Source organism: Spea bombifrons, chromosome 4 (assembly GCF_027358695.1).
Source record: "Spea bombifrons isolate aSpeBom1 chromosome 4, aSpeBom1.2.pri, whole genome shotgun sequence".
NCBI lineage: Eukaryota > Metazoa > Chordata > Amphibia > Anura > Pelobatidae > Spea > Spea bombifrons.
The window spans coordinates 1976172-2098805 of NC_071090.1; the positions used below are offsets into that span (position 1 = coordinate 1976172).

At 44.0% G+C, this 122634-nt stretch overlaps 8 protein-coding genes across 12 annotated transcripts; 5 read left to right on the plus strand and 3 right to left on the minus strand.

Moving 5' to 3' along the window:
• The first annotated feature begins 20382 nt into the window (after window positions 1-20382).
• On the plus strand, window positions 20383-26198 carry NUP50 (nucleoporin 50). Of its 2 annotated transcripts, none has more exons than XM_053462715.1 (8): window positions 20383-20568; window positions 22107-22186; window positions 22514-22597; window positions 22691-22874; window positions 23220-23813; window positions 24289-24364; window positions 24667-24785; window positions 25819-26198. In XM_053462715.1, the coding sequence occupies exons 2-8, from the start codon at window positions 22118-22120 to the stop codon at window positions 26019-26021; spliced, it is 1329 nt and encodes a 442-aa protein (XP_053318690.1). In that variant the 5' UTR covers window positions 20383-20568; window positions 22107-22117; the 3' UTR covers window positions 26022-26198. The 2 variants fall into 2 exon arrangements, with proteins under 2 accessions (XP_053318690.1, XP_053318689.1); XM_053462714.1 differs by having other exon boundaries at window positions 20383-20522.
• Window positions 26199-31473: 5275 nt separating this feature from the next.
• On the minus strand, window positions 31474-38836 carry KIAA0930 (KIAA0930 ortholog). Of its 2 annotated transcripts, none has more exons than XM_053462722.1 (10): window positions 38447-38836; window positions 34534-34682; window positions 34104-34208; window positions 33812-33889; window positions 33372-33473; window positions 32931-33071; window positions 32586-32780; window positions 32334-32499; window positions 31967-32122; window positions 31474-31638 (listed from the first exon to the last, which is right to left on the minus strand). In XM_053462722.1, exons 1-10 carry the CDS (start codon window positions 38586-38588, stop codon window positions 31598-31600), a joined length of 1275 nt encoding a protein of 424 aa, XP_053318697.1. In that variant the 5' UTR covers window positions 38589-38836; the 3' UTR covers window positions 31474-31597. The 2 variants fall into 2 exon arrangements, with proteins under 2 accessions (XP_053318697.1, XP_053318695.1); XM_053462720.1 differs by having other exon boundaries at window positions 34104-34211.
• Window positions 38837-42666: 3830 nt separating this feature from the next.
• Window positions 42667-45979, plus strand: UPK3A (uroplakin 3A). The gene is made up of 6 exons (XM_053462103.1): window positions 42667-42805; window positions 44365-44499; window positions 44601-44874; window positions 45066-45145; window positions 45267-45399; window positions 45789-45979. Exons 1-6 carry the CDS (start codon window positions 42748-42750, stop codon window positions 45940-45942), a joined length of 834 nt encoding a protein of 277 aa, XP_053318078.1. The 5' UTR covers window positions 42667-42747; the 3' UTR covers window positions 45943-45979.
• Window positions 45980-49399: 3420 nt separating this feature from the next.
• LOC128490706 (protein FAM118A-like) lies at window positions 49400-55121 on the minus strand. The gene is made up of 8 exons (XM_053462728.1): window positions 55086-55121; window positions 52763-52827; window positions 52218-52470; window positions 51705-51929; window positions 51482-51610; window positions 51009-51294; window positions 50560-50641; window positions 49400-49454 (listed from the first exon to the last, which is right to left on the minus strand). Coding segments are annotated over exons 1-8 (1059 nt in total). The 5' UTR covers window positions 55104-55121; the 3' UTR covers window positions 49400-49453.
• Window positions 55122-55276: 155 nt separating this feature from the next.
• FAM118A (family with sequence similarity 118 member A) lies at window positions 55277-62941 on the plus strand. 2 transcript variants are annotated; one of them, XM_053462723.1, is made up of 9 exons: window positions 55277-55410; window positions 58210-58272; window positions 58571-58823; window positions 59135-59356; window positions 59495-59623; window positions 59842-60127; window positions 60507-60545; window positions 61618-61700; window positions 62626-62941. In XM_053462723.1, the coding sequence occupies exons 1-8, from the start codon at window positions 55277-55279 to the stop codon at window positions 61692-61694; spliced, it is 1203 nt and encodes a 400-aa protein (XP_053318698.1). In that variant the 3' UTR covers window positions 61695-61700; window positions 62626-62941. The 2 variants fall into 2 exon arrangements, with proteins under 2 accessions (XP_053318698.1, XP_053318699.1); XM_053462724.1 differs by lacking the exon at window positions 55277-55410 and adding an exon at window positions 57344-57538.
• Window positions 62942-65153: 2212 nt separating this feature from the next.
• On the minus strand, window positions 65154-77667 carry SMC1B (structural maintenance of chromosomes 1B). The gene is made up of 25 exons (XM_053462709.1): window positions 77559-77667; window positions 76388-76576; window positions 76082-76194; window positions 75524-75727; window positions 74876-75114; window positions 74492-74750; window positions 74215-74355; window positions 73962-74044; window positions 73448-73655; window positions 73090-73275; window positions 72365-72544; window positions 72045-72191; window positions 70962-71099; window positions 70368-70484; window positions 70150-70256; window positions 69252-69393; window positions 68976-69121; window positions 68382-68535; window positions 68177-68269; window positions 67641-67797; window positions 67186-67340; window positions 66792-66943; window positions 66489-66558; window positions 66127-66237; window positions 65154-65525 (listed from the first exon to the last, which is right to left on the minus strand). The coding sequence occupies exons 1-25, from the start codon at window positions 77665-77667 to the stop codon at window positions 65409-65411; spliced, it is 3717 nt and encodes a 1238-aa protein (XP_053318684.1). The 3' UTR covers window positions 65154-65408.
• Window positions 77668-77881: 214 nt separating this feature from the next.
• Window positions 77882-84385, plus strand: RIBC2 (RIB43A domain with coiled-coils 2). The gene is made up of 7 exons (XM_053462725.1): window positions 77882-78084; window positions 79622-79703; window positions 79820-80164; window positions 81214-81332; window positions 82918-83145; window positions 83281-83447; window positions 84034-84385. The coding sequence occupies exons 1-7, from the start codon at window positions 77968-77970 to the stop codon at window positions 84113-84115; spliced, it is 1140 nt and encodes a 379-aa protein (XP_053318700.1). The 5' UTR covers window positions 77882-77967; the 3' UTR covers window positions 84116-84385.
• A 10615-nt stretch (window positions 84386-95000) lies between these two features.
• On the plus strand, window positions 95001-117751 carry FBLN1 (fibulin 1). Of its 2 annotated transcripts, XM_053462711.1 has the most exons (17): window positions 95001-95154; window positions 100606-100714; window positions 104124-104262; window positions 104473-104635; window positions 105233-105295; window positions 106407-106508; window positions 106600-106737; window positions 107110-107247; window positions 107411-107554; window positions 107784-107912; window positions 108201-108326; window positions 108433-108552; window positions 108896-109027; window positions 109575-109698; window positions 114348-114484; window positions 114757-114891; window positions 117597-117751. In XM_053462711.1, the coding sequence occupies exons 1-17, from the start codon at window positions 95097-95099 to the stop codon at window positions 117734-117736; spliced, it is 2097 nt and encodes a 698-aa protein (XP_053318686.1). In that variant the 5' UTR covers window positions 95001-95096; the 3' UTR covers window positions 117737-117751. The 2 variants fall into 2 exon arrangements, with proteins under 2 accessions (XP_053318686.1, XP_053318685.1); XM_053462710.1 differs by lacking the exons at window positions 114348-114484; window positions 114757-114891; window positions 117597-117751 and adding an exon at window positions 112079-112512.
• The last annotated feature ends 4883 nt before the right edge of the window (window positions 117752-122634 follow it).

The following is a 122634-nucleotide window of genomic DNA, read 5'->3' on the forward strand; positions in this document are numbered from 1 at the left end:
GAACCTGAACTCCCTGAAGACTGGTTGAGCATGATGGGTGTCTTGGTTCTGCTGGGAGGCTGTTCCACTTATCCTCCACCCTCTCAGTAAAGTAAAACTTCCTTCCATTCCATCTCAGCCTCTCACCCTCTAGTTTTAGATTCTGGCCTCTTGTTTGTCCTCATTTTTCCTTCTTTGGTGAAAAAAAAGGTATTTAGTTAAATTGTTGGAATAATAATAATGAAATAAACTAATGGACAATAATGGGTTTTATTCACCCCGTTTAATTTATAATGCCGTTCCCTGCTGTTTCTATACACAGTATCGGGGCTTTTAGGGCTTTAGAACCCTGCGATCCCCTCATACCCAGCAAACATTCTGACCTCCTAGAAAAGAGGGGCATTAGGGAGGAGAGAGGGGCATCAGGGGGGAGAGAGGGGCAACAGGAAGTTAAGACGGCTGCTCCCATGTGGTACATGCAAAGGGGGGTTTCTAATACATATATATATATATATATATTACATACTATACGGACAGCAGGCAGAGCAGCTTTTAACCCATAGTGTGCTGGGTGCCATTTAAGACGTGCTGACCCCACTGGAAGATGCTGGATTTGACGTGTTATAAAAGTTGGGTCTCGGTAGATATATTGGCTCATTTTTGCAGTTTTTTTTTTAAAGCTTAATTTCTATCCCTGTACGGGAAACACGGCATCAACAACGATGAAGAATCATTCCGCAATCCCACAATGCTTTGCCCCAATATTTGCGGGATGCCTTATTATACCACGGACAGCTCCCTGGCGCTCTGCTGCACGTCGGTCGGGTCGCTGGTTCTCTGATACAGAAAGTTCTCTAAAAATATTAATATAAAGCGGATACTTTACGGAACATAAAAGATCATTTCAAACATTAAAAATAAACTCAGAGTCGGGAGCAAGGAGGGGTCAGCGCGCACGCTCAGAACTCACATCCATTGATTTCAATGGGAACGCTTTGCTGCTACTGATTGGCTCTTTCAAGCCATTCCAGGAAGTGTTAAGCTGCAACTCTGGAGCTGCAGCTTCTCCCCTTTTTGTTCTGCAGTTTATCAGATGACTTCAGATACTTCTCTTGAAATGTATAGAATCCAGAACTTAAATGTCTACTTTTTTTTTTAACTCTTCTGCTGGAAGTCTCTGCCATGCATCTATTACATTTAAAGGAGGCTTAGCGCCAATTTTTTTTTTATTTATTAAACTCATGAGGACATCTCTAAAGTCTAATCGGGTTTTCACCATTTCTAACTTGAGTTAATTGTAATCAGCACCTTTTTATCCGGAGAAAGTGTATTTGAAGACGTCATAGAGCTGGTTAATTTTGCGCAATTTCATGGCTAAATGTCATTTTGATCAAAAAGTCCTAATTTTCTGAATTATTAGAAATCGCGCTCGCTCAGACACGGATTCCATGGCAATTTTTCTTTTTTGTAGCGGAATTTCCGGTGAATATAATTGGCGAGTTGGAGTAAAGAAAATTAATATTGATTTTGCTTTTAACCATTTAGTTGTCAGACGGTTGCCAAGGTGATTTATGATAAAAGCCGAAGGTGTGTGGCGTCCAGAGTCAGCGTTTTAGCGCCTGTCCCGTTTTGTTTTAAAAATGCTTCTAATTTTCAAATATTTTGCAAATATTATTTTTTTACAAATTATAATTATTATTATTCTTTGTTTTAATGCAAGTATACATTGACCAAATATTGTGGATTTATAAGAAAAGTTATTTTAGAGCAACCAATAAAAAAATGTTCAACTCAGAACTCAACATTCCATTGGTTGCTATGGTGAAAAGTTCACTTTCCAACTTTGCTATGTAAATAAAACATAATAAAAATAATAATATGCAATTTAAATAATAATTATTGCTCTTTGTACATAGCCCCCGGCCCCTCTCTGTGTTACAAGCCGTTGTGCCCGGCTTATCTGATTTCTCTGTAAGTTTACTGATCACAGCACAGCCCTTTACACTTTTGTACATCACACCATAAGCTGTAGGCACCATTCAAAAAAAGACCCCCGTTGAAGCTTCTTTCTTGGGGTGGGGGGGTCATGTAAATTATTCTTTTTCCAGTCTATGGAAAACAAGCGGCAAGGACATTATTAACCCTTCCTCTGCCAATGTGTGATGGCAGGTGTGTACTGGCTGCAGGGCTATAGTTTGCTGATCAAACAAAGAGCGAAGCCTCAGAGGTGGCGTCACCAGCCGCGGTGTTCTTCCCTCCTGGACACGGCCGGTCCGTGTAAACTTTCAAACCAGATTATGGATAAAGTTACGTCCCCCATCTGTGCAAAACAGGATCTTTTTTTTCCCCGGCAGCTGCGCCGATCGTTGAGCTCAGATCCAAAGTGATTTATTTTTAACCTTCAAACTGCCGAAACGTACGCCCCGCAAAGTATTTTAGAAACTACTTAATCAATTGTACAATTTAAAAAGTTCAAAATTGTATTAAATAGAACTTTTTTTAAGCACGTTACTATAGAAACCTACAATCTTCAAGCAGATCGGCCCCATCTGGTCCGCTCATTTTTCCTGCTGTAAAACCTTAATCAGTGGTTGGTCTCGTCTTAGATTCAGGAGCCGTATGTCTGTCCCATGCATGTTTAATCCCCTCACTGTATTACCCTCTACCACTTCTGCTGGGAGGCTGCTCCACTTATCTAACACCCTCTCAGTTAATGCTGCTACAGAATGATCCAATCAGCTCCAGCTTTAGGCTGTGACATCATATTGTATATAATGGGCAAGAGGGTGAAGCACTGAGCCAATTGCTCGAGGCTGAACGATTGCTATGATTGTGGATGATGGCGTTGTACAGAGATCCAGATAAACTCATAATTATATTTAAAAAATGGAAACATCACTTTTGGCCCAATGTGAGAAAAAGTTGCGTATACTAATACTATTTTTTACAACACTTTTGCTACAATGTGTAGAACTGTAGTCTGGAATGTAGCGCTTCTCAGCAGCGGGAACGCTAAAGATTTTTTTTAATATAATTGGGCGATTAAACGGTGCGTGAGTTTACTGCCGTACAGCGGTAACTGCGACGCGGGGCTGGATCGGGAGCCGTAGCGGTTTGTGTCGCAGTAAATAAAACCCCTTTCCCCGGTCCCATCCTCCTCATTATTTCGCACTCATTCAGCCTTTTATTTGCGGTCTCCTCCGTATTCGGGGGGTCGGAGGGCATCGCCGCAGAGAAAAGGCTGCCGGGAGATGCAGTTCCCACTTCTCTGCGCGGATCCGGGAACAAAAGGACAGAAGAAAGAAGTCGCCTGACGATCTCCACGTAGGGACTGTCCGTGAATGACCAGGCGAACATTATTAGCCATTCCAGATGAAACTTACCAAAAGGGACGGCGATAAACAGCGAGAGAGAGAAGATGCTTCTGTGCAAAGCATTCTGGGAAACAGAAGACTCCTTAAACCGTGTTTACTCCATTAAAAAAAAAACAGAGTTAAGAATGAATAGCGTAGAATGTTGGTAACATTCCGTGTTCTTACATTCATACGTCTCATAGAGTTCTTTATTTATGTTATTGTTTTGTTTGTTGTTTTATTTATATTTTATAAGTAAACAAATTTACAAAATTACACATACTTTGGCACTTTTCAGGATATTATTTTATTAAAGGTTTTATTTGTCAAATATTTTTTTCCTTCTTTTTTTTTGTCTTAAAGGATTCGTTAAAAAGGCTTTTTTATTTATTCTTTATTATTATTATTATTATTTTTTACGTCCAGTCTTTTATCCGCCGACGTCGTTAACCCAGAGAGTTTTTAAACCCCCGGAGTCGCCGACCGCATTGTATAAAAATGCAAAGTGTTTTCCCGGAGGCAGAGAAAGGCGATCGGATCGGAGGCTTCGCTCAGGAAGGTCGGGAAAAAAAATCTTAACCATTCAGGCTTTCCGTAATGAATCTCTGAATGGGCTGTTTGATAAATGAAGCTTCGGCTGTCGACGAGAGACCGGAATGCGAAAAAAAAACCTGCGCACTCCTCACGTTTTGGCCTCTAATTTGCTTCTGAATTCTCTTTAAGTTTGCGTGCCTCCCCTCCCCCGCTTTAACCTTGGATCCCCGCAGCTCCTGAGATGCAGCCTTCTCCTCTCCATCATCTGTTACTTTGCATTTCATGACTGACTGGCGAAAGTCTCCAACTCTTCGCTCCTCTCCAACCTGTTTTATTTATCCCTCCCCGATGCGTCAGCTTCCTCAAGGTCTCATCTTCCATGGCGTTTAAATCCTTGCGCCGGCGGCTAGCGAACGCTTTCCCTTCCCCGAGTACTTTGCTGTTATTTCACACAGCGTGCGGCTGGGAGGACAGCGCCGCATTCTGAAGCAGTAAGTGTTACGGGGATCAATCAGACCCCCTTTGCATAAACATCAGCAACGGCATGGCTGTGAATTAGAATGCGCGTGGGGCGAGGCAGCCGCGCACTCTCTTCATTCTGTGTCTCGTTATCCGTCAGCCTGCGTGTTCTGTGAGTTCTAAAAAAGAACGCTGGACGACTCGCTTGCAACCGATAAGCCTGCTTTGAAAAGAAAAACTTGTTCATATTTCTCCTTCTCTTAGCAAAAATTTACTTGTTTTAAAACCGGAAAACAGAATTACATCAAATTCTAATATCCTAAAAAAAAGAGGCATTAAAAAATATTAAAAGTAGGAATGAGAGTTGCCCCCCCCTTTTTTTGTAAAGCCACGCGCATTCTTTTTTATTTTTAAAGGCAGTTTAATAGCGAATTAAAGCAAAGGGGAAAAAAACATTTGACTTTAAACCCTTTTTTTGCGTTCCAGGAGGGGTAACAAATAAAAGGCTCGTCCCTCCAGTATTTAGAGGGTTAACTCCTTCTTTTTATTTTAATGTTATTTTTTTCAAATGTAAATTTGAAATCAGCAAGGGACGCGTATTACAGAGAGGAGGTGTCCAACTGCCGCATAATATCATCCCAGTCGTACTCCGGAGATGGCGAATAATTGCTCTGGCAACTCCTCGGGGTAATATTCTGCGTTTGAGCGTCCATCGCTGTAGTCGCGGCGCCACGTAAAAAATATCGTTTTCATTCAAATCTAGGAGTTGTTTCAAATCAGCCACCGTGGAATGAAATAAAGGATATTCTCGGACACGGGGTGAGACCCGTACAGATCGTAAGATGTTTTATCCCAAAATACATTTAAGTCACCAATAAAAAGAAATAAATATTTTATTATTATTATTTTATTATTTATTTATTTTTACCTCCTGTTCTCATACCTCCCAAGTGTCCCTGATTACTTTGGCCAGTCCTTTTTTGTGCCCTATATCTCTGTGCCGCCCTTTCCTTTAACTTTAGTCATTCCAAGTAAGATGAGTCTCTTGGATAGTAAAATACATAATAAAATTAAAGCAAAAAAAAAGCAAAAAGGGGTTTATGATATATAAAACAGTTTTGTAAAAATTAGCAATTTGTTGCAAAGTTTCAAACGGCAGAAAACTCTTCTGGTTCCCATGGCGATTGCATAAAATGTAGCAATTTGTACCAAAATGAGTCTGCAATGGTCTTAGATATATATGTATGTCCTCATATATGTCCTCAGCTGATGCCCCCCTGATGCCCCCTCTTCTCTAGGAGGTCAGAATGTTTGCTGGGTATGAGGGGATCGCAGGGTTCTACAGCCCTAAAAGCCCCGATAATGTGTATAGAAACAGCAGGGAACGGCTTTATAAATTAAACGGGGTAAATAAACCCCCTCTGTATAATTCATACATTAGGAGGTTTCCTGTTCCTTGTGCCTTATGAGTGCTGTCTGTACGCAGGGCCCATAGGCGACTATTAAGGCTACAAAGTACACTCTGAACTGTTTCATCCTCACCTTACACGTAACTGCATCGAAACATCACAAATAAACATCGCCAATCGCCTCACAACGGGGCGGAATAAATGTTACAGAGTGAGATAAAAATAGCAGATAAATCACTGAGAACTATGAATATAAAGAGAGGAGACAATAAACTCCACGACGGACAGAAAGCAACAGGAGCTTCAAACGTGACGTTTTATCCATTTCTAACTTACCAGCTCAGCGACCTTTTTCTGTATTCATTGCATTGAGACCCCACCTAAAAGGTCACGCGAGAGGGGTATCTATATACTGTATACTATATACTATATACTGTATATATCCTAATATAAAGAGACCTCCTCCATGCTACTTAAAGGGGGGTTCTATAGAAACACTAGTTTTCTGCTGCACCATAAACACCAGTGCTATATACAGTAATATAACCCCCAGCACTGTATACAGTAATATAACCCCCCAGCGCTGTATACAGTAATATCACCCCCCAGCGCTGTATACAGTAATATAACCTCCAGCGCTGTATACAGTAATATAACCCCCCCGCGCTGTATACAGTAATATAACCCCAGCGCTGTATACAGTAATATCACCCCCCAGCGCTGTATACAGTAATATAACCCCCAGCGCTGTATACAGTAATATAACCCCCAGTGCTGTATACAGTAATATAACCCCCAGCGCTGTATACAGTAATATAACCCCCAGCACTGTATACAGTTATATAACCCCCCAGCGCTGTATACAGTAATATAACCCCCAGCGCTGTATACAGTAATATAACCTCCAGCGCTGTATACAGTAATATAACCCCCAGCGCTGTATACAGTAATATAACCCCCAGCGCTGTATACAGTAATAACCCCCAGGCTGCCTGAAAACATTATATTATGGGGCAAAAACTACATTTAATTTAAAAACGATATAATATTATAGACAGACTTTTGAATACTTGTCTGAGGGACTCAGTCTACTGAAATACTTAACCCCAGAGATATCGAACAATCCAATTAGAATCTGGGTTTTTACAGATTTTTCGGTGAACGAGAATATTCCAATTGTTAGATATTTCACTCAATGCGATGAAGGAAGAATCTCACGGAAACGGCATTAATTACCACCGTGGCGGGATGTTAATTTCCCTTGGAATTGTACGTTTCGTTAAATAGCTTATTGTATTTCTCCTCCTTTTTTTTTTCCGTGATGAAAGATCGCGATTCCATCTCAGCGCATTCAGCAAAAAAAAAAAAGTAATTTTCACCTGTTTTAACACCGTTAATTAATTATTGCACTTTTTTACTTTAATCTTTTTAATTAAACAATGAAAAGAATTCTATGTTTACATTAAATACATTTACACGTTAACAATTACGTGCGTTAATAGAGGCAGCTTGGGGTTTATTGGCGACAGACAGTCAGCGGTGTATTCTGACCAGCGCCAACTAGGTCCAGGGGTGGCTGGCAGCCCCTCTGGCTTGATTTAACTATTTAATCACCAGAAGTGAGCAATGCCTTAAGCCGACACTTATATGAGGCTTATATCCTCATTTACACCCATATGCGGGTATTTTCCCGTTTGTGTTGAGCTGGATCTAATTTGATTACAGATCTCAATCCCAGGGCTTGTGACTGGAAACCCACCCGAGACCCCATGAATTATTTCTCTTTATGGTGGGCTCTGGGATGCTTCGCCTTGGCGGCCGAACGGAGCTGATTCATGGATTTAGAGGTCATTTTACCCATTATGACCCCTTAGAGACAGACCCACATTTATGGCCTCTCTCACTTGCCACATTTCATCCGCACGAGCTGTGGAAGTTGGTTTGTTCTGCTCGGAGTCCATTAAAAAAGCCGAGGGTTGCAGGAGGTAACGATGCTCGGGACTCATTAACCCCTTAATGACAAAGCCTGTACATGTACGGGCTCAAAATGCATTGTTTTCAATGGGTTTTGGGACCGCCCATTGTCCTTAAGGGGTTAAAGGGCCAGCGTGTGACCCAAGTGATGATTGGGGCTTACCGAATCTTATGAGGGGACTTCCGACTCAAACCACTGGCATAAGGATTGATGATGGGTAATGTTTAACAATCGGGTCCTGGAAGGGCTACAGATCCCATCATCCCCAGCCGTGCCAGGTGAACTATGACATGTTCAGCTGCACTGTTGGCTGCTGTGTTATTCATGGGGGTAGCGAGCCTGTTGGCCAATTCTATGATAATTCACTCAATGACTGATATATATACAGTTTTGAGCTGATGCTTTATGGCAATGCTAATGAAGTCCGTTCACGTCTCTCTCTCCCCCAAAGCCGGAAATATTGCGGAGTCTTAGTCTTTTTCTGCTAATTGCTAATTTAGTCACGACAATTTTTAATTAGTCTTCTAGATTGTAAGCTTTTTAACCAAGACCATCCTTAACTTTTGTTTCTATAAGTCCTTTGCTTGTCCCGTTTACCCCCTGTACAGCGCCGCGGAACATGATGGCGCCATAGAAATCAGTAAATAATAAGTATCTGCCACGTTTTATTGTGTTTATGCAGATATTTTGTTGCAGTATAAATTATACATTTGTGCAACATTTTCTTCTCCTCGTCTACATCTTTATAAATCAGCCCGTTGTGTAGTAAAGCAGCGGGATTAGTCGAGCCGCGCGGGGTGTACGCTCATCAGATAATAGATTTGTCTGTCTCACGCAATCCCAGTTATTATATATAATTTACTATACAGTATAGATCAAAAAGCAGTCGCTGCTACAATAAACCTTTTTTAAGTGCCGGTAATGATATCACACGCAGAAGAGACGCTGTGCCTCGGGGCGGCTAGCGCTCCTCTGTTATCTCCAATATACTTAACAAAGTCACAAGTTAGTTATTAGATCGTAAGCTCCTACGACCAGGGTGTCTGCAGTTTCTGGGTGGTTATATTTGTCATGATCTGTAGTACCCAACATACAGCACTGTGGAATATGTCGGTGCTATATCATTTATTATTAATGCTATACGTTATTACATTCCAAGCCTTTCACTCTTCAACGTTGCACCTACCCCTTCAGCCACGGCCCCCGGCATTTCACCTTCTCCGGACCATCGGGGGCAACGAGGTCTGAGCGGTTGGGAAATGCAAAATAATAGAGATAATAGAAGGCATTTTATTTAACTCATAGGGGCTGCTCATCAAATCCCATCACTGTCATCCATCAAAGGAGGTAGTAGCCTCCTCCCAAAGTGTGCTGTGTAAATGAGACTTTGTTGAACGGTTCACAATGGAGAATGTGTACGTTTTACACGGCCGACGAGGGGCACTTTTTGTTTTAGGGGGTGTGGTTAGAGGCATGGCTATTGTGTGACTGAGGGGGGCATTTAGAAGAAGAATAATGGGGTTTATTTACCCCGTTTAATTTATAAAGCCGTTCCCTGCTGTTTCTATACACATTATCGGGGCTTTTAGGGCTGTAGAACCCTGCGATCCCCTCATACCCAGCAAACATTCTGACCTCCTAGAAAAGAGGGGCATCAGGGGAGGAGAAAGGGGCATCAGGGGAGGAGAGAGGGGCATCAGAGGAGGAGAGAGGGGCATCAGGGGAGGAGAGAGGGGCATCAGGGGAGGAGAGAGGGGCATCAGAGGAGGAGAGAGGGGCATCAGGGGAGGAGAGAGGGGAATCAGGGGAGGAGAGAGGGGAATCAGGGGAGGAGAGAGGGGCATCAGGGGAGGAGAGGGGGGAATCAGGTGTTTGTGGACAATAGAGAGACCGCCCCACTAAGTGTAGAAAGGATCAGCAGATTCTGATGTGCTGATGGAGTTCGGTTCAGAATTTTATAGCCACCAACATTCTATCGGGTAGGAATGTTGGGACATTAGATACGGCAGCATCACCAGGTAAAAGTAACAGCGATATATTTCACCGACCAGCCTTTAACATGAAATGTTTTCCCGCATTCCTTAAATGAACCGACCGACGCGTTTCACGTCAAATATTTTCTGTTTTGAGCAAAGAAAGTGTCTTAAACCCCATCGAGTCGTCCTCTAATTCATCCAGGTTCCGATGGTTACAACGAGCTAAACATCTCACTGTGGTTTTATTGTGTAATACGTCAAAGGGGCGCCGTGCGATTAGTTTGATAAATCTCATTTGGTCGGCAGCAGAGTCAGGAGGGGGACGTGACGCTGATTTCAGCCGCTACTATCCTTCATAACACACGGCACGGAATGAAATGATGCTTTAAACTGTGACAGAAAATTGTCTATTGACTGAAGCCGCTTCCGTCGCGGAAAATGCCGGCGAGCGTTAACCTGATCTCCCAGCGGCTAGTGAAAAAAAAATACATTTACAAGACGTAATAGAACTGAAAGTATCCATCACGCTTATTTATACCGGTATTCTGCCCGTGCAATTTCACACATTCAGCCTCGATCATCTAACAGGCTCCTCATTTTAAAACAGAGTAAAAAATGGATCCATACATTGTGCTAGCAAAACCGCCAGCAAATGTATAGATCAAAGGGCATTTTTACATGTGTTGACAAAAAGTTAACCTTATTTATTTTTCATGTAAAATATATATAAATTATAATATAGAATATAATGTAATATAAAATATATAAATAATATGAAAATATTTAATATAATATTAAAATAATATAAAATATAATATAGTTAAATAATAATATATAATAAATAATAAAAATATAAAATATATAATAATATAAAATGTAATATATAAAAATAAGAATATATAATATTAAAATAATAATAATATAATATAAATAATATATTTTAAATTCTGTAAATCCCTAATTTGGTCTGACCTCTCCCTTGTTCAACTTTGCTAACTTTACTGTTACTTTACAGAAAGGGTGGAACAGCTTCCCAGCAGAGGTGGTAGAGGGTAATACAGTGAGGGTATTAAACATGCATGGGATAGACATACGGCTCCTGAATCTAAGACGAGACCAACGACTGATTAAGGTTTGAGTCTTTACAGCAGGAGAAACGGGCGACTAGACGGGGGGCCAAATGGGGCCGATCCGCTGGTAGGTTCTGTGTTTCTTTGAGATGATACATTTTTGGAAGTGTCGCTGCAGATACAGGGAAATTCAGTGACGTGGGATTCTGTCCAAAACGCAGCACTTAATAAAATAAATCTTTTAGTTCGTCGGCAGCAGAGGCCATGAAGGAGCAATCTTTTGGATGAGTCTTTTGGCAGAGTAAAGGGTTAAGAGGCAATTTATCGCATTGAGTATCTTGGGATCAGCGTGAAATGCGTGTGTCAGCTATACTACGAATAAAACCCATAGACGTGACGTATTTTCTAGGGTCGGATCATGTATTCAGGACTTAGTGTTTTAAACCAAACTGCCTTTTTTCGAGATAATGGTAGATAAATGGAACAGCCTCCCAGCAGAAGTGGTAGAGGGTAATACAGTGAGGGTATTAAACATGCATGGGATAGACATACGGCTCCTGAATCAAAGACGAGACCAACGACTGATTAAGGTTTGAGTCTTTACAGCAGGAGAAACGGGCGATTAGACGGGGGCCGGATGGGGGCCGATCTGCCGGCAGGTTCTCAGGTCCTGTGGCAGTTTCTTTAAGACCCGAATCCCCAAATGCCTGCAAAACAGTGAGGCAGCTACTACAGTGCTCGTTAATCGTGACTGTCCTGTGAAAACCGGGACTGTTGGGAAGTACGTATTTTTGGTAAATGTCTTTATTTGGAAAATGTCAAAAACCCATGTTTTAAAATAAAAAATCGCTCATGGAGATTTCTTTGCGGACACAGACGGGCCCTGTGTGTCCCCCGCTCGCGATTGCTTTTGGCGTCACCGCCGGACACCATAACGCGGTCCACGCACATTTTGTCTCGTGGAATTGTTATTAAACAAGGTGGCTACTGTCGTCATGGCGATTTATATCTCGCAGTACGAAAAAATAAAACACCTTCACCTCCTCTCCCTGAACCTTTTGTTCCATTTGAGATCCTCGTCGCAGATCTGATTGTCTTTCACACCGAGACGCCCCTGACACTCGTGACGAGTCTGAATACCGAAGGATTGCGGGAGAGGAGACGCTCCGAGCCGCCACAAATACTAATTCCTCCCCGCCAGGCGGATCCGCAAATCAATGAACTCCTGCAAACCAAAACGGAGCTCAGGAAATGGTTTTATTCCCAGAAAATGCGATACTCTTGGGGTGAATGGGCAGATTCTCAGGGTTTTTACCCCAATTTCAGGGTCTCAGAGTGAATGGGCAGGTTCTCAGGGTTTTTACCCCAATCTCTTTCCTATTCTCCTCTGATTTAATGATATCTGAGCGTCCCGATGGGTGCTGTTCTCCCTGCTATATCACAGCTGGAATCCCTGCTTGAATACAGGTGACTCCATTCGGAACATACCGGTATTTACCTTCTCACAAGCCATAAGGGCCGTAATTAGAACCATTTGGCTGTGGCATTGGCGAGTCGCCGTAATATTAAAGGGATAATATTTAGGAAAGGTCCAGAATTGCAGCGGCAGTTTGAGGGTTAATTCGCTGACGCCACTCGGAAGGAATCTTTACTTTAAATGGAATGTAAAATTATTATAATAATTACTGCTGCAGGTTCACGAGTGCGTTTCTCCCAGTACTTTGGGTGAAGAAACCTTATTTTCAGTCCTGTGCGCCCAACGCGTTTTACACATGAAAAGGATAAACTGCTCCAAAGCGGCCCCTTATACCCCCCCCCATTCATGCCCCAAGAGTTACGTTCATTTACTCAATTAAAATGAAAGACCAAGGGATCTCAATATGTCTGGCGTGGGGAAGAGAGAGAGAGAGCGAGAGAGAGAGACGGAATGGGAAAGAAGAGAGAGAGAAGGGAAAGGGGAGAGAGAGACATTTTAATACATAAAGAGATTTAATAAAGTAAAGGAGGGAATTTATTTCAAAGGAGGAGAAAAGTTACAACAAGAGACCGGAATCCAACACTAGAGGGCCAGAGGCTTTTACTCTACTGAGAGGTTGGTAGAAAAGTGGAACAGCCTCCCAGCAGAGGTGGTAGAGGGTAATACAGTGAGGGTATTAAACATGCATGGGATAGGCATACGGCTCCTGAATCTAAGACGAGACCAACGACTGATTAAGGTTTGAGTCTTTACAGCAGGAGAGACGGGCGACGAGATGGGGGCCGGATGGGGCCGATGTGCCGGCAGGTTCTGTGTTTATTCTGCGTACGTCCCGTTTTAGAAAGCGTTATTTGTTACTCTATAAACACTGAACTATTACTCACATTGTCAGGATGATCGGGGTCTTTATCGGATATTTATGGCGGCCGTGGCTGGGGGGGAAGCCGTTATCTCCGGGAAGTAAATGGTGATTATCGGCCGCTAACATCATATTGCGGATTAATTTACGGCCCAATCATAAAGCTGATCTAATGTGATGTGAAAATGTCGGCGTCGCTGGAATTAATCGCGGGAATTTCACGCCGCTCTTTGCCAAATAAACCGAAGCCGCGACTTGGATTTAATCTCATTAGAAATTTACTATAAAAACGTGACGTTTCGCTATAAGTGGCCGCAATAAATAATGAATCTCCGACGCTCCGCGCGGTAACATAGCAGGTGTAATAAAATTTAAATTAATTAAAATTAAAATGTAATTAATAAAGCCCTGTTTTCAAATCACAACAGACGTTTAATTAAGGCTGCGAGGCGAGATCGGAGATACCCTCCATACCCCGGTCCGGGTAAACGGCGCTAAGGGGCGCCAAGAACGGAGGGGACTGGAAGCTGCATTTTTATTATGGGCGTTGTAAGAGGCAGGTGGGGGCGGAGTGTCATTGTGGCCCCTCCCATTACCATTTAACTAGCCCACCCACTTTTTTGTCACGTTCACTTTTTGTGAATATACCCCATTTTACCTGTTTTCTACCATTTAAGAGCTTGGTGCAAGAACCTAGAACCCGCTGGCAAATCAGCCCCATTCGGCCCGTCTCGTCTGCCCATTGGACTTATGATGTCTTTCCCTTACATTAAATTCCCTCACTGTATTACCCTCTACCACTTCTGCTGGGTGGCTGATCTACTTACCTAGCACCTTCTCAGTAAAGTAAAACGAGGGTCCGGAGTCCCTCTGGAACTGGAAAGGTTAATGTTTTGCGTCTTTTTTTTATTCGGTTCAGAATGGAAGCAACTTGCTCGCGCAGTATAGAGTGTTACTGAGTAGCTCATCTGCCGCTCAGCCGCCGCTCTCCCTGTCCGTAGTGTAAGGGAATACCCTCAGCAGATGGAGAGTTCTCGCTTAGACAGATCTCTGCTCCTTGGAGAGAATTCACCGAATCTAACGGCGATCCCGCGATCCGAAAGGCTGCGGTAAGCAGTAATTCCTCCCCGTGGAAATTCCTGCACAAACATAACGCTTCGGTGGCGGTTACTGTGACTGTTCTTGAAGTTGCTACCTGTGCACCGAAAAGGCCACCTATTGCCATGTGGGCTGGTGGAACTATTCCATGCATGATTCAATCCCTCCACTGTATTAGCCTCTACCACTTCTGCTGGGAGGCTGTTCCACTTATTCACCACCCTGTATGGAAGAGCCAATTCTTACGCCAATGTCGCTCATATTCCCGTTTATAAGGTGTTTTAATGGAATTTCCACTTATGAGGAGGGACCGGGTCACCCCACTCTGGGATATCATTGCGGTGGTCCCCATTCCCATGCGCCGCGTGATGTAACAAGGCACGTGATGTCATGAATGCCCCATGTGAAACCAAACTTTGATATTGTCCAGAAAAGAGCTTTAAAATAACCTTTAGTGAGCGTAACATCCAAAGGAACCGCTGCGGTTCCCAACGCACTTTTCCACCGATGGAAAGTTATTGTTACAAAAAGTGACTAAAATCCCTTAATTCTCATACTGTTATTTTTACCCGTTTTTAACTATTTTTGTGTATGGGGAAATACAGAGAAGCAAACGACTGAAATCCACCATTTTGCCTTTCCTGAGAGGTGCATCCAACCCCAGCCCCCCTCCCTGCTCACCGACATTAACATGGCAGAAGTTGTCATAGAAACAGCTGACAACCCCCCCATCCCCATCTAACACAATAAAAATTGGGAAAACATTGTTTTTAGAAACGAACTACATAGAAATAAATCAAACACACGTGAGCTGCCTGGCAAGCGCGTGCGCTCAATTAGTTTCAGCCTGTAAATGGTTAAAACCGTGACGAATGGCTTTACTACACTCACGGAGTAAATAGAGGTTGTCTTTTGCAAACAAAACCTCTGTTTTGATCATTTCCCAGAATCCTTTTCCCTGCTCTGCCACCTAGTGGCGGAAACGTGAAGTGCGAGCAGCCCCGCTGCAGCCGGTGAACGCGCCGGTAACAATGTAGCAGATTTATAATGCGCTCCGTTACTTTGTATTCTATTGAAACTTCCTAATATGTTATTTCCAGACCAAGTGAAGTTTGTTTCTTGATTTTTTTTTCTTCATTTTAACCCCAAAATAAACCTTTCAAAGTGAGGAAGTAGTGTAAGATCTTGAATATATATTTTTAAAAAGAGAAATAATATTTTTTGTTAGATCCGGAGCTTCCTTGCAGAAAGAATCAGAAGAAAAGTTTCATTTTAATTGAATATCCACTTATGAGGAGTACCGGATCGCCCCACTCTGGGATATCATTGCGCTGGTCTCCATTCCCATGCGCCGTGTGATGTAACAAGGCATGTGATGTCGTGTGATGTCATCTATCACCCTCTCAGTAAAGTTAAAAAAACCCATTGCAATATATTTTTTTCTAATAAGAGAAGATAATTAAAGAAGATAATAGAAAGTTTGCTGTGCGCACCGGATCGTATCTTCCTGCTGGTCACGGAACTCGTAATCCTTTTCCGAGCGACGCGTTTGGCGCATGCTGGGAAGTGCAAAGTACGAGTGTCGCCGCAATTAATCCCCGCTGGGAACAGATTGCGATGTTCGTCTCCGCAGGGAAACTCATTACCGAGGGACGCAGGCAGGGAGGTGGATGAGGAAGTTTCCCGATCAACGTAACAGAGACGAGATTTACCGTTTACACGACAACCGATTACAAAAAGAACGCAAAACAAACCATTATTTGATACCCCCCCCCCAGACGAACCCATAATTTAAGTCTCTTTAAATGACACTCGGAATGTTTGCTGGGGGGGGTATCACTGTCTTCCACATTCCATTGAAATCAGTGATGGCATCTTCTGCGCATGTGCATGGGGGTCCCGTTGGACCCTATAAGTGACTGGTGCTGGAGCTCGCTGGCGGTGAGTATACTGCGCGGCAGGACCTCCGGCACGGAAAAATACCTGGGGGTGGGAAAAAGGGGCAAATGTTAATCGGGGAGGGGCAAAGGGGGACACCGCAAAAAATGAAAGGGACCGTGCAGCGTTAGAGTGTATGGAGAGGCTTTAACAATCGGTTAACAGATAATAGAAACTGGCACTCGACGAGTTAATAGTTCAGCGTCTTCTATACTGACCAGCGGTGTGACCTGCAGCGTAATATATATTCCATTATCTGCACCCTATGATTAGGGGACTCGGGAACTACAGCCCGAAAAAATGCCTTATTGCAGTATTTCCACGTTACATACAGAATATAATTTATCTATCTATCTATCATATTACTATAATCCAGTATTTTCCTGTATCTTACATACGCTATAAGTGGAATATTGGAGATACCCCCAGCGCTGTATACAGTAATATAACCCCCAGCGCTGTATACAGTAATATAACCCCCCAGCGCTGTATACAGTAATATAACCCCCCAGCGCTGTATACAGTAATATAACCCCCAGCGCTGTATACAGTAATATAACCCCCAGCACTGTATACAGTAATATACCCCCCAGCGCTGTATACAGTAATATAACCCCCAGCGCTGTATACAGTAATATAACCCCCAGCGTTGTATACAGTAATATAACCCCCAGCGCTGTATACAGTAATATAACCCCCAGCGTTGTATACAGTAATATAACCCCCCAGCGCTGTATACAGTAATATAACCCCCAGCACTGTATACAGTAATATAACCCCCCAGCGCTGTATACAGTAATATAACCCCCAGCGCTGTATACAGTAATATAACCCCCAGCGCTGTATACAGTAATATAATCCCCAGCGCTGTATACAGTAATATAACCCCCAGCACTGTATACAGTAATATAACCCCCCGCGCTGTATACAGTAATAACCCCCAGCGCTGTATACAGTAATATAACCCCCCAGCGCTGTATACAGTAATATAACCCCCAGCGCTGTATACAGTAATATAACCCCCAGCGCTGTATACAGTAATATAACCCCCAGCGCTGTATACAGTAATATAACCCCCCAGTGCTGTATACAGTAATATAACCCCCCAGCGCTGTATACAGTAATATAACCCCCAGTAATATAACCTCCGGCGCTGTATACAGTAATAACCCTTCATTTTGCTCCAATAAACCCCCCTTTATCTGCAGACCTGGAGCCGCCGTTGCTGTCAGTCATGTGAGATTTTGGGTGACTTTCCCGGCTCCAACACCACAGTGAGCTGATGCTTTATGGCGATGCTAATGAAGTCCGTTCCTCCATAGACTTTCATTTGTCAGAGAGTCCGACTGGGTGATTGAGACTGAGCCGTTCTATTGTTCCCCACAGGCAGTATGATAAGGAGTCGGGGGGGTTTAGTAGATCGGGGATCAGATAACAGAGCGAGAATCATACAAACGGCTGATATGCAGCTGCCTGAAAACATTATTTTGTTTATATGATGCTCATCGTTGCCTCCTTCCTCTTGGGGAGGAAAAAAATAAGGAATCTTAAAGCTGGGTGTAAAATCATCTTAATGGTCCAAAAAAAAACCCTTATTGTCTGTAACTCGAGACGGGCCACTAATGCAATTTTTATTATTTTTCCAACATAATCGACTTACTTAAAAACACCTGCTGTCCTCAATCAATATCTACTTCCATTTTTTTGATCCTTGCTATAAACTTCAAGGTTTGGGAAAGATTTAGTGATAAGAAGCTTTAAAATTAAAAAAAAATCATTTGGATTTTTACTGGAAAAAGCCATATTCTAAAAAATGCATAGAAATAACAAAATAAATAATAACCCTAAATATATAAGAAGCTCCTGGATCTTCTGCTTGCCGATCGGACCTCGGATGTTAATGATTGGATTTTGCTCACGATGTCTATTAATTGGCGGTCGTTTCTTCTTTGAAGCTGAAATCCAATAGAAAGGAATTTTTTCAAAGCGGCAATCGAATAAAATAAAGATAAATAATTGTATTATTATTATTATTATATTTTTTTTAGAAAAATCTTTTTTCTCATCAGTTTTGCTTTTATCGAACGCATCCCCCGCTTTTGGAGGGGTGTGTGAAGCAGAGATAACATGGAGTCATTTTCATCGCTGATGGTGACATTTAAACGGATGATGTCATGGTTTATGATGCAAAACTCCTTTGTAAAGAAACTGCCACAGGACCTGAGAACCCGCCGGCAGATCGGCCCCATCCGGCCCCCGTCTAGTCGCCCATTTCTCCTGCTGTAAAGACTCAAACCTTAATCAGTCGTTGGTCTCGTCTTAGATTCAGGAGCCGTATGTCTATCCCATGCTTCCACCCATTAACCAGAGCCTCTCCTATCCAGTCTTTCCTGGCTGCTCTGTCCTTCCTGACTCCATTTTACTCCCCAGCCGCCAATCCCTAGGGCTGGGCCAGGAGAGGAGGTAGTTATTCCTCAGTAAGACCCTATAAGATCTGCCCCCCCGGGCTTCAGTCTGGGGGGGAAGGAAGGGGCCACAAATCCCTCTGTGGGGACCTGGTGTCCACTGTGGCCCTACACTTTGGAGCACCTGTTCACCCTTTTTCCATAGTCCATCAGAAGGCGCGAGGTACCTCGGGGGTTACAGAAAAAAAACATTGTCGTCAGCAATAATCCTACTCGGTAACCAAGATCAGATATTTGGGTAAAAAAAAGCTGAAAAAACAAAACATTCCGCCGTAAACATTCATTATGATTCAGAACAGGTAATTCCTGTGAATTTTCCTGCGAGTGTCATTTACTCGCTTATTCTCCGCTCATCATTATCGCTTAAGATTCGCGGCACGCGGGGGCCGCTCCGCTCGGTGGCTGCCCTCTCCCCTCCTCTCACGCTCTCACGCCACGTTGAGGATCTTTGAAGTATATGAAACGCATGAAAATTGTGTTTCTGAGATGTGTTATTTACGGAGCGACAGATGGACGCCGCCTTCAGCATAATAAGATCCCATCGGAGGGAAGGAGACAAAATCAAACGGCGAGGTCTGTAATATCTTATTTAAACACACAGAAGACAGACGCATCTCTGCGTTAAATCAATCGCGCCCGCTCATCCCTCCGGGACGTCGCGTGATTGAATATTTAACGTTTCAGATCCAGGAGCCATATGCCTGTTTAAAATCCCTTCTTCTATTCGCTTCTACCACTTCTGCTGGGAAGCTGTTCCACTTATACGATACCCTTTAATGTACGGATGTGTTTAGATTGCAGGGATGCCCGTGATGAATGGCAGATGTTTCTTTTCTTGGATAATGGGTTGGATGTGGATGATCACAAACACAATAAGGCATCAAATAAGTCCCAGAAATGTAATCCATTGGAATTGTGTATCAGAATTTCAAAGGGCAGTTCCCACAGTTACTCACCTTTAATAACCATACAGAAGACAAAGGCTTGTAGTGGAATCAGAGCATGTAAAGTGTTAAAGTTTAAAAATACCCTGGGTGGGTCTAGTTTTTTAAAATATTTGTTTTGATGGAGGGTAAACAAAATTGGCTTCAAAGATGTCCCAAATAGGACATGGGGGCAGGTTGATCAAATGCCAAAATTCCAAGTTGAAATGCACTCTTGAAATTGATTAATTCATTTAGTTGATTAAAAAATAATCTTTGAAATATTTAATTAATGAATTAATGCATGAAAAATTAATTAACAGCAGCTTTCAATAAGACCGCACATTGGCATTACTGGACCATTAGTGAAACATGTAAAAGCTGTGATTTTGTCTTATGTTCGGTCACAGAGACATTCCCACAACATGAATAAAGAACAATATGGCGGCTAGAGAGCGCAGCAAGGCTTATTTTAGTTTGTTTTTTCACTTGTTGAAACCAAAAATTTGGATTTCTTGCAATATGGCTCCAATGAACAGAGCCACCTATGACAAATATAGATATTTGAATGCTGCCATGATACCTTTTCCGGTTAAACAAGCAATATCCGGTGCTCACAGGCTATAAAACATGTTGTTATACGTTTTATGGTCGTGCCCCTTTAAGGACTCATCCATTGTGGTCACATGAGAACCCCACCGCGATTGCGCGCTGCCCCTTTTGAAGCTCTGGGTACCTGGGGTCCCCTCCAAGCTTCGGCAAGGCTTTACGTTGGTCTGCGCATGCTCAGCCCCATCTTGACAGGCAATGAATGGATGGTACGTTGCCAGGATAGCCCCGCCCCTTCCGACCGTTAGCTTACGCGCATGCCTATTAGCCGCGCGCTTTCTGTGCTCTTACAAAATGGCTGCCTGAAGCCGCTTCCCGCTCTCTGGCTGGGCTGCTTTCCTGTGTGGTGTACCGGGCATGTGAAATCTGTGACAGCACCGAACACGGAGTGTCTAGAGGTATTAATACTCGGCGACTACTCGTGTCTGTGACAGAGACCGTGAGGTAAATGGTGTTAGGGAAGCGGTTGGGGCCCCCACGGGCCTCTAAGTCAGGGCCACGTCCCCTTGAGCAATTTGCTGCCACCGGGGCCTGTAGCGCTTTTGCTTGTGGAGGATCCTGGGAGGCAGAGGCATGTTTACCGGTTTCCTGAGGTTATTTCCCACCCGGGTCTGGGCACTAAATAGTCTGCAGAGGCCGCCGCTGCTTCAGAGCCTCTTGGCTGTTGGCAGTGTGACTGAGACCCGTGTTCAGCACGAATATCGTGTCATCAACTGGTCGCCAAGAGGTTCTGCAGGATCTGGTGCTGAACAAAGCATTTACAAGCCACATTATCATGTTTTTATACTTAGTGCCAACAATCCCTGCAACACTTATTACAGTCCCTACATTAAAAGGTTCTGGCAAAATTGTAACCGTCAGCCTAAGATGAACCGATACATTAGGGTGAAAAGGGCTTGGCTCGCAGGCTTACAATCTAGGGGTGTAGAGAGAGGGGCCGATGGTGCTGTAGATGAATGGGAGATATACGTTTCCCGAGCTCGGAAGAGGTGACCCGCAGTGACCCCGTTTAAGGCGTGGAATCCGTCAATGGTGCGAATTTTGGCACTTCGGTGAAATTTTAGTAGCCGTGGCTATTCCAGTCCTTCCTGGTGGGCCGGTTCATTCATTCCACCTCTAGGGGGTGTCTGTCTGCGCTTGCCCAGTAAGCTGACACTCCGCATGGTAACTAGTGACGCTTTTTAACTCTTGAAGACTTTGTGGCAATATAAAGCATTGATCCTCTCGGAGAAACGGATCCTGGAGGAGTAACATTTCCAGGGCTAGTGAGCTACTCATTGGAAACCCTGTACCCTGCATTGGCCATACCCTGCCATCATGATCTGGTACCTCGGACTTGAGTCCATATGTACTGTAACGGCACCAAGCTCAGCGCTTCTAGGCTGGAGACATCTCTCCCAACAGATCTCCCGCGGCTCGTCTGTCTATGGGCACCGGTGAAGCGGCGTCAGCCCGCACTCCCATCGCTGTTAGCCTACCGGTCTGTCAGTGTCTTGGTCACGGCATTAATACCTGTGTGTCTGGGACGGGGAACTTACAGACAGAATTACCATGCAGGAAAGGGTTAAATCGCGCACCCTTTATTGTCTTTGGGCAGAGAAACTTAAGGATCGAGATTTTTCATCAATAATTGCCGCATATTGGAGCTGATAATGAAAATAACTGAGAAATACAGAATAAATCAGCTTGTTTGATAAGGCGGCTGGGTCTGTATGGAGCCCTTTTGAGGGGTCGAGTCGGGGTCACGAGCCGGGAAATGGGAGCTCTATGAAAACATCCGTAATAAAACTAAAATACGAGCCCCGTGACGATTATATGCAAACTGCGCGTCGTAAAGGAACGGCCCTGCCGACGTGTCTGTCCGGCCCTTCTTTACGCCGCGTGTTTTACGCGATACGATCGGGACCCTGTGATATGTGTTAGAGGAATTCTTCGTTTCGCACGCGGACCCCACCTCACATCTTTGCTTTTTAATCTTTTAGGTGAAATCAAAATGGCAAAAAGACTCGCAGACAAGGAGCTGACCGATCGTAACTGGGATCAGGAGGAAGAGGCTGAGGATGTGAGTGCGGGGGAGGCTTACGAACTCGTTTTAACTTCTTCATGGACTGTGTACTGCGTTAGCAGCAACAAATCCAATAAATCTGTGTGGCAGTTATTGAGTTAAAACCCCCAAATCATAAAGAAAAAAAAGCTAATGCATTTTAGTAAAACTGCCATTAATTTTAAATTGGGAACTGTAGAGTTAATGGTGGCTTCTAATAATATGGAAAGGGCCGCACCGGTTCCTTAATCAGCTGTTTTCCGCAGCGTTACGTTCATGGTGATGTATTTCCCGCGCTGTTTTGTATGCGTTTAACACACTGACATTTGTTTAATGTGTTGATAGGCTGGGACCTTTTCTGTGGCGAGTCAGGACATACTGAAGAACAGAGAGATCAAAAAGGCGAAGCGTAGAAATGCTGGAGCTGATGTAAGATCCGGCGCTGCGCATGTTGGTAAATGGGTCTGCGCTCTTATTTGCAAGGGGAGGAGAGATTAACACGACTAACGCTTCTCGTTTCAGGGTGAAAGCAGTGGAGCTTTTAAAGGCTTTAAAGGCCTCGTCCCATCGACCGGAGGTGCGTTCTCTGCATTTGGAAACGGGACGGGCGTTAAACCGTTGCAAGGCTTGACGAACGGATCCAGCACCTCAAGCTCTTCCTTGTTCGTTAATCTGCAGCCTGCGACAAACACAAAGCTGTCCTTCGGTACGTTATTAAACTGTAAAACAAGTGCAAACTAAACACAGTGCTGGGGATGAAACCATATTACTGGTAACTTATTTAATATCTATAAAGGGGCAAACCTGTTATAGGTCAGGCCCTGTCCAAGGGGGTTGAGGCAATAAATGCGCCGGAAGTAATGGACTCCAGACGAGTTTGACCGGAGTGGTCCGCCGCACACCGTAGAAAGCCCTGCTTAATAGTTACAACAAGTAAGATGTTCATATAGTAAGTAGGGTACGTGTAGAAATCTGTTTAGTAAATCTATCGGTTTGTTTCATACGCTCGGCTCTTATCTAGGACTTTTAAATTAGTCATGACCTCTTTCAGGATCTCCGCTTTCAAATGGCCCTTCATCAAGTTTTACTGTGGGAACTTCTGGAACCAACGGCGAAAAGGTGACCTCTACCTCCGGACCGGCTCCTAAAAAGTCCTGTAACAGCAGCGACTACAATAAGCAGCTGTCGTCCTTGAACTGCTGCGTGCGCGACTGGATAGTGAAGCACGTTAACGCCAATCCTCTGTGCGACCTCACGCCCATCTTCAGGGACTACGAGAAACATTTAGGGGACATTGAGCAGAAGTACGGCGCCAGCACAGACAGTGGATCTGAAAGCGATAGCACCCCCAAGTCAGCCCAGAATCCGACCATTACGACTTCTCACTCTCTCAAAACCGACAACAAGGGAACATTTTCATTTCTTGGCAAAGAGAGCACCTCTGACAAGCAGGAGAAGACATCTCAGCCCATCGCTACCTTTAACTTTGGGCAGAAAGTGGACGCCTCCGCTTTTAGTGCCGCCAGTTCTGCAGCAGCAGCTACCTTCTCCTTCTCTGTGGGTGGCGGACTGTTCAAGAAAGATGCAGCTCCTCTGGCTCCTGCCAAGGCCCCGGAACCCGGCACCACCACCAACGCTGAAGCTGGTAAGCGGTGATGTCGTGCGTCGGCTGCCTATTCTGGGTGGCTCCTGGTTTTCCCTGTTTGAGGGAATTCTCAGCGCAGATCAGGGCTTTTAGTCTCCAGCTTCATCGCGGCTCCTGGTAAACTGCAGGAGACCCCAATAAACTGCACTTAGTAGGTGGGATCCCGTTAATTTCCCACCTATTTTTTGATAACCTGCTGTGGTTTGCAGACTTCCTTGAGTCCGTTTTACGCTTTAGCTCCTTGGCTGCTTTATATTCAATAAAACTTGAATTCATAAACTTAATTTATAATCATAAAAACTAATCGGCATGCAAATCAATCCTTGAGTATGATGTCATAGCTTTTCTTTTCGGCTGTTGTATATGAAATATATTGGCTCCGGTTGGGAAAATAGAGAATGGAAATTGCTCACTAGATGTACAGTTTGCCGGTATATAAACATGAGAACCGTTTTTCCCCCCTCCAAATTAACAGCTGGTGAGGAGGAAGAAGAACCACCAAAGGTTGAAATACAAGAAGTGAAAGAGGACGACGCGTTTTATTCCAAAAAGTAAGTCTTGTTACAGGGTGAGAGAATTGATCCTGTGAATAATGGACATGTCAGATTTTCATATCCTATGGTTTAGTATGCAAACTAATTGGCTTTACAGACTGAAAAGGTGTATTTAGAAGCCGTAAAGGTAAAATATGTAGTGATGCTGCAACGAGGGTGCAAAGCTCTGTTAGCCGGCTCCGCTCTGAGTGCGCTGCTTACTGTGTACTGTCGGCATGGCAGAACAAATACCCCCCCCTCTTCTTCATACATTGTGTTCCGCTTAAGCTTGAATATCTTACTGACTTTTGAATCCCCAGGTGCAAGCTTTTCTACAAAAAAGATACCGAGTTTAAAGAGAAGGGAGTGGGAACGCTGCACCTAAAACCTGTAGGGAATCAGAAGACTCAGCTTCTAGTCCGTGCCGATACCAACCTGGGTGAGTCCTCAAACACTGATACACCTTGATTTTACTACGAATCTCCGAGTATGTCAGGGGTTTTATATAAAGGCATAAAAACAATCTAAAGGACATTATGTAGACTCTTAAAACCCAAGCAGTGTAAATGGATGTCTATTTGCTTAGTTTGTCCTGTTCTCTCCAAATATTACCGGTTTCTTCCTCTTGGATTAGTATCGGGGGAGCCAAATAAATTATAAATACATTTTTGAATCCTCTTTAGTCTATATTGAGTGTTTAACGGTTCTCATCCCTGCTGGTAGAGAAAAATAAGCTATTCCCACCTCCTGCAGAATATCCGTCTTCAGTACCGTGTTAGCAGATCTGTAACACGTGACGTTTTTCATTTTGATGGACTACAAGACCCGAATAATAAACGGTATTAGTCACGCTGAAAATGGAATTGTTTGCTGGTTACGGAGTGAATTCTGAAACCCAGCTTCCCGATTAGGATCAGTAGCGTGCGCTCAGACGTCCCCAGTGGTAATCTCAATTTATTCTTGACAAGGTTGGCGCGCAGGAAAACTTTCTGTATTCTCTCGTGTGGACGGTGCGGAATAGCATTTCATTTTTCCTTTCTTGCTATTCAACCAACGTCCCTCATTTGTAAAGCTGACTCGAACGTTGCTGGCAGATTGACTTTGAGCCGCAGCAACAATTTACAAATCTGAACAATTACAGCTGTTTCTCCAGTTTTGTTTAAATTGTTTTCTTGTACAAGGTCCCTCTGCATTGTATCAGCCATAATAGCAAATAAATTACTAGGTGCCCTGTGTATAGGAGGCAGATTTTCAGCTATACATTGTGCTAGGCAATTGGCTGGCAAATGTATAGGGGGAAAAGGGATTTTTTAATGTACCGGGTTACCTCTGCCATCAGTAATAGACTGCATGGCAATGAAAACGGCAAACATGGAGGTAAGGTGGGCTGTATGTGAAGCTTACGATCGCTTAATGTTTTGTAGTCAAAGCAAACTGAGTTTAAACACCTTTTATTTTAATTAAAACCGCAGGAAACATATTGCTGAACGTGTTGGTCCAGCCGTCCATGCCATGCTCACGAACGGGAAAGAACAATGTGATGATCGTCTGCGTCCCGAACCCGGCGATCGACGAGAAGAATCCAACCGTCCCGGTGACGATGCTGATTAGAGTGAAAACGGCGGACGATGCTGATGAGCTACATAGGATTTTGCTTGAGAAAAAAGGGGCATAAACATAAACTTTTTTTTTTTTTTTTTTTCCCCATCTCTCCAAAATTGCTGCTCATTCAAAACCTCAAATGTGTCCATTCAGTGGATAAATTCTTTTTACCGTGGCCCGAGTTATTTCTGAATGCTCAAAGGTTGTCTTAATTTTTGTTAAAAAAATAAAAAATGAAATAGTAATAAAAGCTTTAAGTGGAATTAGCCTGCAGGTTGTGTGCCAATGCATTTAAATAAAGTTAAATATTTATGGAAGGTGTTTCAGAGCGGAGCCTTAAATGGTTTATGGCCTGTGGCGGCCGAAGCCTTAACCCCTTAGGTTGTCTTGGAATTGCTAGCGTTTTAGTCGCGTTCCAGAGTAGCTCGAGCCGGCTTTCCTTTACGCAGGAGGCTGACACGTTTAAGCAATTTTGTTTTTTGGGTTTAAATTCTGCCTTTCCGTTGGTGCTTTAGTCTCCCACTACAGAATCTTAGAGGCCTTAACGTGTTTCTCGAAGGACTATTAGTTGCATCGAAGTAATGCTTCCAATAACCGTCATTTAAGTCCCTGTCTGCTTAAACGCGTAACAATCACATCCGCTGCCGTCCATGGTGTTAAAACAAAAGCTGCAGCCGTGTTAACCAATTTTTGTGAACACTGTAAACCCTTTGACTGTCCAAGGGAGATATATGTATATATATATATATAGGTGTGTGTGTGTATATATATATATATATTGCACATACACAAAAGGACCCGGTATGGTTGTAACTTGCTGAGTGCTGTTAACACGCTTTGCCGTATGATTTCCTGACATGTAAAATAGTTCTGAAATTCAGCAAAACTCATTTTGAAAATCTAACAAACTCCTGATGCATTTAAGAACTTTCCTGACTTTCCTCCTGGCTTCAGACGCATAACCCCTTACCCTGGTTATTAAAGGCGTTTAACCCTTTCAGTCTTGAGCACGGTTGTGGCTTTAGTATCTTCGGTTCTGTTTAAATGCATGTCTGGTTGAAATACATCCTCGGTCTCCTTCACATGGAGCGCTTACGATCTCCCGCTCACTGAGTAGTATTGAAAGTGCGTGAGCGCGTCTGCCGACTTGGCATGTTTAATTATGCTTGGCTGTGAGCAATACCGCAATGTTTGTCAAGTAATAGAAACGGCAGGATGTTGGCGGCTGAGCTTTTCTTGTCCCGTACGGATACGTCATAGAGCTGAACGATGCGGAATCTGTATGTTTGCTTCTAGGATTTAAAGATGGCGATTGAGCTAGAAGTCTAATTTAGTGATGTTTTATTTGCACGGCATTTTGCCTTAATGGCAGAACTCATCCTGACTTCAGTAACTTGACCCGTGAGTTTGGTTTGAGTTCTTCAGCCCTGGAAAATGTGACCGGACCGCGCTTGGTGCTGAACGGTTGAGCAATGCGTTTTTTGATCCACATTGTAATCTGTTTCATCCGTTAAGCGTCCATATAAGCTGTGAATTGGCTGTAAGTGGAGCGCAGGCTCCTGTAAGACGGCTCTGCCTGCCTTAGGACGAGTTTCTGATGCTGCGAGGTATGATGTGGAAGATCTTGGGAAGTGGGGAATATCTAATATGTTAGCGTTTCATTTAGTTTTTTTTTAGTTTAATTTTTTGTTGAGCTGCTGAATTGTTTAACGTTAAAGGAATATATATATATATATATGTATATGTCTGCTGTGGGGTCCGAGCGCCAACGAGTTACAGGCTGACAGCCGTCGGCTACCAGTCTCAATAGCAATAGTCTCGCTCTTCGCTCCATAGTAACACTCGGCGTGAGAAAATCGGCTCTGGTTTAGAAAAAGGTTGGATGTGAAGCTGGAATGGCACAGAAGGGGTTTTCTTTTTCTTCCAGGATCCATGATAAGTGTTTTTTTTTTTTTTTTTTTCCCTCAAGTTTGGTAAACCAGCCAGGAAAGGGTTTTATGTTCTGGGGGGGGGACACTGACAAAGGTTATTTTACCTGTTTCACAAAGCAATGAAAAATTTTTTTGCAGCCAGTTGTCGATCAAAAGAAAATGCTTGCAATTTAGTCTTAAGGTTGTCAAATCTGGTGCCTGGCGCAGTTCAACGCTAATAAATTCGGTTGTTTCTTGATAAATTCTGGTGTTTGCGGTTTATACAACATCCGATAATGCAGACAAAAATCCCAATTCCATCTGATTACTGCCTTGAGGTTGAATATTTATTAAGGGGGTGGGAAATTAAATAAGTTTCTTACTACTTAATGTGGCATTTACAGGAAAATAATGGGGGGGGGGTCTTTCAAATGGTGAGACGGTCGTCATAATTTTTTTTTTTTTTACCCAGTTTCCTACTTTCCAAACCTCAGAGGTCCCTTCTACAGACATAGAAGCAGCAGCAGCTTTCACAGCAGTGAATGTCAGAGCCGGTGCCGGTATTCTTAGAGCTTTTATACATTTTAATTAATGAAAGATGAATGAATCAGACCTTGGCGTTGCTTTTAGGATACGAACCACGACCATAAGGCAAAGTGTTGTTACTTTAATGAGTTATTCTTATCAGACAGCCAGGAATCCTGTTTTAAAGTAGAAACAGACAGCTCTATAAACGCACATAAAACAAAGACGAGACAAGACGGGCGACTCGGCTGCGGCTCCGAAGATCCACATCTGTCTCGGACGGCCGAACCCACGAATGTAGACACACAGCACACAATCTATTCCGTGACGATGTGACCGGATCAACTCAAAGATGAGTATAAAACGTAACAACCGGGGAAACTGCCTAACGGATGCAAATGTGGCCCTCGTCTAGGAGCCGTATATCAACAGCCCCTCGTCCAGCTTTGGGCACCCCCTGACGCGTTAAACACTGCTTTGTGGCATAACTCAGCATCTTGAGATCAATTTAAATACTGTTTCAGAATTATTATTTTTTTACACCGTATGATCAGTACGTACCAATTTCTATTGTGGGGTTGCTCTGCTACCTAATGGGTGGTAGATAAGTGGAGCAGCCTCCTAGCAGAAGTGGTAGAGGGTGATACAGTGAGGGGATTAAACATGCATGGGATAGACATACGGCTCCTGAATCTAAGACGAGACCAACGACTGAGTGCCCTACCACCCATTAATACATTTAACTGGCACAGAAATAGTCGAAAATGGCACCGTCAGAAGACGTCGGCCCCGGCAGCCCCTTACATTCAGACATCACGTAGCGAAGCGCTTCTCTTAATGATTATTAAGCTTACCTTTAGGGGCCTTTTTACATTCAGGGTCACCAAATGAGTGACGGGGGGGGGGGTATTTAGTATCCAATGTTGTAATGAAATACTGTCACCTGCCTTAAGAGCCTGGCTGAGACTAGTGGGAGTTGTTTGCAAACCAGGCCAAAGACCTCTTATCAGAAGCACAATTAATACACATAGGGGGGAGAAAAAAAAAAGTCACTAAGCTGCAGCATTCTTTACAAAATCAGTATAAAAATTCTTATTTTGGTAATCCACAAAAACACTGATTTTTCGCCTATAAATCTTGGATATTTAATACATTGTTGTAGACAAACAGTGAAAACCAGTGACCTAAAACGACATGCATAAAAAAACCCTTAGTATATACAGTAACACTGCTATAAGTTTAAAGGCGCAGTTCCACTTAGACTAAACCTTAATCGCTCTCTAGTATGTTAAGTGAATAAACCTCAGCAGCTCTATTTTATTCTTTCCCCTGAAGGTGTAATAACATTAAACAAACGTTTGAGGCTTTAAGTTTCTTTGGCAACAACCTATCAGTGCCCCTTTCTGTGTCATGTGACAAAATTGGGAATTCTGAATGAAGCATCACTTTATACAATTAAAGATTTCTAGATATGCATAAGCAGCATAAGTGGAACAGCAGCTTTACTACAAAGCCCTAAATCCTATTAATCTGTCCTTTGCAAATAAGTTTTTTTCCTTTGGAAGGTAGAAAATGAAGCTTTTGGGGTTTTTATTAATATTCCACTGGGAGGGTAGTGGATGCACAGAACAGCATGCTAGTGGAAGTGGTAGAGTTTAGTAAAAAGGATGAAGATGCATGGAATAGGCTGAGAAGCAAATTTGGTTTTGGGCTCTTATAGTAAGTAGGAAACTGCTACACACTTTCTTTAAAGCCCCCCCCCCCCCCCCTCGCTCGCTGCTACAGCACGGCTAAACAAAAAAAGGCATGAAAAACAAAACGGGTAAATATTAATTTAAGAAGAAAAAAAAAACCCTCACCGCTGAACTTAATCTTAAATCAGACTAAACCAAAAACCGCTAGAAACTGTCTGACCTGGAAAAGCTTCATCCCCCCCCCCCCCAAAAAAAAAAAAAATACACATAACAGGAAGCAATTTCTATAAATTCCACCGATTTGACGATCCACAGAGTGACTGCAAAAACATCGCACCCCTGGGCTCACAGCGCAGCCCCTAATACTGCGACGTTTGTAAAGAATTACATTAAATTTAAATCGTAATTAACGCAATATTTAAAGCTCCCCCCCCCCCGGCCGCGTTACGTGGAAACACTACAGGTTTTTCTATATACAAAAATCATCGTATTCACAGTTTGGATTTCAAGTCAGAAATATTAGTTCTTTGTGTGCAACATTATTACACAAACGTATCCGGTGTAAAGCACAGAGTAACATATTTACTAAACGTGGTTACAAACCTCCCTTTTTTTGAACAGGCCTATTTTAATAAATACAACAAAAATCCCCCATGGGGAGGGAGTTTATTTTTGAGTCCGTTTGACTTCTGAAAGCAGGGAGGATCGAAGAAATCGGATTCATTTCCTGGTCCGGGTCTTTAAATTGAGATTTTAACAAGAAAACCCAACAAATTCTTGTATTTGCCCATTTTAACCAAAATAAATACAAAAAAAAATTCAGTTTCTGTAGAGCGGTTATTGCAGCCCCATTTAGGAATCATAAGAGGCGCAGTTATTTTTAAAAATAAAATGAATACAGCCCGATTCTGTCCAAACTTTGGAGAAATTACAATTTTTTTTTTTTGCAGTAACAAAAATTAAACGGCTGCTCGGCTTTCATCTTCACGGATTTAAGGAAATGGCGCAGGACCAAAGTAATGCTTTTTGCATTGGAAAGTGCAAAAAAAAATAATAATAACGTTCTCTTACCCAAGACTCTCGGTTCATCGGCTCGCAGAAAGACATTCGCGGAATCACAAGTGAAACGTCACCGAGGCGCAGGCGGAACGCGGCGCGCGGTCGGCGGACTTTGTTCGTATTAAAGAGCGGATAACAAATATAAAAACGGTGGTTCGGGGCGTTTTTCTTATCACAGCCCCTTCCGAAACACCATATGGATGTAGAATACACATACATCAAAAGGAGGGGGTAAAAAGAGGCACTTTTGATTGGCTGGTATTTTTTAACCCCTTTGTATCGCAAGCCCCCACACAGTGTCCAACGGGAAGAGCGTTCGGATTTGTTTTTTGTCGGCTTCTTTGTTCGGCGCGCATCCCCTCCTCGACACTAGGCGGCAGCACTCACTCGTTATCGCTTGCAGGGTGAGTAGGCACTTTGGCAGCGATGCTGCACCCCCCTCAAGACCGAGCCAATTCTCGTTACGACATCAAGATGGGCTTCTGTCGCACCTCCAAGATATCTACAGAACAGAAAAAGGAAAGACAGTCACGTAATGGGGGGGGCATACTAATTTTTACATTAAAAAAAAAAAAAAAAATACAATATAATGTTTTCACAAATGCATATTAGCCATGAGTATGTGGTTATCCTAGAAAGGCTCAGTTTTAATCACCCACTCAGACTCTCTAACTTATGATAGGCTATGGAGGATGGGGGGGTATAAAATACTGGATACAGCGCCGGGATGAGGGGGGGTATATTACTGTATACAGGACCAGGAGGGGGTTTAAGGGGTAAATACATTTTCCATTGGACTTCTTAACCAGCCCCCCTCCATCCACGCTCACCGGACAGAATGCGCTGCAGCGGCAGAGTGACGTAGGTTAAATGTGCATAGAGTAAGAAGTTCTCGTCGGTTCTGTTCAGCTTCAGCCACGACCCGACCAGCGAGCGGCCCGTTCCGGACAGGGAGCGAGACCTCAGGTTCGTCACGTTGTGTATATCTGCGGAGAGATTTATAATAACGTTGCTGGGAGTTCGGGACGGTATTCTCGGTTTAGGAACGGCGGTTTCCCCAAATCCTTTCCCAATCCGGCCATCAAAACGCCTTTCATTCGATCGCAATTTAGAAAATAAATATTTTATTTGAACAGTTGTCCTAGATACGTAATGGATCCGGGAGCATCCGCCATCCATCCGCCGCGTTATTCTCACCTCCGCCGTCGTCGCCGTCTCTGAAGAACTCTTCGCTGTCGTTGGCCGAATGAGATTTCTTCATTTCGGCGTTCCTGTTCCGGGGAACCTTCCTCTTCAGGGACGGGGAGAAGAACGAGGGCCGGTTGTTGCGTTCTGGGGTCGGCGGAGTACTGAACGAGGTGACCTGGCACGGGGGTGAGCGGAGACACCAAGGGTTAATCTGGTTTTCTTACTAAGAGACGGCCAGTAGCAGACGAGACCGCCGCTTACCCTCTCGTGTAAAGGCGAGCCCGGGTTGGAGTCGTCCTCCGTGCCGTAGGGCGAGGTGTCACCGGTGGAGACCCTGCTCACCGCCATCTCCGCGTGGCCCTTGCCCTGAGGGCCCTTCATGCGCACAAACTCCAAGCTGTTATACTTATAGAAGCCGAACGACATCTTCTGGGCCATCTTCGCAGCCACGCTGACCTAAAATACGAACGCGGGGGGGCCGGGGGGGGGATTTACCAACCAATTATTAAAGAAGATCATGAAAAAGCAAATTACGAGGACCATGAAAAGAGGTCTCGGAGGTCTCTTCTATATAAATATTTTTGCAGGGGGGGGTTGTTTACCTACCCTGTTGTCGTAGACTTTTTTGAGGGCCTCGTAGCGAATGGACCCCTGGAATATCACGCCTTGGAAGGTGTTGGTTTTATCGCTGGCGACGAGTTCCACGCAGACCATTTCTCCCTCCCCGACGGTCATGTCACTGAACGCCTGGAACGCACAGAAACGCATGGGGGGGCGGGTTATCGGGGGGCAAAACGGAACAGTCACCCGCGGAACCCCCAAAAGAGCCGATTATACATTATTCTGCGCCATGGAATGAGCCGCGAATAAAAATATATAAAAAAAAAAATATAAAATAATAAACATCAGCTCAACGTTTATAAATTAATTTATCATTTTCTGGATTATTGGAATTATACGGAGAATCCCCCCTCTAAATTTTAAATAAAATAAAAACACCTGAACCCCAACTTAACGCACCCGCCCCGCCCCCGCCTGCCGCGTTACCTCTTCAAAGTTGTCAATCATGAAGAATATATTCGGGTAACTGATCTTCGACTCCTCCCCTTTACTGTCCATGGGGTGCTTACTGGGAGACGCAAAAACTTGCTACGAGAAACAAAAACACGTAAACTAATTATATATATTTTTATTATCATTTTTTTTATTGAATACTGAGATATCAAGGATCTAAAAAGGTTTTTTTTTTTTTATAGAATTTAAGATATCGTTATATACTTTTATAATACTAAACTAAAAACAAAACAAAAACAAAGTTGTTATAAAGTTTTCTGTAAAACGGAAAACAAAAAAAAAAAAAAAAACTTTTAAGCCTATAAAGTACCATTTTTTTTTTTAAAAAAACAAAAACGTAATTGGCCAAAAAAGCCTCGGCTCCCCGGCTATTTTCTTTCATATCCCTAATTTCACCCCCCCCCTCCGCTCACCTGCGACTTCTTTTTATGGATATGAATGTCTCCGGCGTCCGATCGCGTGCAGACCGCGCATGTCACCATGTAATCCAACTGCGGAGGAGCAAGACGGCGATGAGCGACACGGCCTTAAGTCCCACTAAAAACCTTAATCAGTCGCTGGTCTCGTCTTAGATTCAGGAGCCGTATGTCTATCCCATGCATGTTTAATACCCTCACTGTATTACCCTCTACCACCTCTGCTGGGAGGCTGTTCCACTTATTTACCACCCCTTTATTAAGTGCTCAAATAGAACGCAGATGTCACCTTCTGTAAAATGAGGTTTAAATAGACGCTTTCTTCCCAGTCGATATCCGGGTCCCCAAGTCCTGGAAGTTTCTTGGAGTCTTTCCGATAGACTTCGACGTCTACCTGCTGAACGAAGCAAAAACCGGCCGTTATAATCCGCGCCGCGAGTCGCTTATCGGGAAAAAGCACAGAAATGTAACAGCTGCATGCCGGGATTATTAGAGACAATTCCAGCTCCGGTAGAAAGAAACATTTAAAAGGATGCGCCTTCAACACGCCAATAGTGAACAGGTGGGAGGGGCTATGTGCAGCTTTCCCCGCCCCTTCCACGCATACCCCAGAAAAGACACCCGGATGGTTCCCGAATACGGGGTTAACATTCGGATCAGGACCATCAATAAAAACCTCTTTATTATACGGAATTTAACCCGATTTCTGCCGCCGTCACCTTCTTTCCCTCGTTGCCGTCGGCGCCGACGTAAGACATTTTCCGACGGACGTAAAAGAGCATGTCGTCCTGCCGGGGGGCCCACTTCTCCATGAAATACGTGGAATACATCCAAGTCCAGAACACGATGCGGTCATCTTTAAAGAAACCTGGGGGGGGGGGGATAAATAAAAACAGAATTTATAAACAATAAATAAATAAATAAAGAATTTATAAACAATAAATAAATAAATAAATAATACAGGTGACTTCATTCAGAAAGATCTTTAACTCCTGGGGCGTATAGAATATAAATAGATTTGTGATGCGCTATCAAAGGGTTAATATCACCATTACATCTCATTTGGCAGAATTCCCGTTCATATTTTATCAGATGCTGCTTAACATCACCCAAAAGTCATGTGACAAAGATGGGACACGCCCTGACTGTTGCCATTGCAAAATGGAATTCCGTTCTATTAAAAATGTAAATTGTAAGGGATTCCTAGAAATTCCAAGAAAATATATTTATTCAACGTACATCATGTTATAGCGCAACTCCAACTACTCCCAGCCAGCCGAAATCAAAGTATAACAACAACAAAAAAAATAAAGACACCGCCATCTAATCTAACGCTAATCATTCTAGAAACGCGACGTTCCTTCCCGCTCGCAGCTCTGTGCAATACACAGAGAGGAATAATTGGTTTATTTACCCCGTTTAATTTATAAAGCCGTTCCCTGCTGTTTCTATACACATTATCGGGGCTTTTAGGGCTGTAGAACCCTGCGATCCCCTCATACCCAGCAAACATTCTGACCTCCTAGAAAAAAGGGACTGGTCATACTAAACAGGGACACTTGGGGTGTATGTATTTCTAAACCTTTCCGGTTGCTCATTTATTTCTGCATCCACCCCAATTTCTGGGGCATTTCCAGGCGATTGCCTCATCCGCGACTAATCGGTGCCGGGGGGGGGGCGAGTCCGTCACTCCGGCCCGCGGAACTCAAACTGGCAGCTCCGTCATAGTGACTCACAGCCCCGGAACGCCAAGTCTGCAGTCACGAGTTGTTGACGAGATGAAGGATCCAAAATAGAAAAATTGGGCCATTTACTTAGAAATGGAGTATTTTTTTTTTCCCCCGCAGAGACTCAAATATTCTACGCCGGGATGAAAAAACCCTCCAAGAAACGGTCGGTCGCTCGGCAGAACCCGACTCGCTTCCTAAATCACACTATTTATACACAGTCCGGGGCTCTGGCTGCTGAACGGCATTTTGCCCAGAATAACGAAGTTTAAAGGGTTTTCTCCTCTTTTGTGGATAAGAATCGAGTCCCGCAAGCGGCGGAGAGAAAAACGACGAAACAAACAGAGGATACAAAGTATCAGCCTTTAAAATCCCAGGTTACAGGAAACGGCGTTTCAAACGCAGGGACTGCAAGAAGCGGAGCGTGAAAGGTCGGCGCTATAGAAATAAAAAATCATCATTTATGGCAGAGCCGCCGCGATGAGCGTCTTTGGATCAGAGAATTCATACTGAGAGCATCCATGTGACCTGCGAACTCATAGCGCCACCCACCTCATGCCCCGCCTTTTTACCACTGTCTGCCAATCACGGATCTGATGCCACCGCGTCACATGGCGGATATAGACAGACAAATACATCATATATATAAAAATAAGTAATATCCAAAATATTTTCTATGATTTACTTTTTTTGTTTTTGTTTTACTTTTTTTTTTTGTTGTTGTTTTTATTGCTCCGCCAGCGACGGATCTTCCAGACTTTGCCGAATGAATCAGGATTTGTTTAAATATTCGTTTCTCTCTGGTCAGTGAGGGACGCGCTTCGCTCCGGGCACAGAGGGGATTTTTAATAAATCAGAATTCCCGGTTCTGATAAAGCGACAGCCGACGCGCTCCGCGCTCCCTGCGCTAAAAGAATGAAAAATAATAAATAAATCCCACGCTTCGCTTTCTCCGCGGATCCCGCGCAATATTCTGGCCTCTTGGAGCACTTCCGCAAAGAGGCGGAGCCACAACGTGCACCGCAGGGACTGCCTCCTCCCAGCTCCTCCCACTGTGGGAGAGGGCGTGCATGGAGGCCCCGCCCCTTTGCAGGCGGGGCCTCCAGGATAACTGAAGAAAGAAGACAGAACTGGAAGAGAGAAGAAGCGGAGAAGGAAGCGGAGAAGGAGGCGAGGAAGCGATCGCGAAAGAGCAAAGAAAGCAAACACAGTTAAACTCGTCTGGGAGTCGGACCGACCTACGAATACGTTCCAAACAAACAAAAGAGCGTCAGCGACGGACCGAGCGAGATGTGCCTGCAGAACGGTCTGCGATTAGGACAGCACTTGGCAGGCAGCAGGCGCCTTCATCCCGCGAAGAGCAAACACAGACCCCCCACAACCCCCCCCCATCCCAGAGCGTCGCAGGTCCCTGTGAAAGCTACATACAGACCGCTAGTTACACGCTACGGGGTCACACGCAAGCGATAGTGTTAGCTCGGGGGGGGGGCGGACGGGGGCATCATCTGCCCCCTAAAGGAAGACTTTAGACACCAAGTCATTTTTTTTCTGTAGCGCCAACACTTCCCGCAGCACTTCTTACAGTCCCTACATTCACAGGGTCTGACGGAACCAGAACCGACGGACCGAGACGACCCGACGCGTTCGGGAAACGGGAAGTAAAATCAGAAACAGGGAAGCAGGACGAGTTCCGGATCGTTATTTATAGAAACCTCGGCCGCGGGAGGAAGAAGCTGCTGCGGCTTAAAAATAAAATAATAATTAATCTAAAAAGAGGGATAAAGAAGAAAAAAACAATCGTATAAAAAATACAATTTATAAATATAAAGAAAACATAAGATTTCCCGACAGGTAGAAGAGCGACCGGAATCCAGCGGCCCCGACTCGGAGGCTGGGAGTGATCAGAGTTAAAGATCGTAACGCAGGGATGTTACTCGGTTTGTTGAAATAGTAACAGCGCGACAGACAGACGGACGGCGGGAAGCAGACAGAGCGGCGGACGGAACGAGTGCGGAAATATAAAACATTTGATGAATTCGGTGTACCGGTAACCTAACCCCAGCGGCCCCGACGGCCATCGCAGGGTAACCGCCGGACGTCGCCCCACAGAATATTCCTTCGTCTGCCGGCGGCCGCCGATTATCAGGAACGCGGGACTCGGGATAAATCAGCGGATTCCACGCGGTTCTCGGGCAGAGGAGGGCAATTTAGACCCAGAGGTCCGGCTAATAACCCCCCCGGAACCAGAACACAGAACCGGACCACCGGGCCCTGATCAGACCGGGTCCAGAGCCCCGACTAGTAACACACATTATAGGCAGCCACATCCGGCCAGCAGACTTCATTGCCCCCCAGTGACCCCGAGACCCCCGGCGCGTCAGGGAATAAAGGGTCACAATCCCAAAGAATCAGACAGCGCTCCGGACCCAACGACAGCTGAAACCCCCAAACCCGGGTCTCCAGGCACAGGAATCCCAGGTCGTGGTGGATTAACCCTTCGAAGGCACCGTGCGGGGTGGGCAGCTGGGGCTGGCAGACGAGGTGACACAAAGATGGGGGCTACAGGCAGACCCCCCCCATTTATAAATCAATAAATAATAATAATAATGAAATGAGCCTTAAATACAGAAATAGTGATAAAGATTAACAAAAATAACCAATACTCCCCGAGTCTTCTCCACACCGTGACCCCCACCCAGGTATGAGGGGCATCTTACGGGGCACATCTGTCATTTCAGATCTATTAATGCCCCCAGAGGCATCACCCCCCCCCGCAATAAGAGCTCTGGGTCCCCTCCTAGGAATTACCCCATCACTGGCACCGCTGTCCTAGGGGGTCCCCATCCCAATGCCCACCTTAACCGTTTAGGTACCGGCTGGCATGGAATCGGTGGCACCCACTCACCCAGTCCGCTGATCTCCTGGCGGATATTCAGGCGATTCCTCTCGTCCACTATGGCAGAAATCATTTCCTGGAGGGATCTGTCCGGATCTCCGTCCTCCTCCTCTCTCCTCCCCACCCGGCCGATCGTCTTGAAGGCTGCCATCCTGCCAAAGATGATTTCATCGCAGTCTTTGTGTGATCTCAGAGGCGGGGATCCCCCTGCTGCCCCCTAGCCCCGGGCCGGATGATGGGGGTAGTCGTGCTGCCGGTGCCCTCCTCGCGGTTATCGTTCTTTTTAATGCCCGGCAGGTAGACGGGGAGCCCGCGGTGACACGGCCATGGCAGGCAGAGCCCTCTCGTTACCCGGCACTTCCGCCTCCCATAGCAGATCAGCTGGGATCCCTCACTCCGCCCCGGGCACTTCCTGCAACAAGCAGCTTCACTGGTTTAAAGGGCCGTTCTGGCTCAGGCGACCAATCAGCAGCATGCAGAAGGTTTAAAGGGCTGTGCTGCGCCAGCAGCCAATCAGCGCTCGCTTCTATTCCAAGGGACTTTGACAGCCGGGCAGCCAATCATTACGCGGTTGCATGACCGTTCTGACAGTTCCGGCCAATCAGCGCTGGGCTCGGGTTTAAAGGGCCGTAGTCCCGGGTGGGGAGAGCTGGAGCCCCGGCGGGTGAGGCGGGGGGCAGGATGGTGGCAGATCCGTGATGTCCGGGGGTAGGAGGTGGATTTATCTCCGCGCTCGGAATACAGACACAGATCTCTGGGTGGGGTCTCCCCACATACATGACACATGTATGACATAGAATAATATCATAGTTTGTATGTTCACAGGACCAGCATTGGGTGCAGAATCATCTCCATATTATCGTTTAGTAAATGAAGGCAAAATGAGTTCATTATTAAACATTAAACATGCGCGGGTTAGACATACGGCTCCTGAATCTAAGACGAGACCAACGACTGATTAAGGTTTGAGTCTTTACAGCAGGAGAAACGGGCGACTAGACGGGGGCCGCTGGGGGCCGATCTGCCGGCAGGGTCTGGGATTTAAATTCAGTCATTTTTATTATCTGTATATTTTAATAGATTTTTTATTTATTTGCAGGGGCCGGGAGTCTCGTGAGGTCGATCAGTTTATTCTCTTCTGTCGCTAATAAAAAGTGAAATCTGGCCGACGTGATGGGGGGGGGCTGGGGCAGGGGTGTCAGTGTTTGCGGGTAACTGGGAGGATCTGATCTGGAATGGCGGAGGACGCGAGGCCGGCTATAATTTCCTGTTTATGGAAAAACCCAACGCCGGGAATCGTGAAAATCTAATAAAAAGCTTCAATTTTATTCCCACGTGAAATTCGTTCCCTCGCTGGATGAACGGCACCGCATTCCAGGAGATGAAATCCATCTTTATTAATATTTATTCCTCCGTTTCTGTGATTAGGAGATAAATGACTCCGAATCCAATATTGTTGGGAAAAATAAATAAATGTGTCTTAAAAACCCCCCACAAATCTGAGCCGGAAGGAATCATACATGATGATGGGTTTTGCCTCCTTGGGGGGTATTATCGGGGTTGTGGGTGTAATTCTTACCTGGATCAGGGCTGTAATGAGGGGTGAAGGGGCAGATTCTGGGGTCACACGGTCTGGATCCGACTCCTTCATATTCTCCTCTGATTTAATGATATCTGAGCGTCTCGATTGGTGCTTTTCTCCCTGCTATATCACAGCTGGAATCCCTGCTTGAATACAGGTGACTTGATACACCTCCTGACCGTTCACTCGCCTGATTCGTCGGTATAATCCCCGGACGCGCGTGCATTTATTTACCACTAGAGGGCGCCGGTGTTATTCAATAATTTAAACGGACAGGAGCGCAATTCCCGTAAATCTCTTCCTCCGCTGACGTCCTCGCTAACCGAGTGCAACGCGGCCGACGGCCGTCTCCCTCATCACAATCCTCGGCTCCAAAATACATGAAGGGCTAAAAGGCAGACAGGAGGAGGAGACCGCGGGGGCCGGGGAGCCACCAGAGCCAAGCCGCCTCATCAGCAACTTCCCGACCCCCCTAACATACATTTTACAAACTCTAACGCCAACGCACGCACACTCACGCTAACGCACACATTTATACACACACACTCACGCTAACGCACACATTTATACACACACTCACGCTAACGCACACACGTTGATACACGCACACTCACGCTAACACCCACATTTATACACACACACTCACACTAACACCCACATTTATACACACGCTAACACCCACATTTATACACACACACACTCACGCTAACACCCACATTTATACACACACACTCACGCTGACACCCACATTTATACACACACACTCACGCTAACGCACACACGTTTACACACTCATGCCAGCATACGGACAGGGACACAGAAATGTTTGGTGGAGAAGGTAGGAGAGAGAGAGACACAGAGAGAGAGAGAGAGAGGGTGAAAGGATGTTAGTGTGAGTGAGCGTTTGGGTGTTTTTACATTAAAAGTGTGTGCGAAGTAAATCTAAGATTACACTGGGTTTGCTGCCAACATGGAAGGAAGTTTTACTTTACTGAGAGGGAGGTAGATAAGTGGAACAGCCTCCCAGCAGAGGTGGTAGAGGGTAATACAGTCAGGGTATTAAACACGCATGGGATAGACATCCGGCTCCTGAACGACTGATTAAGGTTTATATGTTGGAGGGAATCACACACGGGGGTCTCATCCGCTGAGAGGGGTCGGATGGTTGGGGTCACCTGAGGCGAAGGTTAAAATATTTCAAATAACTCTGTTTCGTAAAATGTGTCTTTTTGGGAAAAGTAACTCTTTGGGTGATTGAAGTCGCTATAAACAGAAAGCGTCGGCAACGTCGGCAGCAACGCGATGAAACCGGTCTGCTGGGATTCTGCAGATACCGGAAATGTTCGGAATTCTCGGAATAATCAGCAGATCGCGTCGCCTTAAACCGAAACGCTCCGCGGGAGACCCCAACGCTCTGCGAGAGACCCCAACGCTCCGCGGGAGACCCCAACGCTCCACGAGAGACCCCAACGCTCCGCGGGACCCCAACGCTCCGCGAGAGACCCCAACGCTCCGCGGGACCCCAACGCTCCACGAGAGACCCCAACGCTCCGCGGGACCCCAACGCTCCGCGAGACCCCAACGCTCCGCGGGACCCCAACGCTCCGCGAGAGACCCCAACGCTCCGCGGGAGACCCCAACGCTCCGCGGGACCCCAACGCTCCGCGAGACCCCAACCCTCCGCGGGAGACCCCAACGCTCGGGGCTTTAATATGAATTCTTAAAAAGGTAAAAATAATAATAAAAAAAACTTTCCTTAGGTAGAAGCTGCAGCTCCCGGCCTCCTCCATCATCCAGTGATTCTCGCCACTGATTGGCCGCTTAAAACTGCTGAGACCCCCTTTCTGTGGCATTTTCTTAGCCCGCCACTGGAGCGGACAGTAAGTATATCTCCTGCACGGCGGGCAAGGGGGGTTTTGCAGAATGAATTTGCCCTAAACTAACGGAATTGGGAAAGATTGGGGATAAATCTCGAATACTCCAGAATATTTTTGGGGAGATTGGGGTCAAACAAAAACTTGCCCCGGGGCAAAAAGAGATCTCACATCTGATAAAGCAGAAAGTCGCCGTTCTCGCCGAGCCGCATTCCTCCGCTGCGGGGGGGGGGGTTGGGGGGGTATTCACCTAAATAACTTCCAAAAGCTGCAAAAATGGGTTTTTTGTTTTGCTCAGAATATTTAAATTCCGGGCGACGATCTGCAGATTTTATTTCATTACTTCCCGCCGTCTGGCCCCCAAAGAGGTTCTGCAGCAGCCGGCTACATGCTGCCCCCCCCACGGGAGCCGAGCTGGGGGCAACCAGGATAATCAATGAAAGGGGGGCGTTATGAGATATGCCTTTTTCAGGGTGCAATAAAAATCCTTACTGCCCCCACAATGCATTTTTTTATACGTTGCCGCCCTGTCGTCACCCCGTGGGGTAAATAAGTAAAACCGGTTGTGTGAGTTGCCCCTTCTTCTCACGGCGACCCGCAGTGCGGGGGTTTCTAGAAACCATTCCGGTATCTCGGCTTCGCTCAATAACCCCCCCCCGCGTCTTCCGCCACCTCTACGGGCAAAAAAAAGAACTATTTGGGACGTTCGCTTAAATATGCAGGTTTTGTGATTGGCTGATAGATTAGGTGGGCGGGGCCACAGGGGTGCAGGTGCGTCTCCATACACCTGAGAGCCTCATTTCATCCTTTGCTGCAGATCGGTCGGGAGCCGCGGCGCGCTGACCTCCGGAATTATGGGGCGTTGCAGAGGGTTCCTGGTCTGCGTTTGGCTGCTTTTGCTGAATTCCGTCGGTGAGCCGTTTAGTAAATCTCACTTTTCACGTCGTTTCTCCGCGTTTCACTCCTTTAAATGTCTTTTTATGTAACGAGCCGGCCGGGTCTCTGATGATTGGTCAGAACGTTTTTGTTATTGTTTTTGAATTATTTGTATAATTATTTATTAACCCCTTCGCTGCACGCAGTTAGCAATTATATTGGGAGTCAATAAAGAACCCCTCCTTTTATTTAATGTCCTGAACCTGACGTGGATCTTGTTATTGGGATCCACCTGATATAAATCAGTGAGCGGCCCCCTGTATAATGTATAGATAAATCAGTGACCGGCCCCCCTGTATAATGTATAGATAAATCAGTGAGGTGCCCTGTATAATGTATAGATAAATCAGTGACCGGCCCCTGTATAATGTATAGATAAATCAGTGACCGGCCCCTGTATAATGTATAGATAAATCAGTGAGCCGGCCCCTGTATAATGTATAGATAAATCAGTGACCGGCCCCTGTATAATGTATAGATAAATCAGTGACCGGCCCCTGTATAATGTATAGATAAATCAGTGACCGGCCCCTGTATAATGTATAGATAAATCAGTGACCGGCCCCCTGTATAATGTATAAATCAGTGAGCCGGCCCCTGTATAATGTATAGATAAATCAGTGAGCGGCCCCTGTATAATGTATAGATAAATCAGTGACCGGCCCCTGTATAATGTATAGATAAATCAGTGACCGGCCCCTGTATAATGTATAGATAAATCAGTGACCGGCCCCCTGTATAATGTATAAATCAGTGAGCCGGCCCCTGTATAATGTATAGATACATTTCAAAAAGTGGTCTTAACACCGCTGCTCCCGTTGGAATCCTCCGATCGCTCCGTTTCATTGGTTGCTATGATAACAACTTTTCACCACCGTTACCCCCGCGATACAATCCAAGGAGGTTGTAGAGGGAAAGAGGCGACGTTTTGGACGCGATCTATCCGACCGGGGACCCTCTACTGCTTTTATTACTCATCCAAAATAGGTTCATTAATCTGGCGCTGTTTTCTTTTTTTACCCCGGTTGTAGTTTTTTGCCCCATAATATAAAGTTTTCAGGCAGCTGCATATCAGCCATTTGTATGATTCTCGCTCTGTTATCTGACCCCCGATCTACTAAACCCCCCGACTCCTTATCATACTGCCTGTGGGGAACAATAGAATGGCTCAGTCTTAATCACCCAGATGGACTCTCTGACTAATGAAAGTCTATGGAGGAACGGACTTCATTAGCATCGCCATAAAGCATCAGCTCAGTGCGGTGTTTGAGCCGGGAAAGTCACCCAAATATCACATGACTGACAGTTGGGGGGTTCAGTGCAGTGCAGTGCAGTGGATGGGTGATCAGCATAGATCTGCGTGGGCGGGGAATGGGCGTGTCTCTACACAGCTCCAGAGATTCTTAGCGGTACTAAACGCAGAGCCCCCGGGTGAATGCAGGGACTGCGAGAAGCGCTGCGGGAGTGGTTGGCGCTGTATAATAAAAGATATAATAAATAATGTATAATAATCCTTGTGTTTTGTGTTTTTGAAGCCGGGGCGGACGTTCCTTCGCTGGCGAATAATAATTTTATCCGGATAAATCCCACGCAGACGACGGTGGTCCTGGAGCAGCCGTACTGCGCGCAGCAGCAGTCAGAGCGAGTGTATCTGTACGTGGTGCAGACCGGTAAGCGCCCCGCGGCAGGAATCTGTGTGTTTAATACCCGCCCTGGAGCCCCGCCGCTGCATTAATAATAATCGGCGTAAACGTTTCTTTTTCCTTCTCAGGCGGAACGAACGCGACTGTCACGATCGGCGGGAAGATTCTCCGCACCTCGTACCGCGAGTCGGACGGCGGGAAGCTCAGCCCCTACCTGGCGGCCGCGTTTCCCTACCCCGGCTGTGCAAACTTCCCCAACTTCACGCAATCGTCGAGCGCGATTCTGGTCCAGGACATCTTGGATCGATCCATCGTCCGGGTCGGGGCCGACTTCTCCTGCCTCGACGACCCCAACGTCTCCGGAACGTGCAACGCGCCCCTCAGGAACAGCACCGCGTACCGGTAACTCCCCAAATGCGGGGCGATCAACCCGACCTTAACCGCATGCTTAAATCCCCTCGCTGTATTACCCTCTACCACCTCTACTGGGAGGCTGTTCCGCTTACCTACCACCCTCACAGTAAAGTTACATGAAAATGATTTCTTTTGTTTTTTGTTTCTCTAAACGTTTTTTTTTTGTTATTTTTTTTTAGGTTTAAATACGTTTTCACAGATTTAAGCGATGTCTTCAAGGCTGAAACCAAGTGGTCGCCTGCAATCACAACAAACAAAGGTAAAGAATCTACGATAGTAGTAGAAGCTGCTGGGTGGGGGCATCCGGCCGCCGTGGTATCCTTCTATAATCCCGCGTTTTCGCTGAGCCACCAACGCGTTTTTGTTTTTCCTCCCCGTAGCCAAAGACCCTTCGTCCATCGACACTTGGCCCGGCAGGAGGAGCGGCGGGATGATCGTCCTCACTTCCATCCTCAGCGTGCTCGTCTTCTTCATCCTCCTCGGTCTCGTCGCCGCCATCGCTTCCGGACTGCTGTGAGTGCGGCCCTCTGCGAAGCCCCCCCATAAAGCGCCATATTCTGACGCACAAATAAATCATTACTTTTCATAAAAAAAAAATCCTAAAATAATTGCATAGCGAAATGGGTCAGAAACGGCAATATTTTGGGACCCCGATATTTTTCTATCCCACCATGCGAGAGTTAATTTATATCTCCGCATACAGCTGAGACCCCTCAGCCTCGGCATAAAGCCCCCAGCCACAGGTTTGCCGTAGGGGGTCCCTGGAGCCGCAGAAATCTCCAAGGGGGGGCTCTCGTCGGTGTGCGCGGCCCCTATGACCGCAAAACGCCAACATATGACATCATCGGTGCGCAGAATGTGTGTCTACGCCGCGTTAATCCGTTGTATCGGTTCCCACGCAGGGGCTCCTCGTCGTCCGGCATGGAAGCCACGAGACACGAATCCCGGACCACCCACAAGCCCCAGATGAAGGCCCAGAGCGCGGCGGAGCCGACGTACGCCACCACCCTGCCGTCCGACGAGCGAGTGCAGTACGTGGCCCACCCGGAGAGCTGAGCCCGACGGCCGCGCCGCTCGCAAGTTCTGGAGTGAATAATAAATAATAACCGGATCCCTGGGGGGGGGACTTTTTTTCTTCTCTTGTTGAGTTTTTTTTCTCCCCTGTAAATATTAAATGTCAGAAATCTCCTCTTTACCAAAATCACCTTTTCCTTCAATGATTTCTAACCCCCCCCAAAATATCTAGCAATAGAACCCCCCCCATTGGTAATATAATAGAACATTAAGCGGTTTTGTGTTTTTTGTGTGTTTTTTTTATACCCCCCCCGTATTTTTATTCACAATGAAAGAATTTGTTACCGAGAAGGAGATTAAAAAACCTTTAAATGTGAAAACTAACCGTTTTACTGCATTCTTTCTTATTTTTGTGCTGAATATTCGCTTTCGCCCCTTCTCTGAAATTTTGCGTTGAAATGTTTTTAAGATATTATTTTGTTGCGTTTTTTTTTCTTTTTATAATTTGAGGTTTACAATAAAATGTTGTTGTTTAAATGACTTTTGGCTTCGTTATGTCGGTGAGTTTGGGGAAGGATCTGTTTTTCTTACAATCGCGTCTCCTAAAGTAAATCGGCCCTTTGAGTTTTCGTAATAAATGTTGGGCGACAAAAAAAATAATAATTAAGAAAAAAAAAACACAAATTAAATCTACGGTCAAACTCTAAACGGGCCGAGCCGTGAAGCTGTATTTAGGAATTACATTTTGGTATTTATTACGTTTTTTTTCAGGACACGGAATATCGGGGGATACAATGTAAAAAAAAAATAAAAAAAAAATAATAAGTTCTGGTGAAGTCACTTTAATTGACCGCGTTTTTCAATGTTGTATCTTTTATGTTTTTCTGACGTTTCTTATTGTTTTGGTTTATATTGAAATAAAACCCACTCAGAATTATGCTTATTAAACATTGGATAAATAAATAATAAAGATATACGGTATATATATCATTTTATGTTTGTTTTTTTATTTATTTAACCAATGCCCCCCCCCATACGCTATCTGTTCCTGGATCGTGAGGCTGAAGAATGCGGCTTTACCGGCATGAAGCCGGATTGTTGAGGTTTCTCTCTCTTACATAGTACCGGTAGTTATCTGTGTTTTCTTAAGATTGAGATATTGTGACGTCACCATTTTTTTCTCATATAAAATATTTTATTATTCCTATTAAAGGCTGCCTAGCAAGTTCTCACGGGGCAGATTTCCCATCAGCTGCCCGATGTTTGTTTGTTTTTATTTATTTATTTTAATCTGGCAATGCACGGGTTAAATACCCATCGTGTTTAACAGAGGGGATTCGTCTATGAGAAAAGCCAGATTCGGGGCTAATTCTGCCGGAAACAGGTCTGCACGGTACGGAGCATATAAAGATTTAAAAGAAAAGGGTTTTTTTGGGGGTTTTTTTTTTTTTGTTTGTTTGACCCGTCGCTTGCAATCGTTGCCGTACGAGCAGCTCGGTTGAACAGGTTTTGCCTGTAAGGAGATAAGGTTTCCTCTCGTTCCTCTTTGTCTAAAAGGATGTTTAGACAAAAAAAGGGCGATATAAAAACATGTCTGCCCATCCCGGCAACCAAGGACCTGCCGGCAGATTGGCCCCGTTCGGCCCCGCGCTAATGCATGGAGCGGCCAACTCGCACGTTGGGCAAATACCCGGTAGGCAGCTGGCCAAGAGCACCCCGAGTGCGGCCACCGGTTAGCACTGCCACACGCCATGTGACCGTAACAGCGTAACGCGCGGCCGCGCATGTCCGGCTCTCGGACTCGGGATCAGGCGGCTGCTGGCCTTAAAGCTCCAGGGCCACCTCGTCACAGCCAGCCCGGGTCTGCTTAGCCGCGCCAGAGTCTCTTATAATATTATTACAAAAACATTTCCTGAATGCGGAAAAAAAATGGAAGAACGCGAATTCCCCGCGGCCGATGTCAGAGCTAAAAATAGACGGGAAACACCAGAAAAAATAAAACCATGAATTATACAAAATTACAGAGTTCAGGGAGGGATTTAGGCGTTCAAACCCTAACGCAGCGTTTATAGATGTAAGCACTAAGTTACGGGGAATGAGTGGGACTGCAGCGTTAGCGGCTTTGTTCTCCCCGACCGGCTGCACCCTGAACATTTCTGAAATTACCGCATTCCTTGCGCTCCTCGGGAGGGTTTCGGGACGCTCTGCGGGGAGAAACCGGCCGACCGGAATTTCAAGAAACCCCCAAAGCGCCTTCGCTTGTCTCACAAAAGCTGCTTTTCCGGAAGAGACAAAGAATCAGCCGTCTGTCCTGTTTAAAAGGACCAGAGCGTCCCTTAAAGGTACATGATACAGGGCATCTCCCTGATTTACCTATACATTATACAGGGCATCTCGCTGATTTACCTATACATTATACAGGGGCCGGCTCGCTGATTTATCTATACATTATACAGGGGGCCAGTCACTGATTTATCTATACATTACACAGGGGCCAGTCACTGATTTATCTATACATTATACAGGGGGCCGGTCATTGATTTATCTATACATTATACAGGGGGCCGGTCATTGATTTATCTATACATTATACAGGGGGTGGCTCGCTGATTTATCTATACATTATACAGGGGCCAGCTCAGTGTTTTTTAGCCCTATTGTTAACTTTTCGATTGTTAGAGGGGGGGTCTTATTAGCTTTGCCATTTAAAGGGTTAAAACCTAGCTTTCCCACGTTTAATGCAGATTTCTTTAGTAAAGTAAAAGTAAAGAAAAATAATTTTGTCCTAATCCAGGGTAATTGATATAATTCTATTAAATGCTTCTGGTTGTGATTTATCGACTTGATTGGCGGCTCCCGCACCGCTCCTCTGCTAAGCAGCATACGGCGCTGTAATTCCATAAATGAACACCTGGGGGCGATAAATCAGCCCTGGGGTCACCAAACTTTTCAATACCAGTGAATTAGCCCTAAAATCTTTTCCCTTCGTTTGATTCCTTCACTGCTGTCAATCACATTCAGAATTGTATTTTTTGGGGCTATCTTTATGTATATTTTAATCAATATAATGGAGACAAGATGTATTTCCGCTGTGAAAAAGTATCCTAAGGCGGCCCTTTAAACTACGAAATGTTTCATCTCACCCAGAAAACATAATTAATAAATGTATATTTGTGGCAATTATTGGAGAGGCAGTTAAACCGGGGGGGGGGGGGGGGGTTTATTCACTAAACCGTAAGTCATCCTGTACAATGTATAGCTATATCAGTGAGATGTTCTAGATAATGTATTGGTAAATCAGCGACCTGTGTGATTTATCTATACATTATACAGGGTCAGCCTTAACGTGTAGTGATGTCGGGCAGGTGACATTTTTTCTGTTCTGCCCCCAAAAATGTACCAGGAATCCGTTACCGATCGGTCAATGTAACTGATCCTTTTTTTTTTAACATTGTTCGATATCGGTGCAAATAAATAAAAACCTCGTGGGGACGCTGACTGAGTTCCTTTTCTGGTGCATTTTATTGATTGAGCGTCGAAAGCGTCCGACATTTCTGTAAATAAATAAAACAGATTTTAGGATTACCGTAAAACCTGCAACAAAGGTCCTCCTTTATAAATATGGGGTTATAAGTCAATATATCATTATATTATATATAATATATCATTAAACTATTACGTGTGAGATGTGAGATACATCTGTGCGTATATATACTACTGTTCAAATAAAGGGCCGTTGGGACACAGGAGTGATGGGAGTGATAAAGGGCCATTGGAACACAGGAGTGATGGGAGTGATAAAGGGCCATTGGAGCACAGGAGTGATGGGAGTGATAAAGGGCCATTGGAACACAGGAGTGATGGGAGTGATAAAGGGCCATTGGAGCACAGGAGTGATGGGAGTGATAAAGGGCCATTGGAACACAGGAGTGATGGGAGGGATAAAGGGCCATTGGAACACAGGAGTGATGGGAGTGATAAAGGGCCATTGGAACACAGGAGTGATGGGAGTGATAAAGGGCCATTGGAACACAGGAGTGATGGGAGTGATAAAGGGCCATTGGAGCACAGGAGTGATGGGAGTGATAAAGGGCCATTGGAGCACAGGAGTGATGGGAGTGATAAAGGGCCATTGGAGCACAGGAGTGATGGGAGTGATAAAGGGCCATTGGCACACAGGAGTGATGGGAGTGATAAAGGGCCATTGGAACACAGGAGTGATGGGAGTGATAAAGGGCCTCTGTACGCCTATGAAGAGATTCCATTAAAAATCAGCCGTTTCCAGCTACAATAGTCATTTACAGCATTAACCCCGTCTGCGCTGGATTTCTGATCCATTTCATGTTATTTTAATTACGTGCCCCCATGGTAGTGTGTATATGAATAAATAGCATACATGGTCATGCCCCCTAGATAATAAATAAAATAAAAAATAACTAAAACACTCCAAAGTAATTTTTACATCCATTCCAAAAGATGCGATTCTCAAGTATTTGTTTTTTTTTCTTTTTTTTTTAATGCTGAATTTCACTGATGGCGCAGAGAACGCGGTGATCTTTATCTCTCGTTTCTCAAGAGAAGAACTTTCTTGGTCTCTTGCCGCCTGAGCTCATGCCAACTAAGTGAAATAATATTTGTTCCGGGGAGAGGAATCCGTACCATATGTCGGATGTTAACCCAGGTTTCGCGCTCCCCGGATGTTCTTCCATTTTTCTTTTCGGTGGCTTTTCTTTGGGTTGTTCTGCGCCAAATAAATAATAAATTATAATAATATATAATTCAACTTATATATATCCCAACTCCCGTATCTTTAGCTTCAAGGACTGGATTTCCAACCCGTTAGAAGTAAAAACGATATGAAATAATTGTTCAAAGGGGAAGCTGGGGGTAGGATGGTCGGTACCCCTGTAGATTGTAAGCTCCTGTGCGCAGGGACCTCCTCACCTGTTGTCTCTGTTAGTCAAATTGTTATGTTACATACTACTTGTTATGTCCTGGCCACCCATTGTACAGCGCTACGGAATTTGATGGCGCTATATAAAACAATAAATAATAATACTATTACGGTATCGGTAGGGAGATGGTGGGTGATTATTTTTTTGGATTACCTGAAGCTTTGTGGTTGCACAGCTGTAAGGACAGACGCTTCACGTAGTCTGGGAAATTATCGTACGAATTCCCAAAGGACATCAGCTTGATGCCGACGAGCAGCATGTCTGCCTGAAGCTTGAAGAAGTACTCGTCGTTGTCCTTGAGGACCAGCATGTAGTGCTCGAGGTCCACTTTGTTCTGGACGGTGTATAGGAAGAGCGCTTGGAAGATCTGGACCCGTAGAGTTTCTCCGCAGCCGAGGAACAGGAAGGATTTGGAGCAGTACAAGTTCTGAAAGATCTCCTGCAAAGAGACGAAAAGCAGGGTCATGAACCGATAAACATGGCTTCCTATTATCAAGCAATCACAAAACGCTTTCAGGTGGTCATTTCGTGCTTTGAAGGCCCTTCGCTACCTTTGGGTTCTTTGGTTCTACTCAACAGGAGACATCATTAAACTTGTCGGCAAAATAAGTTCAGAGGAACCTCACCATGAGCTCAAAGTCCTGCGTGACGTCTTTATAGCCGAACGGATCCAACACCATGCCACAGGGGTCCGTGTACAAGCCGTGGATGTGGAGAACGCCATATTTATTCTGGCCCCGAGCCCACTGCAGGACCTGCGAACACAGCATTAGGTCACTCATCGGAACGGGATTTCTAGTCTTGAGTCTGACTTGGACACTTTTACAGACTGGTAGAGTCAGGACCTACCTTGACCTTGTCATACAGGTCGACGGACTCCATGGGTTTCCCCAGTCTCTGCCCGTAGGCCTCCAGCAGGTTGTCATAGTTGGTGGTGAGGACCATGGCTCCTCTCTCCATGAGATTCAGGATAGATTCCAGGACCATGGGGTTCTGCATGCGATCCTCCATCTTCTCAAACACCTCCATCAGACAGTCTTGGAAAAAGCTGGGTTTGCTGCTGTCATTGTTGAGCTACCAGGAAGATAATATAAGAAAAGGTAACGTAAAAGACTTCAGACCATGAACCAGGAATTAAAGTGGCCAACGGTCCCTCTGGGAAGTGTTACCTCCGGACTGCAGAGCTGACTATTCTGAAGGGCTGCGGGAACTATTGACTACGGCCGCCCCTATAAAATGTTCTTTTCTGTTTGGGGGTTATTTACTCCAAGGACCCCTCACAGGGAACAGAAGTCTAAGCCCACCCCTGTCTTTGTAACCATATCTAAGAAGCACAAGTGGCCACGGCTGTCGAAAACTCACTCGTGACATCTTCCTGATAAGATCGTGAGCGACCACCAGCAGGTCTCCCTCCGTCTGCACCTTCCGTCTGAACTCCGCCACGTCCCTCGGGTGAAGCACTTCCAGCTGCTCCGCCGCGTCGATCACGGCTTCTATACAACAGCGCCACGAACGCAACGCCGGGATTCCCGGGGCAACCGCCGCGCTCACCCCCGTTCCGATGACCAGCAGCAGCTCCCCCGGGTGCTTCTTGGTCAGAGTTTTTAATACCTTCCTGCGAAGACACAAAACCGATAGCTTTTAGAGGAAGAAAAAAAACCTAAATCTAAGAAGGGAGAGAAATAAAGTAGTAAAATATGATATTTTTTTTTAGTTATTTTCCAAGTCCGCTAAATATATAGGTGGTTTCTGGCTTTGCTTTTAGAACTTCTAACCACCATAGTTTAATATAAAAAACTAAAATAACTTCTGTGCTCTGAAACGAGACGTTGATGATTTTTCTTTTTTTTACATTTTTTTTTTTCTTTCCAAATTCAGGCTTAAAATTTTTTTAAAGATTCACCTACCTTGATTTAAGGGCCGCATTGTTTGTAAAGTCTTTCGCCGTCTTTTGTCCCGTCTCCATGTTTGCCTGTAATAGAGACATCGATACAATGAGATGAAGCATGGCTCTGACATGATAAACACCTTGACCAAAGGTGCATAGAGCCCGGGGGGCCGGCTTGGACAAAACTACAAGCTTGAAATAGTTAAATGATCAGTCGCTTGCAATCCCTACCACCATTTCTCAGTCTGTTGTCTACAATGCATATCCCTCACCTATGATGTCATGGAGAAAAGAAAAGGACAGAATCGCCTTTATTGGAATGTAATTGTGAGATGTTTGGGAGCAAATAATAATTAAACGGAAATTAAAGGGTGAATTCAGGCTTATATATTTTAACCCCTTAATGACAAAGCCCGTACATGTACGGGCTCAAAATGCATTGTTTTCAATGGGTTTAGGGACCGCCCATTGTCCTTAAGGGGTTAATATATAATTTTAAATATATATTATATTATTTAACCCCTTGCAGATATTAAACGTTCAGAGTATCTTTACCCCTAATAAGCAGCGGTTTCCATAACGACCATTATTAGAGTTATTTGGTACCAACATTAAACAGAATCCTCGTGATTTATCCTCGTTTATTAAGGGTTTAATGGATGGAACATCTACGGGGGCGATGATTTAGCTCCCCCCGGTATGGGGCGTAACAATCATTAAACGACTGGCAGCAGATCCTTTCGCCGTTAATGTGGGAACCTCGTTCACCTTTGTCTCAGGTGACGCGTGTAACAGGACAGATTACGCTGCCTTTATCTGCTTACCGTAAGGGAGCCGAGCGCCCAGCTAAGCCCCGCACAGTGTGTGTCCGCTGATCTCTCAGCGTCCCCTGATGTCACCGACACGTCACAGTGCCAGCTACCTTAGTGACATCATACTTGCCATGTGTTGTGGTTCAGTATGGCCAGTCCCTCTCTCCTTCCGATACCCCCTCTCCTCCCATGATGCCCCTCTTTTCTAGGAGGTCAGAATGTTTGCTGGGTATGAGGGGATCGCAGGGTTCTACGGCCCTAAAAGCCCCGATAATGTGTATAGAAACAGCAGGGAACGCCTTCTAAATACCACTCAGTTACACAAATACCCAGCGACGGGGCTCATAGCAGGTGTTGGAAGAGCCTTAACCCTTTTCAGATCCCCCAGTGTGGGGTCTGCAGTGACTTCATGTAAACAATACACATGATTTACCGTATTTTTGCGTTAACGTTCGAATTCGCGGTTACGGGGTCAGCCTCCCCACCGACTACTGCTTTTTTAACACATATAAAAACAAATCTCTCTGTGAATCTCTTTTATTTCCCGCTGAGACGTTTCCTCCGCCAACTTTATTCCTCCCCTTTCTAAACCTACCAGAAACCGAATTCTCGATATCCCGGCGTCACATCCTCATTATTAGCGTCCAACCCAAACAACTGCATTAAACGGGGCGGGTCAGCTTAAAAATAACCGTTTACCTGAAACTTGTCCCGCTGAACGACAGGGAGTTAGAGTTACCATCTGTCTCTTATTTAGGGTGCAGTCCCGATTGTCCCCTAAAATCTCAAGTCTAAACCTAAATGATATATATATATATATATATGTATTTAAATTTGGGAGCTTTAAGGGCCGAAAACATATTTTCTATAGTCAATTATATTCTAAATATATTTATTTTATTTGGATACGTCTCTTAAAAATCTGACCAGTGAAAAGGAAGGTTATATCAATTATTTATGTTTACATCTCCAACAACAAAAAACATTGTATCATTTCTTATGGATACTTTTTCTTTTTTTTACGCCTTTAGCTGTAACTTGATCATTTCAATTCAAAAATCAGCTCGGCTTGTTTGTAACGGCCGACCGGCCCAAGCCTCGCCGTTATAACTGCCACCTCGAAACAGGGGCCCTGTGTGCGCTCTTTATGAACGGGGTGATTTGGGGGGAGAAGGAGCAGATTCTCCGGGGGAATCGGCTGATTTGTTGGGTAATGGGACAATTTTTAGAGCGACGGGGAAATTTTAGGGTGAAGGGAAAATTTTCCTGTCGGAGGGAAATTTTTCCGAGCGATGGGGCAGTTACACAGGGGCAGTATGGGCCTTTTCAAACTCTTGTTACTGATTTGATGGCCCTTGGGTTCTGGCTTTGCCATTTCTTATAAATATTACATTCATCCAACTGGCTATTACCCCACATTACCAAGGGGCTAGAACTAAAGGGGTAATAATAATAGGGCACCCGTGTCAGTTTATGTAAAGATGTTTCCAGGTATTGAGGCAGATAAAAAGTGTAATTTGCTGCTTTTACCCGATGTCTGGTGTTCATGGGGGGTAATTAAATAGTCCGGTATTAAGTCCCACCGCGGGCTGCCTGTACAGTTGTGCGGCAGCTGCCTGCTGTGCGTGTAACGCCAGCCCCTGTGCCAGCTGTGCGCAGCCGGAACCTTTGTGCGCAGCCTCTGCACCGGGGGAGCGTGTTATCGGGTGCACTGGAATTGAATGTTTGCCGGTTACATCCAGGTGGTTGCAGCAGCTGTTGGGGAAAGTGAGAGAGGGGTAAAAATAGCCCGGGGGGCAAAGAGAGGGGCGCAGGACCTGCCAGGGGCACCTCAGGATATATATTCTGAGAAGAGGTAATATAGAATATACTGGGGGCAGGGAGAGGGGATGTAATATGAACCATATACTGGGAGTAGGGGGGAGAGTTTATATAGAATGTGTAATGGGGTAGGGAGAACAGGGGTAGTATAGAATACATACTGGACAGGTAGAGAAGGGTGTAATACAGAGTATATACTGGGGGCAGAGAGAGAAGAGGTAATATAGAATTTATATTGGGGTGGGGAGAGGAGGGGTAGTATAGAATACATACTGGGTAGGGAGAGAATGGTTAATATAGAATATACACTGGGGCAGGAGAGAAGGGGTAATGTAGAATGTATGATGGGGTTTGGAGAGAAGGGGTAATGTAGAATGTATGAAGGGGTGGGGAGAGAAGGGGTAATGTAGAATGTATGATGGGGTTTGGAGAGAAGGGGTAATGTAGAATGTATGATGGGGCAGGAGAGAAGGGGTAATGTAGAATGTATGAAGGGGTGGGGAGAGAAGGGGTAATGTAGAATGTATGTTGGGGCAGGAGAGAAGGGGTAATGTAGAATGTATGTTGGGGCAGGAGAGAAGGGGTAATGTAGAATGTATGATGGGGTTAGGAGAGAAGGGGTAATGTAGAATGTATGACTGGGCAGGAGAGAAGGGGTAATGTAGAATGTATGATGGGGTTAGGAGAGAAGGGGTAATGTAGAATGTATGATGGGGTTAGGAGAGAAGGGGTAATGTAGAATGTATGAAGGGGTGGGGAGAGAAGGGGTAATGTAGAATGTATGATGGGGCAGGAGAGAAGGGGTAATGTAGAATGTATGATTGGGCAGGAGAGAAGGGGTAATATAGAATGTATGATGGGGCAGGAGAGAAGGGGTAATATAGAATGTATAGTGGGGCAAGAGAGAAGGGGTAATGTAGAATGTATGATGGGCAGGAGAGAAGGGGTAATGTAGAATGTATGATGGGGCAGGAGAGAAGGGGTAATATAGAATGTATAGTGGGGCAAGAGAGAAGGGGTAATGTAGAATGTATGATGGGCAGGAGAGAAGGGGTAATATAGAATGTATAGTGGGGCAAGAGAGAAGGGGTAATGTAGAATGCATGAAGGGGCAGGAGAGAAGGGGTAATATAGAATGTATAGTGGGGCAAGAGAGAAGGGGTAATGTAGAATGTATGATGGGGCAGGAGAGAAGGGGTAATATAGAATGTATAGTGGGGCAAGAGAGAAGGGGTAATGTAGAATGTATGATGGGGCAGGAGAGAAGGGGTAATGTAGAATGTATGATGGGGCAGGAGAGAAGGGGTAATGTCAAATATATACTGGAGGCAGGGAGAGAAGATGTAATATATAATGTTACAATGTATATTGGAAGACAGAACAGAATATATATAGTCAAGGAAGAAGATCATATAGAATATATACCAAAGCTAATGAGGTTATTGATGTATTGCAGGCTGTCTCATGTCATTTAGGGGTGGACTGGCTGATAAATTAAGGAATGGCACATTTGCGCAGGCTTTAGGTCCCGGACGTACATATTTAGGGGAAATATGTGGAAATATTCCGAAAGCCTTTAGGAGCCATGCCGAGTCCAGTATCTGGCTGCTCCAGAATGCCGGAAGAGCGCAGGGCTCTGTTGTCGTACAGGATAAAGTTCTGAGATGTCTCGGAGGGGGGGGGGCAGTGTAATCAGGGCTCTCATATATCAAGAAGCTTAGAGGTGTAAAGGAATAGGAGAGAACAGCGTATGGCCGGCAGGAGGGATCTTTCTTAACTGTCAATATGAGGCATATAAGCAGTCTGGGTACCCTGGGGTATATCGCACTGCTTTGTACATTCCCATAGGCACTGGAGTAACTAAGTTCCGGCTGTCAGATTTTGGAGTGCATGGTGCCTGCTAGAGGAAAGGAGGATCTGTAAATCTGGGTATGATTTAAGAAGCAGGGCTGTAGGAGGGGTTGGGAAGAGCTAAGAGAGGAGGGCTCAGGCTCGGCAAGCGCAGGAGGGCTGGGGCACTAAGGTCCCGGCTGGGTGTTTGGAGGGTTCGAGCAGACAGCTTTTACCTGTCGCAGAGTCCGTTGGCGTCGTGACATCAGGGGACGCTGAGAGATCAGCAGACACGCCGCGCGGGGCTTAGCTGGGTGGTCGGCTCCCTTATGGTAAGCAGATAAAGCCATTTAAACCTGTCCTGTTTATATGTATTACCTGGGATAAATTTAGAATGGGTTGAGGTCAGGGTAAGAGAGATTCTTTACTGCAAGAGATCAGCCTCATACCCCACATCCTAACAGCGGCGGTTTTATAATTTTATTTTATTCTTTGGTGGCATTTCTGTATTTAATTACTAACTAAAATAAAAATGTAAATTCAGGAATGATGAATTTCTAGCAGATGTACTGGTGAAAAATTACAAGTTCCTCCCCGGAGGACTGGGGGAAAAAAGCATATTTTAAGAATATTTTTTAAGAAGGTTAAGCCAACAAGTAAAACATATAACATGTGATCTCCATTCCATCACCATAACTTACACTAAACAATCAACCTGTTTAATGATGATTAGGATTGGCTTGTTGCGTGGATGTATAGGTCAGGGATCTACATTGTAACCGTGAGGATGGTGGGAGTTGTAGTCCATCAGTTGCTCTAATTTAGTACAGACCCTCCAGCTTCACGGAACTAAAAATCTGCCCCAAAACACAGGGATAAGTGTGTAAGATCCGTGTCATGTCCAAGCCGGCTCCCTCTGCACCATTTGTCCTCCAGAATTTGTTCATATTAGATCCATGGGACCATTATCTGCTTTCTAACTGTTGCTTTTTTTGATTACGAGGTGTCCGGATTCAAAGGAAAACATGTTGAAAGAGGACGCAAGTAAGATCGACTTTAAATCCAGGTAAATCCAGATTATTGAAGGAAGGAAAAAAAATCAGTGGCATAATTTTGTGTAAATTCTGCAGCATTTTAGAAGATGGCTGACGGGGGATTGGTCAGTTCCACTACCCGAGCAACATCGGAAATTGGATTTCTTTAGATTGTATTTTAGTGGAATAACTAAAAATTGTACTTTACTACATTGGAAGGGATTTCCCTTTCTTCTTAGATTTACGCTCTGATATTTTCACCTATTATTTGGTATCCGTGCGTAGGTTTTTTTTCTTCCTCTAAAAGCTATCGGTTTTGTGTCTTCGCAGGAAGGTATTAAAAACTCTGACCAAGAAGCACCCGGGGGAGCTGCTGCTGGTCATCGGAACGGGGGTGAGCGCGGCGGTTGCCCCGGGAATCCCGGCATTGCGTTCGTGGCGCTGTTGTATAGAAGCCGTGATCGACGCGGCGGAGCAGCTGGAAGTGCTTCACCCGAGGGACGTGGCGGAGTTCAGACGGAAGGTGCAGACGGAGGGAGACCTGCTGGTGGTCGCTCACGATCTTATCAGGAAGATGTCGCCGGTAAGTTATTCGGCTTTACTTCCTGAATATGAAAGTGCAGATTATAATATAATTAATAATTATAATATAATAATATGACCATTTAATTGCAGGCTCCAGATTCCGGGACTCATATAATGAATAAATGATGAATTGTACATTAATGCTGCAAACATTTTTGAAGTGCACAGGTCACATTACAAAGTAACATTTATAAAAGTTTTGTTACTAAGATCAAATCAGAGGGACCTCAGATCTACTTGAATTAGACCAAAGTGCTCAGTAGATGTTCTCTGGCTAAAAACTAACCATTGAGGATTTTTGTGCTCTAGCGGACCGGTGACAGCAAGCCCAGCTTTTTCCAAGACTGTCTGATGGAGGTGTTTGAGAATTTGGAGGATCACATCCAGAACCCCATGGTCCTGGAATCTATCCTCAGTCTCATGGAGAGAGGAGCCATGGTCCTCACCACCAACTATGACGACCTGCTGGAGATCTACGGGCAGAGGCTGGGGAAGCCCATGGAGTCCATCGACCTCAACGATAAAGTAAAGGTAGGTCCTGGCTCTGGCAGTTTGCACACGTGGTTACATGAGTCCTTAATCCGTGTGAAGCTGGACTTGTTGCACTAAAGTAGGTCCTATTAGTCAGATGCAGTCATTTTGACGGGTAACCTAATGCTGTGTTCGCAGGTCCTGCAGTGGGCTCGGGGCCACAATAAATATGGGGTTCTCCACATCCACGGCTTGTACACGGACCCCTGTGGCATGGTGCTGGATCCGTTTGGCTATAAAGACGTCACGCAGGACATGGAGCTGATGGTGAGGTTCCTCGGAAATTATTTCAATTGCTTGTTTTTTTGTTTTAAAGTTTAATCATATCTTCTATTGAGAAGAGAAAAACAAAGCAAGGCACCCGACTCCGTATAGTGCGATGGGAAATTCCAGACCGGCATAGGAAGCCATGTTTACCGGGCCATGACCCCAGGGTTGTAAAGCACACCCTACGACGAAATCACTGTGGCTTCTTCTCTCGACAGGAGGTGTTACAGAACTTGTACTGCACCAAATCCTTCCTGTTCCTCGGCTGCGGAGAAACTCTACGGGACCAGATCTTCCAAGCGCTCTTCCTATACACTGTCCAGAACAAAGTGGACCTCGAGCACTACATGCTGGTCCTCAAGGACAATGAAGATCACTTCTTCAAGCTTCAAGCAGACATGTTGCTCGTCGGCATCAAGCTGATGTCTTTTGGGAATTCCCATAATCATTTTCCAGACTACGTGAAGCGTCTGTCCTCGCAGCTGTGCAACCACAAAGCTTCAGGTAATCCAGCGTTTTTGTATAAATGTTTTATGATGATGTGGAGCATATTGGTGAATGTGAATATTCCAAAAGAAAACTCTATTAATCTAACAGAGATCAATAACCATTGACCAACAGTGAAGTTGGATTGGCCAATCAGAGTGCAGAACATGGCGGCTGATCTCCCCAGTTATGGCACTAAAATGCCTTGATTTCAGAGCAAACGGGACAGCAGCCGCAGTCTGTGTATTAAAAAAAAAACCAGCATGATAATAAAACGTCTGTGTTTCTAGAATGCGTAATCCCGATACTTTGGTATTTTAGCTCCTAACCTTGAAATAAAATCCACAAGACTGGGAAGTAAACAGGGCTCTCGTTCTCATGTTTCCTCTATCTTTAGAAGCCGAGCACATCGTAGACACATCTGCGCTTCTGTTTGGTGAGTACGTAACCAATAAAGAACTTGTATGCGTTCCACTGACTGGATATTACGTACTTTTACTCATTTCCTAGCTCTAAATGCCACATTGCTCGCTCTATACACATCCTATAAGTACCAGCATGTACCTGTCCCCCTTCTTTCCCACAGGCGACACAGAAGTGATGGGTGTGATAAAGGGCCATTGGGACACAGGAGTGATGGGAGTGATAAAGGGCCATTGGAACACAGGAGTGATGGGAGTGATAAAGGGCCATTGGAACACGGGAGTGATGGGAGTGATAAAGGGCCATTGAGACACAGGAGTGATGGGAGTGATAAAGGGCCATTGGGACACAGGAGTGATGGGAGTGATAAAGGGCCATTGGAACACAGGAGTGATGGGAGTGGTAAAGGGTCATTGGGACACAGGAGTGATGGGAGTGATAAAGGGCCATTGGGACACAGGAGTGATGGGAGTGGTAAAGGGCCTCTGTACGCCTATGAAGAGATTTCCGGCTACAATAGTCATTTACGTCATTAACCCTGTCTGCGCTGGATCTCTAACATTTCATGTTATCTTAATGGACAAAATGTGCTTTTCTTTTAAAAAAACGTGGGCATTTCTAAGTTATCCCAAACATTTGAACGGTAGCATATACACTAAAATTATTTCCCACACAACATGGGAAGGTTGGGACGTAAGGATAAAATCAGCCAATCTATGTTTATCTTTATACAATTTACATTGATTGATGAAAGCTTGTTGTAGGTAATCACAGTTTCCCCAAATAGTTATTGGTGAATAAATGTTTTTTTTGTGCAATCTGACCTTGGATAAAGTTACAGAAACATCTGTGTTTAGGTGTGAGATAAGGAGAGGTTATCTGTGGGCCGAGCTGCTCAAACAGGAATTCTTTGTTTCTGCTGAAATCACAAACACAAAAAGCCGTCTTTAAGATTGTAACTGTTTCTTCTTTCTTTAATAAACCCGCAACATAAGTTATTTATTGCCTGCCGCTATCTGTTTGTAAGAAACCTTTTAAAACTAATTTCTGAGTTTTCATATACAATTTTTTTTTAAATCAAACAGAACAATCTGATGAAAATGGCCCAAAAAGAAAAACAGAAGAAAATTCCGTCAGCACGAGGAAAAAAGTAAAAAACTGAGTTCCGGTATGAACGATATTATTTATATAATAATATATTTATAATAATATTAATAATAATAAATATTATATAATATATAATAAATATTATATATTATATTAATAATATTAATATAATATATAATATTTATTTAGTGGGAATAAGTTGTCGGGCCTAGAAATTCCTTACTAGAAAAAAACAATGATCATTATATATATTACTAATTGCTAGACATTTTTCTGGTTGGAAAATATTTTTTTGGGGGGGTCTACAAAAATCTGTGCTGATTTTCTCTGCTGTTCATATTATATTGTGAGTTCATTTGATACTTTAAATGAAACGGGTTTTTTTGTTTAATTTGAATTTTATAAAGTTTAGTGAACTTTTGTTATTTGTTTAGTTTGTAATTAATATGTTTTGCCCCCCAATGAAGAAGAATGCATATTAAAGTGCTCTGCGAGTAACCTCTCTAATATGCATTTTTCAAAAAAAAAAACAATAACTTTCCTGACCCTGCTGCAAATTTTCCTCCGCTCCAACAGTTCTTGCCACTGATTGGCTGTTTGAAGTTGTCAATCAGTGGTAGGAAATCAATGGGGAGCACTTTCCTGTCACTTGTTGACAGCTTCAACAGCCAATCAGTGTCAGGGAAATACTCTCGTTGAAATCAATGGCAAGACTTTATACAGACCCCGGCAGCGTTCGCCGGAGCCGACTGAAGGTAAGTGCATTGCATGCAGGGAAATGCCTCCGCCTGCCGGGGCAGTTAGCTGGGGGGTGGGGTGGTAAAAGGGGCAAATGCATTTGCGAAACAGACCACTTGAAAATTTAGAGGCCGTGGCTATCATATGCATTAATATATAATAGTAGCTGGAGTGTCCCTTTAACTTGTCTGCCCCTCTGGTAAATAAAGATTACGGAGGAAACTAAAATGCATTTTATTTACTTGCAGATATATTGGACGCTTTTGATGCTGGATCAATAAATCCAATATGACTGTGTCTAACCAAAGTGCCGCTCCACAAGGACCTCGGTGAATGTCCTCATGATTATTATTTTTTTTGTTAATGCGTGGAAATCAGTAATGCTTATATATATATAGGCAATGTGCGAGTTTCAGAATCATGTGGCGACATGTTCAGGCCGCAGACAGACCGCTGTTCTAAACGCCGGGCCGCCTACCTCAGGAAGGGAACGTTAACGCGTATGTTTTTATGTATTATGGATTGTAAGCACTGTGACATTTTTTTACAGAAGAGGACGTTGAAGAAAATACAACTTTTCTAAAAAGAGATCTGACAACTTTTTAAATTGGCCCTTTATATATTTGAAGACAGTATAACTCGCTATTGTAAATGGACAAGGTGAAATCGGCGGGCGATTCTGGAGGGCCGGCAGCTGGAGTATCGTTAACGGATCCACTTGGCAATTTACATGTCATGCAACAGATACAAGAACGTACCGGCCTTGCAATAATCTGGTTTTGTAAATCTTGGGGGAAAATGGGAGTAGAAAGACTAAAATGCTCAAGTTCTGTTAATGTGAATATCGTACGCTGTGATGGGAGGACAGTTAGGTTCCATGAACGTCCCCCCTTTGTTTTTACAGGAATGGGTCTGTTCACTGTATTGAATTTCGTTCACATCTCCTACTGTCTGGGCATAACGATACAGGTTTCATTTACACACTATGACATTATGCCGGAACCCCAGGGGTGTAATATATAATATATACGCAGACTTTTGCAGGGGTCATAATACTGTTGTTAAATGCCAATTATGGTTCCGTTGTGTAAAGATGACTCTTTAATTTGTAGGGGTGAGGTTTGGGTTTAGTGAATGCGTGATGTGTATGATAGGGAGGTGAGACACAAATGAACGATTTCAGACCAGCTACTTTTGATCAGCGAGCGATAATGCTGAAGGAATACTGACTTTGTGAGATATGTCATAAGACTAACCACGAAGGGCTGCAAAATAAGTGGTATTTAGGAAAACTGAAACTGATTTTTGTATAATGGTTTTGTTCCCGTCTATTACCCCGCTTCTTCCCAGCATAGAGACCAGCCGTACCCAGTTTAGTCACAGTACATCGGAGACCCCGGACGGCCGCCTCTTAGCATCTGACTATCTTTAAGCACTAGAAATACAGAAAGGGAAGCACGGCCATTCTGATGCTTCTGAAATGACCAATCTAGACATACAGCAAAACAAGGAATCGGCGCACAATCAGCAAATAATATTTAAAACCACCTATCTAGGGCCATAAATATTGGGCATTCTGTCACACTATAATGGCATGTATTGCTTAGCCCGCCACTACATCAAAGTACCCCAATTCTGGCAAGTGCTATCTAACCCTAACATGGCTACATTGCTTACCATGGAGCCGAAACAGTGGGACTGCACGTTTAACCCACTGAGACTCTCCTGCAATTTAAATCCCCCTCTGGACACATCTCTGGCAGGCTAAGCAATATATAGCCATATAACGTGAAGGAATCCCCAATATGTATGCGTTAGATATGTGCTATTAAATAGTATTTGCTGAGTGTGCTCTAATTCCTTGTTTTGCTTTTTTAAGCACTAAGACAAAGTATTTCTACACCAGCAGCATTTCTAACTACGCATAACATAACCCGCCGTTACAGCTTGGATCCCCAGCAGCATTACCTTCCCTAATTTAAGGTAACCTTTTCTGTTCCAGGCATATGTATATATATATATATATATATGCCAAGTGGTGATCATTTTACTACCATAAAAAAAAAAAACTGCAAAAATGGCTGCCCATGTTACTACGCACCAGAGCAAGCTTAAGAAATAAAGTTGTAATGTTTACATTTTGCAAAGTGCTTCTAACACAGGGTATCCCAATGTATAGCTGTAAAATAAATCATTTTGTAGTCTAAAATTCGTCTTGCTTAAATAAAAATCATTGGCTCGTTTCTTGCCGTGTCAGTTTTTTTAAATGAATTGCCCCAAATAGAATGCATTGCATTTGACGGAATCTGATATATATAGAACATACAGATTAATAGTGATAGTTACTGGGTCTATATTTTTTGTTTAGTCTACTTTTCTGACATTTACTAATATTGAGGTCATCAGGAAAAACAGGCAGAATAAATAGGCAGGATGGGTCTGACTTGCCGTCAAGGTTTTCATGTTTTCAATAACACCCTATTCTACTCTACTGATTCCTTCGGGTTGAAGCTGAAGGTCTTTGTCGGCAGAACTAACTTGCAGTGGAAAACATCAAAGAGATGCATTATGCCCGATAAAGCCGAGCGTGCGTCTCTGTGATGCTTTTCTTCTGAAACTGGCTCTACACGACAGAAACAGGACCTCCGGTTCTTCAACACGCGTGTAGCAGGCGTCAGCAGCTAAACCACGGCAGCGAAAAGGTTAAAGGGAACAGAAAAGAAAGAACGTGCCATTTTCTCTTGACTTATCTTTGTAAGAATTTATCTCTGAACGAACCATTTCCTTAATGCTCTTTAATTTCAGAACGCATATAACACCGTGTTTGTTTATGACGACAAAGCTGTTAAATCCATGTAACTGCATTAATTAATAGTTATTCGCTTCATAGATCCGATTCAAATTATTAACACAAACTTATTTCAAACGTTGAAAAATGCCAAGCCACAAAACATGTGACGCTCTTATATAAGTGCTATAACTGCATCACCAATCATATACCAACCATGTAACTACATAACATTTATATGGGTCAGATACCACTTTGGAACGGAGGTACAGAAAAGTACTCCTTTCCGTCGCTTTCATCCTCTTCCGCGTACATGGTGAGATCCAGAGTCAGAACAATGCTGTAAACGTATTCGTCTTGCTAAGAAAATAAGAATAAGCAATATTAAGATGGATTGCAACGGAAGGGGCCGAGAAACACAAACACAGAAAGATGTACAGCTTATGCTATTGTCAGAACAGCCTCTGACGTGTGGGCACCGCACAGCAAAGATGTTACTTTTTTCATTAATAAAATTAACAGTTTCTATGTTATTACAAGAAAAACAGCATGTAAGACATTTGGTATGGTATAAAGGCATATACTGGGCCGGCAGAGACATGGGCAGCTGATAATAACCTGCTAATAACCCAGTGTTACGGGCGTTCAGGGTCTCAGAGTGTCACTATAGGGTATAAACCCCTTTCACCTCATTATTATTTTCTCAGGCTTTTTAGACACAGGGGCTTAAGACTGTAACTTGGGATACAGATGTCACAGCTGCCAGGATTGTGATGCTGACACAAGCTTTGAAACCCTAAGTTTTGTGACGACTGCTCATGACACAAAGTCAGAAGGTCCTCGAAGTTCTACACAATTTTTAAGAAAGGTGGGAAAGTGTTGCAGTTGGGTAAATCAACTTTCTGACATGCACACGCTATGCTACGTACACCACGCTGCAGACAGCATCTGCTTCACCTACCTCCGTGGAGACTCCGATTAACGCGTCGGCTGTGGAATAAAACTCTTCCTTCAGAGAAATCACCACCATTTGCAGGTGCTGCCGGGACTGCTCTCTGATATAACTGGTCACCTAAAAGCAGAGGATTCTGTTTTACTGGTCTGTTTGAGCCGCTATTGCTAAATTTGGGGTCACCAATGATTGGTACATAATAGCAGCCAATCGGGAAAGAAGCCCAGGTTCATGTTGGGCCAAGAGAAAGTTGATCTAAGTGTAAATGCATGACGTATATCTGGAACGTGTTTTGGTCACATTTTGACAGTTTTTTTGCGTTCTACACGCTCACCCTAATATTTTGGTGCTATTGCTAAGTAGTAACTTACTTTCCCAATATTGGTGTTATCCAAAGCAGCATCAACCTCATCTAAAATGAAGAACGGGGCTGGACGAAAGCTGCAAGTAATAAAAACATACTCTTATTATTTGTTTTGTTTTTTATTAAACACAAAACGATCACCGTATGTGCATTACATAGAAGAATTCAAAAACAAGTAATGGTACAAACCCCCAGTATGCTTTATATGCCTAATGTAGGCAAAGGGATTGCATTTTCCAACAATATAACCTTTGGGTGACCTTCCACGCCGGTGATCACTTACTTGTAACAGACAGGACAGCACGCTCACCTGTGAATAGCAAACACCAGGGCCAAGGCGGCCACCGACTTCTCCCCGCCGGATAAATTGTCCATGGGCATAAAGCGTTTGCCAGGAGCTACACAGTTATAGCCGATTCCCTCCAGATACGGCTCCTCTGGATTCTCAGGACTTAGAAAGGCCTAAAAACAGTATTTGTCAGCAGGAGTCTGTACTATTTAAAAATAAAATCCAGACCTTTCATGTCATATTTTACACAAATGCATATTATTTGTTCTCTAAACGTGCTCAGTTCCTACAAGGACGCAAATAATACAATATGTTGGGTAGACTATTTTTGTTGTCCCTTTTTGTTGTGTGATGAGAACCAAATCCTCTGCTTAACTTTAACCACAAGCAGTGAGTTTAATTTAAACATGCAAACCTGAGCGCTGGAATTCCTGCAGAGCTGCTTGTAGATTTGGTCGATAGCTATAGAAACATGCTCAAAACACTTGTTAAAAAGCTCATATCGCCTCTGTTTCACCTGCTCAAATTCATGCCTACAAAGCCTTGCTTTCATTCTGCTGGCCTCAAAAGCTACAAAAAACAAACAGGGTAAAGGAGGCTACGGAATTTCAAACAAGAAGGAGGTAAAAATGTGTTGTTGTGTACTTAAGGATATGATGTAATCCTGTAGTGTTTGTGTCCTAGTCCTATATTCAAACATAATGAATGGAAACTGGGTTGAAGGCCATGCGTGTGTTTTGCATGTACGTGAGCTTTTTACACGCGCCTTGTTGACAGTGAGTAGGAGAAGTGTAGTGGTGGAAAGGAGTAAAACATTTATACAGAAGAATAGCAAAGATGAAAATAAACATGCGTGTATATAATATTTACCATCTGCAGTTTCTTGAAACTTTTCCCTGACGTTATTTAGTTTTTCGAGAGCTTTTAAGTTGGGTGCAGACGTTTTGAGTAAAGTACTTTCCTGTGTAATGGTTTCCTGACGCAGTTTCATGAGTTCAGCAGCTATGTCCTTGTCAGCTGTTAAGTTCTATTAAGGAAAAAAAGACCCAATGTTTTGGCATTTCATGTAAAACATGTGTCCAGGATGGTAGCCAACTAGCAGAGGTGGTAGAGGGTAATACAGTGAGGGGATTAAACATGCATGGGATAGACATACGGCTCCTGAATCTAAGACGAGACCAACGACTGATTAAGGTTTGAGTCTTTACAGCAGGAGAAACGGGCGACTAGACGGGGGCCGGATGGGGCTGATCAGAAGGAAAATTCCATTTTTGTTATTTATTCCTAAAATTTGTAACCAATGAGAATGGTATTAGCTTAAGACTGAGAATTGGTTTTATTAAATCGAGCGAATTAAACAATTACTCAAGGTAACATTCCCCACAGTGCAGGGTAACTGACTCTACCTTTAGATCGTCAGGAAGCTCGCTGTAGTCTATGAGAATGTTTGCTTCTCTTTCGTAGATATCTGCGGTTTCTTGTGTACCTTCTGTTTCCAGCTGAGAAATACAGGAAATATTTAAAATCCAGCAGATGGAAGCTTACAGGATAACACATTGCCCATATTATGAATGAACATTACAAGGAGATTTCAAACATCATATACCTCACCTCGATCTCAGTGATATCATCCAGCGAGCCTGCGAGGAGGGTGACTCCAATGTTCTGTACTTTGCAGTCCAGAAGTAAGTTGTGTCTTTCCAGTTTTTTCTGCTCCAGTAAGCTTTCAATTGCCATAGATTCCTTCTGTCTCCTTCCAATCTCCCTATTCAAAGCAAATTATTTGGGGGAAAACAACTTATTTACATACTCTTACTTTCTCCTAAAATCTCTAACATCTCTTTAATACCCAACTTTCCCTCTTTGGGTTGCCAAGTGCAATAACCTTTTTAAGTTTACCTCACGTAGTCACACATAAATTACTGTGAGTTGAAGTAACACATCATGGAAGGGGGCAAATGCAAACAAGGGGATTCTATTCAATCCCCCTATGCACTTTCACAGAGGACACCAGTTATCATATGCATTAAAGTGTATTTGTTGGCTGGAGTGTCCCTTTAAATCTGTAAATCTACACTACCAGAAACCTCTCAAGAGCAAAATCAACACGACTGTAGGCCACAGATAGCTAGACACGGCCAACAATGACCGGACCAGTTTCTTACCCTTATCAGAGTTCAGTTTTTCCTTCTCTGCATCTCTTACCTGTTTAGATTTAAGAGTTCCTTTCGTGTTTCATCCACCAGCTTCTGTGCATCTGCGAGTTCAGCTTTCTTAAGAATGAGCACATTCTTTAATTGTTTCTGTTCTCTCAAAGTCTCATCTACCACAGCTAAGACTTTTGCTTCCTCCTAAATTGGATCAGAATATCGATGGATGGATGGATGGATAGATAGATAGATAGATAGATAGATAGACAGACTTTCTTGTTTAGGCCGAATGGGGATTCTTATTATATTGATCACTGGGATAGCTACTTGCCTCTTTTAGCTTGACAATTATTTCTTCTTCTGCAGACACAGCCTCTTGTAACTTCTTCATATTCCTCACTTCCTTTTCAAGTTGTCCGCGGCTGTATTCAAGCTGGATTCCTAAGCGGGTTTTCTGATTTTCAAACTCCAGTCTACACGAATAAAAAAGCATCATAAGACTGGAGAGGATGCCATAAATTCAAGTGGTTACAGTTTTTTAAATCCATGGGTGAAACTGCTAACCCTTATGATGGGGCCATCTCAAGGAACTTAAAGTGAGACAATCAGCTTGAAAATCTTTGCTCCAGGTAGATAGGAGGTTAAGGTTACACAAACAAACTGATTATCACTACATCAGAGGGGTGAGGGAGTTTAAATTTTATAATTAAACTAATACATTGACTCCTTCATTAACCCTTTAATGACAAAATGCATTGTTTTCAATGGGTTTAGGGACCGCCCATTGTCCTTAAGGGGTTAAATAAAATAGGTTTCACGTAAATATTATCCCTAATTAAGTCATAACGAGCAGGTATATGTTTTAATCAATTATCTAGTGAACACTCCTTTAATGTAACAACATGCAACGCTAAACGCACACTGGAGATTATGTAGAAAAAAATTATTCTGAATCAACCCATGGAATGGCCCAATCACCAGGAATTTTATTTGTTTTGGTAAAATCACTTTTAAAAGTTTGTACCAGAATCAACTTTTATACATAGACCCCCATGTTAGTACAAAGCAACGCGAAAGAGTTAAAAGAATACTTTCCCTGCTAAATTATGGTTATCACAAATAAGAAAAATTGATTTTCTGAAACATAAATGATTCAATATTATGTTGCATGAAGTTGCCCGGAATGACATTAAGCTTGGATTGTAAGATGTGAATTTCAAAGCAAAGACCTTTTTTTGTCAGTTTCCTGCTGTTGCTTGACGTGTTCCTCCTCATACTGACGAATGTTAGACACTCCAATCTCCTCACAAAATTCTCTGAACACTCCATCCTCGACCTTTCAAGATACAAAGCAGGGTACAGTAAAGAGCTGCACACGATACCGGGCATTAAATAGATGGAATATTTGGCACTGAGAAATTCCCCGGTGGGACGCGGATATATCCACCTTATTCATTTGTTCCTGAAGATCTTCGATTTTCACTGTTCGGGTATCGAGCTCCTCTCTCAGCATCGTGAGCTGTGATTCACAGTTTGCCAACTCACTTTCAAGCCTTGATTTTTCCTGCCAGGGATGACACGTTTAGTTTCTTGGAATCTATGTCAATGTTTAGCCTAAATAAATCTATATATCTAATTAAAACAAGAGCTGTTGAAGCGACTTTCTTTGTAGAGATAATTCACTACCTAAAAAAATTGTGCAGCACCTTTCACCATCACTGAGAAACTTTAAGTAATTCGATTTCTTTCCACCTTTGTTTTGCACCATTTGAAGCATTTGGATTGGGAATACACAAATGCCAATGGGAATTTGTCCCTTAAATATATTTTTAGTAGAGTTAGGGTTCAGGTTATGGACCTGGACTGAATTAATTTCTGTAGAGTTCTGTAGGGTTCCAGATTTGCGGATTCCTGTCCCGTGGTGTGAAAATCATTACTTATATTAAACTGTCATCAGAAATTAATACAATTACTTTGAGAAATGTGAATGACAATATAAATTAACTTCTTCCAACCCACAAAGAAAAGTGTGAGCTTTTACCATTAAGGAGCTGGCAAGTTGTTTCTTTTTAATCACATCCAGTTCACTTTGGGAATATTTAAAACGAGTCTGTGTTCCTTGTAACTGGGCTTCAAGCTGCTTTAAATCACTCTCCTTTCGCCTTAATTTCATAAGTTCCTAGGAACATTTAAGACACAAATAAGCACAACCACAAGCTAGTGTGCCATACTGCCCCCCCATGGATGTTTTATTCCATAAAGGAGAAAAAATAAAGCCATTTACCTTTAGGAGAAGCTAACCACACACTCTGTGCCCCACTATTTGTCTCAGGTTTGCTTAAAGCAGTCAGTCACTGGCAAGAAAGTACTCCGACTGAAGTAAATGGGAGCATTTTCTGTGCATTAATGTGGGGGGTCTCATTAGACCTCGTGGACGTTTTGCTTGAGCCAGCGCTGAAGATGACCGGTGGTAAGCATAGCTTGTGCACACACAGGCATGCAGGAGATGTGTTCGGCCTAACACTTCTCCTGCAAGCCAATGAATTGCAGGGGACATATTAATAGAAGGGGCTCTGATGAATCCCTCCATTAGTTTGCACTGAAAAATGTAAATTTACAGTATATTTTGAGTGTCCATTTACTTGAAACTTGTAATTCCCAATAATAAGTAATTTGACTTTTGAAAGTTACAATGTAATTCAACTTCTTTGGCAGAATACTTCCTCCGTACCCTGTGCTATAGATTAAAGTATCTGTTGTAGACCCAAAGCTTTGAGGGTGTTACATGCAGCCTGCATCACAAAGAATGGGCACAAGGGGGCACTATAAACAAAATGAAAACAAAAAAAAAAGACCAGAATACAAAATAATAATTATAGTGACTGGCTGGAGAACTCCCCTCAGTGATGAAGATTATATTCAGGAGTGGGAACCAAAAGGAATCAGATATAAAGTCCTAATCCTAAACCCTGCATCTACTATAGTCCTTAGATACACCTTTTTTGGGCAACATAAAATTCCTTTAATTTTCATTGCAAAATTACTTTCTTGGCAAAAATACTAAATATGTCTTTCGTTATACGGAGTTTTGCCGGCACGATTGTAAAATACACACTGGACTTACTCTGAGCTCGTTCATCAGTGAATCTTTTTTCTCTTTCAATTCGTTTATCTCTTTTTCATCCCACCGTTTTGCTTTGAAGCGTAAATCGCTCGATCCTCCAGAAATGATGCCTGACTTTAAAAACAATGTTCCATCAAGGGCAACTGTCTGTAAAAAAAGGTAATATTTCATACAGGTAACATGGTGGGTCGATGAGGGAAACATGTATTTACAAAAAAAACATGTAAATACAAAAAAAAAGTAATGCATTTCTTGTATATAGAGATAATAAGGAACCAGCACCTTTATGAATGGACAGAAGGTGTCCCATAAGTACTCACTTTTATCCTTTCAGGGCCATCAAATGCAATATGCCTGGCTTCCTTCACTGTTTCACACACCAGCCCGTTGCCACAGACAAACTGAATCACTTTCTTTAGTGAGGTGGTTGCCGTTTGGATAACATCAATCATCATTTTGGATCCTTTAATTTCCCTTAGCTTTTCATTTATTGGCTTTACCTAAAACAATGTACAAACGTTTAGAATCTATATGAAATTATATAATTCTCTCATGCTATGCTAACAAATGAATTATTACACACACCAGGCTGGACACGTAATAGTTTGGTAATAGATACAGTTATTATCGGGTGAACGCAGAGGCCCTTGACTGCTCTGGACACTCGAGATTCAGTCTTAGGCTGTGGTACCACTCATAGAGAATGAAAACGAACAATGTTTAACTAAACACCATGGAGACAAGAGACAAAGAGTTTATGGTGATAGAACTAATGCACCAAAAAGTAATTTCTTGGGTTTCACTCAAAATATAATCCAATCTACAATTACAGAATATTGTGAGAAAACAGAGATAAATATTACAATAAGTACTAAAATATGCTGTCAGTGTAAATTCAAGTAAGGGAGACATTTACTGCATTAAAAACTTTTAATCTTCCTTTTACAAAATGCTTTCAAAATATACCATCACTCGCTTTAATGTACTAACGTGCTATGACTTTTTTTAGTGTTCAACGTTGGCGCATTTTAGAATAAGCACTTACACTCAAGTAATCCAAGGACAAAAAGGTCTCAGGCTCTGCTCGTTCCTCCTTGAGGAACCTGATGCAATCTCTTGCAACCTTCTCGGTAGACACAACAATGGCGTACATATATCTGCCAAGCACCTTGGTAATGGCCATCTGGTACTTCTTATGAATTGGGTGGCACAGCTCGAATAACCTGCCAAACTTAAACAAGGGAAACACTTCAATCTATTCTGTTTGATGGGAAAGAAATGCATTAATCTTCCGATAAAGGAATATACACATGTGTAGATAGTTTGTGGAATGTGTCATTATTATATGGCTCCATAAAGGCATTAGGGATAGTAAGATAGTAAGAATTGGCTTGCCAATTTACCACGGCATCTGGGTACATTCTTTTCATGCTGTCTAGAATTTCCGCTTTCATCTTCTGACGCTTCCCTTCGTGAAAGTCGATCCGTGCGTTCTGCAGTTCTCCCACAATGCCGTTCAGTTCCTCATTGACTTCTGCCATTCTCAGTTTTCCTGATTCTATTTCGTTTATGAGTTGCTCCTCTTGTTTTCGGTTTTCATCAAGAGATGAACTTTAACCAAAATGAAAGTGCTTGAGTGACATAGGGCATAGAGGCTCCTGATACAGGCTGATGCACAAATTATTATAATAATGTAAATTGTATTAATTATGAGAAAATGTGTGTTGATGACATTAAAGGGGTGCTACCAACAAATAATGCATATGTAAGTACTGCTCCAGAGCTGCAGCGTGTCAACCTTTCCATGGTCCAGCACTGAAATTAATGTGAGTGCTTTCTGTGTGTGTGCGGAGGGTCTCATTAAGCCCCTTTAGCAATTACTGACAGCAGAAAATGATAAGTGGAAATATTACATACATGCATGTGTTAATGTAATCCTCCAACTTCTCCATTCGCTTTTTGTGATCTTCAATTTGTTCCTCTATATGCCTTTTGTTTGCCTGTTTTCAGGGAAACATTACAATAAGAAACAGCATTTTATTTAGGTCAATAACCAATCCAGCAGCCATGTGTCAGGATGTAAAATTCAATATAGTATATATACAGTTTCACATTGGCTTCTATGCCAGCCCTGTAGTAAGACGTGCTGCCAAGGCCTTAAACCATTAACCTGCACTTCTTTCTGCCTCCTCTGGTCGAAAATCAGCTTTTCCTGGTCAGCACGTTGTTCCCACTGGAGTTTTTCTAGTTGTTGCCCCAACACTGCACTTTTCTTCCTTGCTTCTTCCTTAAGCAGTCTGTACTGATCCAGCTGCAAAAAAAGAAACTGGGATATAAATTTACATCTTTTCTTGTGTGTCCCTTTTCTTGTGTGATGCCAATGCTACCTTGAATAAAACGGAATAGTTTGCATAATAATTAATCTCTTATTAATCCATTTTGATTACCTGGCTTTCTACCAGCTCAACATCCCCATGTCTTGTCTTCAGATCTTCTTCTACCTTCTTTTCAAATTCTTGCCAGGCTTTCTGAATGTCCCCCACCTCCTCCTCCAACTCCCCAATGTCCTGCTCCAGCTTAACAAAGCGCTTTTCATTGTTCTTCAAAGATTTTTGGGTTGTTTCAATTTTTTTCAAGTGGTGGGCTGTATTCTCTTTTGCTTTAATATACTGAGGTCTTGAGTGATTCAGCGATATTTCTTTGGCTCTTTGGGAACAAAATAACCCTCCGTTAGGATGAATGAGGAATACAATCATGCACAATCATAATGACTTATTATTAAACATATACATTTTTTGGTTTTGTCCATGATGTTTTACAGAGCTACTCACTTGATTTCATTTTCAATTTGTTGCAGATTTCGGCTTAGTCTCCCGAGCTCCTTTTTTTCATTCTTGAGGGCAGATTCAGAAATGGATAGCTGCTCTTTCTGGCTGTTAGTATCAATATTTTTTTCTTCCAAGGACTTCTCTAAGGAGTCAATTTTGCGTTCATTGTGAAACAGCTGGAAAAGTTGGAGCTGTGTCTTACTTTGCTTGAGCTGCTCGCTGAGCATCTGGTAATGATCTGCCTGTGACGAGAAGCAGTGCAATGTAAGAGCGGGAACTATTAATTATAAGGAATGGTTCAAAACAAGTAAACCCTTGAAAATAATGTCATAGTAGAATGAATGCCTATAACTGCAAATTATGTTAGACGTTAAAGGTCTTTAGACAGCTTACAAACAGAGAATTTGCCGGTAGATTAGCTCCATTCGGCCCAGTCTAATCTTCCTGTTTTTTCTGCTGTAAAAACCTTAATCACTCCTTGATCCTGTCTTAGATTCGGAAGCCATAATCCTATCCCATGCATGGATCGGGCAAAAGTTAAATGAAAAGAATAAAACCAAACAGTGATATGTATTGTAGAGCAAGAGGGCAAATAAGGCAATATGGGACCAAATACAACAAAAGAGCATAACCTGAAACAAATGTACCAACCTCTTCCTTCTCTAGCTTGGCTTGCCTCCTCTCCACTGCAACATTTTTCTTCTTATTATAAATAAACTGGGCATCTTCATCCGCCTGCAGCATCAGTTTCTTCTTCTTCTCATATTCCTCGGCTAACTCCCACGAGTTGCTTATTTGTTCAAAGAGACAGGTTCTCTCTTTCGGCTTCTTCATTGCAATAGATTCAACTTCACCCTGGCATTACATACCATTAACAACAAATTACTTAGTATTTTACTTATTGGTAAAGCATGGGCAGTTTCCTTGGTGCCATGCAGTGGGGGTAGGATGAAAGCCAGTAACATACTGCGATTCTCCAGTCTCTATGGGCAGTGGGTAAAATACGAAGATGGCACTATAATTACAAGACATTATTTTGATTGTCCAAAAGCTGCCCTAAATATGTGAAAAACGGAACACTTCGGACATTTTGGGTATTATATGTGTAACAGAAGTGTTTAAAGAGGTCCCCATTGATACATAACAGGAACTCCATCGCAACCCTTATTTTGGTACTGGACAAACAAATGTTATATACATGAAATGTACCTGAAATACTAAACAATTCCGGGCTTTAACAATTATTCCAATTTTCTCTAGTTCTAAAATGTATGCCGATCGTCTTAATATTCTCTCATTAAATCGGTATTCAGAAGAGTTCCCTAGAAAGACAAGTTTCCATTACTTTAATAATTACATTTAATGTGCAAGTTGATGATTCTACAAATAACAGAAATGCTATCAATCATGCGATATATTAGAGCCCATGAACTTAGGGGGAGCATAAGTATATCTGGGTCTTTCGCTGGACATTACTTTATCCCAAAACCCAAAGACGCTTCTGTTCCTCCATACCGACAATGATTCTTGAAAACGTCTTCTCTTCTCCATCATCCTCACAGTAAACCAAATGGACGCTTGCTGTGGAAGAAACTGGCTTCCCGATGTTTGCTCCGTGGATCAGCTCCTTGACGCTCTTAACTCTAAGGTTTGACGTCTTTTCGCCCATTACAAAACTGAGCGCATCCATCAGATTTGATTTTCCTTTAAATTAAAAATGGCAGATATACACAATTATTGCACAGATAAGAACATATGCGTGTGAACCGGGATAGGATTAGTGGGGTTATAGGTCCTTCATCATGGGGCACAAATGGCAGAGTGGATGCCGGCAATTAGTGTTGCAATGGCAGAGGATTCACAGCTATGGGGCAATGCGGTCAGTGATGATTGGGGGGCACTGGGCTGGATTTGCACCCTGATTATGTGACATCTGGGCACTTAGGTCTAGGTCTATATTGATCATGGAAGGTCTGCAGTCAGGCAAGAGCGGGGCATTTACGTGTCCACTTACCGGTCAGACCCTAACTGCAGCTTTATATATATATATATTAAAGTAAAGCAGTTCCTAACTATGGGGCAGTATGAGGGGGTATCAGTAATGATGCTGTGCTGAGAGTAATCACCCCTCATTATACCCCCCTTATCATCATTTGGGTTGCCTTTTCTAGGCCATGGCGCGTGAAGTAATTGATCAAGTCTGGGTACTGGGGAGGGTGAGCACTCATAGGGTTAATGGGTCATTTTTTTGGTTGGTGGCTCAATTAAGTTTTAGGCACTTACCCCCAACATTTCAGATGCCCAAAGAGGGGCATTTTTGTTTTAGGGGTTATGTTTCAAGATGTAGCTCGGGGCAAGAACATGACTTTGGGGCCTATTGCTGAGTATTTGTGTAACTGAGTGGGGCATTTAGAAGAAGAATAATGGATTTTATTCACCCCGTTTAATTTATAAAGCCATTTGCTGCTGTTTCTATACACATTATTGGGGTTTTTAGGGCTGTAGAACCCTGGTATACCCTCATACCCAGCAAACATTCTGACCTCCTAGAAAAGAGGGGCATCAGGAGAGGAGAGAGGGGCATCAGGGGAGGAGGGGGGATTCAGAAGAAAGACTAAGCAAACTATATCCTGTATGGCAGGTATGGTCAGGGCTCCTGGGTCACACCACCTCAGGCTGTCATTACCTGAACCATTGGGGCCAATCACACAGTTAAACCGTTTGAAGGGCCCAATGAGCTGGCGACCTCGCCATGACTTAAAATCCTCCAGCACCAGCTGCTTAAGGTACCCCATTACAGCTCTGTGTGTTTATATTTGCACTGAGGTAATTAATTTTAGCCGGAGTTCCCCTTTCCCTCTCCGTCGCTTCAGTCGCTCCCGCCTAAAGTACCTCAGAGGCGGTGACATCATCACTGCGCGTCACGTGATCATCCTGCGCCAAGGATCGGCGCGAGTTCTCGCGAGAGTAGCCGCGCGACCCTGGTCTCCCAGCAACCGGGATGTGTTGACGTCTCCCGGGGCAACGCGATTCTCCAGATCCTGGAAGAGACGGAAGTGTGTGGAGTGAAGCTGCGCTAAGCCTCAGGTACCGCCATGCACAAGCTGCAGCTGCCCGTGGACCTGAAGGAGGCTGCCCTGCGGGAGAGTAGAAGGGAGGCCGAGCTGCAGCGGCAGGAGCGGGTCTTCAACGCCAGAGTCAGGACCATCGGGGTGAGGCAGAAAGCGACGGGTTGCTGCGCTTCGTGGGGGCAGCAAGAGAGCAGAGCTGTACTGCATGGGGGCATCAAGGCCTGGGGGCTGTGCTGCAGGGGAGCTGCAAAAACAGGGGGCTGCATCTATGGCATGAAACACTTATGGTAATGGCTCTCGGGCTGTGTAATCCCTGCCCTGTGCTATGTATAAAACAGCAGGCAAGTGCAAATAAGGGGGCAACACGTGTATCCGGCCGGGGATTTTTGGGGCGCTTTGGGAACTTTGTACTTAAGAGCAGGATTGTCTTAGACATATCTATACTGGCCAAAGTGTATTTTATTCTGCCTGCTGTACCGGTGATCAGCACTAGATGGCGCCCCATACAGCCCCTTTTTAAAGGGACACTCCAGCCATCATGTGACTTTCTGTATTTTGTTCCTTATAAATGCAAGAACCCTCTCCATCCATCCATGTGATCTCGTTCAGTGTTCCAGCTCCTTGCTTTACAGTAGACATGTTCTGCCGCTATACTTAATTCCAGTTAGCTCCATTGCAGGCTCGCTCTGGCCCCCATGATGCGAGTGCTTTCTGCTAGCGATTAGCTGGCACAACTGGCAGGAACGTTTCTCAATGGCGGGGGCTTCTTTGACCTGAATAATGATTCTTTAATATGTATTTTTCGTTACAAGCGGCTGCATGGACTGCAGGACTGTCCCTTTAATGATCGTTCTGCGTTATCCACAAAGCTGCAAACTTCCCTGGAGGATAGTAGCTATTTGCGAATAATCCGTTAATCATTATCAGGGATTCCTTTTCAAGGAAAACAAGGATATTTCTGTCTGTAACATAATTGCAAAAGGGTTTTCTAACCATCAATTAGCCTTTTAAACTTAAATTTGGATCAGCGTTGGAAAGGGCCGTTGGAACCCAGGAGTGATGGGAGTGATAAAGGGCCATTGGAACCCAGGAGTGATGGGAGTGATAAAGGGCCATTGGAACACAGGAGTGATGGGAGTGATAAAGGGCCATTGGAACACAGGAGTGATGGGAGTGATAAAGGGCCATTGGAACACAGGAGTGATGGGAGTGATAAAGGGCCATTGGAACACAGGAGTGATGGGAGTGGTAAAGGGTCATTGGAACACAGGAGTGATGGGAGTGATAAAGGGCCATTGGAACACAGGAGTGATGGGAGTGATAAAGGGCCATTGGAACACAGGAGTGATGGGAGTGATAAAGGGCCATTGGAACACAGGAGAGATGGAGGAGATTCCATTAAAAATCAGCTGTTTCCAGCTACAATAGTCATTTACAACATTAACTCCGTCTGCGCTGGATTTCTGACCCATTTCATGATATTTTAATGGGCAAAATTGGTTTTTCGTTCAAAAGCAAGGAACTTTCAAAGTGACCTCAAACTTTTGAACGGTAGTATATATATCAGAATGGAATATGTCTGCCAATCAGCATTGATGTGCATCATAAACTGCAGCTATTTATTTATTATATCTTTTGTTTATGTTGTAACTTGGATTTTGTCTTTATTCTTTACTAGATTGACAAGCAGGCGTTGGACGTTCAAATTCATGATAAAAAAGTGTATAAAGAAATTGAAAATGAAAGACAAGAAGCGTATGGTAAGGAAAACACTCCCCTATATAATAAAAATGTTCAGATTTTGGGTAAGTAGAGCCTGATGAAGGTATTACGGTGTGAATTGAGCTGATCATTTTTTATTCTTGTTCACTTCAAGATGCAGAAATCATCCAGAACGACCAAATCGCCTGTCTGCTGGACGAGCGTCAGAAGGAAGACGTCCGGAAGCTGAATGAAGCCATCGGCGAGTTCCGTCTGCACTTCCAGAAGAGAGAGGACCGCAGGGAGTTTGACTTGTATGACCCACAGGGTTTGAAGAAGGACCTCCCTGCGCGAGTGTGCGACTCGGACCCTCGCTGCAGCGTCTCAGGCGTTCAGATTCTGATGGGGGAAGATTTAAAGGAGAAGAACAGGAAAAAAGAGCAACAGGAACAGCTGCGGGAATGGTCTCTGCAGCAGCAGCAAGAGTGGGCGAAGACGTTAGAGGAGCACAAGATGACCGGTAACATTCCTGAAAGGGTTTCCACCTTCCACCCCAGCGCTGTATACAGTAATATAACCCTCAGCGCTGTATACAGTAATATAACCCTCAGCGCTGTATACAGTAATATAACCCCCCAGTGCTGTATACAGTAATATAACCCCCAGCGCTGTATACAGTAATATAACCCTCAGCGCTGTATACAGTAATATAACCCCCAGCGCTGTATACAGTAATATAACCCCCGCGCTGTATACAGTAATATAACCCCCAGCACTGTATACAGTAATATAACCCCAGCGCTGTATACAGTAATATAACCCCCAGCACTGTATACAGTAATATAACCCCCCAGCGCTGTATACAGTAATATAACCCCCAGCGCTGTATACAGTAATATAACCCTCAGCGCTGTATACAGTAATATAACCCCCAGCACTGTATACAGTAATATAACCCTCAGCGCTGTATACAGTAATATAACCCCCAGCACTGTATACAGTAATATAACCCCCCAGCGCTGTATACAGTAATATAACCCCCAGCGCTGTATACAGTAATATAACCCCCAGCGCTGTATACAGTAATAACCCCCCAGCGCTGTATACAGTAATATAACCCCCAGCGCTGTATACAGTAATATAACCCCCAGCACTGTATATAGTAATATAACCCCCAGCGCTGTATACAGTAATATAACCCCCAGCACTGTATACAGTAATATAACCCCCAGCGCTGTATACAGTAATATAACCCCCCAGCGCTGTATACAGTAATATAACCCCCCAGCGCTGTATACAGTAATATAACCCCCCAGCGCTGTATACAGTAATATAACCCCCCCAGCGCTGTATACAGTAATATAACCCCCCGCGCTATATACAGTAATATAACCCCCCGCGCTATATAAAGTAATATAACCCCCCAGCGCTGTATACAGGAGATCGGGGACAAAAGGACAAACAAGGAACACCAGCCAGCTCCCCGTATATTGTAGACAAACCCCCCGTGCAGTTCATATCTCGGTGTTTCTCCGTCTCCCAAATCACCCCTCTCCTCTCATACTGCAGAAAGTCTCTACGACAAGATGAGAATCGAATTCGACCAAAAGGCATTGGAATTGCAGAAAATGGAGGAAAATGCAAGAAAAGCTATGTGCGTTTTCACAAAGGATTTCAATAAAGCCCAGGTAATTAGCAGAGAAAACGCAGCGGGGGATATATTAAGAAAGTCTTCATATCATCAGATCAGCCAATAAAATGTCCCAGCTGCTAGCACCATTAACACCGTTGCTATGGTAATAAGACAATTTTCTAAACTTTGAATCAGGATCCCTTTTTTATTTTACGTAAAGCCCAATAGATTGATTGGTGCCGTTAATCTAGTAAGGAATCCAAATTATTACATACAACTCGGAGACCCGAAAAACTTTCATGACCCCTTTCATGACTTAATTAATAGGAGAGTGATTGCCCTAAAAATATGAAAATAAATGTTAAAAGAAGATAACTAATCTACAGCCAAAGGGTCAGAGGCTGAGATGGAATGGAAGGAAGTTTTGCTTTACTGAGAGGGTGGTAGATAAGTGGACAGCCTCCCAGCAGAGGTGGTAGAGGGTAATACAGTGAGGGTATTAAACATGCATGGGATAGACATACGGCTCCTGAATCTAAGACGAGACCAACGACTGATTAAGGTTTGAGTCTTTACAGCAGGAGAAAACGTAGACTAGAAGGGGGCCAAATGGGGCTAAAGTATTATGGAAGAGATTTCAGGGTTAAAACACGCTTATAAAAGAGCGTTATTACCACAATGATTCATTCTGAAACAAAGAAAAAAAAGGTGTGTGTGGGGGGTCAGCATTCTTGCTTTTCTCAGCTCTCGGGATCGGCATATTCAATTTCCACGAGTTATAACGCAGGGGTGGTTTGCCATTTCATCACCTTTTGTTCATTGCGAAACTGGGAAAAAAATCTATTTTTTTAAAAAAAAAGAAATAATTAAAATAAATAAATAAAGAACGATTGTTTTGCGAAAAGTATTGCGCAATCTGGTGACCTCGGTTACCGGTCTCTGGGATTAGATCCGCCGCTGTTCTGGAATGTTTTCCCTGGACCCGGGTCACTGTTATGTAAGAATGATGTCATTATTTTCTTCCAACGGGACGTTATTAAGGAACGTCTCTGTAATCAGGGCTGTCTCGGTCTTTGGCCGCCACACGCGTGTCTAAGTGCTTCCGCGTGTCTATCAGCAGCCCCTCGTTAAACCCATGTGTGCGCCCTGTATTTAGGTGGAAGCGCAGCCCCCCAGGTAATTGTCGGCTTTAATCCTTGCAGTTGACGACCGGGCGTCCGGGCGAAGCGGCTTTCAGATGTTGCGAGTAATGACAGCCGCAGTAAATTTAAGTCAACAAGCTGATGCGTTACGGATGTCTGGGGAGGAATTAAAGGGACAGAAACGTTAAGCTTCCTTTAAATTCATTTTTTTCTTTAATTTGTTGCCTAGAAACCTAGAATTTGGGGCAGATCCTCTAATCTGCTTCTTTTTTTTACAAATGTCAAACCTTAATCAGTCGTTGCTCTCTACCACTTCTGCTGGGAGGCTGTTCCACTTACCTTCCACCCTCTCAGTTAAAGTCAAACTTGGTCTGCGTTTAAAACCCGGGAGTGGGAACACATCTAGTCCACATGCCGACCGATGGGCACGTTGGGTCACGGCCACGGCAAGCCACCTCCTAGCGTGTCTAACGACCGACCCGCGTGTGTTATTTACAGGCCGAGGAGACCACGGAGAGAAAAAAGCTGGAGAGGAAAAAGGAGACTGAAGACAACTCCGCGGAAATCTCCAACCTCTCGGAAGGAGACCTGCTGTCTGAGAACCCCGATCAAGCGGCGAGTGCTTTTGGGCCTCACCGAGTGGCCCCTGATCGCTGGAAAGGAATGAGCCCCGAGCAGCTGGAAGAAATCAAAGCCGTTCAGCAGCAGCAGATACAGGAGAAGATGGTAGGGGGTCTCGTTTGTTGCTACAGGGAGGGCAAGAAAGATGTGGAGTTCACTTCCAGGCGGCTTTGCGTTGATAGATAAGAGACTTTTAAACGCGTTTTGGGTTATTTGACCCGGTTTTTTTTTCTGCGGCAGAGGCTGAAGGAGGAAGAGAGACTGAGGGAGGCTGAGCTCGATCGGCGGAGGGTCCAGGAGGCCAGGGCGATGCTGCTCTTAGAAAGACAGCAAAAACGCCAGGAACGGGAGCTGCGCAAAGTGCAGGATCACCTGAACACCCAGCTCGCGCAAGCACACAAAGCACAGTAAGTATCCGCATCCAAGACACTTAAACCATCGGGCCAGGAACTGATTATTGGAGGTTCCTTAATGTCACAGGAAGGCTGAATACCAAAATTCGCCACATATTTTTCTGTAAGAATCACAATTGTTATTATTATTATTATTATTATATATATATATATTTTTTCCTATTATTTGTATAATGCCCACAGTTTTTACACAATATTAATAATCGTTCCATTAACACAACAGTTAAGGTTGGTGGAGAAGACGAGAATTGTACATTTTGAATATTATTATTATTAATGCAAATTTTACAGCCAAATATAAATAAGAAATAATAATAATTAATAATCTCTTCTTTATATAGTGCCCACAATTTAAACAGCATTAATCGTTGTTCCAATAATACAACAGTTCTTGACATTGGAATTTTATGGGAAAAAAATTGTGTTTAGGAAACTTAAAATTGTATTTTTCTATTAATTTTTATTTTATTTTACGAGACAGAAATGTACAGTACCGCGACTATCATGGCATTTTTTCCCTACATAAATTATTCAAATATTATTTAAAGCCTAACTAACCATTTTTATTTTCCATTTACAGAAAGATCTACATGGAGAGAGAAGTGTTTTCTAATACCCCGACAGCTGATTATTTTAAACAGTTCAACACTACAAGCCGGTGAAGGTCAGAGGTCACCTTAGTGATTATGAAATCACAACAGTGGCTTTGAGTGAAGCTGATGACATCACACGTACTTTAACACTTACTTGAATTGCACCCGAGCAACGATCTATATTATTTTATCTGAATAACTGTGAATTTCCGTGTATTATGTTCCTGTTCCGCGGCAGAGGGTTGGCGGGGAGGAATAAATCTGCTTTTCCCGTAACTTATTTCAACTTTATGAACTTGGAACTGTGCGAGTAAATTTATTCCTTACTCATCATGTGTCGCAGAGTTTAAAGTTCGCTGTGTTGCTACGTTTTGGGCTGAAATCGCCTTCCGTGTTCAGGTGAAATATTTCTATTAAACCATCTTCACCCCAAATGGATTGAATCTACCCCCCCCTTGTGTCTTGTTGGCTGCATTTGTAGTGTTTAAAGCCGTCACAAATCCTCAAATGTTAGTTCTATACATTAAATAAACCAATGCGATGGCGTTTACAGATGGCGTTCAATTTGTAATTTAAACAAAATTTGCCAATTTCATTAATTCACACAAATGTCCTGAAAACAAGGGGGGGGGGCAATGAAGCAAGCAAAAACGAAGCAGAGAGCTCTGAGTTTCTGTTTGGATTTTGGTACGTTTCCCCTTCTCTCACGCTCTCATACAGTCTCTCACTCTTACTCACACTCTCTCTCTTAATGTCTTCCTGTCATCTCCGCTGACCGTTTCTGTGTCCCTGTCCTCCTTTCCGCAGTTTTCCTTTTTCTCTTGCTTCTTCTTGGTCTTCTCTCTTCTTCCTTCTGTCTTCTTTCTTCGTCCGATCCTCCCCGGTATCAGCTGCGTTAACCAGCTTCCGCAAAAGGGCGGAGCCTCTGCACACACCCTCTCCGAAGATTGGAGGGACGGGGAGAGGCTGTCCCCAGGGCTCCGCCCTTTTGTCGAAGTGCTCCTAGAGGCCAGAATAATGCTGATAGATTCGCAGAGAAAGGGCGGAGCCATGGCGCACTCCACAAGGACAGCCTCTCCCCAGTCCTCTAATCAGGAGAGAGGGTGTGTGCAGAGGCTCCGCCCTTTTGCAGAAGCACTCCGGGAGGCCTGGTTAATGGAGCTGACACCGGGTAGAAGCGCCATTAAAATATTCAATAATAAAAAAAAGTTTCCTTTCTTACTTAATTCATTTTGCGGTTCAGACAGAAAGAAAACAGACGTGCGTCACGTGATGATGACCTCTGTTCACACGCATGCAGGCCATGATCCTCTGCCAGAGCCCACGATGGCTGTGACATCATAATTTGTAAAACTCAAACAAGCAGGAAAGACTCCGATCCAAATGGTTTAAACACGCTGGGATTTAATAGCAATATTACAAGGTGCGATATAAGAAGTAAAAAAAAGCCCTAAAGCTGAAAACACGCAATTTACAGACCGTAGCTGAGCAGAGCATTACGTAAAGCAAACAGACTGTCACTGATCAGCACTCCACGCCTAGGGGCTGTATGACAGCTGTCTCTTTTGCCCCCTGCGCTCTAATGTTGTGGTCATCATTGCCTTAATAAACATTCAGAGGCAGCCGTAGAGCAGTTTGGATGCGAATGTAACGATGAAGAGGCAGTTATAGCTCGCGCACGAGAGCAACGCAAGAAAGAGGACGGTGTATGCGCAGATTCGGAGAGTCCTCGCCGGTCTCGTACCGGAAAGATCCATCGATTCTGTAAATCTCTAAAAGACAAATTAAAAAACAAAAACAGATAAAACTTTGTTAATATAACTGTGCCCAGCTTTCTGCATCTCTTTAGAGTGTAAGCTCTGGCAACCAGGGCTCTCTATACCTCCTAAAACATAGACCCTTCGTATGCCAGTGCAGCAAGCAATGCATTTCCAACCCCCCCTGTCTCACTGCGACCTCTAAATCTACATAGATTCATAGAACCTTCCGGCGGATCGGCCCCATCCAGCCCCCGTCTAGTCCCCCATTTCTCCTGCTATAACGACTCAAACCTTAATCAGTCGTTGGTCTCGTCTTAGATTCAGGAGCCGGATGTCTATCCCATGCATGTTTAATACCCTCACGGTATTACCCTCTACCACCTCTGCTGGGAGGCTGTTCCACTTATCCACCACCCTCTCAATACAGTAAAACTTCCTTACATTACATTACTTACAGTTTGGACGTATCCTTTGGATGTTTAAACGTCCTCAGGGTGATTTTTTGCACAACTTCCCATTCACTCGCACAGGAACCAGCCGAGACCACTGATTATAATTACATTAGATGACGACCGGCAGACCGCATGCCTTTGATCCTTCCTAAGAAGCTGCGCGATGGACAGGATTAACGCCAAACATGAGTACTTCTGCCGGCAAGTAGGTCACTTAGCTTACGGGTAAATAAATTTATCAGATCAAACAAAAAAAGATCAGACTCATGGTTGCTAATCCTTTTACTCATCTGGATCAGTTTCCAATGAGAAGACGGCGTTCAAAAGTTATAAAAAAATAATAATTTATATCATTGCATTTTAAATAAAAATATTAACAATTTACATATTTTTTAAAGGCTAATTTTAGCCACAAGAAAAGAAGAATAAATAAAATGAAATGCAACGGCTCTTCGGTGCGTCTCACAGCTGAAAAATATAAATATTAACAATTTAAAAATAAAACTATTTTTAGGCTTTTTTTGTTGGTATTTGGTGTATTTATGGTTTTATCTCAGATGTGACATTAAAGGGACGTTCCAGCCATCAGAGGCACTTTAACGCCTATCAGAGCTGAGCGGTCCCTTTAAATTTCCGCGATGCCCCCTTTTGCACTTTTACAGATTGCCCCCCCACGTGCATTTGCCCCTTTCCCCCGCCCCAGCTATTTTCCATCTTACTGGACATGATATTTTTTCCACCAATCAGTTCCAGCGCTGGCTCAGCGTAAGCTGGGAGGGGGCGGGGCTATTCAGACCCCGGTGCAAATACATGGAAAGTGCTCCTATTGTTTACAATGGAAGCGCTATTTTGCCACTGATTGGCAGCTCCAGGCAGCCAATGAGCGGCAATAATAATTGGACCACCTTAACATTTAACAATGTTTCTTTAATGCTCACAGTTTTATTGGCTGGCAGATGTTTACAAATGATTCCCACATGTTTTTGTAATTATTTGGTTGTATTTGTAATTATTATTATTATTATTTGTATTTATTATCTTGATGAAGAATTAGCCGCAAGCTGAAGCTTGTGCTCTGCATCCCTGTGACATGCAAAAAAAAACCAAAAAAAACTGTGATCTTTTCACTTTGCCAAGAATGAGTACAATTTTCTGGGCTGAAAAACCAATTTACATCATTCCTCGGCTGTGGTTTATCCTTTTATTGCAGCGAAAATAGTCCACGGCGAAGCAAAAAGTCACATTTTTATTTTATTGTAAATTATCTTCCTGTCCGTTGAGGAATTTTTTATTTTTTATTTAAGGTGATATATATATTTTTAATTTTATAGTAAATTTATCTTTATGTCGGTTTAGAGGAACGACTTTTTTTTTTATGTTTTTTTTTTCCAGACGGCGTGGAGCGTTGAAATATCGAGTGTAGGGAACGTAAAGATAAATCCGATTCCCAGATGCCAAAAAATTTCCAGCGACCTGAGGAATCTCACAGATGGGCTGAAGGAAACTTATCCCAATTATCACTTTATTATCTGACGATGAAATAAAACGTAGCGACTGAAATTTTTTAAAAAAATTGCATTTTTTCATTAACCCCTTAAGGACAGTGGCCGGTCCCTAAACCCATTGAAAACAATGCATGTTGAGCCCATACATGTACGGGCTTTGTTATTAAGGGGTTAAAAAAAAGTTTCTCTTTGGTGCTATTATTATTATTATTTTAATTTAAAGTTATTATTATTTATGCAAATTTCCCTCTTTTTTCCCATGATCCCTAAGGATCCCAACAGGCAGTTGTGGCTCGCTTCCTGGACTCTCTCGGCTTTTGTTTGTAGCCGACGGCACGCTAGACTCCGGTACTAGTCATAAAATCACAGAAGTATTTTTCTTATTAATATTAAAGTTTAATTAAAAAAAAGTCACATTAATGTTTAGTATATACCCTAAAATCTAAGAATTTGGAACGGCATAATCCGGATTATTCCGGTTGCCGTGGGGAGGAACGGGTCGCGTTTACCCCGATGCCCTCTAGTGCTGCCCGGTGCCTTGAAACCTAAATTATCACCAAATTTTTCCCACTTTTTTTCCCATGAAAATACAGTTTTCACCAATTTTCTCTTATTATCTCATTATCGTTCACTATTTAACCCTTTGGGGGCTGTTTTGCCAGATAACACAAGGGTTAATCGAAGCATTTGGCGCCGTAGGGGAGATTCGTCTTCGTCTTGGACCCAGACGATAGTTTTGTTTGTTCATCTTTACGAGATCCGACGCAGTTGTGAAACCTTCGGTTTATTTTGTTGAAGATTCCGGCCAAAACCCGCCGTGAAATCGCATTCTCAGACGTAAGCTGCCAATATAATCACTGATTTCAAGCGAATGATCTGCCTGGAAGTCCGGGGGCCGCGAGAGATTTCAAAACAATAACGATTTCTGCCATTAATCATCGTGATCTTTTTCTTTTTCCGTGACTTTTTGTAACGTCTGTTTATTAAAGGAATTTGATAGGAAGATACCGGGAAAAGGCGTCAGATCTGATAATAAGTATTTCTGGGAAGCGGAGGACCCCCTCTACGGCCCGGCTGGATTATTTCCTAAATGCTGTCCCTTTTGAGCGGAGATTAGTTTTGTAGGTCGGGATTCTGAGCCAAGTTTCTTTCAATTTTCGACAAAAATTAAACATCAGTCAAGAAGGGGTTAAAGAAGGGTCAGCACCTTTCTCTATATCCAACCAACATTTCAAGAGATTGTTGGAAACGGCTTTAAAATCATCTTTTTTATTAGTTTCTGATCAAAAATACGTTTAAAAAAATATTTCTCTGTTTTCTTTTTCTTGTTTAACTTTGTAGTTATCTGATCCCCAATCTACTAAACCCCCCGACTCCTTATCATACTGCCTGTGGGGAGCAATGGAATGGCTCAGTCTCAATCACCCAGCCAGACTCTCTGACTAATGAAAGTCTATGGAGGAACGGACTTCATTAGCATCGCCATAAAGCATCAGCTCAGTGTGGTGTTTGAGTCAGGAAAGTCACCCAAAATATCACATGACTGACAGCAGCGGCGGCTCCAAGTCTGCATACAGCGCTGGGGGTTATATTACTGTATACAGCGCTGGGGGTTATATTACTGTATACAGCGCTGGGGGTTATATTACTGTATACAGTGCTGGGGGTTATATTACTGTATACAGCACTGGAGGTTATATTACTGTATACAGCGCTGGGGGGGTTATATTACTGTATACAGTGCTGGGGGTTATATTACTGTATACAGCGCTGGGGGGTTATATTACTGTATACAGCGCTGGGGGGTTATATTACTGTATACAGTGCTGGGGGGGTTATATTACTGTATACAGCGCTGGGGGGTTATATTACTGTATACAGCGCTGCGGGTTATATTACTGTATACAGTGCTGGGGGGGTTGTTATATTACTGTATACAGCGCTGGGGGGTTATATTACTGTATAGAGCGCTGGGGGTTATATTACTGTATACAGTGCTGGGGGGCTATTACTGTATACAGCGCTGGGGGTTATATAACTGTATACAGCACTGGGGGGTTATATTACTGTATACAGCGCTGGGGGTTATATTACTGTATACAGCGCTGGGGGGTTATATTACTGTATACAGCGCTGGGGGTTATATTACTGTATACAGTGCTGGGGGTTATATTACTGTATACAGCGCTAGGGGGCTATTACTGTATACAGCGCTGGGGGTTATATAACTGTATACAGCGCTGGGGGTTATTACTGTATACAGCGCTGGGGGTTATATAACTGTATACAGCACTGGGGGGTTATATTACTGTATACAGCGCTGGGGGGTTATATTACTGTATACAGCGCTGGGTGGGTTATATTACTGTATACAGTGCTGGGGGTTATATTACTGTATACAGCGCTGGGGGGTTATATTACTGTATACAGCGCTGGGGGTTATATTACTGTATACAGCGCTGGGGGGTTATATTACTGTATACAGCGCTGGGGGGGTATATTACTGTATACAGTGCTGGGGGTTATATTACTGTATACAGTGCTGGGGGTTATATTACTGTATACAGCGCTGGGGGTTATATTACTGTATACAGCACTGGGGGGGGTTATTACTGTATACAGCGCTGGGGGTTATATTACTGTATACAGCGCTGGGGGGTATATTACTGTATACAGCGCTGGGGGTTATATTACTGTATACAGCGCTGGGGGTTATATTACTGTATACAGCGCTGGGGGTTATATTACTGTATACAGCGCTGGGGGGGTTATTACTGTATACAGCGCTGGGGGTTATATTACTGTATACAGCACTGGGGGTTATATTACTGTATACAGTGCTGGGGGTTATATTACTGTATACAGCGCTGGGGGTTATATTACTGTATACAGCGCTGGGGGTTATATTACTGTATACAGCGCTGGGGGTTATATTACTGTATACAGCGCTGGGGGTTATATTACTGTATACAGCGCTGGGGGGTTATATTACTGTATACAGAGCTGGGGGGTTATATTACTGTATACAGCGCTGGGGGGTTATATTACTGTATACAGTGCTGGGGGTTATATTACTGTATACAGCGCTGGGGGGTTATATTACTGTATACAGAGCTGGGGGGTTATATTACTGTATACAGAGCTGGGGGGTTATATTACTGTATACAGCGCTGGGGGTTATATTACTGTATACAGCGCTGGGGGTTATATTACTGTATACAGCGCTGGGGGTTATATTACTCTATTCAGCGGTGGGGGGGTTAAGTTGTTACCCTCCATTTCTGTTGTTTGAAACTTTTAAGCATACCATTTTTTACACTGAAAACGCCATCTTTCAGCATTGTTTTATTGCAGATGAACTGATTTTCATATTTTTACGCCCCGTTTAGTGCGGATGAATTGACTTCGCAGTAAAGCGTCCGGGTTCTGCTGCGCCGCGCGAGGCTCCGAGGGATTCGGCGTTGGTCGGGCGCGGATCCAGAGCTGATTAGCAGCCGTCTTAAGCGAGTTGTAAACAGAGGCGAGACGGCGAATTCCGAGCCAAGGAAAAATCTCGATTAAATGATACATCTCGGGGGGGGGGGGCAAACGAGACGCAGATTTCTCTTGTGAAAAAAACCAAGTAGAAAAATCCTTTCAGCGCGGCCAGGAGGGATGAGAGGTAACGAGAACCATCTGACGGGGAGACTTCTGAGGTATAGAGCTGACCGGTGTCGGACCCGACACAGAGAGAAGACCCCGAATCCTCGGCTCGCTGGATCTTGTAACAAAGTCTCCCGGCTGATCCTGCTTTTGTATTCCGGAGTGGAAAGATTCCAAAATGGGGCTTATTGCCTTAATAGCGCTTCTATTTTTAAAGAAGGAGAAATGTTAGAAGAAGAGGCCAGAATCTAACACTAGAGGCTGAGATGGAATGGAAGGAAGTTTTACTTTACTAAGAGGGTGGTAGATAACTGGAACCGCCTCCCAGCAGAAGTGGTAGAGGCTATTACAGTGCATTGACTTTGGTGAAGCTGTTCAGGGCAGTAGACTGTCCCTTTAAGACACCGCAGACTTTACAGATATTGGTATCTTTCAAGAGAAAATAGGTAACGTCATCTGAAGAAGGGACCTCTGAGGTCTCGAAAGCCTACGTGACTTTCCATCCCACTCGGTCTCTGTAAGGTACAGATATTCACGTACATTCTTATAGCCCCCAATCTGTTGCCAATTACAGCCACCTGGGGGTCACATTTCTCTTTTTCGGGTCGTCACGGAGGCTGTTCCAGGGGACGTGCGGAGAGAAGGGGGGGGCGAGATCCCACCGCTGCCCCCAACCTTTACAAGGAGGCTCACACTCCCAAAAATGTGGCAGAGAGGTGCAACTTTTCTTTCTGTTTTATCAGCTCTGGCGGGAGCCCAAGCAAAGCTTTTGCCCAAATTTCAAGGGGCTCCTTTTGGGGGCAATTATAACAAAGACTGAGGAACAGGGGGCCCCTTCTTAACTCAATATCGGTGTTAGGGGCCGGCATGGAGGTCACAAGGGATGGTTAGCTTAAGGCATAGATTGTAAGCTCTTGGAGCAGAGCCCTCCTCACCTTCGGCTTCCACAAATCCAAATTGCTATGCGATACACCGTTTATCCTTTGTACAGCGCTGCGGACTATGATGGCGCTATATAAATCATTGCTGGCGCTCTATGAGATAAAATACAATGTATCAATCTACAAAATCCTAAATCTTGATCCTTTTTGGCCAAAATTGGAAGTAAAAATACGCAGCGAGCTGCCCCCCGTGTGTCGGATTAGAAACGTTCAATGGCCGAGCGCCTCCCCGACCCCCCCAAAATCCTATTAAATATATGGAGCCGGTAACTGGAATTCCTGTAATATGACCCGTTCCATCTGTGACCTCATCGCTAACCTTCATTTCAGATCCAATCGTCTGTTTTTGCAATTTAGAGCGGAATCCATTTCTCGGACCCCAGATATCTCACTCACTAAGACCCCCTTACTGTACACCCAGGGGCCACACACAGGGGCCACACGGATTATTCATGTATGACATCCACAGCAGGGTCCTTGATTTGCCCAATGATGTAACTTGGGCTGCCTTTATGTTAATTTCCCTATGCATCATACCTTCCAGCTGTCCATGTTTACATTGGCCAGTCCCTCCTAAGACCCTAAATGCTTTCCTCCCCCTGATGCCCCTCTTTTCGGCTTTATAAATTAAACGGGGTAAATAAAACCCATTATTCTTCTTCTAAATGCCCCACCCGGTTATACAAATAACCCCGCCCAAGACACACCTCTTACCACACCCCTTGAAACAAAAGTGCCCCTAATCGAGTTTGGATTGGAAGCAAAGGGCAAAATGAGACAACCCCCCCCCCCAATAACACAAGAAAGGGAGCCAAAGGCAGGACGAGAAACAGAAATTAAGAACCCGCCGGCAGATCGGCCCCATTCGGCCCCCGTCTAGTCGCCCGTTTCTCCTGCTGTAAAGACTCAAACCTTAATCAGTCGTTGGTCTCGTCTTAGATTCAGGAGCCGTACGTCTATCCCATGCATGTTTAATACCCTCACTGTATTACCCTCTACCACCTCTGCTGGGAAGCTGTTCCACTTATCTACCACCCTCAGTAAAGTAAAACCTGCTTATTACCAACACGAGGTCGCAGAGCCTTATTGCCCCCTAATCTGGATTGTCGTTTCCTAAGTGTTTTCTAATGTTTCCTCCTGATGTTATCATCACCCTCTCCCCCCTATCCAGCCTCAGGGCTTCCATTATGGGCAAAAAACCAAAATCCTCGTAACTTTGAAGACAAATGATTGTTTTAATGAAAGTTTCAGGCTAATCTCTCCACATGTGAGTCGGCTCGGCGTGATGGGCAGCGGGTTCCCGGCAGGGTTTCAGGGCCCGTCTGATCTCACGCAGGAGCAGCTTGACTAAATTAAGGGTCTGCGCCAGAGCCAGGAATCGTCCGCTCTGCACATCCCGTTCTCGCACAGAAGCGATCTGCCATCTTTATTCCGGGTCACTGAAACCCGACAGCAACCCCCCCCCAGGGGTGCGAAAAACAGCAAATCCAAAACTAGATAGATATAACTTTCTATACGTACCTTCTCAGAATGTGGCCCAAACAGCATCGACCTCTCAGCCATTTCTCAGTGCGTTAGTTTCGGTTGGTGTTATTGTCCATGTGTTAATGTGTCTAGTTGTGTTAGCGTGAGTGTGTGTGCGTGTATTCATTTCAGAGTCTGCTCTTAGTAGTGAACGTGCCCTTGCCCTGATGCCCCTCTCTCCTCCCCGATGCTCCCCTCTCTCCCCCCTGATGCCCCTCTTTTCTAGGAGATGAGAATGTTTGCTGGGTATGAGGGGATCGCAGGGTTCTACGGCCCTAAAAGCCCCGATAATGTGTATAGAAACAGCAGGAAACGGCTTTATAAATTAAACGGGTCAATAAACCCCATTATTCTTCTAAATGCCCCCCTCAGTTACACAAATACCCCGCAATAGGGCGCAAAGTCACATAAAAAGGGCCCCTATTTTGCTATCAGACTCAGATGGACTCTTAAAGCCCCAGTTTGTCTCTCCGGTTGATCTTGGCCACAATTTCTCAACTTACTGCAACTGAGTTCACTGAGCTCTGACCACAGTTCATTCCGGAGAGCTGGACGGGGCGACTCACTCAGATTTCCTCTGAAACTCAACGGGCATCCAAAGGATCTCCGAATGAACCCCAAACCTCCGTGGGCTGCCGTCTCATCATGCTAGTCCTCCGCTGAAGCCACGGGATGTCGCCGCCATATACCAGAGCTTCTCAGAGCATTATACAACAGTCCCGGACGATCTGATCACCATACCTGGGAACTCTCTGGGTTTCTTGCCCCAGTCTCAGCGTGAAGGGGCAGATTCTCAGGGTCACCGAGTCTGACCCCTTCCTATTCTACCCCTGCTGTGATCATATATGAGGTCATACATTGAGCCATTAGGGTAACACATCTGGGGAGTCACGACATGGAGTCTTCACAGTGGGGGCTATTAAAGGGTTAATATTTCACGCATCTCAGGGTCCGCTCCTTTAGGGGTCACCCTACCTCTCTAGCGCACTTTGTAAAAGTTGTACTTGTGAATGACGTCATCGTAAGACGTTGAGGCGTTTCGGGCTCCCATTTCTCCCAGTTGGCTCCAGTTAAGGGATTTATTTTTGGAAGGGGGGCAGCAGTCCCTCCCTCCCTCCCTCGCTCTGCTCCTCTCCCTGCCTCCATCAAAGGGATCCTTCCAATCCCTCCTTCCTCCAGATCTGAGTGCAGGAGTGTCCCCTAAGGTCCGCTCTCCAGCACTGAGGATGGGGTCTCCGCGCACGATGCTGCTTTTAGCGCTGTTACCCCTGTTCCTGCACAGAGGTAAGTCCTGGGGCAGATAGCAATCGGTGCTGGGTTGGTATTGGGGCAGATTCATTGTTTGCCTCTGTATCAGCCCCGGGGTTGGGGTCAGTATCGGTTGGGGGGTAATTGGCAGCCTGATACATTGTATGTGATTTTTATCCGCGGACTCCTCGCTCCTCGCGGGTATTTTTTGCCCCCCGACCCTCAGACAGGAACTTGTGGAATTTTTATGAATCCAGTGTTTTTGGATAAATTGTGATTATTGATAGATGCTGTAAGATGTTATGAGCTTTCTCCGCCAGCACTGACCTTGGGCTGGAGAACAGAGCAAATAATGGCTACGGCTCAGGGGTAGCGGGCTGGGGGTCAGGAGGATGGGTGCCAGGGCTCAGGGGTAGCGGGCAGGGGGTCAGGAGGATGGGTGCCAGGGCTCAGGGGTAGTAGGCAGCGGGGTCAGGAGGATGGGTGCTATGGGGTCTCGGGTTAGTAGGAAGGAAAGGCAGGGGGATAAGAGCTGAGGGCCAATAGACAGGGGGGTAGGAGCTGTGGGTCAGGGGGTGATGGACAGGAGAGGCAGGGGGATACAAGCTAGGGGTCGGGGGGGTAATAGACAGGGTGGTAGGTGGTAAGACCTAGGGGAAACAGAGAGGAAGGGAAAGGAGAGCTAGGGGGCATGGGAAGTAGTGGGATAGGTGGCAGGGGTCAGGGATAATAGGGAGGAGGGTCAGGGGGTAAGAGCGTGGGGTAAGGGGGTAAGAGGTAGGGGTCAAGGGGTAAGAGTGAGGGGTCAGGGAGTGATAGATGAAGTGATAGATGCTGGGGGTCAGGGGGGTAGTGGACAAACGAGGCAGGGGAATAAGGGTTAGGGCTTAGTGGAGCTGGGAACGGGGGCAGGGGGTAGGTGATGGGGGCAGGGGGGCAGCTAGCTAATTGAGAAACCATTTTAATTAACTCCGGTTCTTTCCTCGTTATCACCGGTAAACACAATTAACACCTTTTTTGCCATCATTTATACGTTTTGCTGTCTTTACATTTAAAAGCCTCTCCCTAAAAGAACGCTCTGCTCTGCACGCTTCTGGTTCACAAGGGGTTAAATATGAACAGATTGTGCCTTTCTTATACGGAACCTTAACCTTCTGACATCCAGCCACTCACATCACCCTCAGCTGAAATGTGTAGCCCAGAACTATTTGTTAAGCTATGGTTCTAAATTCTATACATTGTGCAGAATGGATGGCGATAAATATATTTATTATTATATAATTATTATTATTATTATTATTTATTATTATATATTTATTATTATTATTACTTTATTATTATTATTTATTATTATATAATTATTATTATTATTTTATTATATATTTATTATTATTATTTATTATTACTTTATTATTATATATTTATTACTTTATTATATATTTATTATTATTATTACTTTATTATTATTATTATATATTTATTATTATTATTTATTATTACTTTATTATTATATATTTATTACTTTATTATATATTTATTATTATTATTACTTTATTATTATTATTATATATTTATTATTATTATATTTAATTTACATAGCATCAACAACTCTTCTTGCAGTCCCTACATTCAAAGGGTCTGACAAAACTAGGACTGACAGACTAAGACGACCCGATACATTAGGGAAACATGGCTCGGCTCAGAAGCTTACACTCTAGATGAATAAATCAGTTTACGTGAGGAAATATGCCGGAAGAATTCTCTAAATTAGAATATAATGCATATTTTGTATACAATTTTACAATCTCCTGAATGGCGAATGAAATCCATGGGCCGGGGCCAGGGGCCTGAGAGGCATCTTAGGTACTGGGCTCCCCTTCAGAGGTCCGTTCCATTTTTTTAGAGCATAGAATCCCAAACTCTCTTTCATTACAGAAAAATAAACTTTGTGTCAGGCAGTTTTTTATAGTTATAGTTACCCCCGCGGGCCGAGGGGGTCCGGGGCCGGCCTGATATATAAAAGGGTTAATCTTTGATAACCTTGGGTTGGATTTATAGAGCAATTCTGGGGGGAAAGGTCTGAGTTTCGAGCAGTCGTCATGGAAACCGCATCCTGCTGTTTGTAGGACATGCGGGGGGGCATCACCGGCCCTTCCACCCCCAGCCCGGTCTCTAGAAAAATGTTTGTTTTGTGTATCTGGAGGGGTCCGGCCGTCTGTTTACCCCCTGCCGCCACATCAAAGGGCAACTAAAAGCCTATAAACCCCCAGCGGTGCGCCGGCGCACAGACACCATTATCTCCGCCATTGTTACACTCATCCCCTGTTATCCCAACATCAAAAGACTCCTTCCCTCATCTTCAAAGCCCTTTAAACATAGAAGGCTATTACCCCCCCACACCCCACCCCCGCCGGGGCAGTAAATATTTCTCACTGCGACCTATTCCAAACCCTATAGGTTACACTCTATCCACAAAACAAACCCATATAATGGTTTCTATGGGATAAAATAAGCCATACATACGTCTCAGAAACCCCCCCTTATGTGTATACAATGGAAGCGGCCGTCTTAACTTCCTGTTCTCAGGATATGCAGGATTATTCCTCCCCATCAAGTTATCGCTCCCCTGTTAGGTTGCTGATTGGCTCAGGCAGGCTTTGTATGGGTGGAGAGGGAGAAAGGAGAGAACTTCAGATAATGCTGGCTCTGCCACGGGCTGCCACCGGTCTGAGTTCTGATGCGGTAGAATAACGGGACCGGGTTAATAATCTGTCAGTTCAAAAGTGGGAACGATGCGATAGAGACAGGGCTCGAGTAACCTCTAACGAGCTTTGTAACGACCTACGAGTAAATGCTGCCTCTGCATGTTTAAATCCCCTCACTGGATTACCCTGCACCACTTCTGCTGGGAGGCTGTTCCACTTATCTACCACCCTCTCCAAAAGTGAAAACACACGTCCTCGTGGTATTACATACACTCTTCTTACGAAGCTTATCGTTAAATCCTATGGAAAATGCCATTTTTTCCTTATAGCCCCTTTGGGTTTAATTAATTGCATTTTGCCGAATACTTGGTTTATCTTCCCCGGAGTTATATTTTTGTTATTCAGGAATGTGGCCGTTCCGCAGATAATTGCGTTTAATTGGTGGCGCATTTCCTATGAGATGGTTTCATATAAACGTCGAGTCCGACACGCGATGCTTTTTAAAGCTGATGAATGAGGTGTCGGGAGGTCTTTCTTGCCAAGTCACCCGTCCGGCCGGCCCAGCAGCTGCCGCCCCGTTTAACCGATGCGTTTTTACGGCAAATTTTCTGGAAAAAGGTTTTTTCTTGCGTTTGAAGATGAAATTTGTCAAAAGAAAAATATTCCACTAAACTTTGAGACGGCAGGAAAGTCTTGGCCGGGGATGGAAACGAAACCCAAATAACGCAAGACGTCTTCCTTTCGAGATACAATGTATCCCGTCTACAGAGCGGGGGGGGGCCTCCGCGTAACGGGGGGGGATATCTGGGGACACAGGGGGGGCTGTAGAAACGCTCAGCTGCATCCCTCGCCCCCCATGTAGTGGGACATTCCAACTCTGTCATTGGTCGATTCAGTGACTGCCTGTGGGTGCCGTGTCTGCTCGGCACGCGGGCCGGATCAGGGGCCACCATCCAGTTCCCACCCCCTCCTCCCTCCACTGCCGAGCCTATGATCTCAATGGGGCCACAAAGTCCAAAAGCCTATCAGCACCTACTTCTGTGCGGGGCAGTTGGTAGGTATGTACATCTATGACCTCTTTCCCTTGCAGTTTTGAAAACTCATTCATATATCTCGTACTACAAACGTTTCTCCTGGCTCCTACTATCCAGGCGCCTGATTGGCCGCTGGTTGGAATAGTTAGCCAATCGGATCAGTCCCACGCCAACGTCTGCGCCACTCAGTAGTGGTAACTTCAAAGAGCGGAGCGGTCAAGACGATTCGGTTCAGGAAGTTAAAGGGGTTATCTTTCGGGGCCACTTTCGGTCACATGGCCTCATATCCCATTTAATGGTTGGAGGGGGCAATTAATTTCCATCATTACCCGGCTAGCCCAAATCTACAGTAAATTATTGAATTTATTGCAATAAAATTACTGCGCTGAGTCTTCGCTTAAGAATTTGTCTCCATTGAAGGGGCAGATTCCTAGGATAATGGGGCAGATTACTAGGGTGATGGGGCAGATTCCTACAGCAAAGGGGAAGATTACTAGGGTGATGGGGCAGATTCCTAGGATGATGGGGCAGATTCCTAGGATGATGGGGCAGATTACTAGGATGATGGGGCAGATTACTAGGGTGATGGGCAGATTATTAGGGTGATGGGGCAGATTCCTGGGGTGATGGGGCAGATTCCTAGGATGATGGGGCAGATTACTAGGGTGATGGGGCAGATTACTAGGGTGATGGGGCAGATTACTAGGGTGATGGGGCAGATTCCTAGGATAATGGGGCAGATTACTAGGATGATGGGGCAGATTCCTACAGTGAAGGAGCAGATTACTAGGGTGATGGGGCAGATTCCTAGAGTGATGGGGCAGATTACCATGATATCCTCCATGACACCCGGACCCCCAGTTGGAATCTCTCTGAATACCCCGATGAAAGTTTTGACGTTCGTTTGTAGCCCGGCAGGCTCTTGGCAGCCATTGTTCCAGATCGTCCAAGCGTTTCATTACAGGCTTTTAAAACTGTTGTTTTTGCTTCAGTGGCATCTGTCTGAAACCCCGGGAGTCGCGTCCAAGTCTCCGAAAACATGCCAAGTCTAGTAAAAAAAAACTGTGAAAACAACTAAATCTTAAAGATTTACACACTCGGAAAATTCCAGGCCAGCGTTTCCAGATCTTCCAGATACAATGCTCTAGGTAGAGGAATATCAGGAACATTAACACTCACGTTAACTTGGGTTTCACTTTTGAGCCGTGGGTTTATTTACGTGGTATGATGTATAGCCTTGGATGGGAGATAAGTAGAACGGCCTCCCAGCAGAAGTGGTAGAGGGTAATACAGTGAGGGTATTAAACATGCATGGGATAGACATACGGCTCCTGAATCTAAGACAAGACCAACGACTGATTAAGGTTTGAGTCTTTACAGCAGGAGAAACGGGAGACGGGGGCCGGATGGGGCCGATCTGCCGGCAGGTTCTCGGTTTCTATGTTAAAGTAACCAGTTAGTTTTTGCCCCTTAATATAATACTCCTCGTCATACTGCCTGTGGGAAATCAGAGAAAGACCCCTCTTGAAGATGCTACCCCTTCTTATAAGCCATCTGTGGAGCTGCTTCAAGGCTGGGCTGTTCACCTCAGAGGGAACACCAAGAATCCTGCATTCCGCGTCCATTGTAAATGGGATAAACGGGATATTTCTCAGGGCTGTGAGCTGCGCATGTTCTGTGAGGTTTTTTTTTTTTTTAAATGATATTTTGGAGTACTAATGACACATTTTGATGATTTTTATTTTCAGTTTCTGCCCAGGTCACGGTGGATTCCTGCTGCACCAGCGGATACGAGTGGGCGACCCAGAAAAGGGAGTGCGGCAGCCTGCCCGTCATCTCAGATGACAAGGAATGTCGGTGAGTGGGAACCGGCTGCTGGGATAAAGATAACGCTCCCTCTGAGGTGCACAGCCCAGGACTGAAACAGTTAAAGGAGAACATCTCAGAAAAACGAAACAAAACATGGGGCTGATTAAATGTCAAATTAACCCTTTCACACACGGTGATACACTGTACCACAAACATCATCTATGTTTAATGTTTTTTACAGAAGGTGTGATTTTGCACCTATACAGAATTCCCCTATACATTTAATGCCCGTCACAGCAGGCTTTGGGGGGGGGGTTTAGCGGCTGGGACTCTGTGCCCAGAATCTCCTAATCTCCTTGTTGTGTTTATGTTGCCAAAACATTAGGGTTATTGTTTCAAAACAAACAGAAGATCTGGTAACAATGTGACAATTTGTAACTTTTTAACAAAATATGTTCCAGTCCCGTCAACGAACGGAAGCGATTGGTCTCGCTGGGAACGGCCGGGAGTCGCGCGAAACGAAGCTTTTGTTGGAAATTTTTGTTCTTTTTGTTGATTTTGCTGGTTAACAAATGATTAGATAATGAAAAAGAAACAGTTAGATAAATGTGAATGATGAATATCATCCATCAGGGACCCGTCTGGCAGTGTGATCCATGCTGCACATAATGAGGAGTAACAGAAGACTGTTTCATACCTCCCAAGTGTCTATCTTTAGTTTGTCCAGTCCCTTTTTGGTATGCAAAGCCTCATGTCCCTCTTTCTTCCCTGATGCCCCTCTCTCCTCCCCGATGCCCCTCTCTCCCCTCCCCTGATGCCGTTCTTTTTCATCCCTTGTGCCCCCTCTCCTCCTCTGATGCCCCTCTTTCTCCTCCCCTGATGCCCCTCTTTTCTAGGAGGTCAGAATGTTTGCGGGGTATGAGGGGATCGCAGGGTTCTACAGCCCTAAAAGCCCCGATAATGTGTATAGAAACAGCAGGAAACGGCTTTATAAATTAAACGGGGTAAATAAACCCCATTATTCTTCTTCTAAATGCCCCGCCCAGTTACACCAATAACTCCGCCCTATCACACCTGTAACCACACCCCCTAAAAATGACCCCACTTTGACTATTCGGTATGTTGAGTTGGGGTGCCTTTAACATAACCAGGTTATCCAGGCACATTTTGTTGTTCAGGAGGGAATACCCCAAACCCTTTATACCCCAAACCCTTTATACCCCAAACCCTTTATACCCCAAACCCTTTATACCCCAAACCCTTTATACCCCAAACCCTTTATACCCCAAAACCCTTTATACCCCAAACCCTTTATACCCCAAAACCCTTTATACCCCAAAACCCTTTATACCCCAAACCCTTTATACCCCAAACCCTTTATACCCCAAACCCTTTATACCCCAAACCCTTTATACCCCAAACCCTTTATACCCCAAAACCCTTTATACCCCAAACCCTTTATACCCCAAACCCTTTATACCCCAAACCCTTTATACCCCAAAACCCTGTATGCCCCCAAACCCTTTATACCCCAAAACCCTTTATACCCCCAAACCCTTTATACCCCAAACCCTTTATACCCCAAACCCTTTATACCCCAAAACCCTTTATACCCCAAACCCTTTATACCCCAAAACCCTTTATACCCCAAAACCCTTTATACCCCAAACCCTTTATACCCCAAACCCTTTATACCCCAAAACCCTGTATGCCCCCAAACCCTTTATACCCCAAAACCCTTTATACCCCCAAACCCTTTATACCCCAAACCCTTTATACCCCAAACCCTTTATACCTCCAAACCCTTTATACCCCAAAACCCTTTATACCCCAAAACCCTTTATACCCCAAAGCCCTTTATACCGCAAAACCCTTTATACCCCAAACCCTTTATACCCCAAAGCCCTTTATACCCCAAAACCCTTTATACCCCAAAGCCCTTTATACCCCAAAACCCCTTATACCCCAAAACCCCTTATAACCCAAAGCCCTTTATACCCCAAAGCCCTTTATACCCCAAAGCCCTTTATACCCCAGAACCCTTTATACCAAAAAAACATTCCAATTATACACATGATCGGCGGCATTTAAGGGAGTCAGCACTGAAGTGGTTAAACCTTGGCAGATCCATGCAAACCTCCTGAGTCTCCCTGGAGGAGCAGATGTCTTCATTATGTGAACTATCGTCTGGTTTGAATTAACGGAAAGATAAAAGTATCATTGTTTTGCCTGTGGGCCCCTCCGTTACTAAAAATGTTATTACCTGATACCCCGTAACCCCCAAGAGGTTTGAACTTGGTACGGATTGTGGAACAGGACCATTCTATAAATCCCCAAAATCTGTTTTTTTATGGCCATTTTTTGTCAGTTAATAAAAACAACATGTTTCGGCGCTAAATGAACCAGCCGCCTTTTATTGAAGGGAGTTAGTGGTCTCTATAGAGGGGATCATTAAAACTTTAAAGCTCCGAGGAGATCAAAGAAGCCTTAAGGGAAAAGCCATTAGGAGCTTCTTAACCAAAAACACATAGTCTCCTCTGCCCTTTTCATCTGAATTCAGGGTTTTTTGGGGATAGAACTTCCAGATATTCCAGATTCATCATACAGCCTCTTCAGCTTCAAATTTTAGAGAAGTCCCATCAAAAAAGACAGCACTGTATACAGTAATATTACCCCCCCCAGCGCTGTATACAGTAATAACACCCCCAGCACTATATGCAGTAATGTCAGTTGGTGACAAAAACCCTGGTTTTATCTCATTTTGCTCCAATAAACTCCCTTTACCTGCAGACCTGGAGCCGCCGTTGCTGTCGGTCATGTGATATTTTGGGTGACTTTCCCGGCTCAAACCCCACACTGAGCTGATGCTTTATGGCGATGCTAATGAAGTCCTTCCCTCCATAGGCTTTCATTAGTCAGAGAGTCCGACTGGGTGATTAAGACTGAGCCATTCTATTGTTCCCCACAGGCAGTATGATAAGGAGTCGGGGGGTTTAGTAGATCGGGGATCAGATAACAGAGCGAGAATCATACAAACGGCTGATATGCAGCTGCCTGAAAACATTATATTATGGGGCAAAAACTACGACTGGGGTAAAAAGAAACATAATTTAATCTGATACGAGGAATAAGAGAAAAAGAAACAACAATACGAAGTGCTATATGTGGAGTAGCTGTCAGACACTTCCCTCTGGTTACCAAGGCGACTACTCCACATTTAGAAGTCCAGCCCAGAATTGCTCAGGGATATCCTTAATAAATGCCTCAAGAAATTATTTTTCAGAAGACCTCCTCTTCGTACCCAATGAACCAATAAGGGTATCGCTATCGATGGGTCACAAAAGTCTCCGCCTCCAGTCGTGTCCTTAACCGCACCCACTGAAACAAAGCAGCCCCCTCCGTGGCTATTTCTACAATAATGCCCTCTTTATGTTAACCCTTGTCTGCCTGTCCTCAGAATAACCCAGGAGCAGTGCTGTATTAACCAGTTGGAGGAGATCCACTGTACCACCGGAATAACCACCGCGAACGAACAGGAGTCCTGCGACATCGACGAAAGCGAACACAACTCCAGCTGCGAGGCCCAGTTCATAAAAGTGAGATTCTCAGTAAAATGCATAAATCCGATAATTTCTAGATCAATATCCATGTATTTTCTAAATGTGTTATTTATTTATTTTTTTGCTAGGGTTTAATTGATGTTTGTATTTTTATTTGGATGGTAGATCAGTGGAACAGCCTCCCAGCAGAAGTGGTAGAGGCTAATACAGGGAGTGTGTTAATGAGGTTTTCTTTTGCCCCCACAGAGATGCTGTAGCTGCTGTCTGCTGGGAAGGACCGCGCAGTCCAAGGGGCAGAGCTGTGAGCAGAGTATATTCCTGGGGTATCAGTGCGGTCTCGTGTTCAGGGCCTGCTGTGTCAAAGGTCAAGAGGGTCCTGAAATCCCCAACAATGGAGTCAGGGATGAAGGTACAGACTTTATCCCCCAAACATCTGCATTTGGCTATCTAATGTAACAAAGTACAACATATTATCAATTTTTTAATTACATATTAATCTAAAAAAGTGCGCGGGAGCCTCCATCTTCCTGCCCCATCGCGGGGTTAAATCGCCCGTCGCCCTGAGATATCTATGTCGGAGGGACCTGCGCGGCTGGAAACGATCTCTAGCGCTAGAGGCTCATGCGCCGTCCGCTAAAACAACGCGGGGAGAGAACAGGAAGTGACTTACAACTTCCTGCTCGGGCTGACCAATGGGATTCCGATGCAGCCTGCACTAAGGGATTATGGAAAACAGAGGAAAATTGAAATAAAATTAATTGTTTTTAATAATAACTGGTTTTTAAGGTTCCAATAAAATCCCAAATGACAAAAAATTTATCATAATAAAAAAAATGTATTTCAAAAAACATTTTTTAGCCACACAGGAGAGGCCTAGAATGTTTTAAATACCTATATGGTGGTATTTTTATTTCTATAACAGAAAAACATAATTTCTGTTTCCAATTTTTATTAAGGTTAAATTACGTTAATTTGGTTTAACCAATCCTGTGTCTTTTATCCTCAGCGAGAGGGCCGTCTATACCCCACGTGGATACTGAAGATCCGTATCTGAATGATCGCTGCAGAGGTGAGAGCATGCGCAATGATAATAATAATACATATATAATAATAATAATAAAAATAATAATAAATCATATTATTCACTTTTTCTGCTACTTAATCATCAACAGGAGCTTATTTTTGGAATAAATTGGATACCAACAGGAACAATTTTACTTAGATTCCTTCCTATAAAAATGAAAATAATTTCAGTAATTTTAAGCACTTCTTTTTCCTAGTCATTTTGGTTTATATCTGTATGTAAAACGCGCCCTCTGCTGGGAGAATAAATACCTGCAGCTAGAAAACACGACGGGCTGTTTGGACAAAACAAAAACACAAAACATACATAATAAAAAGATAATTTGTGGATACAATAAACAGATGTAAACAAATGATCCATACATGTGCTCACATTACGTTATGTATAGATCAAGTTCCCAGCAAACACACGACAAAGTTGTGATAACCTGCCATTGGAACACAGGAGTGATGGGAGTGATAAAGGGCCATTGGCACACAGGAGTGATGGGAGTGACAAAGGGCCATTTGGACACAGGAGTGATCGGAGTGATAAAGGGCCATTGGAACACAGGAGTGATCGGAGTGATAAAGGGCCATTGGGACACAGGAGTGATGGGAGTGATAAAGGGCCATTGGAACACAGGAGTGATGGGAGTGATAAAGGGCCATTGGAACACAGGAGTGATGGGAGTGATAAAGCGCCTCTGTACGGCTATGAAGAGATTCCATTAAAAATCACCCGTTTACAGCTATAATAGTCATTTACAGCATTAACCCCGTCTGCGCTGGATTTCTGATCCATTTCAAGCGGAGGAAATCTGCGTTTCTTTCAAAAACACGGAAATTTCTCAGTGACCCCAAACTTTTGAACGGTTGTGTATAACATTATGTATCTATGCGTATTGGAAGAATACACCATGCCGTAATCCTTTACTCAGATGCCTATAGGTCCCCTAGCAGGTATCCGATATGACTTCCAGAAAAGACCACCCTGATATATAGTATTGGTGGTCTCTGATACATCCTAGGCACTGCAGCGAAAGGGGGAGGGGGGTTCAGACAGGAGACCTCTGATGGGTCAGAATTATTTCTGTGTACCCCTCTTCTGTTCTCAGGTGGGGGTCCGTGCACTCAGCAGTGCAGAGACACGGGGGCCAGCGTGGTCTGCTCCTGCTACAGTGGCTACCAACTTCAGCCCGACGGCGTCTCCTGCGAAGGTAATAAGACCTCCCGTCACATATCGAGGTCTCTTTGGCTCCTTCCTCGTAGATTGAATAAACGCCTCTTGTGTATTTTCTCTTTATCTAGATATCAATGAATGTATAACGGGGTCTCACACCTGTAAAGTGGGCCAGGTATGCATCAACCTGGTGGGCTCCTTCCGGTGTCAGAGGGAGATTAACTGCGGTACGGGATACGAACTCACAGAGGACAACAGCTGCAAAGGTAGGTCACGTCCGTCCTCACAAATGGTGTTTACAGATTAAAATAAACTATGTGCAGGATTATTCCTCCCCATTCATTTATCTCTCCCCTATTGTTAAGTTGCTGATTTTTGCTGATTATTTAGTGAATAAATAAATGGATAAGTAATACAATAAATTGATTTAGTTACTCTGTTATTTTAATCTCTGGAATGAATAATCGCATCCCTGAAGTCGACCTTTTCTTTAAGAAATGGCTTCAAACACTTTGTCTCCTGATACAATGTCACGATATAAAGTGTATAATATATATATGAATACAGTCTATGATAATTAATGACTATAATTGTTAATTATTACAGAATATATTTTTCCTGTACCCTTTGATTATCAGATATTGACGAATGTGCTTCCAACACTCACAACTGCCTCCCCAACTTCGTCTGTCAGAACACCGCGGGATCGTTCCGATGCCGCCCCAAACTTCAGTGCTCTGCCGGATACATCCAGGATGCGGGGGGCAATTGCATGGGTAAGGTCCGGCGCGCCCCCCTTTGGACGAGTGCGGAATTACACTGCGTGCGACGAAGCTGCGTGGCTTTGTGTGTCCTTGCACCGCTGGTTGTGCGACGTTGCGCCTGGAGTCGCCTGGGCTTTAGTGCGGAAGGTCTCATGAAGCTCCGGTTTTATTTTAGATATCAACGAGTGCTTGAGCCTCAACGCTCCGTGTCCTCATGGCCAGACCTGCATTAACACGGAAGGGTCCTACACATGTCAGCGACACGTGGTCAACTGCGGAAGGGGTTACCACCTCAGCGCTGATGGCACCCGCTGTGAAGGTGGGTAATAGCTCAAGAGGCTTCTCTCGAGTGATGAGACAATGAATCGTTGGGTGGCTTGGTGCGCGTGTGTGGCTTCTCCACAGCCTCAGGGTATCAGGGGCAAAGTCTCAAGGGTTTACCCCAGTCTCAGGGTCTTGGGATGAATGAGCAAACTCTTTATTGCCCTATCCACGTTGCAACGTCCAAACCTTCCATGACCTCCAGTCTTTTTCTTTGTTGCACACAGACGTGAACGAGTGTGGAAGCTCTCAGAACCCGTGTGGCGAGGGACACACATGTTTGAACGTGGCCGGCTCTTACCGTTGCGAATGCCGGACAGGATATCAGTTTGACGCGTTGACCAGAACCTGTGCCGGTAAGAGGCCTCATCTTCTGTCTCACGGGGAGGTTCGGCCATGAAACCTCTCCGGAATTCTGCTTAGGACCAAACATTTTTCATTGCAACCCATCTGGAGATAGAAGCTGCGTCTGCTTAACGGTTGACAGACAGGTGCCGTCCACAGAGTCCTGTTCAGCCTCCTTAATTTCTACTCAGCACTGTCCATCTTCTGTCTTCAGTTTGTATTAACGATACGAGTAATGTTAGGAATACGAAGCTCAGTTGTCCGTCGTCCTTCCTGACGTCTGCTCCTTTCCGTTCCAGACATAAACGAGTGCCGGGGGTATACGGGACGTATCTGCGCCCACAAGTGCGAGAACACCGCCGGCTCCTTTTACTGCAGTTGCACCACCGGGTTCAGATTGGCTCTGGACGGAAGATCTTGTGAAGGTGAGGAGTTGGCTTGCGTGGTGTCTGGATGGGCAATACAAGGAGGGGGGGGGCATTGGGTGGCAGATCTCGGACCGGACCCAACGCATCTCTCTCTTATCTTTAGATGTGGATGAATGCGGCAGCAATCCGTGCAGCCAGGAGTGCGCCAACGTGTACGGCTCGTACCAATGCTTCTGCCGGCGCGGCTACCAGCTCAGCGATGTGGATGGAATCACATGCGAAGGTAGATACAGAATACATACTGTAGACATCAGACTGAGTCTTGCCTTAAGAGCTTGCAATCCGTGTAGTTTTAATTGAGCCAAAATATACTTATCAAGAGAACTTGCTAAAATTGAAGGCTTAAAAATACAGAATAAAATAGTCAATCTCTAGAGCAAGAAATGGCGTGCCTTTTCTTGACATTTACTTTTGAGTTCTAGATTGGCACCCAATGAACTGTACAGTTCCGAAAGTAGATCTTTGGGATCCGTCACCAACATACTTGGATCTTATTGTGAAATAGGTCTTTGTGATTGGATACTGTCAGTGTTGATACATTGTATCTGTTTTGTATCCGTTTACAGACATCGACGAATGTGCCCTGCCGACTGGGGGCCATATCTGTTCTTATCGCTGTAACAACGTTCCCGGCAGCTTCCGATGTTCCTGCCCCGTCACCGGGTACACGCTGGCACCCAACGGACGCAACTGTCAAGGTATTAAAACCTTTCCCGTCGCATTTCCATCCCAAGGTATCGAGGTTCATAGAACCGTCGTACAAAACCGAGAAGATTTACGGAGGCAGAGAAATGTAACACAAAGGAACGCGAGATATTGCGATAATTGTCTCATCTTATCACTGTCTTCAGCACGGTGACCCCAGAATACGTGTCTTTGGGGGTGGCTTGACTCCCAGATAAATGCTGCCACCTAGTGGAGCCCCAACATAATAACACAATTCCTTCTCGTCAAGGTTATTGTGATGCTGTACAAATCCAACTCAATGCATAACTTGTAGCTGACTACAATTCTCATGATGCTGGGGAATTTATAGGCATACCTTTTTATAACATGCTGACTTAGCCTTATGGGAGTGATTTCACATCTGTTGTAGATCTACCTGCGCTCAGGAAAGTGCTCTGCCTGGACTGCAGTACCGTATAGGCTACTTTTTCAGTTTCTAAGGTCCAATAATTTGCTCAATGTCATCTTGCCATATTGTTATATCGGATGAGCTGCGTAACAAATGAAATGTATTCACAGATGTCGACGAGTGTGTAACCGGGACGCACAACTGCTCCGGGACGGAAACGTGCTTCAACATCCAGGGAGGCTTCCGGTGCCTTGCCTTCGAATGTCCCAAAAATTACCGCAAATCCGGCGACAAGTAAGTAAAACGCTCTTACACAGTGGAGAAAGACGCCACTATGAGATTAAGTTCCAAAAACTTTAGCCTTTGGAATGCCCGCTTAATAGATGTAGGATTGTTGCAGGCGGCTGGGATTCTGGAAACGCGGCAAAAAGCTAATAATGTGTCTCTGAAAGAGTCCAGGAGGTACATTCAAGGAGGGGAAATGGACTAGAGAGATTGGTTAGGGCTGTAAAGCTCCGGAATCCACTAGCTATGGAGATAGTGGCCGCAAGTGGTCCGCGGAGGCTTCTCGGAATAAATTGGATTGGCTTTTGGCAAGAAAGGGTGTTAAGAGATACCAAGAGTAACTAGGGATGTACTGGCAATGCAACGATGTCCTCCTACGTCATAGGGCATGGATTCCGTGTATACGTGTAATAACAAAACAAGGATTCCTGCGCTGAATCCTTACTGGATACGTTGGTGTTTCGATCCTACACTTACGTGTTGCTGTGGGACTGTTTTTCTTTCCGTAGAGATATAGTATGTTTGAATGTTCTTGACTTCAATGGAAGGTCATTTATCTGCAACCCTTGAAGCATGGTGTATCATGGGCTAGTTGGAGGGCTCCTCGGATCTCCCCTGACTGGCCCAGGGAGCTGTATTGGTGGTCAGGCCTCCATTGCACCTCCCAAATGGCAACCTTGAAGGTGGCTTCTGACCTTGGTCCAATCCCCTACCACCAGTAGGTACCTTCCCAACACAGGCGTCCTGATTTAGACACCGGAAACGTTCTGGATATAAAATATATATATATGTATATATATATATAGACTTCCCGTTGGCGCAGGGGCTCGTCGCTCATACTCATTATAATTATAGAGATAGTTTCAGGTCTAGGTTTTCAATGAGACATACATGGCATACCTTCCAACATTAAACATGGCCAGAGGGGCACTTGAGTTTTAGGCGGTGCGATGAGAGACGTGGCTGGGGTAGAGATTTGAATAAATATATATGACTATATTTGAAGCTCTTTAAAAAATCAGGGGAGGAAAAAGGGACACAGGGATCTCATGCTTAAAAAGGGACTGATTCAGATTAAACAGGGTTGCAAGGGAGTTATATAACAAAAAGGGGTTAAATATTAACATGCCCAGTTCTACCATGCCTTACCCATAAATATTGCCTAATAATATTGTTATTAATATTTTTCTGTACAGCAGGTAGCAGGATGTTTCAATATATAAAACATTCTATTATGTGGCGCTTTCACTCCTGACAACTTCCTGTCCATCTGGGGGCGTGGCTGGTATTTCCAACATGGCTGCGCCCTCAAGTGCTTTTTGATTTAAAGTTAAAATCCCTTAAGGTATTACAACTTATTTCCCCTCCCAAAAAAAGAAACATAGTTGTTTCAGAATCTGTAGCGCTGACTTTTACAACATTAAAAAATCCATCCTCTAAACTTAAAAACAAATATCCTGGATAATACCTAATGATTTGCTCATGTAAAATATATTTGAACTTCAAAGCCCTGCATTAATTTGATAAACCCGGCTGCACAGAAAGCTGTCAGTAATTAATCTTCTTCTAGTTTTGCTTAAATATCTTTCTTTCACTGCTCTGCTGGCAATGAAACGGTTAATTGGATTCCTTCCATGGTGTCAAATACATTCATATACAAGTACAAGTAATATTAACACTAGAGTCAGAGTCAAAGGCTTGGAGGTAAGAAAGTTTGACTTTACAGAGAGGGTGGTAGATAAGTGGACAGCCTCCCAGCAGAAGTGGTAGAGGGTAATACAGTGAGGGTATTAAACATGCATGGGATAGACATACGGCTCCTGAATCTAAGACGAGACCAACGACTGATTAAGGTTTGAGTCTTTACAGCAGGAGAAACGGGCGGCTAGACAGGGGCCGGATGGGGGCCGATCTGCCGGTGGGTTAAAAGCATTATGTGATACACATATATATATATATATATATATATATATAGTGAGTATACTGTGTGTGTATATATATATCTATATATACACCTGTATCCTGTTTGTTTAGCCCATCTGATTCAGTTCAGGCATTTATATATATAAAAAGTCGTATGTACACATACATCACACAGTTTATCGCTTGCATGTTGACCATTAGGGCTACCAGTATCGCTTTGCCTGTGCCTTTAAATGCATCTGATCGACACCTGTGGTTAAAGTTAATACTTGAACGCAGGTTTCATGGACACCCCTAGTGTTGTCAGATGCCCAGAGGCATGTATTCTGTGCATCCAGTATATCTCTCCCCCGACCCCATTAAGTTGGCAGCCAAGCCCTTGCGTTCTGCAGCTGTCTCCCCCTGCTTGCTTGCTCAGTGTGCATTAACCCTTTTTCTTGTCTTTGTCTTCTCACTTTTCTTGCAGTCGTTGCGACCGCTTGCCCTGTAGTGACACTGAGTGCCAGAGCCAGCCCCTGAGAGTTACCTATCACCACCTCTCTTTCCCCACCAACGTCCAAGCTCCCTCCGACATATTCCGCATGGGCCCGTCCCATGCCCTCCCCGGCGATGACATTCAACTGTCCATCACCAGCGGGAATGAGAAGGGCTATTTCGCCACGAAAAAGGTCAACTCTCACAGCGGTCTTGTGGCTGTAGAACGACCAATCGCAGAAGCGCAGGACATCCTCCTTACTATCCAGATGAATCTCATTCGCCACGGGACTCTCAACACTTTCGTAGCCAAACTACACGTCTTTATCACGGCCGAGCTTTAATCCAACCACGGGCTCCGGGGGGGGGGTCTTCGTTAATGTTCTGTTCGACTTTTCTAGTTTCAATAAAGTTTACGTTGTTGCACGCGCCTCCGGCTGGGTTTGGCGGGAATGGCAGCTTCCTGTTTCGTAATAACGTGCTTCCAATTACCGGGGCAGCAGAAAAGGTCACGTGTTCTCCACGCCCTGTATCTCCTCGAAGTCGTGGCACGGCTTGTGCGATGGGGGTGGGGTGGGGGTAAAATTCAAGCTTTATTAACACGCAACAAAACAGTTTCATACAACGCTACCGACGCAGTTTCCGACTACCAACATCCAAAGCAGTCGGCGACCAAAAAGCGTGCCCTCCGCCAAAACAATAAAAAAAAATAGGATTTCTATAATTTGTAATAACTTGGTAAATTTCAATAAATATTATTAAATTAAACAGCCTAATTGTTGACAGGAAGCGCTTATTATTAATTCAGGTGGGATTTCACCGTGTGGTTCTCAGGTGGAAGCTCTCATGGAGGACTCTGAGCTGTTGAATAAGGTCTAAGGGAAGACAATAGAGGCGACACCAGAGCCAAAGGATGCCGGAGAGGGTGGGAAATTCGGGGGTTATGTATAAAAACTGATTCCAGGGCCGGACTGGCAATGACCAGGCGGTACTGTTACTTTAAGGCCAGCAGCCGCCTGGTGGCCAATGGGAAGATAAGCACAGTTACACCTGAGGGGTGCGTCGGTGGCACTGTTGGCATTTGCCCCGTGTGCCAGACGGCTGTTCCAGGCCTGAGTGATTCTGATGCAGTTTGGAAAAGTGGTCTTATTGCTATAGCAACCAATGGAAAGTTCCTGCTGATTTGGGTCGTTCCATTGGTAGGGTGACCAGGACACTTTCATACATTGTACCAGAATCACTACTTATACGTAACACTTAATCCAAGTTCAGACTCCTTGAGCTCAGTGGTATATTCTGACCTAGGCAGACTACACCTATGCGCAAGGAGCAGTTTCTGGGGCATGGCGGCCCCTTTTGTTGCATAGATAAGGGCAGATCCAAAGTTCCTCAAATAGCGCCCTCAGGTAAGGGTGTGATGCACTGAGTATGTTTTAGTGTAAGTATGTGTATGTGTGTTAGTGTGTGTGCGCTAGTGTGTTACTGGGGTGGCCAAGTAGCTTTGGGGCGACTCAACTGCCAGTAGCCCCCCAAAAAAGTATTTTTTTATTAAAAATGCATAAATAATGGATATCTTGGAGGTTTCAGTGAGTTAACAAATACCATCCTACACCTTGTACTCAGGACATCCTCTGACCTAAATATAAAAAGACGACAAAACCAAGAGGGCACGGGGTGATGTGAGATAACGCTACCTAATGAAAGGGTAGTAGATGCCTGGAATGGCCTTCCAGAAGATGTAGCACAGCCAAACACAGTAAAGAAATCCAAGAAAAGCCTGGGATGCCCATAACAATCTCTATAAAAAAATTAATTACTTAAGAGGCTTGGAGGGCCGGTTGGGTTGCCACATTTGTTTCTAATACATTTGGTGGCAGGAAGGTAATGCACAGTGATAAAAGCGGATTATTCTCTGGGTTGCTACGGCGATTGTGCCAGTGAATTCTTCGATATTAATTTCAGCGATGGGCATACGGTGTTGTCACGATAAAATGAAATACACATTAAATGCATCGAAGTAAGATTTGACCATTATTATGGATAAAAAGTGTGTTTCTGCTGATTGGACCATCCTGCTGATCGCCATGGCGATAGGACTCTTTACACATTGCACTAGAATGTGTTATAAAGTGATTGAGGGGTTATGTACCAAAGAGCAGCTCTGTTAAAGACTAGTAAAAGTGATGCAGTTGCCATAGCAACCAAGGTGCTCGGCTTTTAATGAAAGTTATCCAGCAAACGCCTCTTGGCTTCTGTTTCAGTTACGAAAGATCGGACACGGTCCGCTGTATAAAGTCCTGCCTGTCCAACGACATCAGCTGCATCATGGATCCCGTCCACACCATTTCCAACACGGTCATCTCTCTGCCCACGTTCCGGGACTTCAGCCGCCCAGAAGGTAAAAGCATCTCGCTGATTTATCTATACATTATACAGGGGCCGGGGCGCTGATTTATCTATACATTATACAGGGTGCCAGCTCACAGATTTAACTATACATTATACAGGGACCGGATCACAGATTTATCTATACATGATACAGGGGCCGGCTCACAGATTTATCTATACATTATACAGGGGCCGGCTCACTGATTTTGCGGATGTATCTAAAGTTGATTTCATGCCCCATTTTCCTTTCGTTACCTTTGTCTCTTCTTGGATTTCCCGCAGAGATTATTTTCCTGCGCGCTCTGACCCCTTCGTACCCAAACAGCCCCCAACCAGACATTATCTTCCACATCACAGACGGGAACCTGAGGGATTCCTTCGACATCCAGAAGCGTTACATGGACGGGATAATAGTTGGTGAGTTCACACTTGGGGTCTTTTGTATGTGTAATTGTGCACGGGGGGCATTTAACATTTAACTTTTCACACGTACTTTTCCTAACCAATGGGCTAACAGAGTGTATAGGTGAAAAGTCACCTCAGCAGGGACCGGGGCAGGGTGTATTTCGCCAGGCTGGCTGTAGGCGGCGGTATTGAGCTGCTCTGAAGTCTGAATCAGTGAACTGGTGACTCAGAACTGCTCTGAACGGTTCTTGGAGTCAGTGAACTGGTGACTCAGAGCCGCTCTGAACGGTTCTTTGAGTCAGGGAACCTTTATTGTTACGCCTCAATACCGTCTCTCCCGGAACCTGGATCAGAGTCCCAGAATATTTTTTAGCGGACAATTATTTTTTTCACCTCTGGAACTGATTCAAGGATTTCTAAATTAGCCCTTTAAATATCTGATATTATTGCAAAATTAAAATAAAATATGCCCTATTTGGCACAGTTTTTGCCAACTCTAATCCATCTGTCCTTGTAGCGAAGGCTGCGGCTCCCTCCAGACAGTTTGAGGACGGAAGCAGATAATTCAGATACGTTTGTTTTCTGAGACATTTAGATAACTGGAGATTTAAAAAGGGAAAAATCATATCAATTCTATGATTTATGCAATGAACTGATCGCTGAGATAATTTTCTTTACTGAGAGGGTGGTGGATAAGTGGAACAGCCTCCCAGCAGAAGTCGTAGAGGCCAATACAGTGAGGGTATTAAACACGCATGAGTTTTAGCAGGAACATTTTTAAATGTAATTGTATATTTGTATAATATGTAAATATGTATTTGTTTAAATTCATGGACTATCGTTTATTCGAACCACTATATCTTAATTTTTTTAACCAAATGGCTGAGGGTTGTGAGGGTTGCACTCCGCCTGGGGGTTACCTATCCATATCAGCTGATAAATAGAATCTGTAGATCCTTCATTTCATAGGATTATCTTCCTTGATTAGATCTCCTGGGAAGGTAAAGACGCCCGACCTTTGACCCCCGCCATTGTTTAAACTGTATTTACTTAAAATGGCCACACAAGACTCGGGCTGTTTTGACATTAATACTACAAGCTACGATTGACCTCATGATTTCACCGGCAAAAGGTCATGTTTTGGGATACAGACATCAGAGGATATTTTTTTCCCCCTTTAAAAAGCAACATTTCTGGCTCTGAGTAACAGCGATGGGTGAGGTTTAAAGGGGCAGCATCGCCTAAACGAGCATTTAGACCTTTAAAGAAGACGATAAAATCAGAGGTTAATCTTCATAACTATTAAAAACTGATTAAATGGTAAAAAAAACTCAAGATTTTTTACATGAAAAGAAAGGAATACTACGCAGCCAGAAAACACGTATTTTCCATATGGTGCTATATGGGGATTGGAGGAATAGATTAAAACCCATCCCTCCCAACTGTCCAGCTTTGCACAGGACAGTCCCGATTTTGCAGCTTCTCGCATGGCTCTGAAGCCGAGCATCGAGAGGCAGCTCTTCGGTAAGTTGGAAGGATGTCCATGACTATGGCCCCACCCATTTCCAGGAGGGACCCACCCCCTTCACCACACCTCCAACAGCGATGCCCCCATTTAGGCACTTGCAATGTAAGGGGGGTACGTCATCGCCAGCTGCTTTTGTAATACACGCAGGGTATATCATTAACGAATTGTAGGAGCCTCGCTCGCTGGATAAGTGGTTAGGGATATAATTCAGGCGACATCTCTTTATTCCTCCCCGCCAAGTACCTCTCTGTGACACCGAATAGCCGCTTCTACATTAATCAAGCCGCGATAGAGATGTTCGGCCGGCGCGGGGCCACAATCTTTAATTCCTAACACATTAGTGCCGGACGCAGTTAGAGGTATTAACGACGAGCGGTCCCAGAGAGCTGGGTTTCCGTCACTTTAAAGGAGCTGCGGTTTGTCTTAATGCCAGAAAGCAGACAAATTCTGGAGAAGGTCCGTTTTTTGCCAAAACCAAGGTAAAAATACACCCTCTGAGGTCGGTGCGTCTGCGCATGCCGATCCTAATGACTGGACTGCATCCAAACCTCAGGAAAGTGTTGAGCTATTAAATCGGTTGCATTTATTTTCGCACCGATTTTGATCCAATAACCACCAGGGACTGGCAGCGTCCAAAATGTCCTCCATTTAAAGGGACAGTTCAAAATAAAATGCTTACCTTAGGGGGAAGCTGCAGCACCAGAGCTGCAGCAGGACAACTCCTACGCGGTCCAACAAAGCAGACAATCGGTGGCAGGAAAGTGTTCCTACTGAACTCAATGGGAGCGCTTTCCAAAGTGGGGGTCGGGTTAGACCCATCCCAGAAAGCTCCCCAAAATAGAGCTGGAGCTGACTGGTGGTCAGTATGTGTCTTCGGCCAAAACACATCTCCTGCGCAAAGTGGGGGGTCGGGCAAAAGGGGGCAACCACAACAATTTAAAGGGACCACCGAGCTATCATATCATTAAAGTGCAGACGACGGCCGGAGCGTCCCTTTAAATAATGGTCTTCCATCCAGATTCTCACCAAGCAGAGAACTTCCACCCCCTCCAGGTTACGCTCAACGGCCAAAACTTTATCCCCCCCCAAAAAACGGCAAACTGACATCTATATATTTAAAAGAATGTTCCAGAAGAACTCTTAGGATCTCCGGTCTCGTTCTAAGACTCTCTTTTGTGTCCTCTTCCAGGTGTTGTCCGTCAAGTCAAGCCCATCGTAGGTCCATTCCACGCCATCTTGAAACTGGAGATGAATTACGTGATAGGAGGGGTGGTTTCCCATCGAAACATCGTCAACGTCCACATCTTCATCTCGGAATTCTGGTTCTAGGCAGCTTTTTTTTTCGTTTTTTTCGGGCAAGTTCCCATTAAACCGAGCGTCCGAAACGATTCCTACGAGCCGGTCGGCAGTCGGACTGTATAGGTAGACGGAGAAAGGAGTTCTATGCAAACGCTTTACGTAGAAATCGTTTAATGAAGCCTGCGTAAAAAATAAGTATTAATCTGAAGCTTCTTTTCCGAAATATGCTACATAACGACACAAATAATACAATTTTTCATTCAATTTCACCAAGATTACAACAAATATGTAAATACATTAAAAATTGCTATTTTAGGAGACAACGGAAAAGTAATTTTTACATTCGTAGATGATGCACTGCGTGGTTTCGTTAGATGATACATTTTTATCTTTTTTTTTCATTTTTAGAGCAATTTTGAATTTCTAAAATGTTTTCTCATTTGTTTTTCGTGTCACCATTTAAATTATTCAGTAATTATTAGAGGTAGATTTCTAGAATTCCTAAACCCAGATTTTTTTTTGGAATGTAACCAGAGGCATTAGAGAAAGACGGCATCCGTAAGCTTAGCGGCCCAACGCCATTCGTAAATTGTAATCATAATATTTAACACTTTATGGTTTCAGAAATGGTAATAAAATATGGATATAAATCGCTGTCTTATTTCTCGCTAAATGTAGTCGTAGATGTTTTTTCTTTTCCTGCTATGGATGGAATCTGAAGAAGAGACCTCTGAGGCCCTTTTACGTCATTCTTTGGTCCAAAAAAAGCATCACATTCGATTAAAGACATATTTAATATTCAGGGTTAGGAGTTTTATCCTTGATAATGGTTATTTCCAGTTATACAATAAATAGGAATTTTATTAGCATAACTGGGAACTCTCCAGGTTTGCTCGGGGTCTCTGGATGAAGCCTTGCCCACTACCCACCCACTTTCCGCCTACTAGCCACCCACTTTCCCCTGTTCCCTCCCACTAGAGGCGTTTTGGGGCTATCCCAGCCCTGTGCGCAGCTAGCCCCACCCCTGCACAAAGCCACTCCCCCACAATAGGGTAGCCTAGAATAGGCAACTTCCCACACATGATTATGAGATGTATTAAGTACCTAAAGGTTGGTGGAGATGAGGTTTACTGAGCAGGTTTATATGTAAATAGGAAACATTTGCATATAGGGGTAAATATTTAATGCCCTCGTATAAACGTATCTATATCTATATATATATATATATATATATATATATATATATATATGTTCATCAGTTAATTGATTAGTAAATTGCTATAAAAACACACAGTTTGATACGTGTAGAATGTAGGATTTTATATCGAAGAACAAAAATTACAAATCGCTAATAAATCATATAAATCATATAAAAGTACCCAAAGGAACATTTTTGAGCATGAAGCTGTATGACAAAGCTGGAAATAATGCATACAAACAAAACGATTTAAAAAAATAAATTCAGAATTAGTTTCAAATTATTAATTAGTAAGGTTAAGGTTAAGCGGACCAAAAATCTACTTTAAATGGTGAGGTTTAATATTAAATGTATTCCCTAAAAATTATATAAAACTTATTTTATCATCTTAAATATTTATCCTTTCACTGGTTTTTTTGCCCCAAATTCCGGGTGGTATAAATGTCATTATAAAAATATCTGACTGCAAAAACATAAACGACGGCATTAAAAAAAAAAAAAAAGTTTTTTTCAACAGACCGGATCATACAGAATGGAATGGTGAATTACTAAGAGAATGTATTTTATTTTCTTTGAAATTGTGTTTTTTTTCCTTCTTCTCTTTCTAAGAAGTATCCCAGAAAAATAAACGACTTGTGAAAATCTCTTCCGTGTCACCGATAATCCATGGGAAGCTGATGCTTTTGAGCTATGCCGCATCACGCCTAATGTTCCTGTTTACCCGGGGGGGGGTGAAATCCCAAAATAATTTTTTGTGCTTTTATAAAGAATTGTCTCTCGCCCGCCGTGTCCCTGGGGGGATTATGGATAATCAGTAGGACATTGTCTACGGATTGAAAAGAAAGTCACGTTCATTTTGCGTGAAAGAGAAGATCGTCGTATTTAGTGTTATGATTGACGCACAGCGGTTCCCACACCTTCGTAAAGCTTTAAAGGGACAGTTTAATGTCCCCGACAGCCCCCCCACTGCATATTAAAGTATCCTGTGAGTAACCTTAACCTCCTGCGAGTACTTTAATATATATTCTTCAAAATAAAAAATAAAGCACTTAACTGACGTTGAAGCTGCAGCTGCTGCTTCAACGTCAGTTGAGTGCTTTAAGTTGAAGCTGCAGCTGCTGATCTGCAGCTTCAATGTCAGTTAAGTGTCTCCGAGTGAAGCCTTGGCTCCCTGGGGTCAGTTTCTCCTTTCTTCGGACAGAGGAGCAGCGTGTGGCCACACCCATGCCCCACCCAAACACCGCCTATTCATTGATCAGTTCCCTCCCACCTACTGGGGCTAGCACCACCCCCCCCCACAGGAAGCCGCTCCTCACGGATAAAGGGGAGAGCTTCGCGGGCCGTTCCCAGCTATGCCCACCACGCCTGGAGCGTCCCTTTAAAAGTCAGAGCTTTTATTCTATAAAAAGCCATAATTAGGATTTCTTTATTATTATTATTATTATTACTTCAGATTTAAATTCAGCGTAAAGACCATATTCTGCCAGAATTAAGCGGGGAATCATTATTAAAATTATATGCTAGTCCGTTCCGAGCGGAATTTAACTGCCAGAACTTTGGTTTGGAGCTCTAATGATTATAATAAGAAATAATTCCACATATGGTGACTCCGCACGTCCGTTGCGTCTCCCGAGGAAATTTATATTTTCACCGTATACAGAACCTGAAGTTTTTGTTGACTGTAGCAAGTTTTATGTTATTTATACAACAGCAAAGAATAAGCCTCGTTCATGAAACGCGAACCTGCGGTGACTTCAGAGCCGGGGCCGAGAGTTCATTGTGGTCGCCCCATAACGGTCTGGTCAGGATACATACATCCTCAACCCTGATATACCGGGGTGAACGGAGGGGGACTCGGAAGTCTCACGGATAGAAAGAAACTCATTTAGAGGAATTTACCTAATAAGATACTATTATTCCCCAAGAATAACGGCCAAAATTTACTCTCCTCCTTAAAGGTTCTTTCAGATTGTTGGCCAGACGTGAGGATCAGAGCTGGGAAACTTACAATATAACAAAACCTGAACAAATTTCATCCAGCATAACCCCGAGCGCTGTATACAGTAATATAACCCCCAGCGCTGTATACAGTAATATAACCCCCAGCGCTGTATACAGTAATATAACCCCCCAGCGCTGTATACAGTAATATAACCCCCAGCGCTGTATACAGTAATATAACCCCCAGCGCTGTATACAGTAATATAACCCCCCAGCGCTGTATACAGTAATATAACCCCCAGCGCTGTATACAGTAATATAACCCCCCAGCGCTGTATACAGTAATATAACCCCCAGCGCTGTATACAGTAATATAACCCCCCAGCGCTGTATACAGTAATATAACCCCCAGCGCTGTATACAGTAATATAACCCCCAGCACTGTATACAGTAATATAACCCCCAGTGCTGTATACAGTAATATAACCCCCAGCGCTGTATACAGTAATATAACCCCCAGCGCTGTATACAGTAATATAACCCCCCAGCTCTGTATACAGTAATATAACCCCCAGCACTGTATACAGTAATACAACCCCCAGCACTGTATACAGTAATATACCCCCAGCACTGTATACAGTAATATACCCCCAGCACTGTATACAGTAATATAACCCCCAGCGCTGTATACAGTAATATAACCCCCCAGCGCTGTATACAGTAATATAACCCCCAGCGCTGTATACAGTAATATAACCCCCAGCACTGTATACAGTAATATAACCCCCAGCACTGTATACAGTAATATAACCCCCAGCGCTGTATACAGTAATATAACCCGCCAGCGCTGTATACAGTAATATAACCCGCAGCGCTGTATACAGTAATATAACCCCCAGCACTGTATACAGTAATATAACCCCCAGCGCTGTATACAGTAATATAACCCGCAGCGCTGTATACAGTAATATAACCCCCAGCGCTGTATACAGTAATATAACCCCCAGCACTGTATACAGTAATATAACCCCCAGCACTGTATACAGTAATATAACCCCCCAGCGCTGTATACAGTAATATAACCCCCCAGCACTGTATACAGTAATATAACCCCCCAGTGCTGTATACAGTAATATAACCCCCCAGCGCTGTATACAGTAATATAACCCCCAGCGCTGTATACAGTAATATAACCCCCAGCGCTGTATACAGTAATATAACCCCCAGCGCTGTATACAGTAATATAACCCCCAGCACTGTATACAGTAATATAACCCCCCAGTGCTGTATACAGTAACATCCCCTTAGTAAGCAATACACCGGGCTTTAATAATTGACGTGGTAATTATCGTGACCTTCCTGTAACAGAACAAAGTTTTAAGGACAATGGAAGCGGACAAAAGGACGAACGCGTCAGATACAAAATCTTCAGAACTGAGAAGCAATGTGATAAATCGGAGTTAATGCAGGGAGATGCTGTGAATATAAAAGGTACAGAGCAGCCAAGGTTAAGATGGTAAAGTTTTTTTTTTCTTGTATCAAAAACCAAAATCGTAGAGACACGATCTGCCGTTTATCAGCCCATTGCAGAGACCACAAACTTTCCTTTTTTAAAGCCAGATATAATACCCAAGGCAGCAGTTGGGTTTCTGCGATCGCGTCGAGAAAAGGTTCCGCGCCTCCTCTTTTCTTCGCCTTTCTTCTGCCAAGCCGCATGGACGATAGCTCTGTTTATTCAGTCCGTTGTCTTTAAGCTCTTTTCCGGGTCTTTTCCAAAAAGGGAAACAAA

Excerpts from the sequence above, each read along its gene's own strand:
- RIBC2 (XM_053462725.1), top strand. The coding sequence starts at position 77,968 with ATGCACAAGCTGCAGCTGCCCGTGGACCTGAAGGAGGCTGCCCTGCGG. Across the intron at positions 83,146-83,280 it reads AGCAGATACAGGAGAAGATG|AGGCTGAAGGAGGAAGAGAG; the intron begins GTAGGGGGTCTC and ends TTTCTGCGGCAG. Across the intron at positions 83,448-84,033 it reads GCGCAAGCACACAAAGCACA|AAAGATCTACATGGAGAGAG; the intron begins GTAAGTATCCGC and ends TTCCATTTACAG.
- UPK3A (XM_053462103.1), top strand. The coding sequence starts at position 42,748 with ATGGGGCGTTGCAGAGGGTTCCTGGTCTGCGTTTGGCTGCTTTTGCTG. Across the intron at positions 44,500-44,600 it reads TCTGTACGTGGTGCAGACCG|GCGGAACGAACGCGACTGTC; the intron begins GTAAGCGCCCCG and ends TTTCCTTCTCAG. Across the intron at positions 45,146-45,266 it reads TGCAATCACAACAAACAAAG|CCAAAGACCCTTCGTCCATC; the intron begins GTAAAGAATCTA and ends TCCTCCCCGTAG.
- FAM118A (XM_053462723.1), top strand. The coding sequence starts at position 55,277 with ATGTTTGCCGGTTACATCCAGGTGGTTGCAGCAGCTGTTGGGGAAAGT. Across the intron at positions 58,273-58,570 it reads AAGATCGACTTTAAATCCAG|GAAGGTATTAAAAACTCTGA; the intron begins GTAAATCCAGAT and ends GTGTCTTCGCAG. Across the intron at positions 59,624-59,841 it reads CGCAGGACATGGAGCTGATG|GAGGTGTTACAGAACTTGTA; the intron begins GTGAGGTTCCTC and ends TTCTCTCGACAG.
- SMC1B (XM_053462709.1), bottom strand. The coding sequence starts at position 77,667 with ATGGGGTACCTTAAGCAGCTGGTGCTGGAGGATTTTAAGTCATGGCGA. Across the intron at positions 74,356-74,491 it reads TTGAGCTGGTAGAAAGCCAG|CTGGATCAGTACAGACTGCT; the intron begins GTAATCAAAATG and ends CTTTTTTTGCAG. Across the intron at positions 66,238-66,488 it reads ATAACACCAATATTGGGAAA|GTGACCAGTTATATCAGAGA; the intron begins GTAAGTTACTAC and ends CTCTGCTTTTAG.
- NUP50 (XM_053462715.1), top strand. The coding sequence starts at position 22,118 with ATGGCAAAAAGACTCGCAGACAAGGAGCTGACCGATCGTAACTGGGAT. Across the intron at positions 22,875-23,219 it reads AAACACAAAGCTGTCCTTCG|GATCTCCGCTTTCAAATGGC; the intron begins GTACGTTATTAA and ends GACCTCTTTCAG. Across the intron at positions 24,786-25,818 it reads CCGTGCCGATACCAACCTGG|GAAACATATTGCTGAACGTG; the intron begins GTGAGTCCTCAA and ends TTAAAACCGCAG.
- LOC128490706 (XM_053462728.1), bottom strand. Across the intron at positions 52,471-52,762 it reads AATGCGGCCCTTAAATCAAG|GAAGGTATTAAAAACTCTGA; the intron begins GTAGGTGAATCT and ends GTGTCTTCGCAG. Across the intron at positions 51,611-51,704 it reads ACCTGTATGACAAGGTCAAG|GTCCTGCAGTGGGCTCGGGG; the intron begins GTAGGTCCTGAC and ends CTGTGTTCGCAG.
- KIAA0930 (XM_053462720.1), bottom strand. The coding sequence starts at position 38,588 with ATGGCAGCCTTCAAGACGATCGGCCGGGTGGGGAGGAGAGAGGAGGAG. Across the intron at positions 33,072-33,371 it reads TGATTGACAACTTTGAAGAG|GCGTTCAGTGACATGACCGT; the intron begins GTAACGCGGCAG and ends TGTGCGTTCCAG. Across the intron at positions 32,123-32,333 it reads AGACGGCGACGACGGCGGAG|ATATACACAACGTGACGAAC; the intron begins GTGAGAATAACG and ends ATCTCTCCGCAG.
- FBLN1 (XM_053462711.1), top strand. The coding sequence starts at position 95,097 with ATGGGGTCTCCGCGCACGATGCTGCTTTTAGCGCTGTTACCCCTGTTC. Across the intron at positions 100,715-104,123 it reads TCAGATGACAAGGAATGTCG|AATAACCCAGGAGCAGTGCT; the intron begins GTGAGTGGGAAC and ends GCCTGTCCTCAG. Across the intron at positions 107,555-107,783 it reads TGATGGCACCCGCTGTGAAG|ACGTGAACGAGTGTGGAAGC; the intron begins GTGGGTAATAGC and ends TGTTGCACACAG.